Raw genomic sequence first — 144,179 nt, 5'->3', positions numbered from 1 at the left:
AAAGACTTTTCTCTCCCTTTGCTAAACAGGTTTTTTTTTTTGTCAAGAGCCAGTGTCCTTAGTTCAACGAGCAGAAGTTCTGGGTAGGTATGGATTTGGACATCCAGGACCATGGAAATGTGAGAAAGATCTTGGAAGACAGTTGTTTTCAAGCAGCAAATTGGATCCCTGTTCCACAGGTAGAAGGGCACTTCAACTTGTGCAAGAGGAAGAATCTCATCAGTTCCCCCCTTCCACTGCAGATTCTCACAAGGCACTTCATGCTGTTCCAGATGGTCCCTGATAGGATCTTTTTTGGGTAACACAAAAGTTGTAGTGTGAAGGGAGGGGGGAAAGATCCATTCCATGAGCAGAGCTCTACTTGCAGGCTTTTGGAGCCGGCCAAAGATATTTTACTCGCCTTTCTCTCACATATGTTTTTAATATTTATAAAAAATGGAATTTTTGTTACTTTCTTAAACCTTTTTTTACTGTCTGAAACCTTTGATTTTTCTTCCAGAATTCCAACACTTATGTAGCTGTACTTCCTTAATATCAATACTTTTTTTTTGTTTTCTGCTGATACCCTACTATTTTTCACATCCAGTGACCCAGTCCTTCCAACCATTAACTGCTTGAATGACCTGGCCATGTTCTGTTTCCTTCTCCTTCTCCTCCCAGTTCTCCACTCTTGGTGGAATTCACTCCTGTAATCCGTTTTCGAGAACCAGTGTGGTATAGTGATGAAGGTGTTGGACTAGTATCTGAGAAACCCAGGTCTGAATCCCTACTCTACCATGGAAACTTGCTGGTTACCTTGGGCCAGTCACACACTCTCAGCCTCAAGTCTGGCAACTATTAGGATGGGAGACCTCCAAGGAATACCAGGGTCATGATGAGGAGGCAGGCAATGGCAAACCCCTTCTGAACATCTCTTGCCTTGAAAACCCTATGGGGTCACCATAAATCAGCTGTGACTTGACAGCAAACACACACACACACAATCCCGTTTGTCTTAGTAGGATTCAGATTCCTTGCTAGTTCAGTCTATGTTTGTCATGCGGGGGGGCGTCACCCGCGATTGCCCCAGTCGCTGCCTGGGAGAGAGAGGGGGCTGAGACGATTTCTTCCGCCTCAGACCAGTCAGAAGGAGAGTCAGAGCTGGTCTCTCCTCCTGATTCAGCCAGTGTGCCTACGAGCGCCCGGCTCTAGCTAACACTGACCTCTGTATCCTCCCCGGCGGTCCTCTCTCCTCCCCCTTTATCCTCCCAGCCAGCGAGCTGACGCCCGGGCCCCGCCTCCCCCGGAAGCCGCCTAAATAGCCAGTTGCCAAGGCCGGCGTCCTCCTCCCCTCCCCGTCGTGCTGGCCGTGGGGTGCGGGCCGGCCGCCTGCGTGCCGCCCAGGAATCAGCTGCTGGGCGGGCCGGCCCTCCCCCTCCTGATCCTGTGTTGCGGCGGGACGACTCCATGCCGCCCCGCGGTTATTGGGGCCACGTCTGCTGCCTGGGGGCAGCGCCACTGGGCCGCCAGCGCCCCTCTCTCGTCGCCGTCGCCGCCGGGCCCCTAGGGGAGAAGAGGGAGAAGCCCGTGGTAAGGCGACAGGCCGGGGGAAAGAGGGGAGACCGGCCGCGAGGTCCAGGGCGCGGGGTGGGAGCCCCGCCCCTGGAGAGCCGGCTGCGAGGTCCGGGGCGCGGGGTGGGCGCCCCGCCCCCGGACACACACCCCCTCTAAAAGACGCGATAGGGGGCTCCCCCGGAGACTCAAAGACCCGCGACATGTAGTCAGCTGGAAGGTGCAAGGCACCGGGGCGATGGTGGATATCGAAGGAAAATGGGAGCAGGGCTAGGTACCACCGCAGGACTCTCGGATTATGATCCTTCATCCTGTGGATCCAGAGAAGCGGTTCGTGATCGGTCACTAATGTGAAGTGATTGTTGTCTAGGTAATATTGGAGCGTGCTAATGGCCCATTTGACTGCCAATGCTTCCTTCTCGATGGTGGCGTAGAGTCGTTCGGGTGGTTGGAGTTTACGACTGAGGAACAGCACTGGATGTTCGTCCCCCTCATGGACTTGGGTGAGCACCGCTCCGAGGCCCGACGCCGAGGCATCCGTGTGCACTGTGAACGGCTTGGAGAAATCGGGATTCCGGAGGACAGGATTGTGAGAGAGAGCGCCCTTCAGATCTTGGAAAGCCCGGGAGACCTGGGGGGTCCAGTGCAGTGTGTCGGGGTGATCCTTCCGAAGACAGTCGGTTAAGGGGCTAGCGCGGCTGGCAAAGTGCGGAATAAATTTGCTATAATACCCCACCAGGCCTAGGAAGCGGCGGAGTTGTTTCTTGTTGCGTGGGGCTGGGGCCCGTTCTAGGGATGTCACTTTTTCCGGTAATGGTCAGAGGGTCCCTTGGCCCACGATGTACCCCAGGTATCGGATCTCGCGAAAGCCGAGGTGGCTCTTGGTAGGGTTTACCTTGAGTCCTGCTTGGTGGAGGGCCTGTAGCACCTTCGTGAGATGTTGCAGGTGTTCCTCCCAGGTGGCACTAAAGATGACGATGTCGTCAATGTATGCCAAGGCGAATCCCTGACACTGGGCCAACACCCGATCGACCATTCGCTGGAAGGTTGCTGCAGCCCCATGTAACCCGAAGGGCATCATTGTGAACTGGTATAAGCCTGAGGGTGAGGTGAAAGCGTTTTTCTCTTTATCGGCCGGCCGCATCGGGATCTGCCAATAGCCTTTAGTGAGGTCTAAGGCGGATAGGAACTGGGCGGTGCCCAATTGATCAATCAAGAGGTCGGCCCGTGGCATAGGGTAAGCGTCGAACTGGGCTAATTTGTTAACCGCCCGATAGTCCACGCAGAATCGTATACTGCCGTCCGGTTTTGGGACCAATACAATGGGGCTGCGCCAGGCGCTGTTTGACGGCTCCACTACTCCCAACTGCAGCATTTTCTGCACCTCCTGTTCCACTGCTTCCCATCTTCGCCGAGGAACTGGCCTCCAGGGTACCCTTGCCACTTTCCCTTCTTGGGTACGTATGGCGTGTTCTACTCCGTGAATTCGACCCGGGGTTGTTGAAAACACAGGTGGTAGGGAGCGTATCAGGTGCAGCATTTGTTGGCGCTGTGTCTGGGAAAGGGTGGTTGCAATCTGCGGCCTCGGTTCTTCCGGTTGGGGCGGCCCCCACGGTAAGTCCCCTTCAGACAAATTCAGGGGTTCTTCTTCTAGGAGACAATCCCGGGTGTCCCCCGCTCGCGTTACCCACTCCTTTAAGTCGTTGATGTGCAACCTCTTGCATTGCCGCTGATTCTTCCCACACTGCACGTCATAAGTGAAGGGGCCTACCACGCGTTGTATTGGGTATGGTCCTTTCCAGGGGTTTTTTTCCTCTGGCCCAAAGACCCGCCCTTTCACTAATACGTGAGTTCCTACCGTCAACTGTCGGGCCTTCGTGCCCACGTCATACCGGGCCTTATCCGCCGCCTGTGCCTGACTGAGATGCTGCATGGCCAGGGCCCTGGCTGTTGTGAGCCTTTCCCGTAGCTCTTGCATGTAGACTAGGGGGGGTTGACCCGCTGCCTCAGGGTCCGAGCCCGTCCACTGATCTGACAACAAGTTCAATATCCCGTGGGGCTTTCTCCCATAGACCAATTCAAACGGGGCGAATCCTGTGGAGGCCTGGGGAGTTTCCCGTATGGCGAACAGAACAGGGTCAACGAATAGGTCCCATTGGTGGGGGTGATCTCCTGCCAATTTCCGGAGCATGGCCTTGATTGTCTGATTAAGACGTTCTACAAGCCCATCGGTTTGGGGGTGGGCCACTGAGGTGAATATCTGTCGGACCCCTAAGGTTTGGCATAACTGCCTAGTGACGGCCGCTGTAAAAGAGGTCCCCCTATCGGTCACTATCTCTCTGGGGATTCCTACCTGTGCGAAGAACCTCATCAGAGCCCGCCCCACCCCCGGGGCTTGCATGGTACGGAGCGGTATGGCTTCGGGGTAACGGGTGGCATAATCTATGATGACCAGTAAAAACCGACAACCTCGAGGGGTGCGGGCCAGGGGTCCCACAAAATCCATGGCTATTCTATCAAAAGGGGTCTGAATCACCGGCAGGGGTTGCAGGGGCGCTCTAGGTGGCCCAGTTTTCCCCCATAACTGGCAACGAGGACATGACCTACAGAAGTGCTTCACCTCTCTAGAGATCGCTGGCCAAAAATACTTGGCCTGTAGACGGGCCAGGGTGTTTTTCACTCCTTGGTGCCCCGCCCAGCTATGGTCGTGACTCAACTCCAAGAGTTGGGCTCTGTACTGAGAGGGCACCAACAATTGGCGGGGCCCCCGGGGCCCTGGTTGTAAAACTCTATACCATACGCCCCCCTCAGTCTGAATCTGGGGCCACCTATCTGCCCTCCTAAGGTCTACCACTTGTCCCTCACTTACCACGACCAATCTCCGAAGCCCTTCCAGTGAGGGATCCTGTTCTTGCGCTTGGCGGAAGTTAGGGTCCCCTGACCAGCCGCCTCCGTCCTCCTTGTCCTGGCTGGTGGCCGACGCTTCCAATGTGGGGTTCGCAGGAGGAGGGGCTCTCGACGGCCCGGGCTGTTCCCCATCGTTTGCCTCGAGGATCCCGGCTTCCTCACTGGCAGGTGCCCTCGTCGCGTGGTTTAGGAGCTCCTGAAGAAAAGGAGCATCCCGTCCCAAGAGGACCGGGTAAGGCAGGTATGACACCCTGGCGGCCTCTAGCTCGTAAGCCCGCCCCCGCCACATCACGCTGAGGCGCACTACCGGGTAGTGCTCGATGTGACGGTGAAAGCAGGCGATGGCTGCGGTTCGTATCACGGGGAGGTTGGCTGGGATCAACGAGGTGAGGATCATTGAAATGGATGACCCACTGTCAATCATGGCTTGTAACGACTGTCCGTTTACGGATAACCGGGTCACCCAGGCCTTCGGTCGAGTGTGCACGGGCCCTGCCTGCCACGCATATTCCAGCCCGATGTCACACTCCATCGTTGGACAGTCCCGCCGGAGGTGACCCCACTGACCGCATGTGAAGCACGGGCCTAGCCCTTTTGCCTCGGCCTTGTGGGACTCCTCCGGCTGAGTCCCTCGACCTCCGTCAGGGAAGGTGGGCGATGGCTTCGAGCTAGAAGCAGGGGCCAGCCAACGGGGTCTGGGCCCTGGCCCCAAGGGCAGTCGGGGACTCAGCCGGGCACGACCTCCTCGGCTGGCTAACTCCCCTCCCCTCAGCCGCGGGTCGGGTCGTCCTGCCTCCTTCAGGGGCTCTCGCTGTTCTAGGCACAAGACATTCTCCAGGAGCCCCATGGCATCCTCCAATGTTTTCGGTCTGTTGCAAATGAGCCAATCCCGGGCCCGGGAGGGTACCACCTGTACCAACTGCTCCAGCACAATCTTATCCACAATAGCCTTGCTCTCCGCGGCCTTCGGCTGAAGCCAACGATATGCGGCATCCCGCAACGTGTTCACGAAAGCACGAGGGGCCTCATTCTTCTTCCAACTTAGGGCCCTAAACTTCAAGCGATAGGATTCGTCGGAGATGGCATATCTCTCTAGGAGGCAGGCTTTTAGCTTGTCGTAATCCCCACTGTCGTCTCGGGGCATGGCCTTCAAAGCTGCCTGAGCTGGGCCCGTTAGGAATGGGCCCAAGATGAACGACCATCTGGTCTTGGGCCAGCCGGAGGCCTCTGCGGTTCGCTCAAAGGCCTCTAAGTACCCATCCAGTTCGTCGTCGGGGCCTAGCTTAGCTAGGGGAATCGCTGGCATCCGCACCTCCGTGTTGCCGGCACCACCGGGGTTACCCGCCGGGTTGGTGGCCCGTCCTGCTTCTAGGGACTGTAACAAGTCTCTTACCAGTGCGGCTTGCGAGTCATGGTGTTGGCGGGCCATGTCCTGTATCAGTCGCGCCTGCGCATCCTGTTGTTGGCGCCACATGTCCTGCATCATCCGCCCTTGTTGTTCTGTCAGCCATTTCCCAAATTGGTTGAAGTCTACCGCAGCAGCAGCTGGGGGCTCGCTTGGTTCCATTGTCGTGACAACCGCTTTCTCGGGCAGGGTCAAAATGGGCGGCCTGAGGAGGGGCCGGCTAGGACGCCAGCCAGGAGGAGCGGGAATGCCCGGCGGGGGGCGCCTGAGGACCACGCCTAGGCCCGCATTCTCCACCACGTTGTCATGCGGGGGGGCGTCACCCGCGATTGCCCCAGTCGCTGCCTGGGAGAGAGAGGAGGCTGAGATGATTTCTTCCGCCTCAGACCAGTCAGAAGGAGAGTCAGAGCTGGTCTCTCCTCCTGATTCAGCCAGTGTGCCTACGAGCGCCCGGCTCTAGCTAACACTGACCTCTGTATCCTCCCCGGCGGTCCTCTCTCCTCCCCCTTTATACTCCCAGCCAGCGAGCTGACGCCCGGGCCCCGCCTCCCCCGGAAGCCGCCTAAATAGCCAGTTGCCAAGGCCGGCGTCCTCCTCCCCTCCCCGTCGTGCTGGCCGTGGGGTGCGGTCCGGCCGCCTGTGTGCCCGCCCAGGAATCAGCTGCTGGGCGGGCCGGCCCTCCCCCTCCTGATCCTGTGTTGCGGCGGGACGACTCCATGCCGCCCCGCGGTTATTGGGGCCACGTCTGCTGCCTGGGGGCAGCGCCACTGGGCCGCCAGCGCCCCTCTCTCGTCGCCGTCGCCGCCGGGCCCCTAGGGGAGAAGAGGGAGAAGCCCGTGGTAAGGCGACAGGCCGGGGGAAAGAGGGGAGACCGGCCGCGAGGTCCAGGGCGCGGGGTGGGAGCCCCGCCCCTGGAGAGCCGGCTGCGAGGTCCGGGGCGCGGGGTGGGCGCCCCGCCCCCGGACAATGTTCTTTAACTACCTGTGCACTTGGAAGAGCAAGATTCAAGTCCAGTAACACCTTAAAGACCAACAAGATTTCCAGGTAGGGTTGCAATCTCTGAGTTGGGAAATTCCTGAAAATTTTCAGGTGAAGCCTCGGGAAGGAGGGTTTGGAGCTATAATGCTGCAGAATCTGCCGTTTGAACTGACCATTTTCTCCAGGGGAACTGATGTCCATCATCTAGAGATCAGTTATAATTCTGGGAGATCTCCAGGTCCCACCTGGAGGTATGCAACCCTATTTCAAAGGTATAAGCTTCCAAAAGTCAAACCTCCCTTTGGCAGAGTTTTGACCCTCAAAAGCTTATGCCTTGGAAATCTTGTTGATCTTCATCCAGACCACCAGGTGGGAGACAAGTCCCAGCAACCACAGGGTCCCACAGCAGGGGTTCGCAGGTCACAGTCTAACAAAGTCCAGGGTCAGATAACACATTTTATACCAGTTCTCTCTTAATACTTGACATTCAGTAAACTTGATTTCTTTAGTCCAAATATTCTCCCACTGACTCATGTGTATACTTCATCCAAAGTTTTGCATCCATTTTATCATACAGTCTTTGATTTGCTCCGTTTCAATATCACATTGTCATAACAATCTATAAATTTCCCCTAATAAATGACTTAAATCTCCCATAATTAGTTGATCAAAAGTTTTCTTCTTTCTTAAATATCTACTTTCTTTTAAAATTTGTTCTCTCCATTTAGAAGCCATTTGATGATATAATAACCATGGGACATTCTTTCCTTCTTTAATTGTTTCCCAAGTTTTTATATTCACTTGTTTTTCTCTCAACCCGTTCAGCCTACACAACAGTTGCCTATTTTGGGAAATAAATATTAATTTTGTTCACCTCTCCTGACTATTTTGTCCTGCCTAACTTATTGTCCATGTAAAATGGCAAATAACTATTAAAAAAAAAAAAGGTAGAGGTAAAGGTCCCCTGTGCAAGCACCGGGTCATTCCTGACCCATGGGGTGACGTCACATCACAACGTTTACTAGGCAGACTTTGTTTACGGGGTAGTTTGCCGGTGCCTTCCCCAGTCTCTTCCCTTTACCCCCAGCAAGCTGGGTACTCATTTTACCAACCTCGGATGGAAGGCTGAGTCAACCTTGAGCCGGCTACCTGAAACCAACTTCCGTGGGGTTCAAATGCAGGTCGTGAGCAGAGCTTTTGACTGCAGTACTGCAGCTTAACACTACGTCACAGGGCTCCTTGTTGCCCTCATTTCTTAATTTATATTATCTTGCTTTTCCCTGATACTGCATGATTAAATCAGCTCTATTACTTTTTTTAACCTAATATCCTACAAGTGAGTTGAATCATAGAGTTGGAAGGGACCACCAGGGTCAAATCCTGGCCAACATTTCTGCAAGTATCCCATGAAAAACAATTTTCCTGCCTATCTCCCCCCATAGCAGCCCAAAATGCCACCTCCAAACCGCATTCCTGGAGGAGAGGGGACACAGGAACAGAATGTGGGGAGGTTTTTCAGGCTGCTACAGAAGAGTGGAGGTGCGAAACTCATGTTGTGTGATCAGAAATGCTTGTGCCCACAGAAATATCTAATCTGGATCCAAACCACTGGATCCAAATGGTAGAGCAATTCTGGTAATCTAATACTTGGATAAACTACCAAATAGGTAACACATCTTACAATGCCAAAATGTGGATAGCATATTTTGGTAGCATTTTGGTGGTATTTAACTCCATGAAGGTTAAAAAGGAGTTTTTAAGGAAAACAGATTCCAGAAGGGTAGCCATGTTAATTGGTTGTAATAAAAATTACAAAGGGCCTTCAAACACCCTACATTTATTGTGGCATTTTCTTTTGTGAACCAGAACATACCTAATTTGCAAACAATGTACATGCAATCCAGGATGGTGCAAAGAAACATACAATTAAAATGTAAAACTCAAAAAAAGGTTGACTAGAAGTGGGCTATTTCTATTTCCTCTTGTACCCTCTTCATTCACATTCTTGCTCTGTGATCAAAACCACCTGAATAGCGGGATGTGTTTTCTCTTGCTGCAGCCTCTCCATCTCTCAGGATAAGAGCCACTCTCGAAGAGACAGAACAATTCCCTTTAAATTCTGAGGTCTGACTGAATGTGCAGCAAATCAAATGTGCAGCCAACAGGAGGAGGCTATTTTAATCAGAGTACAATTTGTCAGCCTCTGGAACATGTGAAAGAGGAGCAGCAAATAATCAGCGAGAGAAGATGGAACAGTAGAGGGCAAGCTGAATGGGCGCATTACTAAAAGAGTAGCTTGTGAGAGAGAGCTTTTCCTGCTCCCAGCAAGTAAAATCGTTGCTGAACTTTCAGTGTATGCGTCATCCTAGTATTTACCTCTCTTTGCTCCTAAAAGCAATTGGGTCAGATGAGGGCTTCCTCAAACCTAACATTATCCATTGCTTTTGTTCCCATCGTATATCAAAAGACACATTCAAGCATCTTTTCAATTGTATGATACACAAAATCACTTGCCGTACATTTCCTAGATTTGACTCACGTACAGCACAATACTGAGAAGAATGCTTCCCCAGGACTAAGCCCCACTGAATAGCCCTAAGGAGATTCTGAGTTGACTTGCTAAGCTAGGGTTGCCAACTGCCAGGTAGTAGAAGAAGATCTCCTGCTAATTCAACTGATCTCCAGCCGATAGAGATCAGATTACCTGGAGAAAAATGGCCACTTTGGCAATTGAACTCTATGGCATTGAAGTCCCTCCCCTCCCCAAACCTCTGAATCACTCTTCAGGCTCCACCCCCAAAATCTCCTGCCGGTTGCGAAGAGAGACCTGGCAACCCTACTGATAACCAGCCATGCATGAGAGGAGTTTAATATGGCAATTCCCAGCTTTAGCTAGATGACAAAGGAGACTGCATAGAGTCATGTTCTAATTACGGATACGACAAAGTTCACGTTCAACGTGTTTGACAGTCGAACCTACCTTCTTCAGCTGTGTTGAACCAGTTGCTGAGTCTGTTCAGTTCTGCGCCAAACGACTCAAACAGCTGTCAAACGTGTTTCCACTTTTTCTCCAAAAGAGTTTGGAAGCCATTAACATTACTAAGGTCTACTTAGATGAACACCAAATCGATTAAAAAAAACAACCAAACATAGCATCTATTTATGACTGATTTCTCTGAGTTGTAACTGATTTAGCTGTCTAGTTGAAAAATTATGCGCCAAGCACAGCAGTAGCACAGCAAGAAAGCAGGGGAGCAGAATTCAAACAGGCTGTATAAGAACCTGCAGGTGGGAAAAGCCATTTGTATGGAAAGGAAGGAATATGGTGAGACAGCTTGCTGACCGGCTACTAACAGGTCAATGAACAGACCTGTTGGTTCCTTAGTGGAAAAACCAGTTCCCTGTTCACAAGTAGCGAATGAATTGTGAGTGAAACCAGTGGGTGTTTTGAGTATCCTTACTTCCAATGCAGCATCTGGTTTAGAAGCTATGACAACGTTGCTTGGGAGACCAAGCATGTGTGTGGGAATGTGAACACTACAACTGGATAGTACAGAATTGTTGAGGAAATCATAAAATCACTTTGCACAACATTTAAAGGATAATTTCAATAAAATAGCTAACCTCTAACAATATTTCTCTTGCGTTTGTATGTGGGGAGGGGGTTATTGGCTCTCTCTGGGCCTCTAAGACTTTTGCTGAGTGTGGACAAACTAGGAACTTCAACCTTGACTAGTGGGACTGCTTTCACAACCACCTCTGACATGGTAGAGCACACACTTTGCCAGTAGACCAGCAGTAGAGTCTTCTGTGTCATGTTGTGTTAGAGCACCTGCTTTGCATGCATGAGATCCAAGGTTCAACCCTATTATTGCTAGTTCAAAGACTCAGGTGTCAGGGTTGGGAAAATGATCCTTTGAAATTGAGTTTCAGAGTCCTGTTACAGCTGCTAGCTGAGTATTTCCCTATTAGCCCAGAACATGTCTCATGATCAAGAGCTACTGGTTAAAAGACAGGTTCCTGACAAGAGAGTCCAACCAAGATATTACTAAAATAGCAGGTTTTCAACTTCTACGTCTAGATTTTTTTTCTCCCCCTCACCACCATTTTCATTTTGGTTCTGAAAATCCAGCCTAATGCTGAGTTCAAGGGAACTTGAAAGCTTGCTATGTTGGAACAGTATGAATGATCCTAATAAAAAGATATTACATGGTTTATTTTAGGAATTTGTCTTGAGGCCACTATAGCTGCCTATAATTCTTTGACTTATGTGCGGAATCTGTGTTTGAATGAGTTACCAACCAAAGTCTAGGGCAGAAAAGGGTACATAGCCCCACAGAAGAAAGGAGGTGACTTTGCAATTGCGTGGAAAACAGCAGTTTGGAAGTGACAGAAAGGAATAAAGAAACAGACAGAGCTGCCCCTTGGGGTTCAGGACTCAACTAAATAGCCAGAGTGGTGTAGTGGTTAAAAGCGGTGGACTCTAATCTGGAAAACTAGATTTGATTCCCCACTCCTCCACATGAGCAGTGGACTAATCTGGTGAATCAGGTTGGTTTCCCCACTCCTCCACATGAAGCCAGCTGGGTGACTTTGGGCTAGTTACAGTTTACTACAAACTCTCTAAGCCCCACCTGCCTCACAAAGGAAAGGAAAGGAAGGAGATTGTAAGGTGATTTGATACTCCTTAAAAGGTAGAGAAAGTCAGCATATACAAACCAACTCTTCTTCTTCTTATGCCTGATAAAGGTCTGTGTGCGAGTTCCCCACCTACATGTAATATCCAGAAACTATTGGTGGCCCAGTTTCTGCTCGCGAGAGTAGTGCAGGGGAGAGAGGGATTTAAGCCTTCCCTCCTGTGCTCTTTTCCTGTTCTGAAATAGCTGTGGAAAGTCCTGTTTGTCCCATCCTGTTTGTCCATGTGTACTGACCATGACCTGCCATGGCAATTTCAGCTCAGAAAACCACACTTGTGAACAATAGTTCATATGTGTTTGTGTATTGTGAGTTGAGTGGGTGACCCCCAACCTGACTTAGATCACACATTATGTTTCCTTGAGCCCTCAAATGCTCTCTCTGAAAGTTGGCTGCCTCTTTCTCTCCTCTTAGGCTCTACTTTGATATTTGTAAAGACTATATTATGAATACAAATTTAACAAAGATACCATAAGTCTCAATTGCACTCTCATAACCTAATAGTACCACCCCTGGAATTTCTCCCTGCTCAGGCACAAGACTAGAACCATTTCTTCAGTAACAAACTCATTTCCTGCTTGTGTGATGCTAGACAACCAAAGGTTAGGGTTGCCAACTTCCAGGTACTAGCTGGAGATCTCCTGCTATTACAATTGATCTCCAGCCAATAGAGATCAGTTCACCTGGAGAAAATGGCCGCTTTGGCAATTGGACTCTATGGCATTGAAGTCCCTCCCCTCCCCAAACCCCGCTCTCCTCAGGCTCTGCCCCAAAAATCTCCAAGTATTTCCCAGCCTGGAGCTGGCAACCCTACCAATGGTATACGCCAGCTTTACACATTCTTTTTGGCAGAACATTTCTTCCAGAGCAGGAGCCATACTGGGGCCATCAGTGTGAGGGCCACCTGTAAGACAGTTGCCGGACTCCTGCATATGCCTCTTACTAAAAATCAGGATTCACTGGAATAGAAACCTCCTCTTCCCGCTGCCAATGTGTCATTTTTAAAAAAATAATCCAGTGTCCCACTGAACGATCAGGACATGGGTGTGATCTTGAAGGAGAGGAAATTTTGCTACTGAAAACAAGAATTGACTGGGTCTGACACTCGTTGTCAAAGGATCATTTGACTTTGCACCACCCTAGAGTTGCCTTTTCCCCAAAGTCACATTTGCTTATGTCTCAAAAGCCTTCAGGACAAACCTTCACATCTTGCATTTTAAGCTTGCTGATTTCCTTTGGGTCATGATTTGATACAGGCTTGCTCCTAATGGATGATGATGCCTAACATTCATCTCTTGCACCAACAACATGTAAAGAGCAATGCCTCAAAAGTGGTGACACCTTTATCCAGAGATGGGCTGCTTCTGGTGGCACCTTTATCCAGATGGGCTGCTTCTGGTCATCATCAGCTGTGGGCCAAGCATTTTTTTTCAGTTGTACTGCCAACACTGGTGGGTCAGTGCTGATTGCGCAGTATACAACTGTGAGAGCCAAAAGATGCTTTCATTCTACACACTGTTCCAGCTGCCTCCCTGGAATACAAATGTCAACAACCTAGGGAGGTAAACTGTATATCAGCCAAGCTGCTACTCCTTAAGAAACTGTAGTTAAAACATTTTGCAGTTGAAATTACTGGTAATTTTTTTTAAAAAACTGCAGATAGCAAAATACCTTGTGAGCTGTGCTCACACAAAGGGAACTTGGACAGAGACATCTCGGTAAGGACTGGCAAAATAAGTGGGAATGTTTGAGACAGAAAAACAGCCGTGACATTTCAGAAAGGCCGCTTTTTATGGAGATGAGCAGAGTTACATTTTTAAAAAATGAAACACTTGACTGAATGTTGCCATTAAAGGTACTAATGAAGGAGAGATAGACAATGGCCAGGAACGGTGACGTGGAGAAAAATAGCGTCCAGCACTGTCACTCAAACACATGCACAAGAGTTCACAAATTAACAGGTAGGCTCTAGAGGACCTCTCAAGCTTCTGCTTGTGCAGGGTTACATAATCTTCTGTGCAACAGATAGGCTTACCATTAGCACACCTATGTGACCCGATCCTCTGCCCTCAAAAAGTGAGGAGCAAGAGAAAAATGTGCTAGAAATGGCCTCTATGGTGACAGTTTAGGAATTTCCCCATCTCTATGGCCTTTACTGTAGACATTAGGGGAAATGCTTGAGTGTCATCCAGCAATTATGTCACATCTTTTCCAAACTCTCCCCTCTCCAGGCACTGCCATCAAAATCTCCTTGCATATGCCAAAGCAGTGCAGGCAACCCTAGGAAGAGACACAAAATCCTTGGATTTTGTTTTTCCTTCCAAGGGGAAGGCCAGAAGATGATTCCTAGGCCTGCAAGATCATGCCATCAGCTCCTGAGATCCACCAGCAGCTTGAGTGTATTGTGCCATTTTATTTTGCCTGTTTCTCTTTTAGTTAATGCTTTAAATATTTGAAGTTGTAAAGTGCCTTGGATGTCTAGGCAGTAAGATCATAGGTCATTAAGAACAGGTCATTATCATGTCTCTCGCAATAGACTAGTTCAGCTATTTGAATTGAAGGATGCAAAACAAAAAGAAATAAGTTCGCACTCTACTCCTTTTCATTTCGACTCTCCTAGTAATAATAGAACCTTTAGGGGCTTCATGAATATGATGATGTTTACAAAAATCAATCCATTCATACACTCACACACATCACTCACTTAATAAATTTGATCAAGCCTGATGTATCTGATTGATTAGAGATCATGGCAATCTAAACAAGCTGCTTTCATGTTTAACATTAAAAAGATTGGATTTTAATTGCATATTGAAAAATAGTACAACATATTAGCAGAACAGTTGGAGAGATGGCACTTTGCATAGTAAAATAAAAGGGTCTTGTGATATCTTGAAGAATAGCATACTTTATTATGCCACAAGCTTTTGTGGCCTTCAGCCCACCAAGTGTGGTCAGAGAACACATTTACACATGGGGAGGGGCTGTGGCTCAGTGGTAGAGCATCTGCTTGGCATGCAGAAGGTCCCAGGTTCAATCCCCGGCCTCTCCAATTAAAGGGACTAGGCGAGTAGGTGATGTGAAAGACCTCTGCCTGAGACCCTGGAGAGCCACTGCCGGTCTGAGTAGACAATACTGACTTTGATGGACTGAGGATCTGATTCAGTGTAAGGCAGCTTCATGTGTTCATGTGTACCCTAGATACATGTCAATGAGAATGTGACTCATTTTCTACTCATTTTCTACTCAAAGCCCAGATTCATACAAAATAATCCCTTCTCCTTTCAACTCTCACTCCTTGGCTAAAAGAGCTGCTAATTTATGGTATAGCCTGAATTGAAAGAATGCCCCAATCTTGGGCAGATACAACAGCTGTAAGAGATCCTTGATAAAGTGGCACCGGACCTATCAGGAGCCACACGTGGCTATTCGACATACCACCTGTGGCTCTTCTGAGCACTGTTCTTTGACATGGCACCTGCCCCATGTTTTAAGAAAGTGGGCAAGGTCCTTGCACAGTGGGGCTTATAGTTGATAGGTGGTCCCCGCCTTGAAACAGCCGTTGCCAGAAGAATAAGTAAGCTGTCAGCCACCTTGAGCTGTAGGCCTTATGCCAGAGATGGAAGTAAATGGGGCTCTTTTGGTTGATGATAATTGCAAATGTAGCTCTCTGCAAGCTAGTAGTGGACTAGTACCACTCCTCTACAACCTTGAAGAAATGCTCAGAAACCAGATACAGTGAAACAGGAAAACAGTATGTTAAAAGGATAATATGAATATTTAGGCAGGAAAATTAGCAAACACTTGTAGCCTAAAATAATGCCAGGCATCCAGCAATATCCAGTACTAAAGCCTACTTAAATAGCCAATACATCCAGGAAGGAATCCAAGCAGAGAACAAGTTACTCCATTCAAAAGTGAAGTGAGAAGTTGAAGAGGTACCGTGAGAGATGAGGCAGACTTGGCTATAGCCATCTATCTGTGAAAGGTTAAGTGAATTCCGAGACAAGGGTCCAGAATCCAGCCAGAAACTTATCTAAAGTGGAAAACAGGCTGGGACTATATCTCATCGTAGTCCCCAAAAAGGGAGAGAGACAAGAGTGAGGCAATGCGCATCCAGAAGAAGTTTGTGTAGCAGCACATTGGGGCAAGGTCAGCTGAAGCATACAGCACAAGAACTTAATCTGGGGAAGGATCCAGCTTCCAGCTATAGGTCAGGCAGGTAGAACTAAAAACAAAAGGCGCCTTTCTATCCAAGCATGGGAAGAGGGGCACAATGTCAGACTTCCGTTGTACAACCTGACTAGACAAAGGAGAGGAAGAAGAAGAATTCCAAACAGGAAAAAGGGGGAGCTGTCCACATGGGGAAAGAGGTTTTTGGGGACAGCATAGGTCTAAAGAGTAGGGTTTGGGCAGGCAATTCTAAATAGCGGAAATTAGATCAAATATTCTAAATTAGAGGAATCTGAGATGAGCAAACATAGAAGCATTAATGTGGGGAAATTATTCTCTTGACAAATGATGAAAGAGGTTATGTGACTAAAGTAGGGTTGCCAACCTCCAGGTACTAGTTGGAGATCTCCTGCTATTACAACTGATCTCCAGCTGATGGAGATTAGTTCACCTGGAGAAAATGGCCGCTTTGGCAATTGGATTCTATGACATTGAAGTCCTTCCCCTCCCCAAATTCCTCCCTCCTCAGGCTCCACCCCAAAAACCTCCCGCTGGTGGCGAAGAGGGACCTGGCAACCCTAGACTAAAGGCACACTGATTAATTATCAGAGGCCTTGATTATTGATCTGATGGCCATACAATGGGTGAGGCAAAACCTCTCCCCAGGACCAGCTATCCTTGTATATTTTTTTTAAGAACAATGCACAACATTTGTTCTTTTTGTCATTACTAGGGTCCTGCTTTATGCACATTGGAAACTTGATCACTGGAAACTTGTCTCTATGACATGCTGGCTCTCTCTGGATTCTGTCTTTGATACCAACAATTCTTATGCCCGTGCTTCTTAGGACAGTTCAGCAACTCAAGGAAAGTTGAACACATTGGTGTCTTAATAGGGTGGAAATTAAACACTGCTGTACCTAGCCATGGACACTGAAGAAAGCAGCTGAAGATATCTAATGGACATACCGTATATACTCGCGTATAAGCCGAACTCGGCTTATACGCGGGTCAATACGGTAGGGGAGGGGAGGGGGGAGGGGGGAGGAGGGAACTTACTGCCGCCACCGGTCCCACGCCGCTTCCTGCTGCCAAGAGCGGCCTGGGGCGGCCTCCTGCAGCTGCAGGGAGGTTGCCCCAGCCCTCGCCCGCCCTCGCCGCCACTGCTGGCGACCGAGGGCGGCCTGGGGCGGCTGCCCCGGCCCTCGCCCGCCCTCGCCGCCGCTGCTGGCAGCCGAGGGCGGCCTGGGGCGGCTTCCCCGGCCCTCGCCCGGCCTCGCCGCCGCTGCTAACGGCCGAGGGCGGCCTGGGGCGGCTGCCCCGGCCCTTGCCCGCCCTCGCCGCCGCTGCTGGGAAGTATATACAGAGCAGGCAAAACTAAGAAACTCATGACACCACTTAAGAGTGAGGCAGAACTATATCTATCATTGCTGAGTAAATGGATTCCATGATAGGAAATTCTATGAATTTCAAGCAGACTAAGTGAGCCTGGAAGACAAGCCTAGAGTAACATGCTCCATCCATCAAAACCTCAATTACATCTAGACATCCAACAGGGGCTGGGTTTTTTATGTACTGGCTCCAGTTTGCTGCTTGTCAGTTTTATGCCTTATGTGTCAAAGGGTTTGTTTGTTTTCCAGTAGGCTTGTCAGGTTTTATAACCACTGGATGGAGCAAATATATATTTCCAAAAAGCTGCCTTACGGAGAAACATGTGCAACTGTAGTCCATGGTGGTACCATAACAGTACTCCTTAAAAAAACTGAAAGGACAAAATTTCCATGTTAGCGGAGAATCCCATTTCCAGGATGGCATGCTGGAGTCACTAAAGTCTTCCATTTTAGTTAAAGGGGGGTTTACCAATAGATGTAAATAGTTTACTTTTCCAGCTTTTAACTGAAAAGTTCATGCTGGGAAAGAGACTTGAAGATAGCCATGAGATAGGTCTGAGCATTGTGTACTGTCTTCCGAGAGCACCTGCTCTAGGGTAGTGTGTTCCTGGACAAAATGGTGTCTTCCACAAGCAGGTACTCTAGGAAGCCTAAATTCATCCACCTGGCATCATTAGAGAGGCATTTGCCCTATCATTTTTGTTACTGGTTTTAAGTGACAAATTTAAGCTATGCTCAGCATGTAAACCACACCTAACATAGCACCAAGGGTTGTTGTTTTTAATTAGTACCTGCATTACCCAAATTAGCCCAATCTCATCAGATCCCAGAAGTTTAGCAGGGTTAGTATTTGGATGGGAGACCACCAAGCAAGTCCAAGGTTGCTACACAGAAGCAGGCAATGGCAAACTACCTCTAATCAACATCTAAATCAGGGTTGGGGAACCTTTTTTCTGCCAAGGGCCATTTGGATATTTATAACATCATTCGTGGCCCATACAAAATTATCAACTCAAAAATTAGCCTGCTATATTTGGTCAAACATTTAGCCAAGAGGCATGACCGGAGACAGCTCCTAGTGTCTGCCATATAGAGCGACTTGCTTTTGAGCTGTGCTGTCCCCAGCTGGGCCCAAGAGTTTCAGGCAGGGCAGCAAACACAAGATGGAGTGAGTGATAAGCTGCTCGGGGGTTGTAGACGAAGGAGCCCAGTCTAGTAACACCCCAATCCGGCACTTTTCCCCCCTACATGTCTTTTGCAGGACTTAGAGGGGAAAGAACCAAAAGGGAGAGGGGGTACCGACCAAGCCCCAAGCAGGCAGCTGCCCAGATGACTGCCCCCACATGTACAAGCAGGCAGGCATCTAACCAGTGGCGCACTTGCCCACCTGGTGGCACAGGATTGTTGCATCAGCCGGACGTAGCCGTCCAGCTGCACGCCGGAGTTGCTCCTGCTCCGTATGGTCGGTAGGGCTGTTGGGAAAAAAATTCGGTAAAATTCAGATTAGGCAAAATTCGGCCCATTTTCATTCAGGAAATGCTGAAGTCCGAACTCCCCCGATTCAGATTCATGGAATTCGGCGCGAGATTCGGAGTTCAGGAAAAAATTGGCCGAATAAAGCTATTTAAAGCACATTTACACCTTTCCGCAGCTCCGGGGGGGATGTTTGGAGGTAGAGGTCCCAAACTTTCAGTGTAGCTTGAGGGGACCCTTCTTTCAAGAACCTCCAAGTTTTGTAAAGATTGGGTCAGAGGCCCCTGAGTTATGGGGCCTGGAAGGGGGTCCCCCTTCTGCCCATTGGAATAAAGCCATTAAAAACACATTCGCGGCTTTCCACGGCTCCGGGGGGGGGCATGTTTGGAGGTAGAGGTCCCAAACTTTCAGTGTAGCTTGAGGGGACCCTTCTTGCAAGAACCCCCAAGTTTTGTGAAGATTGGGTCAGGGCTCCCGAAATATGGGGCCCGGAAGGAGTCCCTCCCCATCTGCCAATTGCAATAAAGCCATTACAAACACATTCGCGGCTTTCCGTGGCTGCGGGGGGGGGGCATTTTTGGAGGTAGAGGTCCCACACTTTCAGTGTAGCTTGAGGGGACCCTTCTTGCAAGAACCTCCAAGGTTTGTGAAGATTGGGTCAGGGCCCCCGAAGTTATGGGGCCCAGAAGGGGTCCCCCCATCTGCCCATTGGAATAAAGCCATTACAAGGGATGTACTAAAATGAATGACAAGTCAGCCCACTGGAAGCAATGGGAGAGGCTGCCCAGCCCATTGAAGATAATGGGAGAGGGGAATGTCAGTTGACTTGAATTGACTCCACTGAAATACATTACAGGGGATGTACTAAAACGAATGACAGTCTAGCCCATTTGAAACAACAGGAGCAGCTGCACAGCCCATTGGAAACAATAGGAACCAGCCAGAGAGAGACTGAATGACCCACAGTTAACTCCTCACGAAGTTGGCAACCGGTGAAAATAGAAAGCACAGTCCCACACAGAGGCAATCAAGCCCACCCCCCAGCAGAACAGGTAACCCCCTCTTTGGCTTCCCCCCCTCTCTCTCTCTCTCACACACACACAGAATCTCCCCCCCCCATACACACACACAGGAAAAAATTATAGAGAATTATAGAGAAAAGCCCCCAAATGGGTCTTACTGTGGATGTCTTTTTCTCTTCCATCAGGAGTAGGGACTGGGAGTCAGGACTCAGGAGTAATCCAATACGATTCTAGCAGACTCACACACACATACTCTCTGGCCATTTATGCACGGGAGGTTTTGCCTTGGATTTGCCGCTCTTTAGATGCACATTAAGGATTGCCTGCTCCCATTCATTCCAATGGGTGAATGGGGAGGACCCCATAACTCGGGATTAATTGCCTTTTAGTCAGACCCCCGGGCCAGGGTAATGGTATGGCCCAACTGCCAAGGCAACCAGACCTCCAGGCCGGGGTAATGGTACGGCCCAACGCGAATGTGTTTTTAAAGGCTGTATTCCAATGCGCAGATGGGTGGAGGACCCCTTCCGGGCCCCATAATTCTGGACCCCCTGATCCAATCTTCACAAAACTTGGGGGTTCTTGCAAGAAGGGTCCTCTACACTGAAAGTGTGGGACCTCTACCTCAAAAAATGCCCCCCAGAGCCACAGAAAGCCACGAATGTGTTTGTAATGGCTTTATTGCAATGGGCAGATGGGGGGACCCTTTCCGGGCCCCATAACTCGGGACCCCCTGACCCAATCTTTACAAAACTTGGGGGTTCTTGCAAGAAGGGTCCCCTCAAGCTACACTGGACTTCTACCTCCAAACAAGCCCCCCCAGAGCCACGGAATGGCGCGAATGTGCACACACACCCCCACACACAGGGATCTCTCACACAAACAGACTCTCTCTCTCTCCCCGGGCCGCACAGCAGCTGGGCTCACGCACTCAACCGTGACTGATTGGCCAGAAGAAGACCCGGCTTGGCCACCATTGGCCGCGGGAGAATGCTGCTAGTTGCTTACTAACTGACGGTTATGCTGCTGATTCAGAGCCCCCGAATTTGCTGCATTTATTCAGCGTTCGCCCAAACTTGCCGAATTCGGCTCCTCATTTTACCGCCTTTTTAAAAATTTGGCTCTATCAGAACCGGAAACTGCCAAATCGGGGGGAATTTGGCTGTTTTTTCGGTTTGAGATGAACCGAATCGACAGCCCTAATGGTCGGGGCCAGATTCTACAGCCGGCTCCTGCTACCTCTGCCTGCAGGGATGAAATGAGGACACACTGGCTAAGAACTCGCCCCCCCTCGCGCATTCTGGCCCTGCCCCCTTTAACCCCTCCATTGTCACCACTTCCTCCCCCAGCCCTCTTGTAGTACAGAGGGAATACATTTCTTCATAGCCCAGGTGAGAAAGGGTTAACACAGTTTCTTGGGCGGTCCTAGCAGCTCCATAGCTAACAACTCTTCTGCAAGGGAGAAAGAAGGTTCCTTTTCTCAGCAAAACAAACTCACATCTGCTTTGAATAGAGGCTATTCCTGTCCGCGGGAGGGGGCAGATCACCAGTCTTAGATCCTTCTGAGCTAGAAATCTGCCAGGACCCATGAAGGGCCAGACCAAATGATTTCACGGGCCTTTTACAGTCCCCGGCCTGACGTTCCCCACCCCTGCTCTAAATCATCTCTTGAAAACCCTACAGGGTCTCCATTAGTTGGCTATGACTTGACAGCACTTTCCACCACTCCACTATGCATGCATCCAGCCTCATCTTGGAGGTTTTCTCCTGCCACAGAGGCTGTATAAGGTGAGATCTCAGGGTGAAATAGCTGTTTTAGGGGTTGCATAAGCACAGCAGAGAAAACTCAGGATGATTCTGGATTTCTCATTCCTTCTGTTTCATGCTGTTGCTTGCGTCAAATTGTATGCATTTTTCCAACATTATTTGTGCCTTAAGAAATCAGCTTAAATGACATATATTGAACAGTAAAAGCCACATGAATTGCATTTAGAACTGTGCAAAAGATGTACACATGATACAAACAAATCTACAAAACCACAACAAAAAAGCAGAGAGAGATTTATTATTACAGCATTAGCCAGAAAAGATACAAACCTTGTCAATAAAGCCCATTACATGATAAAATAATCTCTTAACAAAAAAAGCAAAGAACCAAAACTATTAACAAACAAGAAATACATTAAAAACAAACCAAATATTGAACATTTGTTTAGCCAAAGAAATACTGCTTCAGTGCCTGGAGAGAAGAGAAGCAAATAACGTTTTGTACAGTGGAATGAATTCTGCAGTAAGAATCTTTACCATACATGGTGGTTATGAAAGTCTAGGATGTTTTGCAAACAGGGTAAATAATATCTTTCAATCAGCATGAATCATCACACTGTTTCACGCCTTACGCATTAAAACCACTATACAGGTCATTCCCATGGGGTGACGTCACATCCCGACGTTTACTAGCCAGACTGTGTTTATGGGGTGGTTTGCTATTGCCTTCCCCAGTCATCTCCCCTTTACCCCCCAGCAAGCTGGGTACTCATTTTACCAACCTCAGAAGGATGGAAGGCTGAGTCAACCTTGAGCCGGCTACCTGAAACCGACTTCCGCAGGGATAGAACTCAGGTCGTGAGCAGAGCTTTGGACTGCAGTACTTCAGCTGACCACTGTGCACCATGGCCTTTCCCAATCTTCTTCTTACAGAATTCATCGGTCTTTAATGGCCTTGTGAGTTTTTACAAGCAGAGTAGTTATTAGCCTCACTTAGTGTTAATGACAGGGACAGTTAAGCACTTGGGAATGTAACCAGATGAAATTTTGTCCCTGGAAGCCCGTCAGACTACAAAAAGGGAGTTTCACCAATGCAGAATTTCTGTGAGGAAAAAGATCTTGTCTTTAAAACAGTGCCAGAATGACAGGATCAAGCCTCTTGCTCTGAGGAGGTTCAGAAGTCCCTCTGTTAAGTAGAGGACGTTCTGACACAATCCCAGAGGTCTAGCTATTAGCCCTGTATTCAGGATGCTTCTTAGCATTGGTAAACCAAATAGGCTTAGTTTGTAAGAATCCATAAATACAATGGACTCTCAGTGTTCCAATACATGGAAAGATCACTGCACTTAGATTCCTATTCAAAGAATAGGAATTCTAAGGGTCTCTATCCTCTTCTAGGAATAGAGCAGTCTCACAAGAAGACTGTAAGTAAGATATGTTGAAATATCCAGATCTTGATACTTCAAGATATCTTAGAGAACTACTGTCCTACACAAGGATCAGAGTTTCAATGTTTTACATCTCAAGCCTTTTGAGATGGAGAAGTGCTACATCAGACAGCTGCAGTCTGCCAGTCATAGCACTCTTCGTTTTTTCTAAAGTCAAGCCTTGGTACAGGAAAAAAGTGGTCGTTTTAAAATGTACTGTAAATGATATAACGTTCGTTCGTTCTTAAAAAAGGTTAATCTCATGTAGATTGAGATGAGCCCCCAAGTTATGTATGATTTTGTAAGGTTGTATTAAACCCATTCCAGAATTGGTCTTTGTGGCTATTGGTTTAAAAGCATGGCCAAACGTTTGTCTCAAACAATTGGATTTGCAAGGTTAACATTGCAACATCTTACAAAAATATTTCAAAGACCATATTCCGGGTTCTTTTCTTCAGATTGACATCCAAAGTGCCAGAAACTATGTTTTCTGGTCATCTTATTGTGAGAACCCACAATTAAATTGGAGCAGAGTGTACTGCTATGTGGGCCCGTATCTTTCAACATGAGTATTAATGCAGAATTAGCTAATTCTGAAAATTCATTAAAATAATTTAACACAAACTCTTACATGTCACTGTCACTGTCACTGTGTGTCAGTTGTGTCATTGTGTAATCTTGTATTCTATGACACAAGTAAACATGACATCCTTACAGTTATAGTTCAATTCTGTATAATACTAATACATTCTGAATTGTAACAAACATGAATAGTATATTTATAATATACTTACACACCCACTATATACTCCCATAAATCTTAAGACCTGCTCACTGCAGAGACCAGAAACTTGTGTCTCCCTTAGTGGGCAGCACTTATTATGGGTGTACAATTTATGTTTGTAAAATATAAATGTGAGAAGGTTCTCACAATACCAGAATGTGAGCTTTCACATTCTTAATATACAAGTATAGGCAATACCTCACATTACATTGTATATTTATTTCATTTAATTAGGCATATATATATGCCATACATTCCCTGTGGGAAACATATCATTTTTACCTCCAATTACCTGGTGCCATGAAACACTCTAGGAAATATTCTTGTTTACACCCTTGGCGTAATCATTTTGTATTCAGCTTTCAAAACTCTAGACCACATTATTTCCATCTCTGGATACATATCTTCTTTGAAGCACCTTACTTGCTTGTAGTCATATTTTGCTGAACTGTGAGCTTTTCTCAGCTGTGTTAGCCAGCATATGAACATTAGTATATAGAAATCTATACAGTCTTGTTTGACTATTTCTTCTTATCACCAAAGCTTCTTTGGATTACAAACCTACAACTTTGTCGTGGTTTTCTATGATCTTCCACTTTAAGTTTATCTTCAGGAAGAATAAGATTACAGTTTCTTTCTTTCTGTATCATTTTGTATAAAAAATATTATTTTTCATTCTGGTCATCATAATACAATTCTTCTTGTTGTGCTGTTTAGTCTTGGATAATCATGCGCAATGAACTCTTTTGTGGGCCATTCACGAAGTTTTCTCCAAGAGGAACAACACAAAAAAGAGTCTTAATGTCCCGTTTACGTAGCTACATATCTTGGAGTCAAGCAAACTGAAGTCCCCCTCCTTAGGAGGCATTGGAATATACTGTAATATACTGAAGCATAATTATTTCTTGCTTCTTTATCATAAAGCATTTATGCTAATCTTGCATTTTCTTCTTGGATGCAAAGTATATAAAATAGTTCACTGTACCTTTATCAAGGCTGTCTTCAATCCTTTGTTGAATGACGAATATGGTTGATATGGTTGTTTCTTCCATATTTCTTCTGACATGAATATTGATTCATCACATTTATGGTATCATCAGTTCCTCCAGCCCATATTAGTTTGCATTTGAGACAGTCTCTGGGGAGTTTGCCTCAAACTCATAAAGGTCCATCATGAGAGTCCTTATTTCAAAAGTCCTCTATGCAAGGGTTTTGACTTGCTGCAATCCGATGTACACATACTGTGTACATCAATTGCTCACAAGCTTAGAGGTATACTTGCTTCTGAGTATATAAATGGGTTGGATGGATAAACAGTTATTTTCATGCATAACATATATCACATCATTTTTCAGACATCAATACCTGCTTCTGATGGTTAGTATGGATAACCATTGTCAAGTAACCAAGCAGGGGTAGCTTTCAGATCAAAGTTAGTCACTTATTCTGGGGGGTGACTTTTTCTGCCCATTCAGAGACTCATCAAGTTAGTCTCTGTATATTCTCTTCTTCAGCTGCACATCTTATGTAGCAGATGGATTCCAGTACAGTTCAGATACAGTAGGCCTGGCACATCTCTTTGTACATCTTTTGGCACATCAGTAGGCCTTATACATCTGTCTGTTATTCATAGCTGTGGAGTAAATACAGTTTTACTTACTTCTTTAACAATGATCCCTTTGGGCTGTGTTCCATCATATTATGTTCCACTATGTGGTTTTACAACTCTTCAAAATATTCATATCTCTTCAGATCATTGTTCAATTATTTTCTTCAAACATATATGGTCCATTATTCTCAGATGACCTCAGGCTGGTGATGGCATTTCACCAAATTCTTCTTTCACATCTGCTGGAAAGTAAGATCTAGAACACTTGTACTTTCTGAAAAGTATAACATATACTTATATAAAATATCTTCATGGTTCTGAACATTATCATTGGTCTGAGTAACATCAGCTGAACCTTATCCAAATTCCTAGACACCAAGATTCCTTTTACTCTATTTGGAGATAAAAACAAAATATTTTTACAATGAATCATTGTATATTTTCTTTCAATCATATTTATAATGCATGATATTTACTTAGTAATTACACATTGGGGAACAAATAGGAGTTCAATCATACTACATGTCATTCTGTCTTTTTTCGCTCCACTTACCCACTACTTAGGGTGTGATAAGCGCCCCTGTATCTGAAGGTATATTGTTTAGGTCCACATACAGTTTGCAACCTGACTGTGCCTTAATATAACAACTGCAACAAATAGCATATAAGAAACAGAATAGTGAGTAGCAGACATCCCTTCAACCACCTGAACACTCGTGGGTTAAGAACCAAGTAAAGAAACATGCATTCTAGTTCATTAATATTCATTTGTATTCATCATGTCTTACATTCTCTTATATAAGTACATGTTTCAGAAATTCCAGATATTTTCTAATCTGGCATATAGTATTGTATGTGTACCTTAGTACTTCAACTCAACATATCAATACATTCAAAACCTTATGTACCTTAGTACAATCATCAATACATCTTAATGTATCTTTATATATCTGACTGCATATCATACAGTTATCACATAGAGTTGCTTACTTGCTCAGTCACTTGTAGGCTGTTATTGAAAAGGCTAGTGCAGTATAGTAGCCTTCATTTCTCTATAAGTGCTTAGAGAAATGCCCATTGGTTTAGTTGTGCCCTGGCTCAATGTACAGTATACAAAGGGCAGTAGATTGCAAAGTAATGTTACCTTTACCTTCACCTTATGAAGTCAGTCAATTCCTGACTGTGGTATTGTCATTGTAGTCACTTCTACAAGCTTTGCAAATATATAGAGCCAAAATCTCCTAAGCCATGCTTTAGGATCCTGCAGGAAAAAATACCAATGGTTTAAATTGTGTGCTTGCAAAACACACTGAATTCGAACCCACGTCTGGATTCAAACCCTTCGCTCTGTCCTGCCGCGGTCGCCAACTGTCGGCTGGCCTTGTCTGGCTGTGGTTGTAATGTATCAGTCCCACCTGTTGTCTGGGGCAGGCTGTGTCTGATTGGCAGCTCAAACAATTTGGCAAGTCTGGCTGAAGCCTTTGGGTCAGTTCCAATCTCTCAAGCGGGGAGCATGCTGCTTTTTGCCCCGCCCTCCTCAGGCTCCACCCCAAAAATCTCCCACTGGTGGCGAAGAGAGACCTGGCAACCCTATTTATAGTCCACCTTTCCCACAGGGACTTAAGGTAGATTACACATAGTGAGTCAATACAATAAAAAAAATGGGATATTCAGTAAGAAGAGTTGGTTTTTATACCCCACTGCTTGGTTTTTATACCCTGGAAGCCAGCATGGAGTAGTGGTTAAGGGTGGTGGTTTGGAGCAGTGGACTCTGATCTGGAGAACCGGGTTCAATTCCCTACTCCTCCACATGAGCGGCGGACGCTAATCTGGTGGACCGGGTTGGTGAACTCAATTTAGGATTGCACTGTAAGTTTTTTTAGAGCAAGCAAAGATGTACATATCAGGTCTTGTGCTAGTTGCTATGGTAACTACCTTTTCAACTTCAATAGTGAAATCAATAATTGCCTAAAACCTACTAAAGAGCTGCTTTAGGTTTGGGGGCTTAATCTGCTCTAGCAATATGCTTTTCAGATGTTCAAGAGGGAAATAAAGTACAGTATAGGAGACCAGCAATACATTTATTGAAAGCTTGTGCGCCTGAGTGACTTTCGCCTATTTTAGAATGTAATCCAGTGGGGATGGGTAATTGCACATTATGTTTTTGGAAATCAAAACCTTTAGTAAAAGGTGTGGATATTTAGTGGGTTACACATTATAGAGATGTAAAGGTTATGGGGGGGAATTGGGAAACCACCCTTGTGTTTCTCCAAGGACTTTCAGGATTACTACCTGTTTGATGCTTCGTGTATCTATTTAGTAGGGCTGAAGAGTAATCTTTGAAATGGAAGTGTGTGTAAATGTCCAAATGCATGTGATTTTAATAGCTCCTTCCAGCTGCTCCAAAGCCAATTTCCAAGCGGGCAGGCATCTGCTGCAATCCTAAAATTACTTCCCTGGGCATAAACCCCACTGAATAAAATGGAATATACTTCTGAATAGACCTGCTTAGAATTGCTTCCTGAATGTCCTAGCTGAGGCACAGCAGCAACACTCCTCCTAGTAGCACATGCTTTAAGTTCCAGTGGTTGTGCTTATTTACTTACATAAATAATTTTATAGACTACCTCAGGAGGAGGAGGAGGAGAGTTGGTTTTTATATGCAGACCTTCTCTACCACTTAAGGGAAAATCACACTGGCTTACAATCACCTTCCCTTCCCCTCCCCACAACAGACACCCTGTGAGGTAGGTGGGCTGAGATAGCTCTAAGAGAGCTGTGACTGGCCCAAGGTCACCCAGCTGGCTTCATGTGGAGGAAGTGGGGAACCCAACCCCAGTTCACATGAGTGGGGAATCAACCATGGTTCTCCAGATTAGAGTCCACTGCTCCAAACCACCGCTCTTAACCACTATACTAAGCTGGCAAAATAACATTTCATCAAAATTAACTGAATAGCCCAGCTCTTTCCACATCTACAGGGTACTTCTAAGCAGAGTTTGCCCTTCTAAATCCCCTGAAGTCAATGGCCTTGGCCTGGAGTAACTCTGCACAGGATTGCACTGTTAACCAAGAGTTCCAATCTTCAACCAGCAAGGGCCAAACTACACAATACCACATCCTCAAGTCTGCCATGAGGATACAGCACTTGTATTTCATTTAAAATTGCTACAGGGGCATGATCCTGCTGGGGACCAAGACATGGGCCTCTAAGAGAGCTGTGACTAGCCCAAGGTCACCCAGCTGGTTTCATGTGTGGAACCAACCCAGTTCACCAGATTAGCACCCGCCGCTTGTGTGGAGGAGTGGGAAATCAAACCCGGTTCTCCAGATTACAGTCCGCCGCTCCAAACCACTGCTCTTAACCACTACACCATGCTGGCTCTCTTTTTTGAGAGTATTGTAATTTATAGCCAGAACCCGTAAATGCACCCAGATGAGAACACAGTTATGCACACAGTATTCCAGTTCTCTTCTGGGTAAAATTCAAGGTCTTGTTCTGGGCACTATTAAAAGGTCCTCACTTATAGAGTACAGACTTGTGGTTTTGAATTCCACAGGCCTTCTGGCAAGCCATGGTTTATATGCTCTAATTTTCATGAAGAAAATAAGAAAACCAAGAACTAAAAAATCAAACATGACTTTTCACAAAGGGACCTTGAGCTTGGTGATGGGTTAATAAAATTATACATGGTTTGAAACAATAAATGTTTTTTTTTAAGTGGCTTATTTGGCAAAAGGCATCTTGATGGCTACAGACTACAACCTCCTGAAACATTTGTCTCATCAGCTAGTTTGAAAGGCACACTAATATTTTTGTGGTGTTGCACCTGAGAACCCTGAAAAACTTCTTAATCTCATCCCTGCCTTCAAACTGAGTAAACAACATGCAAAACAAATGACATCTTATCCCAATCTTTAATTAGGTTTTCACATTCTGTAGGTCATGTAAGTTTGCACTGACTGTAGTTTATGAAAATATATTCCTGCCAAATATCAAATGGTTCAAAACTCTTCACACAGCTGTGCTGTCATAATTTGATTTATAACATTTATTATTTATTAGTTGTCAAATAGGAAAGTGACTCTGCAACTTGAGCAAAAAAAGCTAATTTCCATTACTATAGATCTCTTTATGAATCCCATAATGGTTCTTAGGCTTAGCAACATGGTTTCCCTACATTACCCAAAGATCCAGAAGCATTCCAACTCACAGAACGTTGTTATGGGCACAGCACATGGCAAAAGTCTCATCTATATACTAATCTTGCTAGCAGTAAAGCGCATGGTATGGTAACATGCAAGCCAACACATGAAGAGTGGTTTTACAGTGGTTTTAGCAGAGGTACGTACATAAGTGCCACCAATGTGCAACATACTTAGGGTAACCCCATGGGGCTTTTAAGGCAAGTGAGAAGCTGAGATGGTTTGCCATTGCCTTCTTCTATAGAGCCTCCTTTGATGGTCTCCCACCCAAGTACCAATGCTGCCTAGCTTCTGAGATCAGATGGGCTCAAGCTGTACCATGCCACCTGCCTTCCCCAAGCAGAAGTACACTCTTCTAAATCTGTTTAAGCCAATTGGCTTAGAAAGATGTAACTCTGTTCTGGATTGTGCTGTTAGACATTCAGATCAGCTTATTTTGAGCAAAGCATTGAGGACATGACACTAAGAAAGTGACTCCTCTGAGACAGGAACATTAGGGTTGCCAGCCTCCAGGTACTGACAAAAAATACACAGCCACTATGGCAAAATTTGATCCTTATAATATAATGAATCAAAACACAGCTTCAAATAATTAAACAATATTCATCAATAAGTCTTCATATATATGTAAGGCAAATTACAAGCGCATCCCCGTTCTTTCTAATGACGCAAACAGTGGCCTCAATATTGTTTTTCATTCAAGATGATAATAATACAATAATGGTAGCAGTCCAAACAAATGGGTGGTACAGGTTTCCGGTAGCTTCTCCCTGTTTCCATTATAATCTTCTTCAGCCACCCCCTCTTCAGAGCAAACCCATTGTGTTTCTGCCACTCTGCTGTTTATTTCCACCAGTTGCCACTTGTCGTAATTCCAGCCAATTCCAGCCGGTCAGAATACATTCAGAATTTCATAGGCATATCACCACTTCATACTGATGCCTTTCTCCGGCTTTTTACAAAACAAAGTAACACGCTGCATAAACATTTCACTGCTTCATATCGAGTATCAATTTTGCCATAGTGGCTGCATATTTTTGTCAGTTACAGCTTTAGCAGCTCAAGCTCTGTTTTTGATATTGACTTAGCTTCCAGGTACTAGCTGGAGATCTCCAGCTATTACAATTGATCTCCAGCCGATAGGGATAAGTTCACCTGGGGGAAATGGCTGCTTTGGTACCCCCCCCCCAAACCCCACTCTCATCAGGCTCTGCCACCAAAACCTCCTGCCAGTGGCAAAGAGGGACCTGGCAGGCAACCCTAAGGCACATACTGGCAGGGCTTGGCCCTAAGACAACAGGCTAGCTACACCCAGCAACAGATCCCAAGGCAGGTCTTTGCAGAATGAAATCCTATTCCATTCAACCAAGGCAAGACTGGCACCCTAGGTAACCATCAGGTAGGCACAATTCCAAATTCTCACAGATGGGTCAGCAGGCAGGAAAGCAGCTGAAGTAGATCAGACAGGTCAAGTAGACAGGTGAGTTAGGCAGTGGGGGGGTGCACAACCCAAAACCAAAGATAGATGTCAAAATCACTGTTTTGGCTAATTACTGTGATTTTATAGAATGGGTATTAGTAATCTGATATTCTTAGTGAAATGAAATTATCCTCCCCAGGGAATCCACGTTGTTTTCAAGTTCAGGTGCTGCTAGCCAGCTACAGCATGTGCTCATGTTCTTCCTTGATTCTACTGATTTCTCGAGCAATGGCATTTCTCCCTTCCAATTGGATCCTTGCAAGGGTGTCCTGAATGCCAGCAGACCCGAGGGCCAGAGAGGTGACTAGTGTACTCAGGCAGCAGCCCAAGGTCAAATAGTGGGCTGTTTCAGGTCTGTACCAGAAGCAAAATCCAAATGTCAGATCAAAGTCCATTCCAAGGTCCAGGCCATGAGTCTCAGTAGTAGTCAGTGTCTACAGCAAACACAGGGTGTTTACACCAAGTTGTTCCCTGGACTGGATGCAACTGCCTGCTTTAATAGGCTTTAATGGGGTGAACCAGCTGTTGGTTGTTACTCTGTCTCAGCATTCCCTGCCTGGTGAGGCTCATTAGCCTCATGACTGTCATCAGGGAGTGTTCTTCATTGGGCTTGTAGTCTAGCACTCCTTCACTCATGTAGCTGTGCCCCGAGTCTCCTGTTCCTCTGTTCCAGTGGCTAGGCTCTCTGGTGGCACTGCCTGTGGTTGGACATCTGACACAAGTGAGTCCCCTGCGCTGGGTAGCTGTAGACACAGGGAGGACCGGTCAGCTTGTGGATACTCAGCCTGCTGTTGCTCCTCACTTTCACTGCCTTCTGAGGAGGCTGACCCATGACAAGGGAAAGAACACAGAGCACTTCTAGCCAATCACCTTTGGAGAAAGTCACAGATATCTGCAATTCTCCCTCCTTTGTTGTAGGCAGAGCCCCTTTGTTCTATGGCTGGGTAAATAGAGAGCTGAGGCAAGTTGTTCAGGGGCCCATGGAATTCATCTTCTTGGTCTAATTCAGTTGAATAGTGGTTCTTTAGTATAAAGGCAGCACTCACTCAGCTGCAATTTTGGGGTCATTTGATTGAAAAACAGCCACTCCAGCCCCCTTGAAAAGTCCCTCATGGGGCCATAATGGTGGGATGTATTAAAACAAATGACAGGAATGCCCATTGGGAACAATGGGAGATGACTGAAGGCTCAATGAATATAATGGGAGCCAGAAATGCCATTTTCAAAGGCAACCCCACATAAAGCACATAACAGTAATCTACCCTGGATGTAATCAGAAAATGGATCACTGTGGCCATATCATCATGCTTTCTAAGGAACATCTGTATCAGCTGAATCTGATAAGAGACAGTATGTGCCGCCGAGGAGATCTCGGCCTCCAGCTGTAGGCCAGCACCCAGAAATACCTTCAGGCTATGAACTTGTTCTTCCAGGTGGAGTGCAACTCCCTCCAGAACAGGCTGACTCCTCAGACCTCAAGCAGCTTTATCATTGACTAACGGTAAAGGTAAAGGTCCCCTGTGCAAGCACCAGGTCATTCCTGACCCATGGGGTGACGTCACATCCTGACGTTTCCTAGGCAGACTTTGTTTGCGGGGTGGTTTGCCAGTGCCTTCCCCAGTCATCTTCCCTTTACCCCCAGCAAGCTGGGTCCTCATTTTACCGTCCTCAGAAGGATGGAAGGCTGAGTCAACCTTGAGCTGGCTACCTGAAACCAACTTCCGTCAGGATTGAACTCAGGTCATGAGCAGAGCTTGGACTGCAGTACTGCAGCTTACCACTCTGCTCCACAGGGCTCCTTATCATTGACTAGCAGCACCTTAATCTTATTTGGCTCAAGCTTCAGCTTATTGGCCCTCATTCCTCCCATTACTCATTACTCATCCCTCCCATTACTGTCACATGAAGCAGCCTTATACTGAACCAGACCCTTGGTCCATCAAAGTCAGTATTGTCTACTCAGACTGGCAGCGGCTCTCCAGGATCTCAGGCAGAGGTCTTTCACATCAGCTACTTGCCTAGTCCCTTTAACTAGAGAGGTCAGTGCTGCACAGTTGCAGAAAATAATTTCAGTGATCTTGATGAAACTATAGAAAAACACCTCTGAAGTGGAAAGAGCAGACACAATGGGAAACAGCTTATGTTTCTACCATTATACTCTGTTCCTTGTTCTTCTTACTTGTTTTGCCCATTGGCTTGTAACATCTTTTTTTGCCAATTTGATAATTCAGTTGCAGTTTCATAGATATTTTACTTCTTCACTTCCATAATGGTTTACATTTTTAAAACATTTATGGCCTGTCTATGGCTTACAACATATTTAAAACAACACAATATAAAATAACATGGATAGCTAAAAACAAATGTCCTTGCAATGGTAATTCACTGTATTACTATGATAGAACAGATTGGTATTAATACAAACGTTTAAGAACATGGGAGAAAAATATAATATGCACACAACATGTATGGCCTCACCCAGTAAAATCAAAAGGCATGACACATTGTCTAGTTCAGTAAAGAATACTACAGTCCACATTACAGCAGCTAAACTACATTTGAGATACAACTTTAGCTCTAGCCAAAACACTGTGATGTGCAGAGGAAGAGAGAGATGCTACAGGCCACACTGGAAAAAATGTTGTGGTGCCTGTATATGCTGATAAGTGGTATCAGCAGTCTTCTGACTGTGGCAGGATCAAAGATCCAACTGAACAAATGATGAGATGTTTTTATAGTCAAATGATACCCATAAAAGCCAGTGTGGCTGAATCTTTCCCAATCTTTGGCCCCCAACTAAGACATTTTGAACATAAGCAGTATTCAAAGGCAATTTAACATAGCCACACTTCTTCGCTGACAGGTAAAGCAAGTGAAAGTGGGAAGGCAGGACTGTAACTTTAGAGTTTAGATCTTCAGAGGTTTTAGTGTATTCTGTATCATTATACACAGTTTTAAAATCTAGCCGTTATAACAAAGTAACAGGAAGAAATGGGATTTTTTGCAAAAATTGAAATTTTGATATTTATTTTCATACTTAAACAAGACATGGGTGCCTTTAGGGGGGAACCTCACCAAGAGACTTTACAATTAATGCCACTATAACGCTCTCAGAAAAAGGTGGATGACACATGGGCATATGAAATAATATTCTCTGGCCCTCTACTGACCATGCCAAATTTCAATTGAGAGGCGGAAAATTTAACCCATTATGTCACTCATTAGGAAAATTATATCGGCTCCAAAACCTTCCTTTGTGAGAGAAAATTCACACATTCATGTTACTTCTCTCTTTTGTATTAGATCCAATGCCCTGGTCAAACCTGAGCCCACACAATTTTGTAACTATGAACTCTTACTGCTAAGTGGTGCCAAATTTATTATAAATCTTTAAAAGGTAAAGGTCCCCTGCGCAAGCACCGAGTCATTCCTGACCCATGGGGTGATGTCACATCCCGACGTTTACTAGGCAGACTTTGTTTACGGGGTGGTTTGCCAGTGCCTTCCCCAGTCATCTTCCCTTTACCCCCAGCAAGCTGGGTCCTCATTTGACCGACCTCGGAAAGGTGGAAGGCTGAGTCAACCTTGAGCCGGCTACCTGAAACCGACTTCCGTTGGGATCGAACTCTTTTTTATTATAAATCTTACTGTGCATGAAAGGGGTTGGGATGTGCAGCAAAATATATTCCTCGCTCTTGGAACCTTAGTATTACCAACGATGCTCAGCATGAGTATTTTAAAAAGTAGCTTCTAACTCCTGATAAATCAACAGAAACAGCCAAGGTTCTGAGGTTACATTTTCAGCACTATGAACAGCTCCCAGGTTACATAATGTAGTCAGTCAGCTTGGCTTCCAGGTTTGATAATCATGGTGGGTTTCCCCCCCCCCCCCCGCACATGAAGCTTACTGGCAGGGATCAGAAGGTCATGACATTCCATATATGCACTGGAAGTTTTTCAGTTCCTTATTTCCTCCATTTAAAACCAACTCCTGGAGCCAGGGGGACCATCCAGAGCAGTGCTCAACCCAGCATGCTGAGATGCAAGAACAAGGGGAAATTGGCAGCTTCTCTCACAAAGGAACACTTCCTGCTCACATAGTGGGCTTTGGATCCTGCTCCCTTCATGCGGAGATTTTATTTAAGGCAACAACTGGAAGCGATGATGGTAAAAGAGATTACCTGCTTACGCCTTAAGGCGTTCCAGTTCTGGGCTTCTCCTTTAAGTGAAGAAGAACTGAGTGCTACTTTTCAGGTACAACCCATTTCACTATAATCAGAGAAGATGCACAATTAATATAGTACCCTAGAAAGGCATTTATAGAGTGAGGTGTTCAAGACAAAATAAATAAATAAATAAAGGGCTGGTTTATCATCACCTCAATCAGAACGCAGCCTTCCGTTGGCTAGTGTCATGGAAACAAAGCTGCAGAAGATGGACATCTATTTGCTAGGACATTGTCATAAATTTGATACAGGAGCTTTTGTGTGGCTATTATAAATACACTGTCTGGGAATATGATGGCTGTATTGTTTACAGCAGAATAGCTGTAGAGAAGAGCTTTATTTTTAACTCTGTCAATGAATAAAAGCCAGATGCAATAAAAAACAAAGCCCCCCGGCAGCATGTTCAAGGCTATATTAGCTGTGGAAAATCTTTTCTGTGGAGCACCCAGTAGGTTTGCACACCCTTCCCTTAGCAGGCAAACCAGACACATTCTTCTTTATTAAACCATATCACTATACTGTGGCCTCCACTATGATGAGCACAAGGAATAAACTGTAGGTTGTTATGAGACAATAAAATTCAGAGGGAAATGAAAAGTAATCTGACCAATATTGTGTTATATCATGAGCATCATCACAAGTCTTTTTCCAAAGGTAACTAGAAATTTGCATCTTAAAAAAAAACCCTTAAGAATTCATTTGTTTGCAAAGGTTTCCCCATTTCAATAATACTTAAGTCAGAGAACCAGCAGAAAAGTAATCATAACATTTAAAAATAATACATCCTTAAAAACGCATTCAATCATCTGTATCATTCTCCCACAGACAGTTTTCAGCCTGAGGAAGCCAACATTGCCACCCTTTCCTATAAACTGGTGAGGGTGAAGTAGAGAGAGGATCTTCCGCTGAGAGCCAGCGTGGTGTAGTGGTTAAGAGTGGTGGTTTGGAGCGGTGGACTCTGAACTGGAGAACTGGGTTTGGTTCCCCACTCCTCCACATGAGTGGTAGATGCTAATCTGTTGAAGTGGGTTGGTTTCCCCACTCCTACACATGAAGCCAGCTGGGTGACCCTGGACTAGACACAGTTCTCTCTCAGCCCCCCTACATCACAGGGTGTCTGTTGTGGGGGAGGGAAGGTGATTGTAAGCCAGTTTGATTCTTCCTTAAGTGATAAAGTCGGCACATAAAAACCAACTCTTCTTCTTCCTTCCCACACACTTTTACTTCTCTTCTTCACCTTCTGTACTGTCATTCTTTCTCTCCCTTCCTTCTTGTTTCCACATCTGCCTTTTTCACCCTCTCAGTGCTACAGTACTTCATTCTATATGGAAGTCACAGAGGTTCCCCCTCCAAGCTCTGCATTCTTGCTACACTTCAAAATCCTACCATCTTGCTGTTTGCCAGGATTGCCCTTCTTTATTTCCTGACAGGGCTAGATCCGTCCCACCACTTTCCGCCTGCAAAAGGGACATTCATCTGATTTTAGGAGAACAGCTTGCAACACAGGAAGGCTCCTTCCACCAGAGGAAAACTCCTCCACTTACGGTTGCCAACCTCCAGGTACTAGCTGGAGATCTCCTGCTATTACAACTGATCTCCAGCAGATAGAGATCCGTTCATCTGGAGAAAATGGCCGCTTTGGCCATTGGACTCTATGGCATTGAAGTGCCTCCCCTCCCCAAACCCCGCCCTCCTCAGGCTCCACCCCAAAAACCTCCTGCTGGTTGCAAAGAGGGACCTGGCAACCCTATCTCCGCTACTGGAGCTGATTCTCAGCACTCAGCACACAGCCTGCAGTACTGTTTTCCCTGCCTCAAGTAGCAGTTACACACTTGCTTGCCTTCTGCCTTTGACTCTTCAAAAATCAATCTCTTTGGAGTGTGATTACTTTGGTCTAAGGAGCAAGCTCAATAGAGGGTAACATATGGAAAATTGGTAACACTAAAAACAAACAAAACTTGGAAGAAGTTAACAGCTGCAAGGGTGGCCAGTTATAGGGAAACACATTCCACTGAAGTAAACTCTTGCTGCCATCTGACAGCTATGATTCAGCAATGCAGATGCACACAGGGGCTTTCCCAGAGAGCCAGCGTGGTGTAGTGGATAAGAGCGGTGGTTTGGAGTGGTGGACTCTGATCTGGAGAACCGGGTTTGACTCCCCACTCCTACACATGAGCGGCGGAGGCTAATCTGGTGAACTGGATTTGTTTCCCCACTCCTACACACGAAGCCAGCTGGGTGACCTTGGGCTAGTCACGCTCTCTCAGCCTCACCTACCTCACAGGGTGTCTGTTGTGGGGAGGGGAAGGGGTGATTGTAAGCTGGTTTGATTCTCCCTTAAGTGGCAGAGAAAGTCAGCATATAAAAACCAACTCTTCTTCCTCCTCCTCCCCCCCCCACCCATTCTTCTGTGGAGGGCAGTGCTCTAAACTCACAAGGCAGGATCCCTGTGTGCCCTCAAGAAACTTCATATCCTAGAGGAGACTGGCAAATTTCTGTATGCCCAGGACTTTAATATGTATGCTGTTTCAAGGCTATGAAGAGTCCATGTGACCATCCAAACCCCATTTTTATCTTCTAACTACAAAAAAAGATCAGGTGAAATGAATCAGTTTCATAATAAAATCATACTAATTGTTATATTATTACTGTGCTCCCAAATGGGAAATGTATACATTCACTTGGATGATGCCTCTAGCACTCTATGTGAAAGAGCACAAGCTCATAACAGAGGGACAATCTATATCTATTTAAATCAATGGAAGATTTTATTTACCATTTGACTTCAATGGGATGTGGATCACTCATCAGAATGGCTATGAATGGGAAATGATTACATGGAATGATTCCTAGTATTCTCTAAACTTAATTCTGCAGCACAGCAGCTGCTTCTCCTCTTCAGATGATTGCAGGAACTCTGAATTACTTCCTCCCCGCTTGCTACAATCAGGCTGTTGTCCTGATGCCATATAAATACAGAACAGACATTTGGACTGCCCTTTTGTGGCAAGTCATTGCATCTGTAGATTGCAGCTGCCATATTAGTACCAAAGAGTACGAAATACAGAGTAGGTCCTATATCAGTAGATGCAAGGATATGCAAGCTTTCAAGTTCCACCGAACGCTGCATCAAGCAGAATGACTGTTTACCACATTGGGAATTCCTGGGAAATATGAAGTGAGCCAGGTGGTGACTCAAACATAGTGGGCAGCCAACAAGTGGTGGAATGTGCCGCACCATGTTAAACACCACCCACCACTTCTGTCTGCAAGTAGCAGACAGGCACGGAGCTGGGGGAAGGAGTGCCCAGGGCAGGAGGGGAGGAACGGAGGTAGGGTGTGTGCTAGGGTTGCCAACCTCCAAGTACTAGCTGGAGATCTCCTGCTATTACAACTGATCTCCAGCCGATAGAGATCAGTTCAGCTGGGGAAAAATGGCCGCTTTGGCAATTGGACTCGATGGCATTGAAGTCCCTTCCCTCCCCAAACCCCGCCCTCCTCAGGCTCCGCCCCAGAAATCTCCAGGTGTTTCCCAACCTGGAGCTGGCAACCCTAGGGTGTGCCACGGGTGACCTGGAGCCAGGTGATGGTGGCCCTAGGGGTGGAAACACGCCAGGTGGGGTCTGCGGCAGCTACCCCCGCAGAAAGAGAGGAAGAGCAGTGGCCAGTACAAGCTGAGGGTGGGTGGATGTTGCACACAGCAGCCGGGCCGCAGGCCTGTGCCTCAGCACAATGCATAGTTAAATTGTGGAACTCCCTGCCCCAAAATGTGGTGATGGCTGCCAACTTTAAGAGGGGAGTGGACATGTTCATGGAGGAAAGGGGTATTCATGGTGACTAGTTAAAATGGATACTAGTCATGATGCATACCTATTCTCTCCAGGATCAGAGGAGCAGGCCTATTATATTGGGTGCTGTGGAACACAGGCAGGATGGTGCTCCTGCAGTCGTCTTGTTTGGGGGCTTCCTCAAGGCACCTGGTTGGCCACTGTGGGAACAGACTGCTGGACTTGATGGACCTTGGTCTGATCCAACAGGGCTTTTCTTATGTTCTTATGTTTTTATGTTCATAGCACTGGCGCCTTCCCTCTCCTTGCACCCAGGGCAAGTGCCCCCCCAGCCCCCCTCCCAAGATCCATCCCTGACAGCAGATGCCAGCATAGCAAGAAAAAAAGGGTCTCCCCCCCCTTCGTTTGCTGTGTTGGTTTTCTACTTGAAAGGAGAGGGTTTTTTAAACATTGGGAAGCATTTAAAAATGTGACCCACCCTGATTCTTCACCTACGCTCTAAAGAGCTGCAGGACTGAGTTCATTCTACCGCCTCAGCATTCCATAGCATTTTAGGAAAGTCAGGTACATTGTTCCACTGATGTCTGATCAGTCTTCTCATTTGGGTTTCAGTTTGACTAGAATGAAAGCTATTTCACTACTCTGTCAAGACACTAACTGAGCCCTCATTCTCAGTCATTAAAGTTTCCATGGTACAGATGGAAAAACGAGGCAGCAAAAATTACTTGTTCAATGCTACCTAGAGAGCTTATGGCTGAGTAAGGATTGAGATTCCTGCCTTCTCACTCCAAATCCTCTACAACAAATCCAGATTGAACAGAAAAGGAAAATTACAGTGACACCCGACAAGTTTTATGGTAAAGAATTATTCTTGCCTAAAGGGGGATGCAAGCTGAACAATGAAGAAAGCTGATAGGAAGAAAGTAGGTCCCTTTGAAATGTGATGTCGGAGGAGAATGTTACAGATACCCTGGACTGCCAAAAAACAAAAATCAGTGGCTAATAGATCAAATCAATCCTGAACCAACCTTAGAAGCTAAAATGACTAAACTGAGGCTGTCATACTTTGGACACATTATGAGAAGACAAGAGTCACTGGAAAAGACAATAATGCTAGGAAAAGTTGAATGCAGCAGGAAAAGAGGAAGACCCAACAAGAGATGGATTGACTCTATAAAGGAAGCCACGGCCCTCAATTTGAGCAAGACTGTTAAAGATAGTACTTTGATTCATAGGGTCGCCATGAGTTGGAAGCGACTTGATGGCAGTTAACACACACACACAAAGGGGGATGCAACCGTTCCCTGGTGCTTTTTCTGATATGTGCTCAGGTACATTGCGGGGAGGACTCTTTACAAGCATTAAGAGCGAGATAGGCCCAGGCTGTGGTCTCTGGCCAAGCAACACAGCCTACAAAGTGGCAAACATACTCTGAGATCACAGAGGCCAATCACCAGCTGATTGGATTTCTGCACTTCATTATGTGTAGGCAGACGCTGAGCTGCCTATTTTTGTAACTGCAACACTAAAAGGCTCATCCGAGTACAGCTTGGCAGAGTATCAAATGTGATTCCTTTGTATGGTGCTTGACTTGAATCTGATTGCTAACATGTCATTTTGTTTTTTGTCTGCAACAAAAAAAAGCTTTTCCTCCCTCCCCCCAGCCCATTTCGCATCTCAATATTTTATCTTTTAATTCCATGTAACCCAATTTCCAGAAGTTCTGAATGGATACAAAGAAGATGTGATTAGATCGTTAGCAATGGGATTAGTTATTATTAATGTACTGGAGTCTGAAGCATAATAACATTGGGATACATGTTTGGCATGCTTCTCCAAACACCAAATCCAATAACAGTGTTGTCACTCAAAGCAAAGCAGCCCCTTGCTTCCCTTGTTTTCTAGATAGCATGGTACACAATGGTGGTACAACAATGTCCCTTGTTAACAGATGGTTACTGGCAGCTCCAGATGACTGGACTTTATACCATACCCCATTTACTTGGAAAAGAGTTAAGAACAGGTTTTGCAGACTTGAATATGGGGACAGGGGTAAAACAGCTAGTACTCTGGAACTGGTTGGAAAAGGTCACTAAGGAGGATTTTGGCTAGCAGAAGCAGCTTCCAGGATATTGAAGTACTGAACTGAGGGTGCTTCAGGATTAGTACAGCATGCACTCACAGATGCTTGTTGGTTTGCTTCCCATCTGCTCAACCTGTACATTTGTAAATAGTTTGATATAAAGGGGACCATTACTGTATCCTCAGTAGAAAACAGGATATGCTATAGTTTGGAGAAGTACAGAGAACAAAACAGTGTGTTGCAGGTGACATCAAATTATTTAGGGTGGTTAAAACAGAATCGGACTGTAAAGGATCTCTACAAACTGGAAGAATGGGCATTAAAATGGCAAATGAGATTCAATGTGAGCAAGTGTAAAGTGATGCATATTGGGGCAAAAAAATCCCAACTTCACACATACACTGATGGGATCTGTGCTGGAAGCGACAGACCAAGAAAGGGATCTTAGGGTGGTAGTGGATTGCTCGATGAAAATGTCAACCCAGTGTGCGGCTGCTGTGAAAAAGGCAAATTCCATGCTGGCCATAGTTAAACGAGGAATAGAGAATAAAACTGCTGCTATCATACTGTCCTTGTACAAATTTATGGTGAGACCACACTTGGAATACTGTGTATAGTTCTGGTCACCACACCTAAAAAGGGATATTGCAGAGCTTGAGAAGGTGCAGAAAAGAGCAACCAAAATGATCAGGGGACTAGAGCAACTGCCCTATGAGGAGCAGTTAAAATGCTTAGGGCTGTTTAGCTTGGAAAGAAGGTGGTTAAGGGGAGACATGATAGAGGTCTATAAAATTATACATAGTATAGAGAGAGCGGACAGAGAGAAGCTTTTCTCCCTCTCATAATACCAGAATGTCTGCACCTGCTGGAGAAAGACACCAATAGAGGAAGACAGATTAATTTCCCTGGGGAGGTAGTTCCACGGTTTTGATGCACCCCCAAGCTACAAACCTGCTACTTTATTGGGAGAGCAATGCCATCATGAACAGGGGATAACCTATTTCCTGGGTCAGTCTCCCCCCCCCCCCGGAGTACTTCCATTTTGTCAGGATTAAGTTTCAGCTTGTTAGCCTTCATCCATTCCAAAACTGCCTTCAGGCACCTGTTCATGGTTTCCACAGCCTCTCTGGGATCTGGTGGTACCATGAGATAGAGCTGAGTGTCAGCGGCATATTGGCCAAATCTCCTGATGACCTCTCCCAGTGGCTTTACATAGATGTTGGGAAGCACGGGGGACAAGATGGTGTTGGCAGAATGCTAAGTATGCAGAGAGGAGTCAGACTCACTAATTAAAGATAAAGTCGCCCTTTACTGAGGGAACTACATTTTAGGATAGGAAAGCTGAGAGACAGAGCCTCTAGCTATCTATCTAGCTAAGGAGGGAGAGAGGGGTAGAAAAAACTTCCGAGAAGGAGGAGGAAATTGTCTGTAAGTGTATCAGTCTAAGGACAGACAAAAGGTATGAAAAGGGTGGAAAGGTCTCTAGACTTACAGCCCTATCTGACCACTTGTCTGCCCCCTGCTGAGTCTTCTTCTCAGTTCCTTTGCATGCTAAACATTGCAACTCTTCCAACAGATGGAATCTTGGGGAACCCTGTGGGCCAAAGGCCAAGGAGCAGAGCAGAGGTCCCTCAGCTCCACACTCTGAAACCTTCCCACATGGTAGGACCGAAACCACCACAGAACAGCGCCTTCCAGTCCCACTTCTGAAAGGTAATCCAGAAGGATACCATAATCGATGGTATCAGAAGCCACAGACAGGTCCAAGAGAATTAACAGGGTTGGACTCCCCCTGTCTGTCTCTTGGAACATGTCATCCACCATGGCCACCAAGGCTGTTTCAGTCCCATAACCAGGCACAAAACCAGATTGGAATAGATTTTAACAATCCACTTCATTCAGGAATCTCTGGATTCGATCATCCACCATTCACTTAATCACCTTGCTCAAGAAGGGTACATTTGAGATTGGATGGTAGTTATTAAACTCTCCAAGGTCCAGAGTAGGTTTCTTTGGGTGTGGAAGCAAGGAGAAATAAAAGGGCTGCACCAGTCACAGAAGATTAAAAAAATTATATATATATAATTACTCAGATTAAAATTCCCTATGCGTTTTGTCCAAGAGGCTACTGAATGTTTACGTTGAAAAACCACTGCAAGACTAACAGATTCCCCTGAAAAAGCCCCTTGGGCAAAACACGTATGGAATTTTTATGTGAGTAATAAAATATATTTTTACCTATTTTGTACCATCGGACTTGGTAGGACAAGAAATTGTGTAAATCACCATGCAAATAATCCAGTGTCACAAAAAATGGATTTTGTACTCTGGAACATCCTGATTTTTTCCTTTTTCAGTCCGCACATTGACTTTGATGCCTTATTTCATATTCATGGATGTCAAGAGCTGCGGAGCTATCCTAAACAGCCACATTCTTCCAAATTTATAGAAGTCAATAGGTTTAGAAGGGTGTGACTGTGCTTAGAATTGTACTGTAAAACTCTTTTGTTAGGTCCCTGATCATAGATCAGTTTCCAGGTGATAGCCAAAATTAATAACAGTATACATATCACCCATTGTGCTAAAGACAGTGTGGAGGTAAGAAAGATTTTCCTATTCAGTCACACTAATGTATATTCATATCCAACTATTTCTCCCATCCTGGCGATCGAATGCAAAAAAAAAAAAAAAGGTATCCCACAACTCTGATGGCCTGAATTCCTCTGTCCTTTTGCTAATTTCTTCAGTCATTGGGGAGACTTGCAGAGTAGCAAATCTGTAAATCTGTGTTTTGGATTTTGAAATTCTTAAACAGAAGGTGATTAAACAGGGGTATTATTAACAGTACCAATCTATTCTTCAGTTTTAAAAAAAAGATGGAAGAAAGGATGATGAGAGTATTTGAAGATAATTCAGCTTTTGTATAGGAAGAGACAGAAAAGGATTTTGATAATCCAGTCACATCTACACCACCCCACAGCCAGTGAGAAACTCATACCATTCATATCACAACATCTCCAAAAGCATTTTTGTTCAGATTGAAAGGCCTTCTCAAAAAGCAGGAGTAGGCTTTACCTGGTAGAGAATGTTTTTATCATTTTGCTACTTTGTGTGATTTTGATCCAATGGTAAAAAGAAAGCAATATTCAGCTCAATGAATGTGATTCTCCAGACAGCAAGAGAGTTGATTTATTTGCTACTCAGCCAGTGTTCTTTTAATATATAATTTTTCAAATTTGTGCTGCAGCTGCCTGTTTATACTTTTAAAACGTCAGCTTATTATTTTAGTTGGTTTTATGTGTTTGTGTGTCTGCATCTTATTGTCATATACATCATCCTTTTCTTTTGAGAGGGCAATTGAAGAAGAAGAAGAAATTTTCCAATGTTTTTATTAAAGAGATTAGCAATAAGAACACTCATTTGTGCTGATGTTTTAATATGTAAGAACTCCATAGCTAATAAAAATAACATACTACAAGAAAAAGGCCGAAGGAAAACATCTACATTCCCATTTGTGAGTGCTCGGAAAAAATACTTTGATAATATCCTCAAAACATTTCATAATATCAGAGTTTAGTTTATTTACCAAGAGCCATCTTGGTAAATAATTGGTAAATTAATTGCATACTTAAGATATTTTGGTCATGTACCTCCCAATTCCTGTGTACACAGAAGAAGGAGAAGAAGAAGACAACGAGTTGGTGATTGTAAGCTGGTTTGATTCTTCCTTAAGTGGTAGAGAAAGTAAGCATATAAAAAACCAACTCTTCTTCTTCTTCATACTCCATAAGGCAGTGGTTCCTGAAGCTGTTAGGTGATGCAGGGACAGGCATGAGAGGAACCTCGACTACGCCTTGTGATGTGCATGGAATGTGGTGGAAAGTGCTTTTGGGCAGCTCAAGGCTCGCTAGAAGTGCCTCACTTCAGGTCTCATTATTTTTGAGGGAAATGTGATTTCCCTGACAACAGCCGGAGTTGTCCTGCACCATATTTGCAAGGAAAAGGGCATTACTGGAGGAACACTCTCAGCATGGCTTACACTTGCACCATGCTGTGATCCCAGACTGACCCTGGTGCACAACCACGGTGATATGGGCTATGACTCCAACAACAGGGGACATTTAGCAGAAGGAAAGGCTGTGAGAAAGGCTGTAGCCAACTTCTTGTTTGCCAGTCAGCGCCACTGACTTGGGAGGAGGGCTTCTCTGTTGCATCCCCTGCATAGCTCCCCTCAGCATTACAAAATAAACCTTTTCACAGAGACTGCGCAGACCCGGCAATTGATTTTCCGGGTTTGGATGGAAGGGTGGTTGAATGCAACCACACACATGGACAAAACCAGAGAGTTTGCAAAGATGGGGTCGGATTGGGGAGGGCAACTGGGGTTGCTTTAATGCACTATTGCTATTTTAATTACTGATTTTTTTTAACCCATGGGCTAAGTGGTGGGCTTTGGGAAAGTGACAAAGGCGGGTTAGGGTTGGGATTGGTACAGGGAGTGTGGTTTGCCAATAAATACAACTGTTTTAGTCAACATTGTCTTGGACTGAGAAGTTTAACAGAAAGTATGGAAGGCAGGCAATTCAGTCTGGGTGTGCAATCTCGGTGGTTTTACCAATGTCAAAGCACATTTGCAGCATTTATTGTGGGTATGTGATATTTGTGTTGCATGTACTCTGGTGCTCTGCTACAGTCTTTTTAATTCTCTACTCCTGCTGCATACTAAGTCTATCCCAGCAGCTCTCTATTAATAGAGCCATGTGTGTCAGGTTCATTACCTGGAATGCAATGAACAAGGGCCATAAAGAGAGGCTCATGCCCAGCACCCACCTGGAGAACTGCAGCATATATGTTGTGGTTGCATGGGACCTCCAGGTGGGAGGCGCCTTAAGGTGGCCTTCGTGGATGCCCTGGACATGTGGCAGGGCATCCCTAGGGAGACTGGGCACTTTTCCCTCTTTAACCAGCTGCTATTTCTTTGGGAGGCTGCCAGGCACCCACATTGGGAGGACCGTAGCTACAAAGATAATACAATTTTCCCCATTCCATGCAACAAATGAGAGAACCATTCTCAAGGTGGAATCAATTCCAACACCATTGTGTTCCCTTGCAATTTTTAGATTGTAAAATGCATGATCTTGCCAGAGACAAATGGATCACAATATACATTCAGAGGTGGGGACCTGCCCTAAAGCAAGAGACAGTTGCAAAACTATTGGCTGATACTGATCCAGATGTAACCCTTGCCGTGGCAAAAAAATTATCTATGGTTTTTAATGATACTTCCTTTTAACCGTACTGCTCAGATACTGCATTTTTGTATGTTTGGTTATTTTTGTATTATTAAATTAATTTTGCTCATGACCTGTTGGTTTGCGAGCATAAAGAACAGAATAAAGGAAAGTACCCTGTTGTGTGCCCTCAAATATCCTCAGAAAACTTGCTCAGTGTGCCTGTTTTGAATTTCCATGGACAATGGAAAACAGCAACACCTGGTACGTGGCCAGAAATGCAGATCACTCTTACAGGCAAAAAAACCAAATTAATTTCCGAATGTTTGCTGATCTACTAATATCATTGTTAAAGAATGTTCAGTTTATCTCAATGCGTGTGGGGAAAAGGGGGAAAACCAACACTAGTTGTGGATACGTACAGAAGAAAACCAACCACGTGTAAAAACCCACAGTTGTAGCAAAAGAGAACATTCCTTAGACTCTCCTTTTCAAAATTAGACTCTTCTTTTCAAAATTCCAATGAAGACTAAACATTAGAATGGATGTAAGTACAGATCCATGCTTTGTGCCCCAGCTTTGGGAAAAACGAGAGAACACCAGTGTCACCGTTTTCATTTAAGATGATATTTTCTGCTCAAGTGGTTGGATTCAGACTAACAGCACATTCCTTAAAGGAATGCCTGCGCTGGGCATAGGAGGCAACCCAGTGGCGTTGCCCTAACGAGGTTTCGGCTTAGCCATAGGGTTGCATGGGTTTTGGGCACCGGGTAGAGGTTTCAGCTTAGCCGAAACCTCGTTAGAAGGAAATGCCACTGGGTTGCCTTCTATGCCCAGCGCAGGCATTCCTTTCAGGAATGTGCTGTTAGTCTGGATCCAACCACTTGGGTTACATGGGAGATACCCCAGCAAAAAGCTGGTGTATCTTCACAAAAACAAAAAGGGGCGTTCCCGAGCCAAAGCGGCTCGGGAGGCCGACTGACGTCGGCCCCACCCCCCAGCCAGCGCTGGAATGCCCTGGGAACGCCTGCCGGAATGCCCTGGGAACGCCTCCTGGGGCGCCGGAACACCTCCCGGCTCACCGCTGCGGCCTGTGCCGGCGGCCAGAGGCTGGCAGGAGGAGGTGACCGGGCCCAGTGCTGCCACGGCGACTTCCGGGGACCATCGTCCGGGCCTGCAAGCCAGCGCTGGGGCTACTCACGCTGGCGTGCACCTTCCGGCCACCGGCGTTGTGGGCTCCTGTGCCAGCAGAGGCCTTAGTTGGCCTCCAAAGGCCTTTCGGTTGAACCGCCGGCGCATTTCAGGAATGCGCTGTAAACTGGCAATCTGCACTAATTCTTCCTTCCTGCTGCAGACCTTCCTCATGTTTTTCCTGGGGGTTTCCTGTCCCCCAAGAGCAGTGGACTAGAGTGAGAAGGGGGAGGCAGGAAAGATCCACTCTGCAAATTGAAAATTTAGTCTGGATCCATCCCGAGATAACGGAGATAATGCTTGAAGGTATGTACTGAATACATCTACTGAATTGCCAATGAAGCGATATCTGCCTGAGTCTGCAATAGCTCCAAGATTCCCTGCCCTGCTAAATCCAAAATTTCCTGCTCTTGACATTTCTATTTATATCAGAAGAAAAAGTATGACATCTGGGCGAATGCTTTTCCCTCAAGCACTTCAGCAAGGAGAATAATCAAACAATTTCTCCTGTAACAACATAACATGCAGGGGCAGAGAAGGCACCGAGAATGACAAGCCAAGCAGCCTGTGTGGCACCGGCGGTGTCCTGGGGGCCATTCTGCAGGGACCCAGTTGGCAGCAACAATTCACATCAGCAGCTCACCCGCTGCCTCCTCCTGCATCACTGGTCACAGCCCAGGAGGAAGCAGAGGGTGAACCAATGGTTCTCACGATCACTGTTGGTTGGGTCTGAGCTGAGTGGGTCCTGCAGAGAAAATAGAGCTTCTCCATGGGGGAGAGGTTGTGCCTCAGTGGTAGAGCATCTGCTTGGCATGCAGAAGGTCCCAGGTTCAATCCCCGGCATCTCCAGTTAAAGGGACTAGGCAGGTAGGTGATGTGAAAGACCTCTGCCTGAGACCCTGGAGAGCCGCTACCTGTCTGAGTAGACAATACTGACTTTGATGGACCAAGGGTCTGGTTCAGTATAAGGCAGCTTCATATGTTCATCTTCTGCTTCCAATTATGTAATCTACTTGGTTTCTAAATTGGCCATCCAGTGATGTCCACATATACAATAATCTATTTGGTCGCCTGAAACATGTCTTCACAATGAATAGGGTTGCCAGGTCCCCCCTCTCCATCATTGGGAGGTTTTGGGGGGCGTGGATGGGGTAATCGCGCTCGCAACACGATTACGTCACTTTTGGGTATACCCCTGAAAGCGCCGCATCACCGCAGCTGCTTTAGCACTCAAACCCCCAAAACGTTGACATTTGGGGGGTTTGAGTGCTAAAGTGGCCGCGGCAATGCAGCACCTCCAAGGGTAAACTCGGAAGTGATGTAATGGCATCGTGCGCAGTCACACGTGCATGAGATCCCGCTCCAGAGCAGCCTGGTGGATTGGCAGGCAATTGCCCGCCGAAACCACCCACCTGGCAACCCTAACAATGAACAGCATGTTGTCTTGACAGAAATCTATGAGTTGTTCTCCTGCTTTGTTTTGTGCTCCTAGCCCAAATTTTCCAACAGTATTTGATCCTATTTTGTTTGCCACGGTTACATTCCAGTCACCTATGATTAACAGCAAATCTGATTTAGGTGTGTGATCAATTTCCTCTTGACCGCTTGCATAAGAGCTTTCAGTTTTGCCTCTTCAACATCTGTAGTTGATGCGTAAAAACAGAATAATGGTTACATTGACAGGTTTTCCATGAGGTCTGATTGATATCTGATCAGACTTTGCGTTATAGCCCTAATTGCTTGTGCTACATCTTGCCTCTACTTCACCTTAAAAAATCACCTCCCTAGTTACTCGCTGGTTACCTTCTAGACTCATAAGATTCTTTATTTTATTTATGTCACTTATAGTCCACCTTTCTCTCTTGGACTCAAGGTGGAAGTAAGAGTATGCATGGAGTCCTTATCTTGGGAAGCAGGAGTTCCTTAAAATCGGCATTTTGTGACCAATAACAAAGGTTTACAGCCTTTAAGTTCTTCAAGGCAGGACTTTGTTCTGGAAGAAACAGCCCGAAAGATCAATTTTCTTCTTCTGTCCCTTTCTGGAGATTTAGAAATCATCTTTTCGCAGCCAGACAGCAGAATTTTGAAAGCAGTTTGTGAAGCTCTGTAACATTCTGAAACACTGCAATCACCAGACTCAGGAATGGACCAACTTAGTGGCTACTCTCCTGATTGGAAAAATTCCTGGTGGGCAGCTCTACCTTGGATGGCCACTAGTGGCCAGAAGCGAGCTGAGCATGCTGCAGGGAGTGGGACCACTCAACTCACTTTGTGCAAGGGGCTGTTTTAAGGTCGCAATCCACCCGGGACAACACAACTTTATTGTAAGCCCAGCTATTGAAATGGAAATCCAGCTGAAAGGAAGGACCAAGGCCATCTGCTGCATATTTTTTCAGCCAGTATCTTGTGTTAAGAAAATAGTCTGTACCTCTGTAATAGTTGAGACTATGAACATGGAGATGTTTCGAGAGAAATACAGAGGACAGAAATACCTTTCATTTGCAAGAAGAAAGGATGAGGGCAGGTGTCCAGTCTCATAGGACTCCTGGTAAGCAGGCTGTTTTGCTATGTATCTTTACTATCACAAGAGGGTGCTCTTATTTCTTTAGTAAAAGTTCTCTGTTCAAGCACCGGGTCATTCCTGACCCATGGGGTGACATCACATCCCGACGTTTCCAAGGCAGACTTTGTTTGCGGGGTAGTTTGCCAGTGCCTTCCCCAGTCATCTTCTCATTACCCCCAGCAAGCTGGGTACTTGTTTGACGGACCTCGGAAGGATGGAAGGCTGAGTCAACCTTGAGCTGGCTACCTGAAACCAACTTCCATTGGGATCGAACTCAGGTCATGAGCAGAGTTTTTGACTGCAGTACTGCAGCTTACCACTCTGCGCCACAGGGCTCCTTATTTCTTTATTACGCTGTTCTTTACATTCTCTGCCCTGATCATTGCGTAGTTCTTTCTATTCATATTTACTATGTGACACCATATTGAGCTACTGATTTAGATCATAAGAAATATCATTTATCAAAACTTCAAAATGAGACATAGTATATGTTGTAGATCATCAATCCATTTTGCCTAGGACTGGCAGTAGGTCTCCAAAGTCTTTTCCAGCCCTGAGATTTTAAACCCTTTAAGTCAAAATGCCAGTGACTGAAAGTATAATCCTATGCAGCGTTATTCCATCTAAGTCCATTGAAATCAACGGATTTAGACTGAAGTCACTCTGCACAGCACTGCACTGTGGATCTAGAACTTTCCACATGCCAAGCAGGTGCTCTTCCTCTAAACTATGGCTCCTCATATTTGTCTTGTAACCTTTGTTTGTCCCATGACATGGCCACACAGGCCCATCAGAGCTACTTTCAACAAATCATAAAACAACCAATAAATCACCATATCAAATGCAACAATTAAACAAGGTCATTCATTCATAGGGTCGCCATAAGTCAGAAGTGACTTGACTGCATGTAACACACACAAAAGCAACAACATAACATCAGATAAGACCATCTCAGGTAAACCCTCCCCCAGTATCTTGTGATACTGAAATTCAAATGTTTTCAACTCCTTGAAAGCCAGCCTACACAATTTCTCTGTGAAGCAAAATCCATACAGAGAGGGCCAGTACTGCTGCACCCTAGCTGAGCTGACTACTTAACGCTTGAATTGGGTAGTGAAATGCTAATCGAGCCAAAGGCCACTGAAAGGCATGAAGCTGCCTTACTAAGTCAGACTATTGGTCTATCTAACTCAGTTTTGTCTCAGCTGACTAGCAGCAGCTTTCTGGGGTCTCAGACAGAGAAAGGGCCACCCTAAACAGTACTGCCTTCTCTCTGTGCCCCATGCACCATTTTTCTGAGCTGAAACAGCAGGGGGAGTAATTTGCCCATCTTGGAGCCTCTCCTTCCACTGTGCTTCCTTCCCACTTCTGGGGACTTCAAAAATGCTTTCCCCTGCAGCTGCTATGCGATTGCAGAGGAAAAGTTGGGAACTCAAATCCAACCTGTCAAAAAACATAATATGTAGTTTGTCCCAAAGTCACATCTGTGAGTGCTCTCCTCCTCCCCCCCTCGATAGATGTTCCCATTTGGAAGTCAACATAGAGAAAAGTATCTGCATGAAAGAAGCCAGGGTGATAAAGGTCCTTTATGCATGGTTACTTTCACTCATGTTCACCCCCGGACTGTCTCAATTGTTCCTTGGAGTTATGCATGAGTTTTCCGCACATTAGAAATGACCTCACGGCCAGCCATTGCAAATTCCAGGTCTTCCCGTTCCTGTGAAATCCCGATTCTTCGATCTCTGAGATCAGCCCAGGTGAAATCGTCCTCATCTCCATGCATAAGGCAAAGTGTGAGACAGGGGAGCTGAGGGAGGGGATGATGTTTTTCTCACAGTAAGCACTACAGCCAATTACAAAGCAGTGTTTCAAGGGGCAGTGACACAAATGCTTCCTGATTTTTTTCTCCCACCCGATTTGTCTCACATAGGAAGGAGCTTTGAAATGATGTTTGGGTTCCACCACCACCACCAGTTCCTTTTAAACAGCTCGTTTTTTAAAAATGTTTTTAAAACAGCACTTGGGCACTTGGGCCGGGGGGGGGGGCGGCGAGAGGGGAACTGGACGTTTTGTCACAGTAAGCACTACAGGCAATTACAAAGCACCATTTTCAAGGTGCTGGGACTCAGATGCTCTGGAATTGAGCTAGGTGACTTTGCTGGTGAATAGCAATTTTTGGATTCGCATCACAAAAGTGTGGGTCGAGCGAGCATCGAACCCCAGGTAAATGTCCCATGCATAAACAACCAAAGTCTTCCAAGACTCAAGGGCATGATCACTAAGCGATCTTCAGCCTCAGCATGCTCATCTTTTTAAAATTAAGCATGTAATAAACATACAGATAGAACTGCTCTTAAAGGCTCCACAGGATCAGAGGTGGGGCTGCTGGTCCTGAGATCCATGCTGGAGAAGGTATTGTCAATACATGACTGGATTTAAGCTTCTTTAAGCTTCTATAAATAGCAACTGATGGAAGGGGGATGATGTGAACAGAACTGTAGCACTAGGAGGGGGAAGTTAATCCTCACCAGTGTGGTGAAGTGGTTAAGAGCAGGGGTTTGGAACGGTGGGCTCTGATCTGGAGAACCGGGTTTGACTCCCCCACTCCTCCACATGAGCAGCAGACACTAATCTGGTGAACCAGGTTGGTTTCCCCATTCCTCCACATGACGCCAGCTGGGTGACCTTGGGCTAGTCACACTCCCTCAGCCCCACCTACCTCACAGGGTGTCAGTTGTGGGGAAGGGATGGGAAGGTGATTGTAATTCTTCCGTAAGTGGTAGAGAAAAATCAACTCTTTTTCTTCTTCAACCATGTCCTTGTCCTGATATAACCCCTTCTCCAAAGTGCTATTTGCACAGTATCCAAACCCAGAAAAGAACTTGGATATATAGTTTACTTCAATAAAAGAACACCTAATATGCATATAAAAAGGAATTAATATTGGCATAAACATGCAGGAATCGTCTTAGTTCTTGGCAACCTGCTAAGCAAGGATTACTTATGGATGAGCTGAACGTTGAATAAATGTAACCCAAGTATTAATTAGCTAAAGCTGTATGTTAACCAAAAACGAAGAAAGAAAGGCAACCCCCCCATCTGGTTAAATATTAAGGTGTCTGTTGCATGTGCTTCTAGGATTCAATTACAGTTTCTGTAATGATACAGCTTTAAAAAAGCAGATACAAAACTGGTCCAAAATGCAACACAACAATTAACAGTATGTCCAACAATTTATTTAAAAAGTCTCAGGAGAAGTTGCAAAGTTGTGTTCACCAAAAAAGAGAGAGAGGCTATTCCTACCTACTTTCTGAGCCCATCGAAGCATTACTACAAGGCTCTGAATTGTTCATGCTCTCCAAACTAGTCTGACATTTACATAAGTAATTGTTTAGGATCACAGTTGCACATTATTAATTTATGCCTTGCATGGAGCAAGCTCAGGAGGCAAAAAGCAATCTGTTAAGTTCTCAGCCCATAACTCTGAGGAAGAAAGGGAGCACACAAGACATTTTATCCTCCTATCCCAGATGCTCTGTGAGGGGGGGAAAAACCACCCAGGGAATTAAAAGGCTTACCACTTAACGAAGTGGGAGAGTAAATGATTAGCCACATCAAGAACATAAATCTGTAACACCCATGCTTTATGCAAGATTTGCATTTGACCCAGAGATTAACCCCAGAACCAGTTTCCAGTGTTAGAATTCTGCTCGGGATTGTGTAAAATCATAACTAAGATTAGATTCCCTAAGTATGCACAGAGTCCCTTTGGTTCCGCATTGCGGAACTAAAGCCTGCTTGTGCATATTTTCAATTTAGGAGGTTGGGCTACCGGACAGCAGGAGGAGGAGGAGGAGGAGGAGAAGAAAAAGAGCTGGTTTTTATATGCCAACTTTCTCTACTACTTAAGGAAGAATCAAACTAGCTTACAATCACCTTCCCTTCCCCTCCCCACAACAGTCACACTGAGAGGTGTACAACCAACTTAACTAGTCACCCTGTGCCCATGCCTTTTCTTTACTTTGTGTATATCTTTGGTATAACTTGGTGGGTTGGATCCAACCAGTTTTACTGCTGGTAAAAAAAGGAAGGAGACATCATCAGCAGAGGAGAGAAGAGGCAGGGATGGAGGGACCCATAGAGTTTGGGAGAAATCCTAGAGCGCCCCATTAATACTGTGATGACACTTCCAGTTATTCACCAGAAGTGACATTGTACCATCAGTTTCATGCCCATCCCCCCCACTACCCTACCAAACAGCGATGGGCAGAGAAGGCAGGGGGGGCAGAAGGTCTCCTAGTGTATCAGGAGAAATGGCGTCCTTATCTTCGATCATCCAAAAAGGCTATGCTGAGAATCATAGGGCATGTAAATACAGTGGTCCTTAGACCAAACATAAAAATGTTTGCAGTTACATTGCCTTATCCAGCAGCATAAAAAAATGCATTTTGGTTAAAACACTATACAAAAATATTCCTCTCTTTAAAATGGTTAAAAACTGGTCAACAATATAAATTTAAACAACCAATCCCATCAACAACTTTACATTTATATTTGGATTTCTGAAAATTAAACACTGTTCTACAAAACCTGGCCACCAACTTTGTTACTGCGGTGGGGTGTAGTATGGACACGAACTGGACGAGATAGAGTAAAAAAAGCCGGCTCAATTCAACCCAAGATATGCTTGAAGGGGTAACAGGGAAAAGAAAAAATAGCTTCCCTTCAACGGCTTACTGGATTTTCACTGAGCAACACTCCACCTTCTATGTAGTTAAGATATTACTGACCAGCTCAATGTTTAGGGTTGCCAGGTCCCTCTTCACCACTGGCAGGAGGTTTTTGGGGCAGAGCCTGAGGAGGGCGGGGTTTGGGGAGAGGAGTCCATAGAGTCCAATTGCCAAAGCGGCCATTTTCTCCAGGTGAACTGATCTCTATCAGCTGGAGATCAGTTGTAATAGCAGGAGATCTCCAACTAATACCTGGAGGCTGGCAACTCTATCAGTGTTCCATGCAAGTGTCCTCCCCATTCTCCCTCGCTTACCCCTCCTGCCTCCAATCTTCCCTCTTGACCAGCCTGAACAGATTCTACTAAATATTTGACATTTGTATCTATCTGGATCTTGTCCGAATTCCTCTGGGACAGATGAACACTGTAAGAACATGAAATGGTATGGTCTGCAGGCACGGGATGTGGACATTTGGCAGACTGAATGGGAGACCCTGAGCTCCATGGTCTGCTAACCTTCATTATTGGTCCTGCATCTGCCCATGTAGACATACAAATGTGAAGATACCAAAGCCGAGTCTGACAGCTGGCAACTGGAATCTTTTTCAAGCCAATAAAGGATGGGGAACAAACTTCCCAGTATGTTAAGCAGCGATTAGGGCAAAGGTTTCTGCCATAGCTAGATATCCAAGGCAGTCATAAAACAACTGGCTCCATCTAGAATGGAAGTTACCTGCATCTTCCGTTCAAATGATACTACCAAGCACTCTCCAAAGGGCTTTCCTTCATGTTTAAATAATGTCATGCAACATAATGCCACAGGTGTTTTCTCCGCTGAAAAAGGATCAGAGTAGAAAGTGGCTGGATTGGATTGGTATTGCAAATCTCCTTTGAGCACCAAGCCCACAAGCTGAAGCGTCTGTGTAACACAAGAACTGTGTCAGAGAAAACTAGTTGTTGCAGGTTTGTTGACGGCTTGCTTTGTGTACGCCAGTATGTAGCCAAGGAACACATGGAAAGATGTGTGATCCACAAATAATTGGTGGATGAAGAGTACAAGAGTACCGATTGCAAACAGAAAACAGGAGACAATAACCACCATGAAGAAGAAGAAGAAAAGTGAATTGCAGGTCATCATGGAAAATGGTTTGTATAGATTTACTGGTATTTAGCTACTGTTCCTTATAAATTGCAATCTGGGGAATATAAAATGTTTCTGATACAGATACAATGTTCAAAGTGTGTGTACTTGGCATGAATTAGTACAAAAAAATTGTTACTTTGCACACTGTGAAAAATGTCAAAGCATTCAAAAGTAGAGCTTTACACATTTTTGCTAAAAGCATTTAGCTCTCTAGCTGAAGTCATAAAAAAGGAAGGTGTGTTCTTTCCCTCTAAGAGTAATCTGTTGTGTGTTCAAGTATCAACAATGTGATCACTCTGTTTGCTTTTGTCTTGCAGTTGGGATGGAGATTGATGGACAACTAGGAAGCGACTCAGACAGTGAAGGTAAAGCCAAGATTAACAGCTGCTGTCTTTGGAAAGACACTGTTAAAGAAGACTTTATTTTTCCTGAGAATTACATGTAGTGCATATAAATGAATATATGCTGACAGCAATCTAAGCAGTTATTCAGAATCTGGCAGAATTTGGGATACTTAGTTTAAGGGGAAAGTTTGACTTTCATCTAGAGGCCAACCTTTGCCCAGCTGATCTGCGGAATATTTTGCTAGGGGATAAGGCAAGTGTTATTGACAATGCCGGCCTAAGCAGCGTTACACACTTCTAGATCCATCACAATTTATTGGCTTAAAAACAGCTCTGCATAGGATCGGCACTGTAAGGACCACAGGGGTGGCAGGGACCTAGCAGATCATTTAGTTCAACCGCCAGACCTGAAAGAGTGTCCTAAAACCTAATGCAATCACAGTAGATATTTGCTCAGTCTGGTTGCTCGAAGGAGGAACCAACCAAGGCAGCTAATTCCAATTAATTCCTGTGGCATTTAGGAAAGATTTAACCTCTATCTGCTGTACTATTTGTGAACTGTTAAATCCATACTAATGGGTAACTATGGAAATAGAGTTGCACAGTAGGTATCCAACCATGCAGTTTCAAAGATTGAATGGCAATTTTCGATCAACTCCTCCCCCACAACTGTGGACCCCCCCCCCACTTTGCCCTGATGCTGTTCCTGAGGGCCAGTTGACCCCCAAGAACAGAATTGGGGAAGTTCTCTGAATCACAGTGGTAGGGGGAAGCAGCAAAATCCCACTACACAAAGTAGGGAGGGGCCGTGGCTCAGTGGTAGAGCATCTGCTTGGCATGCAGAAGGTCCCAGGTTCAGTCCCCGACATCTCCAGTTAAAGGGACTAGGCTAGTAGATGATGTGAAAGACCTCTGCCTGAGAACCTGGAGAGCCGCTGCTGGTCTGAGCAGAAAATACTGACTTTGATGGACCAAGGGTCTGATTCAGTATAAGGCAGCTTCATGTGTTCATGTGTTGTGTACACCCCACTTTGCAAATCTACATTTCGGGGGGGGGGGGTTAGAAAACACTAAATTAATATTTTTATATGGACAGCTAAATATCTCTTTTTATTTCATCTACTGTCCTGCATCTTAAATACCAAGCAAAAATTACATTGCTCTTCTAAAGTATCCGAAGAACAGAATTAGCCTTCAAAGTAACAGTTTGACAGTTATGACAGATACTCACATCTCTCACAGATATATTTTTGTACTACTCAGTTAATATCTGAAACGCTTGGCCTGATCTCCATTACAATAATTGGAAGTATCCATACAGATGTCCAAAAACCATTCATATTTGTCTGATGAAAGACAATTGTTTATTACAATGGTATCAATGGAATGTGTTATTTAAAACAAAAACGGTTTCCCTTGATGACAGAGGAGGAGGAGGAGGAGGAGGAGGAGGAAGAAAAGCCAGCCAGGAGGCGCAATACAAAGGAAACAACCAGGGCAAAGAAAAAACAGGATAACGAAAAGGACGCCGATCATGAAAGTGAAGAAGAGGATGAAGAGAGTACCAGGTGGAAGAAGGCTAATCAAAAGAATGCTCAGAAAATAGATGACCCTGATGGAGACAGTGGCGCTGAGGAAGGAGCAAGAGGGAGGAGAAGGAGAGGCAGGAGGGCTTCCAGCAAAGACGAAAAGGATTCTGAAAACAAGGACAGGCAATCAACCACAAAAGGAAACGGGAAAGATAAGAAAAAGAAGAAGCACACAGGAGAGAGGTAAGGGATTTTTAGAAAGCTCCAGATGCAAACACCTGCCAAGGCTACTCCACGGGCTCAGACACCTGGTACTCAGGTACCAGTAGCTATCTGCCAGACATGTTCTTCCCTCTGTCAGTCCTGAATGGCATTCTTTTTCAATGACCTCTACAGAATGATCAGATCTTTCCCTGGACACCTTGCTGACAGAAATGGTAACTTAAATACATGTGTGCCCTTCATGAGTGGTACAAGGAGTTTGTCTTTTACGCAGAGGTGTCAATTCCTGTCACTCTTATTTCCACTCTTTACTGGTAAAAGGGCGCATTTTACTAAGGGGCCTAGCTTCTAAAACATCCCATGACATAATCATGCATTCAATGTCTTGAGTTTAGGGCAAACATTTTACAGACGGGATGGCTCTTGGGGTGTTTTGAATGCCCAGAGGCACAAACATAGTTTGATTTGGAGACCTCGACACAGGCAGTAGTTTTTTTTTTTCACACACAAAACTCTGCTACCTATTTAAAGTCTCCCAATCTAGATCTGAGAAATGGGCGAACAGTGAAAAGGAACAAAATCTGAAAAGCCCATAAAAACCTTACTAATTCTCTCTAGTTCTTCAGAGCCCTTGCACGTTACCCAATCTTCCTACCTTGTCGGTCTGTCCCCCTTGAAGGGCCTGCATCTCACAATCAACTAGTAATGAGCACAGGGCACTTCTGTAGAAAACCAGCATATAAATATTGTCAACAAAAATGCATAAAAATAAATGCAACTTATTCTTCTCACAGCATACAGGGGCCCAGAGCATTGTTTGGAGGGACATCTTGTTGAAAGCTAGTGGTAATATTTGTTGTAGGAGCCACCATTTTAATTTGATTGGTATGTAAATGTTTATATTTTGGAAGCTGCCTTGTGAAAAGGTGAGGTATAAATGTTTTAAATAAATAAATAATACTCTTAGGTAAGCAGGTATGCGACTGCTTTCTGTGCTCTCACCAGCATAAATGAGCTGGTGACCACAATGGTGGCACCTCACCTTTGAAATGCCCTCCCACCTTGAGCATGCCTGGTGTCTACCTTACAGTCCTTTAGGTGCAAGTTGGGTTGCCAACTCCAAAATATTTCTTTTTACTCAGGCTTATAAGGACCTTCATCTTTTAAAGCTGTTTTTATAGTCTGCTTTTAGCCTAAAAACTGTTTTATTAATATCATTTTTGGCTGCTGAATGTTGTATTATGACTTATTTTCTTATTCTTATGCTTTTTAAATCATTTTTTTATAAATGCTTTATTAAAATTTTCAAAACAAACAAACAAATGTACATACATTCACACAGTTTATACTCCTTCGGGGAGTCTGTTTCATCTTCCATATCAAAAATCTCATATGTTATCATTATGATCTACATTTTAGATATTGAATTCCTTCTATCCTAAATATTAAGTTTTATTAACTGATTTTTACTTCTAACAGTTTATCCCTTTTGTTTAACATAATCAAAATAGCATTCCCATTTCTGTTGAAATTCTTCAGTCGTCTTCTCTTTCATCAAGCTAGTCAATCTAGCCATCACCACAAATTCGTCCATTTTTAAAAAATCATTTTTATGTATTCTTTGTAGTTTGTGAGCTGCCTCAAGAAGGCCTCTGGTGGCATATACATTTTCTAAACAAACAGATAAATAGGTCTGGTCAGTTCCTAGGTAAGAAACCTCCTGGGAACCCCATATAACCCACCCTGAGATTCCTATGATAGAAGAATGGTGGGATATAAATATAATCAAGTGAATAAATACTTGCACAAGTAGGTGGATTCAGGAAGCACTTAGGGAATTGTTGCATGTTTGGATAAGGTTACATCATAACCAGCACCTTGGGTAGCATTACTCACTAAGTTCTCCTATATACAGATTGTCCCTGTAAATGCATATTTGCAGAAAACAAAGGGTGGCCTACACAAAATTATACTCTCATGTTCCCAATCTCCTTCCCTAAGTGTTGTTTATCTGTAGAAAAGAGCAAGAGTCCAGCAGCCTCTTAAAGACTAACAAAATTTCTGGCAGGGTATGAGCTTTCGTATACCCTGCCAGAAATTTTGTTAGTCTTTAAGGGGCTACTGGACTCTTGCTCTTTTCTACCGCTACAGACGAACATGGCTACCCATCGTGTTACTTACCTGTTTGTGTCCTGATATCATGACATGAAGCATTTCCCTATCTGCCGTCCGTAACACTGGTTGGCCAGGGGCATGAAAACACGCAGCGCAATGACACCAATACACAAGGTCAATTGAACTAAAACCGAAATGTACAGCACTGAATTTTCAGTTCTGCGAGGCAGGGGAAGAGGTGGGGGGGGGGGAGTCTGCAAACGGCAACAAATTATGCTGGAGGAGAGAAAATGGGAAGCTGAACGCTCGGTGCCCTCCTTTGACCTAAATATTTCCAAAACTGGTTTAATCCTTTCCCTTTCTGAACCCTTGAAGACTTTCCAGAGGGACAGTAAAGCTCCTCTCATTAATCAGGGGATTATCTCCTAACAATTAGCCATTGAGAAACAACAGTGGACCATTCTGCATAATCAACATAATGAGGGACTGGATGGCCAGCAGAGCTGCAAGGTTTTTTAAAAAGGCTACTTTTAAAGCCAAAACTATGAACAGCAGATGGGAAAATTGACATCTGTTTTTCTTTTAGTGGCCATGTTTCAGCTTGCCATCTAGAAAGAATCCACATGAATAATCAAAATAGGGTTGCCAACCTCCAGGTACTGCAATGCCCAGATATAAGGGCTGGTTTAGAACACTATGTATTCATACGCACACACATGGAAGGTTTGGGAAGTTGGCATCCGGGAGCCATGAACCAACAAATCATGCTCTCTGTGCTTGGTACGGCCTTTCACCAGTAGAGAGCTGTGAATTACCTTCATCCTTAGGAATGTCTTTTCTAGTTACTAAGATCACAAGACCTAGAATTTGCTTAAAGAAGCCTTCGGCCAATATCTATGGCTATGCTAATTAGAGTGAAGTAGACACTTAATGTGCATTGGTGCTTTTGTGTATCAATCTGCTTGTCAGCAGCCATGGGCCTGCCCCATGCGAATGCATAAATGATACTGACTTTCCTTTGTTTCTCTGGTGAGTAACTCTGCATCTTATTTGTGGGTTATTTCACCCAAGGGTCTCTGTTTAGCTAAATAAAGAACTGTTGCTTATTTTAACCTCCTCCTAGTTGTCTTCATTGGACTCTATAAGACAACCAGGGCACTTCAGTACCAGCTGGAGATCTACTGTTACAACTGATCTCCCGCTGAAAGAGATCCTTTCACCTGGAGAAAACTGCCACTTTGGCAATTGGACTCTATGGCACTGAAGTCCCTCCCCTCCCCAAATCCCGCCCTCCTCAGACTCCGCCCCAGAAACCTCCTGCCGGTGGCAAAGAGGGACCTGGCAACCCTATATCAAAGGTTCAAATGAAACTGGCGAACCTATAATTTGTTCTGCATCCCTTGCTAAATATTACAAAAAGAATTTTAGAGAGGAACTTAATAAAGGGCAGCTGCCCTCCCCCCTCAAGCATGTACCATATTTGTGAAGTCTTGTCTGAAACCAATTCACATGACAACAGGATGCCTGATACCTACTTAATAATTTACATGCTACCTATTGATCTGTGTTCAGTTGAGTATCTACATCTGCTATCAAATGTAGAATAAATTCCTGTGTGTATTTTATATTTATAAATACTCAAAAAGCTGTTTTGGCAATGGAAAGCAAGAAATGTGAGCCTGTGCATGCATCAGCTGTGTACACGAATACAGCTGAGATACTTTGAAAGATCCTCAAGCTCTTACTATGGCTTATCAGACAAGCTTTCCCTCAAACAGCTCTTTTCCCTGTGGTTCATTTTATGATTTTGTTCCCAGCGCTTCCTCCTCTGCATCCAGCTCCTCAGACGATGAGTCTCTGAACGAGGAAGAACTGTCCAAGCTAAAGGAACAGGTAGAGGAAAAGAAGAAACTGATATCTATCATGAGGAACAAACCCTGGCGGATGGCAAAGAAACTAAAAGTGCTTAGGTAAGGTCCCTCAGCGGTTTCCGCTTTCACAACTGAGAGAAAAAGAGAGCGAGCGTGCAACTTGCAGACTTCCATAAAAATTATGCTTTGTAACAACTATTGCCACTTTCAGGCTGCTGGTCTTGGGAAAGCAACCAGCAGAATTGCGCTGCGTGGTTTGGCTTAAACCATCAGAGCTTTGCAAGGCAGAAATCTGTTATCGCTGTTACTGGAAAGGAGATGATGAGCAAAATTCCCTTCAACCGATACCCAGACCTGGCTCGCTTTATTGCTTTAATTAAAGACAAGCCTAAAAGCCTGGCTTTCACAAACGTCAGCTGAAGCAAGCTCTCGGCTCTTCCTCGATTATTTATGTCTTTTGTTATAGGCCTGAATAATCAACAAAAGTCTTTCCCAATATTCTTCACACTTGCATGTATTAACGCTTGTGAGTAGTTAAAGGGGGAACATATTATATTGGTTGCTATCTACCAAGCCCCGTAGTGCAGAGTGGTAAGCTGCAGTGCTGCAGTCCAAGCTCTGCTCACGACCTGAGTTTGATCCCAACGGAAGTTGGTTTCAGGTAGCCGGCTCAAGGTTGACTCAGCCTTCCATCCTTTTGAGGTTGGTAAAATGAGGACCCAGCTTGCCGGGGGTAAAGGGAAGATGACTGGGGAAGGCACTGGCAAACGACCCCGTAAACAAAAAGTCTGCCTAGTAAACGTTGAGATGCGACGTCACCCGATGGGTCAGGAATGACCCGGTGCTTGCACTTTTACCTTTACTACCAAGCTCATCCAAGAGAATGATACAATGTTCCCTTTCCTCTAAGGCTACATCCTTAAGATTAGGATCCTTACATGGGAGTAAGTCCCACTGGATAAAACTGGACTTGTTTCTAAGTAAACATGTCCTGTCTCTGATGGAGGACATGATAAGGTCATTGAATCCATTCCATCGATATGCCCTTGGAGGAGAAATCCCAGATAAGAATTTATTTGCGTTGTACTGAACAAGTGACTGCAGATTACTGTATGATGAAACTAAGACCATGAAATTGAGTTAGTGTTGCTCAGAAGTCTCTCGGGACTGCAAGGTTCATATTTCATTTCTGAGCAGCACAATCATAAACATTAAAGCTTCTATATCAGTGTTTTTTTAAGAAAGTAAAACCACCTTTTAATTTTTAAATTAGGGAGGCTCAGGCTTTTGTAGAAAAGTTTGAAGGTGCCTTGGGAAAGGGAAAAGGACGAAAACTGTATGCATATAAAATGATGATGGCAAAGGTAAGCGTTGCAAGGGTTTCTAATAAAAGGGAGGAAGTTTGTGCTTTATTTTTTGATACTGGGAGTTAAAAGCCTGCATCTCTTAGGTTAAGCATGCAAATGCTGGGATTCAAGATAAAAAATTTCAGTACTATGGAAGCTACACATTTTCCCCACACTTCAATCTAGAATGACCAAATTTTACATGGAGCCTGGAGCTCTCCCAGAGGTCCAACTGATATCCACACTACATAGGGTTGCCAACCTCCAGGTACTAGCTGGAGATCTCCTGCTATTACAACTGATCTCCAGCCAACAGAGATCAGTTCACCTGGAGAAAATGGCTGCTTTGGCAATTGGACTCTAGGGACTCCCCTCCCTAAACATCGCCCTCCTCAGGCTCTGCCCCCAAAACCTCCCACCGGTGGCAAAGAGGGACCTGGCAACCCTAACACTACAGCAATCAAGTTCCCCATGAGGAAATGGCAGCTTAGGAGGGTGGACTCTATGGCATCACATCCCTGCTGAGCATCCTTCACTCCCCAAATTCCACCTTCTCCAGGTGCTGCTCCCAAATCTTTACCAGTTTCCTAAGCTGGAGTTGGCAGACTTCATTCAATCCAAAGCACTGAAATATGAATACTGGTAGGTTGCATCCCACATTGATGTTTTGCTCTCCATCCTCACTATATCTGTGCTTATTTATTTAGAAGTAACTCCCATTTTATTCTCCAGTTTTCCGCTTTCCAGAGTTTCCCTTGCTTTGCTCTGATCTGTCCGAGCAAGTTTGCATACATGAGGATCGGGTGCACGTGTTTTGAATATCACTCCCATATCAGTGCCATTTTATCGCCAGCACACCCTGGAAGTAGGGTTGCCAGGTCCCCCTTCACCACCGGCGGGAGGTTTTTGGGGCGGAGCCTGAAGAGGGTGGGGTTTGGGGAGGAGAGGGACTTCAATGCCATAGAGTCCAATTGCCAAAGCAGCCATTTTCTCCAGGTAGGGTTGCCAGGTCCCTCTTCACCACCGGTGGGAGGTTTTGGGGCGACAAAGTCTTGCACAATGTCCACAGTCTTGCAAAATTAGAAAACAAATTCCAAACCTGAGCACGGCAACCTGAGAAAGGCTGGCTCCAGGGCTTCAAAAGTTCAGCTTTTGCAGACAAATTTAAACTGTGAATCGCCTAGAGAGCTATGAAGCTCAGTAAGTGGGAGATACATTTGAAATAAGAATCTTATGTAATGCATAGATATCTCCATCTTTCAGATAACTGGGGGTGGAGAGGAAGACAATTATTCTTCAGCAGTTCGGGTCTGCAGCGCAGAGCAAGATTCCTTTATAAGGCTTTAGTTTTTCCTCACTTGCCTCCTTTTCTTCCCGATATCACTGTTATAAAGAAGAATGGGTGGGGAGGGGGAAATCCACTTGTCCTTTCACTCATAACTCAAGTGCTCGGAACGTCAACGTTTTAATTGAAATTCAATCCTTTGGGTTCAGGCTCCTCTTCAGGTTTCAAGCCGCTAGTAAATCATTTTAAGGATTCCAGAAGCCTTGGCACCCAGCCGCCTTAAGAGAAAAAATTTCCTACCACTGTTTTTCTTTCCAGAAATGGGTCAAATTTAAGAGAGACTTTGATAATTTTAAGACACAGTGCATACCCTGGGAAATGAAGATAAAAGAGGTGGAAAGTAAGTGAATGTTTCTGTCTATTGTTACAGATGTATCTAAAAAAAGAATTAAAACGATTTTAAACATTTCAACAGAATGAGCCTTCTCTCCGAACAGCCCCATGCTTACTAAACAAGCCTCTCACCTGCGCCCTGTTCCTGCTTTTAGAAATCTTCACTTGACAGTCTTACTCCCTTTATATTCCATGTGTGGAAGAGAAATGCTGCTATTTCCCATTCATTTATCTAGATACCAATGCTCACTTTTCTCCCCAGTGGAGACCCAATGCAATTTGCAACATCAGTCTGCCTTTCTCCACTTTATCCTAACAATCACTAGGGTTGCCAATCTCCAGGTACAAGCTGGAGATCTCCTGCTATTACAACTGATCTCCAGCTGATAGAGATCAGTTCACCTGGAGAAAACGGCCGCTTTGGCAATTGGACTCTATGGCATTGAAGTCCCTCCCCAAACCATGCCCTCCTCAGGCTCTGCCCCAAAAATGTCCCGCCAGTGGTAAAAAGGGACTTGGCAACCCTATTAATCATGCTGTGAGACAGGTTAGGCGGAAAGTGCCCACAATCACTCAGAGAGCTTCCATGGCAGAACAGGGACTCAAACCTGGATTTCCCAGATCCTGAGGTGGATTTCAGACAATCAATTTTTTCCCCTTCCATGGTATGGTGAATTTTGCAGCCACTTGACCCAACCTGAAGGCTTGTGGCATGGGATGTGCACAGAAATATTCTGTACACAAAGACTCCTCTTCAAATCACCATTGGGTTGCAATCAACTCTATTTTCATAGGCGATTGTGCAACCCCTCCAACACAGAAGGAAGCCTGTTCTCCCGAGGAGCTCCACGTGCACATCAGAACAACTGTGGACCTTTCAGTCTATCCCACTGCATAATAGAAACCCTGAAGATCAAATAACTTATCTGCATAGGAGTTATTTTGGAGAATGAAGAAAATCCAGTATGTCCAGTCCCAACGGTCCATCTATACTGGTGGATTCAGTTCCTGCTGATATGACCATCCTTGTCCTTCTGTTTGTAAGAGGACTTTGTCTTGTAACTCAAGTCTCAGCAGTAAAGCCTTACAGACTTACCCTCACTTGATTCATTGTGCAATGGACTCAGTTCGCATATTTAGGAGACGAGAATGAACACCAGACTCTAACAAAGTGTGTAAAGAAGGCCTGCCAGAGCATTTGTGATCATTTAGAGAAGAGAGCAAGAGAGCTCAAATACAAAGCTTCACATCCCTGCTGAATTAAATTCGCTCAGAGAGGGAATCTGCAGACCTTAAATGGGGTCTGCCATGGGGACTATCCTGGGAAATTTACTTTTGTGTCGGGCAATAGAACCAGTGTCATCAATTATATGTTAGTCAGTGTATCACTTATGCAACTGGTCCAGTCCTTCCAAGTATTACCTTATTTGGAAAGTGATCATTTACCTCTATTGGTACAAACTGCCTCCTTTTCGAGGAACATCAAATTAGCTAACCGATATGTGCCCCAACTTGAGTGTAATGGGAAACGAATTAGATGGTTAGGAAAAATAAACCAAGAATTTAAAAATCTTTTAAAAACAGAGGAATTCCAGAACCTTCCTCAACTCCCCACAGATTGTGAAACTAATCACGACCTCTTGGTTATATACAATGAGGTGATCTGCAGGCTAAAAACGGCTTTAAGCAGTTTGGATAAAAATAAAGCGTATAAAATTGGAGACACATATAGGTCCTCTAAACTCTGGTATGACACTGACTGTGTACAGGAAAAAAACTCCTTACTCAATGCTACCACAATTATAAATTCAGGGCCAGAAGAGGGCCAGAGGATATATCCTATACTCCTTAAACATAAAAGAAGGTACAAATTCCTAATAAAACAAAAAAAGGACACTTATACAAAAAAACATTGGGAGCTCCTTGTACAAGCTGTTAGAAACAAAGACTCTGCTACCTTTTGGAGACTTGCAGAGAGCTAAGACTCCCCTATGGAATTATATGTAGCTCCTGATAGATGGACATCTTTTTTTCAGGCTGGATAAAAATGTGCTACAATTTTAGTGCTACCTTAGATGATAACACAGCTCTAAATCTAGGAGACTCACCTGCAATAAGGATGCCTGTCTTGGACACCCTTTCCTACTCCCATGGCAACCGTCAAAGGAAGAGCAGCTGGGTATATGGGTTGAGGAGAAGGGACCGGTCAATGTAGAAAGAAGCCAACCATGCCTCAAGCAGTGAAAAAGATAAAGCTGGCACTGAGGAAGCTGCAAACTTGGGCTCAAGCCAAGTTGTGTTTGTTTAAATATGAAAGAGCAATGAAAAGTAATGTCTCGGAATAAAAATTGGGCTACATTTGTGAGCAGAAAGTTAAATAGTGCTATACTCTGTCAAGTTAAGTTTGAATTCAGTGACCTTTCTAATGGCATCCTTTCTTTGTTTAAGGTCACTTTGGTTCTTCTGTGGCTTCCTATTTCATATTTCTGCGGTGGATGTATGGGGTAAACCTTGTGCTGTTTGGCTTAATATTTGGACTAGTTATAATTCCAGAAGTACGTATGTAAACCATTGTCCTAGTTGCTTACTGGTTTGAACGCAGAGGGTATTACATTGCCTTTGTTTGTATCATATATGCAGTGTGACTAAAGCAGCACCGAGCGCACCAGTGTGTCAAAGAGGGGGCTAGCCTACAGCCTTTTCCCTATAACAGGTGTGTTTCCCACCTGCAAAGAGTGGAAAATCTCAGTGCTGCTCCTCAGCCATGAGAATGGAAGTCAGAGCACGGCCTTTGCTTCACAATGAATAATCCCAGGGTGGCTGGGATGGAAGTGTTTGCGGTGTTTGGGGAGGGGCTGTGGTTCAGTGGTAGAGCATCTGCTTGATATGAACTATCCGCTGCAAAACAAACCTAGACGTGTGCAATCCTTAAAAGAGAGCAGACAGTTTAATGCAGGAAGTTTGTTAGCTTCCCTTTCTACCAACACTGAATTTAGCAGTTATGGTGCTCTAAATAGGCCAAATATTAAATAACAGCCATTAAACAGGCGATTCTGTACTTAACAGCGTTGTAAAATCATTACTGCACTTTTGCATTTTGTTGTATGTGTGTGTGTGTTAAGTGCCGTCAAGTCGTTTGCAACTCATGGCGACCCTATGAATCAATGTCCTCCAGTGTTCTATCCTTAACAGCCTTACTCAGATCTTGCAAATTGAGGGTTGTGGCTTCCTTTATAGAGTCAATCCATCTCTTGTTGGGTCTTCCTCTTTTCCTGCTGCCCTCAACTTCCCCAAGCATGATTGTCTTTTCCAGTGACTCTTGTCTTCTCATAATATATCCGAAGTACGGCAGCCTCAGTTTAGTCATTTTAGCTTCTAGGGTCAGTTCAGGCTTGATTTGTTCTAAAACCCACTGGTTTGTTTTTTTGGCGGTCCAGGATATCCGTAACCCTCTCCTCCAACACCACATTTCAAAGGAATCTACTTTCTTCCAATCAGCTTTCTTCATTGTCCAGCTCTCACACCCATACATAGTAATAGGGAATACTATGGCATGAATTAACCTGATCTTGGTTGCCAGTGACACATCCTTACACTTAAGAATCTTTTCTAGCTTCTTCATGGCTGCCCTTCCCAGTCTCAATCTCCTTCTCATTTCTTGGCTGCAGTCTCCCTTTTGTTGTATACCATCCCCATAACCAACTTGTAAATCTGCTGTCTCTATCAAGTCTGGACAGCTGCTTGAATAACAAAACCATTCCCTGGTCATTGATGGAAATAATGAAGGGAAGGCTCATCAATTGGTGTTCACCACCTGAACGGACACAATACCAAATGATCACATTTGTATTGCAGCAGTTAAGTGACTATGTATTTGAAATACTTGAAATATTTTAAATAATTCACAGCTCAAACATTACAGATAGGGTTTTTGTATCACATGACATTACCAATTACAATACATTTATCCCAGATGCAATGAAGGAAGTGCTCAAGTTCATAAACATGCCCTCAAGAGCTGAGTGAATGATGCACTTGTGTGCACATGTCAGTCCTTTAAGCGAATGTATCTGTTGGCCATATCTTACATGCCAAAACAGACAGGCACTAGGACTTGATTGCTCTCTTTAAATATTTGAAAGGCTGTCACTTAGAGGAGGGCAGGAGTTGTTCCTGTTGGCGGCAGAGGATAAGACTTGCAATAGTGGGTATAAATTACTGGAGGAAAGGTACTGGCAAGAAAAAAAATTAGGATTTTTTTTTTTTTACAGTGAGAGTAGTTCAGCAGTGGAATTGTCTACCTATGGAGATGGTGAGCTCTCCCTCTCTGGCAGTCTTCAAGGAGCGGCTGGACAACACTTGTCAGGGATGCTCCAGGCTGATCCTGCATTGAGCAGGGGATTGGTCTAGATGGCCTGTATGCCCCCTTCCAACTCTGTGTTTCTATCCACTATAACAGAAGTACATATTGTATTACTGACAGCTCATCCATTGTAAACCATGGTTTGGATGCTAACCATTTTTCAATTGATGCAAGTGGGGGGAAAAAAGCTTCTCTGGACCCCTTAGAAGGCCAGGATGCATGGAACCTACATGGACAAAAAGCCATGTTGGATGGGAGAGAAAGTGAGGAGGGGAATTGGGCACGGTCATCCTCCCTCCTCTTGTTGTGTCAGCAGAAAAGCTGGCAGGATCCAACCTGTTATTTATTCTCAACATACCACAGGCTCACCAAAACTGTTTCTTTGCACAGTGTTGTCCGGTTACTCCCAACCTTTTTTCAAAGCCCCATTTTCTTGTGCTCTTTTGTGGCTATTGTCTATTGAGCCCTCCATCCTGAATCCTTGCACACACCAGAGAATTATTATTTCACAAACTCTGGGATTGCAATAAATACAAAGGCTATCTGTAGTCATGAACAAATGTCCCTGAGCCAAGTGTGATTTTTGTACTGGGACGAGTGCTACAGAGAGAGATAAACCTAATCCTTTTACTGCATTCAAGGGGGAAATAATCCACCACTGTTCACGACAACAATAACTCTGCCATCTGCCCCAAACAACTAGAATTCACATTGCTGCTGTGTGAAATGTGCTCTTTAACTATCTCCTCTTCAGAACTAATGGCTGGCATTAAAAGTTATACTTAAATGTATGGGTAATTAGGATTTTATTGTGCATTCTCTTTGTGCTAATATTAATCTCCAGGAAGTAGGGCTGGATCAAGGAAATGAGAGGGTCAGGTGCCTCAGGCAGCGGGCAGAGAGAGGGCGCAGGCAGGAGGTGGGGGAGGCTCAATTGCGCAGAAGAGATGGCTTGTTTTGCAGCGCAAGCTCACCCATTCCCCCGATTAGGCTGCTGCTAGGAGCTGGGTGAGGCAGAATTGCTCATAAATTATGGCTCATTTAGCAGCAGACACCTTACCCCAATTCGGCTTGGGGTCTCCCTCTCCCTCCACCTCCCAGCAGCAGCCTAATCAGGGAAATGGGGTGCACACACTGCAGAATGAGTAATGGGGCAATTGAGCCTCCCCCACCTCCTAGCAGCAGCCTGATCAGGGGAACGGGGCAAGTGCGCTGCGGAAGGAGTCATCTGTGCTGGACAACTGAGCCTTCCCCACCTCCTAGCAACAGCCTAATTGGGCAAACCGGCCATGCATGCTGCAGAATGAGCCATCTCTTCCATGCAGTTGCACCTCCCCCCCCCCTAAGGTAAAAGGTAAAGGTCCCCTGTGCAAGCACTGGGTCAATCTTGACCCATGGGGTGACATCACATCGCGATGTTTACTAGGAAGACTTTGTTTACGGGATGGGTTGCCAGTACCTTCCCCAATCATCTGGTTTTCCCCACCTCCTAGCAACAGCCCAATCAGGGAAAGGGGGTGCACGCTGCAGAATGAGCCATTTCCACTGGGCAATTGAGCCTCCTCCACCTCTTAGCAGCAGCGTAATCGGGGGAACGGGTCCACACACTGCAGAATGAGCCATCTCTTCCGGGCAACTGAGCCTGCCCCACCTCCTGTCACTGCCCCCTCTCTGCCCACCGACTGGGGCACCTGTCCCCCCGCCCCCCTAGATCCAGTCCTACTATAAAGGGAGAAAAACATAATGCAAACCTCTCAAAGAATAGAAAATACAGTTACTGCCATTATAATTCTCTGTTTCCTCTTCTGACATCTTCCAAAGGATTCCATATTCTTTGCAACTTTCCCTTGATCGTTTACCCTTCCTTAACTCAAATAGAACTTCTTTATTTGAACATGAGCCTCATACAAGGTGACTATCTTTATGGATGGAATATTAGATTTCTCTCACTTTGACTGTCAAAACCTTTCCCCAATGTCAGTTGAAAAACAATTCTTCAAACATTTATACATCCAAGTAAAGCTCTTACCATTTGCATAGTTTATGCCCACATAGTTTTAGCATTGTGAATGTTTTCAAGTTAAGCTTTAGGTTAGAAGAAATGTGTAAATTAATTCAGAAGACGAGACCTTCATAAAGTCTTAGGCCGTTTGTAAACCCTTTTCTTCAACCCAAATGTTAAGTGGAACAGCCAGCATCCAAATGCGGGCTAGGAACACTCCAGGGGTCTGTATTTTCAAATGTCTAGTCAGTAAAATATATATACGGCGACATCAACGCAGGTGTTCTACTCCGCCTTGACTTCCAAACCAAAGAAGCGTTTTTCCATGATGGTGTTCTCCAGTCATTCCCTTTATGGGGTTTCACCCACTCTTTTCTAAACCTCATTTACCGTGATCTTTACTGAAAGAACACAGTCCAAAGTTGTTGCTATGTGGATGGTAAGGTGCACATTTTCAAACCTCCCAGCCACACTGGCACGGCACCATTGTACCGCAGTCATCCCTGGATGGCCCAGGCTAGCCCGATCCCATCAGATCTCAGAAGCTAAGCAGGGTCAGCCCTGGTTAGTATTTGGATGGGAGACCACCAAGGAAGTCCAGGGTTGCTGTGCAGAGGAAGGCACTGGCAAAACACCTCTGCTAGTCTCTTGCCACGAAAACCCCAAAAGGGGTCGCCATAAGTCGCCTGCGACTTGACGGCACTTTACACACACACACACACACACACACATCCCTCATACCTCTCCTGCACAATTAGAAAGAATTTGCACCCATTTCAACAAACTGCAATTGCTGTAGAGAGTGATATCAATGTACAACCACCCACTGAAGTTGGCTAAAAGCCCTCCGGTGGTGCAGGGGAATGGTGAGGGGTTTGAGGAGATCGCGGAAGGAAGTACAGAGGATGCCCCTCTGCAGATGCTCTGCTGTTGCTGCAAATGCATCTGCATTCACAACAGTAACGACTGCAACAGTGCAGAATCGCTGCCACATGGACTCAGCCTTTGTCTGTGTGTAATTCAGAACAGAATTATGTACTTGGATTTTAAGCAAAAGCCAGTTAGTGGAACCGAGCTCTATTACTTGGATTTATGCTGGTTCCACTAAATGTCACAAAGTAATTAGCGTTGCACCCAGCAGCAGAAGATAACAGAAAGGGGATGATGATTTTTGCTCTTTCCCCTCCTCTGACTACAGACGTCAGGTTCCCCGCTCTCTGAGGAGCAGCATTTCAAGGAATGTTTTGGGGAGGTCAGGAAGTCCTGCTCCGTTGGCTGAACTCTCGTCCTTCAGCGGAAATGACTACAAGATCCAATCCAGTGAGCACAATCTTGAGTTCCTCAGATCTCTTTCATCAGGCTGGATGTTTAGTAGAGAAAAGGGGGGAGGGGAGAGAATATTTCAGGGCCTGGCGGAAAGGTTCTGAAATACCTCCCCCAGCCCCCAGTTTTTTTGCACTGGGCATCCAGTCTGATGAAGAGTTCAGGGAAACTTAAAAGCTTGACTCATTATTTTAGTTGGTCCCAATAAAAAAGATATTAATTCTGTGAGTTTTGTTTGTTTCTAAGTGGACCAATGGTGCAATCCTAAACAAGGCTAACCTTCTAACTCCATTAAAATCAAAATAGGCTTGGAAAGGCACAACTCTGTTTAGGATTGCTCCACAAAACAACTGGGATGGAGCCAACCATCTGTCCTCCAACATAAGTGATTCTTTCATTGGTTCAGGAGGGCTCCTTAGACTAGAAAGAAGCTCCAGACATCGCTCTGTCAAGCAGTAAGATCTACCCCACTACCTGCAGCTTGCTGTTTTAGTATTTTGATTCAACCTACTCATAGAATCAGACCCACGTATCACATTGTTTGAAACAAGGCACCTAACAAGAGGAAATGCAAAATGACTATGCTCTGTCATTGATTGGGGGGTGGGGGGTGGGAATCAATGGGAAAGTATTTGCAATGTTTTTCACATGTTATCATTTGGATTAATTTTGTACTAGATCTTAATGGGAACAACATATGGAAGCATCCCTAGAAAAACAGTACCCAGGGCTGAGCAACCAAGAGCTATGGATTTCTCTGTTCTCTGGGATTTTGAGGTAGGTGCCTTCAGATTTACATTTAGTCTTCTCATGAGACTTGGCAGAAACCTTTAGCACATAGCCTTTTATGATGGGGAGGGAAGGGCAGGCTAGCAAATGTCTTACCAATTGATTCCTCGTCAACATCTGAAGTCTTGCCAGAAGAAGTAAAGCTAATCTCTACTATCATTAATTCCACTGTGGTCCACAGGCCTCTGAGGACATGCAGAGTTCTTTCTAGCCTACACTCCTGCCCCATTTCAGGCCCCAAGCCAAGGGTCCAAAAAACCTTTCAAAAGCTTGATAGTACATCAGCCAATTCATCTGTCACTAGGCCTCTCTAAAGACATTGATATTTGTTTCATTAAAAGAGTCAGGAGTACTCAGTTTTAGGGGTTTATCTAAACAGCACAACCAAAGCATGACATGGGTAGAGTGAAAGGTCCAAAAGTCACAGTATTATCACTAAAAAGCTTTTAAATAATTTTAATACAAGGAAAAATAGAAATCATATGGCACTAGCAAGTAGAAAATTTCCCAAAATAAAGAGATCACAGACATTCCCCTCAAAAGTCTAATTAGAGAATTTGGCAGGACACGTTTCCTCAAAACATACTTACATTTCAGCATTTCTTAATGAAGCCATTGTTCAAAGTAGAGTCAAGTACCTGTTAATGAGAACAATGAGTTAGCAAGGATCACAGGACTTCACCCAAATCTTAGGCCAAGCATCCACCTCAGAAACTTCTAAAGAAACATTCCAAGGCTCGAGCCTGCCAAGAGAATCATAAGTAAAGGAAGGATTGGCTGGGAAGGCTGGTCCTGGGGAGGGGCCTTGGCTCAGTGGTAGAGCATCTTCTTGGCATGCAGAAGGTCCCAGCTTCAATCCCCAGCATCTCCAGTTAAAGGGACTAGGCAAGTAAAGGTAAAAGTAAAGGTCCCCTGTGCAAGCACCGGGTCATTCCTGACCCATGGAGTGACGTCACATCCCGACATTTTCTAGGCAGACTTTGTTTACGGGGTGGTTTGCCAGTGCCTTCCCCAGTCATCTTCCCTTTACCCCCAGCAAGCTGGGTACTCGTTTTACCGACCTCGGAAGGATGGAAGGCTGAGTCAACCTTGAGCCGGCTACCTGAAACCAACTTCTGTTGGGATCGAACTCAGGTTGTGAGCAGAGCTTGGACTGCAGAACTGCAGTTTACCACTCTGCACCACGGGGCTCTTACTAGGCAAGTCGGTGATGTGAAAGACCTCTGTCTGAGACCCTGAAGAGCCGCTGCTGGTCTGAGTAGACAGTACTGACTTTGATGGACCAAGGGTCTGATTCAGTATAAGGCAGCTTCATGTGTTCATGTGTCCTTAGCCAATAGGAGAAAGAGTTAAAGATACCAATCAGTGAATAGTATTCAGATCAGGTTTTTTAATAGGAGGCCACTTTAAATCATAAAAGCTGTGAAAGCTGGGTCATCACTTTGATGAGAAATCAAAGGGCGAAAATGCACGGTCGCTTTAGCCTCCTTTATTCCCTGTTTCAGCCAGGATTTGGCCAGGATCGAACGCAAGCGTTTCGCCAAACGTGCGTTCGATCCTGGCTAAATCCTGGCTGAAATAGGGAATAAAGAAGGCTAAAGCGACCCTGACCTGGATGGCCCAGGCTAGCCTGATCACGCCAGATCTCAGAAGCTAAGCAGGGTCGGCGCTGGTTAGTATTTGGATGGGAGACCACCAAGGAATACCAGGGTTGCTGTGCAGAGGAAGGCACTGGCAAACCACCTCTGACAGTCTCTTGCCATGAAAACCCCAAAAAGGGATCGCCATAAGTCGGCTGCGACGTGACTTTACACACACACACACAAAGCGACCATGCGTTTTCACCCACAGTCTCCTTACACTCCTGAAGTGGTCTGGCTAGAGCAGAACTCCTCCAGAGAACTTTAAAACTCGTACACTGGAAAGAGTAACTGTGTTTTAGTCTGCTGCAGCAAAAAGGAGCCAGATGGCACCTTAAATAGACTAGCTGATGTATTATGGTATAAATTTGGGGGGGGGGCTAGAGTCCAGTCCATCATCAGATGTCTGGGTTCAGGATTTTCTACCCAAAGAGGACATTAGTGGTATGATCAGAGTTATACCCTTCTAAGTCCCTTGAAGTCAATGAGCTCAGAAGGGCATTAACTCTGCTTGGGATGGCACTGTTAGGCTCCAAGCTTTCAACATGCTGTAATGGGGCCATTACAACGATACTTCAGATGCAGCTAGCTGCATTATCCATTATCCAGTCACATGCTGAGCCAGGCAGAAGCATCTCTTCTTTCATGGAGATTGTGCTCAGGCTCCACCAAATCCACATGGATTTGCAAAGTCCCTGGAGGCTAATTTCTGCCATATATGACTCAAGGAAGGCATCTGCTACTCCAGTGGACATTGCACTGACAGACAGCCACCATCTACACAGCCTACCAGCAAGCAGTGCGCTGAAAAACAGCTGCGGTACTTCCAACGCTGTGGAAAGATGCACTCTGCATGGGCTCCCCCTGCTGGTCACAATGACCCACTGGAGCTTTTCTGGTGAACACTTCCATCACCAAACCCAAGCGGACGACATCAGCAAACAACCTTGCTTGCATCATCATCCCAGCGCAGCCTCAAGGACAATTCTGCTATCGTCATCAAAGAAGCCAACCAAAGAGGTGCTGCAGTCATCATCATGACCAAATTGATCTACAGAGAAGAGGCTGACAGACAGCTCTCCCAACACCAGATTTGACAGGCACCTATTCTTAATGCCCACTGAGAAGTGCCGGAAAGTATTAACTAAACTAGCTACAGAAGTGGCCTCATATATAGGGTTGCCAGGTCCCTCTTCACAACCAGCGGGAGATTTTGGGGGTGGAGCCTGAAGAGGGCGGGGTTTGGGGAGGGGAGGGACTTCAATGCCATAGAGTCCAATTGCCAAAGCGGCCATTTTTCTCCAGGTGATCTGATCTCTATCGGCTGGATATCAGTTTAATTAGCAGGAGATCTCCTGCTACTACCTGGCAGTTGGCAACCCTACTCATATAGAAAGAGGGCCAAATTCTTTAGTTGTTTGAACCAAAGGAAAATCCAAAAACATGTAATACCATGTCTTAAGACCTGCCAAAATGGCTCAAAACAGCATGCAGGCTTTTCAAGTTCTTCAAAACACTTCATCAAGCAGAATGTGAAGGAGAGGCAGGCGAGGGGGAGGATTTCAGGCCATGATCTTTGTCTGCTCCATCCTGTAGCTCAGCACCCGCTATGCCTGATTCTCCAAACAAGACGGCTTCAACTTATCCCTTTTTTTAAATATCCAGCTTGATAAAGAGTTCTGGAGAACCTGAAAGTTGGCAGCATACTGTTTAGGGTCATTGTTTGTTGATCTTAAAGAGACAGCATTATATGTATTTTGGTTTTTGTGCTTATTTTGTATACTTTTGTGTTTAGCACAGAAATGTCATGAATTATACCCCCTCATCACAGCTTTTTAATCATTGTTCACAGTCCTATTTAATTCTACTGAGGTTTTCCTTCACACATCTGAAAGGAAGCACTGTATCCCATAAAAGTTTATGCTGTAATCTGTTAACCTTTAACATGCCCCGAAACTCCTTTTTCTTTTGCTGCAATTGGCTAACAGGGCTGGTGGTAGAAAGTGCCATCAGGTCACAGCTGACTTATGGCAACCCTGTGGTGGTTTCAAGGTAAGAGAACTACTCCGTTAGAATTTTGAGTAATTTAACATGTATAGTAGTTAAAATGTCACTTAGGCTAAAGTCCTGGTTCACACCTTTAAACCTATTGATAATTTCAAAACCTACTGATGAATTGTTATCAGACTTAAACAGGAGCCCAGCAGCACCTTACAGACTACAAAATTTATTCTAGCATAAGCTTTGGTGAGTCAGAGTTCATTTCACCCGAGGGGTTGGACATTCCTGTTGCGCTTTGCTACCACAGACTAACACGGCTACCCATCAGGAATTATCATCAAGCACCATTCCTAAGGTTCCACTTTTTTGTTTTTATTCGTACAATTAGCAGTCCATTTACACAAGGGAGGAACTTAAAACTTTATTGCAAGGTGTGAGACAAAAGACAATTTCGTATTCAAATGCCATAAACTGATTTTTGAGAAAGAAGAGGAGAGAAGTTTGGATAAAATAGAGTGAGCCAACTTCAGGGGACATTGAAACTTCTAATAAAGGATGTGGTCATGACAACCACTAAAACCAGTGGGGACCCTATTTGGGTGGCAAGGCAGCATATAAATGTTTTAAATTAAATAAGTTTCAGGGACAGAATTTTTAAAAGGGACTCAACATTCTGAAGAAATTTCTAAAGTCATAAAACTGACCAGTGAAGCCATCAAGGCCTGACTTAGAGGCAGAGGTTTAGGGCCTGGTTCAGAGCCTCAGCCCAACCCCCAGGTGGGGGCTGGAGTTCTCCTGGAATTATAACTGATCACCAGACTACAGATTTGGAGGGAAATTGCAGTTTTGGAGCACGGACCCAATTGCATCACATCACTGCTGAATTCCATCCTCCCCCTCCAAACTCCCCTTGGCTCCACCCTCAAATTTCCAGGCATTTCCCAACCCAGTTTGCAACCATACCTACCCCCTAAAAGCAGACTGTAACTTTGCATTAGAAGCATTACATTCCCATCTGTCTAACGGAAGGGAGCATAAGTCCAGAGCCCAAAATCACCTGAGTGCATACTGCAACTGATTCCATTGTCATTAGGCATGCTAGTTGCAGAACAGGGCTGTATTCTAGGCCAGTTCTTCAGTCAATATGCAGTACGATTGCTGTTTCTATGACGCTGGATTCATGCTGTTCAGATAAAAAATTTTATGGGGAGATCACATAGAACAAGCTAATAATGTAGCCAGCGTGATGTAGTGGTTAAGAGTGGTGGAGTCTAATCTGGTGAACCGAGTTTGTTCCTCCACTCCTACATGATGCCTGCTAGGTGACCTTGGGCTAGTCACAGTTAGGGGTGTGCATTCTGCTAAAGCTGAACCGGGGAAAAAATCCCTCAAAAAATACCTTTTCTGTATTTTTTGGAGGGGTTTTACAAAAAAAAATATGGTGGCAATGAAAGGGGGCCAAAAAAGCGATCGCAAATAATACTGTTGTTTTTTTTTTTGCATTATTCAGGCCTGCTGTGGCCCCGCCATTTTTTTCCCAAGCGAGCCCCATCTTCAGTTCCTTCACCACTGCAGCTGAATTCCACATGGAGTTCAGCTGCAGTGGGGACACAGAACTAAAGACTGGGCTCACTATGAGCCCAGCTTCAGCTCTGTGTCGTATTTTTTAGGTACAGGTTTATTAACCTGAAATTTTCATTTATCCGGGAAAAGTATTCGGCTTTTTCGGATCTTTCAAAAAAAATTGGGTCTATTAAACCGGAACCTGAAAAATACCCCAAAAATACCCCAAAATTGGTGCACACCCCTAGTCACAGTTCTCTCAGAACTCTCTCAGCCCCACCTATCTCACAAGGTGTCTGTTGTGTGGAGTGGAAAGGAAAATGATTGTAAACTGCTTTGAGACTCCTTAAAAGTAGAGAAAAAGCATGGTATAAAAACCAACTCGTCTTCATGCCATCACCACACCTTCCTGGAATCCATCCACTTATTTTTGGTCCAGGAAGTGGCACCATGAATTGCTTTTCTCACATAGTTTCCCTGTTTCAGATAATGGCACCTTTCAGATTACTGTTCTAAACCGGATGTTAGCCACTGTTGGCCTGATTCCAAGTAAAGCGATATAGGGACGGGCATTTCATACAGCTCATTTCAACCCATCTATGAACCATCCCTAAAGTGCTCTGAAGTGCTCTGGCCATTTCAAACAGTGCTGTGCTTCCCTACAACCACCACCACCTTTTTCAAGGCATGTACTTTTTCGGCTTTTAAAAAACTTTATCAGATTAGTGATATAGCGTTAGAGTGCTAGACTACCATAGCAGTCCAATACATCTGAATGCTGATGATACAGCAATTCAGAGTTATAGAATTGCTATATCACTAGCATTCAGATGCATTGGATTGTTATGGTGGTCTAGCGCTATAGCGCTATATCACTAATCTTAGAGTGTTTTTTAAAGAGCCAAAAATGAAAGTGCTGTGAAAAAAGACGGGGTGGGGTGGGGAGGAGTGCAGTCCTTTCGGAAGTGCTCCAGACATTTTAAACGGCAGACTGCAGCAATTCAGAAGCTCAAAGAAGAACTGAAAACAGAAGAAAGAAGTTTCCATTAAAAAAAAAAACAGCTGAGCCCTGTGATGCCAATGGGACAACAGCAGTTTTGTCTAAAAGGGTTTTTAAAAATCTGTTAGCAGCCAGGAGCCAAAATGGTTGTGTCTGAAATGACACCAAAAAATCTGTTAGCAACCAGCTGCTCAAACGGATTATAAGGGCAGTTTGAAAGGGGCCACTGGCTTTTATTTTGCAATAAATTTCTACTGATGGTGGGAGTTCCTCATCCGCCTCCTACTACTGCAGCTCAAAATGCTTCACCCTAAATGCTGCTTCTGAGGGACCGTGCCCACCCCCCGGAACAGCATGGTGTAGGAAGGCAGAAAAACTTCCAAGGGATTCAACCCATTGCCAGCACAGCACCTCCACTGCATGGGAATAGCACCTATACCACTCAGATAACAGGCAGGGATGGTACACCACATCACTCAATTCGTCATCACTACAGAACTTGCAACCATGTACATAAAATGAAGGGGGGGGGAAGCATTGTTTCCCAATAGATTATGAAAGCCTGCAGCTTGTTCACATTCAGGTCATCACTTATAGAATCACAGAATCATAGAGTTGGAAGGGACCACCAGGGTCATCTAGTCCAACCCCCTGCACAATGTACGACATTCACAACTACCTCCCCCCACACACACACCCAGTGACCAGAAGATGGCCAAGATGCCTTCCCTCTCATCATCTGCCTGAGGTCACAGAATCAGCATTGCTGACAAATGGCCAGCTAACCTCTTCTTAAAAATCTCCAGGGAAGGAGAGCTTACCACCTCCCAAGGAAGCCTGCTCCACTGAGGAACTGCTCTAACTGTTAGAAAATTCTTCCTAATATCAAGACGGAAACTGTTTTGATTTAATTTTAACCCGTTGGTTCTGGTCCGACTTCCTGGGGCAACAGAAAACAACTCGGCACCATCCTCTCTAGGTCGGCCTTTCAAGTACTTGAAGATGGTTATCATATCCCCTCTCAGTCTTCTCCTCTTCAGGCTAAAGTTGCAGATTGGGGGTGCAGATATCCTGGGCTGAGCAAATGTCTGTGAACTGGTCCTCACGCAGACCTAATGTTTTCAGTAGAATCAATTCATAAATTCAGCTGGAAGTTATTCACTGTTGTGGGATAACGTGACATAGATGTGTGCGAAGCAGTCCTGAGAATCCTGCATCATACATCATAAATATAAGTAGACTCCATTACTTAAACATCAGTCTTTTCCTTTGAGGTGTTCTGTGAGCTGCTGTGTCACAGAGCATCTCTGCTCGCAAGCGCGCTGAAGCTTAGTGAAATATGCATCACAAGCATGCTCGGAAAGGATAGGATTAAATTTAAAAAATGGAAATAGATGACGAACAATTGCCAATGCAGAACCCAGCAGACCCTGCTTTAGAAAATGCATAGGTGAGAGGGACAGAATTAAAACGAAGGCACACACCCATGGATGGGTTACATAACATAGGATAGCGGTAGAAAATAATTGGCTAAATTTGGGATGAGGACACCATTTCTGACAGAGTGTTCTGGAGACTATACTTTTTTTTTTAACCAGAGATATATGTAAGTGCCCTAAGAGACACCCAAGCTGAAAATTATCTCGCTAGCAAACTACAAAAGAGAGCTCCTTCGCGTTTGACTTTCTGTAATGCTTTCTGCCTCTGGCTGTCCCTGCCACACACAATAGCTCCTGACCCAGAATCTAAAGGGCTGCATTGCTGGCTGCCTTGTTTGCCACTATTCGCACTGCTTCAGTCTCAGCAGCAATTTTGCTATGCTGGGGAAGGACCAAGATCCTTTTGTATCTGTGGCATTATCCAGCAAGAGTAGGGGAGCTAACACTGCCTGTTAGAAATGCTGAAATGACGACACGCTTGGAGCAATGATCGACAACGAATTACATTATTGAAAGGAGATAGTGGAGGATAGTTACACTCTCTTCCTATATTACTTGTAGAGGCGGCACACTCATAGAATCACAGAGCTGGAAAGGGCCTTACAGGCCGTCTAGTCTAACCCCCTGCTTAATGCAGGATCAGCCTAGAGCATCCCTTACAAGTGCTTGTCCAGCCTCTGCTTAAAGACTGCCAGTCAGGGGGAGCTCACCACCTCCCTAGGTAGCTGATTCCACTGCCGAACAACTCTTACTGTAAAAAAAATAAAATCCTAATATCCAGTCGATACCTTTTTTCCTGCAATTTAAACCCATTATTGCGAGTCCTATCCTCTGCTGCCAACAGGAACAGTTCCTGCCTTATGTCTTAAGATTTAAACATGAATCTCTCTGGAAGATGTAATCTCTGGATCTCCTCCAAGAATTCTGCCCAACAGTATAATTTAATGGAAACAGAAACTTGCAGCCCCTGCCCAGGGGTGGGTGGGTACTTTTCCTCATTCATCATCATAAAAAATCAGAGGTTGATCTGTTATTCACTAAAGACATTAACTTAGCTATAGTTGCATATTCTGCAACCTTATTTGTCCATTCAGTTACATCTGAGTAATCTTCTGCTTTCCACTTTCTCCATTACTCCACTCTTGCTGATATGTGTAATTGTACTTCTCTATTATGGTTTATAATTATCTAATGGTTTTAATATTTTGTGACCTTTCGGTACATTTTCAAAACAGCTTAACACGTAGAACAATAAATCTGAGTGGCTTTAATTGAGCTTGGCTCCGGTTCTCCCTCTTTATAGGGCTACATTAAGTATTCTGCTGTTTTCTACGGCTACTACAATAATCAAAGGACCATCGGATGGCTAAAGTACAGATTGCCAATGGCATATTTCATGGTTGGTGTCGTAGGTGTATATGGATACAGCTTGATGGTTGTAATAAGATCGTAAGTTCTGCTGTTTCTTCAGTTTAGCTTTTTTGGTCAGATTCAAATTGATGCTGCTTTGTGCATTGTTCCCTTGCAACTGTTATTATTATTATTTTAAAGATAGATGTGAGCTGTTATAAGTTTCAATGCAGTTTCCATCTTACTAAAGATCATTACATCAAGTGAGAAGTGAATCCCTTTTAGGCAAAGAACAGAACAGATCGGTATAATGGCCTCTACTATCTGAAGGCAGTTTCCAAATCACATAACGGTGGAGAATTAAGCTTAAGAAGTTATTTGTGTCTATGCAGAAACCGATCTATAGATAGGGTTCCTCTTTGCCACCGGCAGGATGTTTTTGGGGTGGAGCCTGAGGAGGGCGGGGTTTGGGGAGGGGAGGGACTTCAATGCCATAGAGCCCAATTGCCAAAGTGGCCATTTTCTCTAGGTTAACAGACCACTATCGGCTGGAGAACAGTTGTTATAGCAGGAGATCTCCTGCTAGTACTTGGAGGTTGGCAACCCTTTGGTGGCTCTTTTTTTTTTAGGAATTACAATTAGGAAAATTTAATATCAGCCTATCTATGTGGATACCAAAAAAAGGGGGCCACCACCAATGTTTCTGATGCAAGTTATGAAATGGGGCTTGTGATTCAGACAAGCAGCTACTGAAAAGCAAAATATCTGGCCCCAAACACTGTGAACTGGTCCTCAATCTCAGAGCCACTGTATGTAGGACGGAACCATAAAGGCAAAGGTGATATCCCTACCTTTACATTTTCCTAATACGGGTGTGAAGGTCAGGGGCATTTGCATGGGAGAACTGGTAAGCAGGAGAGGTGCTTAACCCTTTCCTTACCCATTGGCTGGGCCCCACAGCTCCTTCCCCCAGCAGTTTTTCCCCCTTTTAGCTTCTCCTTCAGCAGGCTAGAAGACTGGAAATATACCTCCGGGGGCGAGGGGAAAGAAGCCTTGCAGAAAATTGGCAAGCAATAGAGGATTATGCAGCACCTCAACGACCCATCAACACCCCCCTTCGCAAATGCCATTGAACCCCATAGGTTTTGCCAAGGTACCATCTAATTCCATCCTCTGAAACAGGATGTTCAGGTGTAGAAAAGGGGAACCAGGGGCATCTTCCCCATAGTAAGATGCAAGTTCCCAGTACAAATCCCTCCATCTCACTGCACTGCACGTGTTGTACTTTGTACATTAGACTTGGAATATATAACAGAAGATATATTATTCATGGAGTGGCTGTAGCTCAGTTGGTAGAGCGTCTGCTTCATGTATAGAAGGCCCCAAGTTCAACACTTGGCATGTCTGCTTAAGGGATCAGGTAGGAGGTGATGTGAAAAACCTCTGCTTAAGACCCTGGATAACCACTGTCAGTCTGAGTGGACAATACTCCTTGATAGGTGAAATGTCTGATTCAGTATAGGATAGTTTCATGTGTTCACATGTCCTTTTCTGGTACTTTACTGCAATACCCTCTGTGCTGACCCAGCTTTTCTAATCCATGAACACTTTGGGTATATTTTTTCCTCTAGCTTACAGGCAGATGGGGCTTTGAATTATTTTATCAGAAGGGTAAAAAGAAATATTGGGTATTTAAGCAATACCTGTCTATGATAATATAAGAGACTTCTGCAAAGCCAGAAACACATCCCTTATCTTCAGCTCCCTTCCTTTAATCACACAGAGCTATTCTACATTCTTTTAGGAATACAGATAGGCCAGCAGGGTTGTTCATTTGTGGGCAGAGGCTTTTTCCCTATTCTTTGCACACAATTGCAAAGCTCCTTCAAATTTGTACTAGAGAAGATGGGTAAACACAGAGATGTCCAATACATTGACCGCTTTGCTGTGAAACCTCAGCATCAGTGGCCTTCTCTCTACTCAAGAGATAATTTTATGCTATGAACTAGCAATGTATCAACCACGTATTGTATTTCAGTCATCAAATTAAATACAGAAAGAAAGCGAACTGGAGACCGCATTGCAACTGGCGTCACCAGAAAGCACTCAAGGTATATCTGAGCTTTCTATGTACTCTTTCTAAAAACTGCCAGTACATCCAGGTTGAAGTGCTTCTTCACAGAATACATCATTCACTTATGTGGTGGCAGCTTCAAAAAGGATTAGACAGAGCATGTGAGGCAACAGCAGCTCAAAATGGAACTTCTATGTTGTAAGATCAAAACAAAACAAATTCCTGTGGCACCTCAAAGAGCAGCAAAAATATTGTAGAATAGGTTTTTGTAAAAGACACAAGGGGGTACATAATTAGGCAGGTGTGTGTATGTTCATCCTGAGTACAGATCCTGATCTGACAAAATAGGTTCTACCATCATATATTTGCTAGTTTTAAGGGGCTGAACTGCATTGGACGGGGGAGATCCATAGGGTTAGAGCCAACCAGTTTTTCTCTGGTGAGAAAGGAAGGAGTGGTCCCCTTTGACCACCAAAAAGGCTATGCTGGGGATTATAGGATTTCCATGTACAAAAGCCATGAGGGCAGAAGTAAGGAAGGGAAATGGGAGAGACTGGGTGAAAGATCTGGCAGTATCCAACCCATAATCAGGACCTCCTGCAGGTTGGTTTTTTTTTTACGGGGGATGGGAAAACTCTGAGTAGGGAAATGGTACATGAGGGAGAGTTAGTCTCCCTCCCCCATTCTGCCAATGCAAATCCCCATTGCAAAACAAAACAGTTAAAAAAAAAGAGAGAGTGGGATAAATCTCTCACGTCACACGAAGTTGTTTTTGTTGCAAGGCGACCCCTCTAGAATGCTTCAGGTATAAGATGTTCCTGACAGAGCTACGCTATGGACAAACAAAAAAGGACTAGCTTTAACTTATTTTGCATGTAAATCCCCCAAATTCTGCTATCCACTGTTGGAGACAGAATGCTGGGACTGGAAGGACCATTGGTCTTGTCAATTATTTTGAAAAAATGTTATGCTACCTGAGGTGGCTTACAAAATAAAAGTAATTTAAAAAAAATTAATATATATTAAAATCCAGCATTAAAAGCCCAGCCCAGAATAAAAACACAGACCATAAAAACATCTGGCAAAACAAATCTTTCATTCTGATGTGCTCAGTCCACAAATAGGATGCACTTATTTCTCACCAGTGTGGTTGATGGGAGCTAGGGAACTAGTACAGGCAGTTTGCATGGCTGGTTCTCTACAGTTGTCACAGAATGTCCTTAGATCATGTAGCTACTTTTAGATACCACCCATGGCTTGTTGCCCATGAACACATGAAGCTGCCTTATACTGAATCAGACCCTTGGTCCATCAAAGTCAGTATTGTCTACTCAGACAGGTAGCGGCTCTCCAGGGTCTCAGGCAGAGGTCTTTCACATCACCTACCTGCCTAGTCCCTTTAACTGGAGATGCCAGGGATTGAACCTGGGACCTTCTGCATGCCAAGCAGATGCTCTACCACTGAGCTACAACCTCTCCCCCATGGAGAAGCTCTATTTTCTCTGCAGGTCCATCAAAGTCAGTATTGTCTACTCAGACTGGCAGCGGCTCTCCAGGGTCTCAGGCAGAGATCTTTCACATCACCTACTTGCCCAGTCCCTTTAACTGTGCACGCCAAGCAGATGCTCTGCAAACTGTGCCATGGCCCCTCCCATGCTTCCATGTGTGTGCGGTAATGCCAGCATGGGTGAATACTCCTACTGATGTGCCCTCAACTGGTTCTTACTAAGCTACGCATCACTGAAATCATACTGAAATATTAAGTTGCTCTCAACAGGTATGCTACAACTACGCACACAGCTTTTGGAGTATGAAGCAACATTAGGGTTGCCAGGTCCCTCTTCGCCACTAGCAGGAGGTTTTTGGGGTGGAGCTTGAGGAGGGAGGGGGTTGGGGAGGGGAGGGACTTCAATGCCATAGAGACCAATTGCCAAATCAGTCATTTTCTCCAGGTGATCTGATCTCTTTTTTTTATATATATATAAATTTTATTAGGTTTTATACTAAAAGTTTTCCATTACATTGAACAACATCTATAACAATATCAAATTTCAATTCTAACTTAGAGTTGTTATAGTTCCATATCTTATAATAATAAAAAAGAAAGAAAAAAGAAAAATGGAAAAAATTTTTGACTTCCCCTTCACCTCTATCTGCCTCTTAATAAAGAGTTCATCCCGTCGTAGGTAATCTAATCTTAATAAACTATCAGTACCATATATAGAAAAAAAAATCATAGTCTGTTAGTAAATATACTTATACTTAATCATTATAAAAAAGATCAGAAATAATCCTCTGGATCAGATTAGAAAATATTCTTCCATTCTTCCCATTTTTAACTCATATTCACAATAATGCATCCACGCCCCCCATTCCCCCAAAAACCGAACGTCATTTTCTTCATTTAGAATAGCTGTGAGTTTTGCCATTTCTGCAACTTCAAACATTTTAACAATCCAGTCTTTTTTCTCAGGAGTTTCTAGCCCTCCAGGTGATCTGATCTCCATCAGCTGGAGATCAGTTGTAATAGCAGATCTCCAGCTAGTACCTGGAGGTTGGCAACCCTAAGCAACATGCATACAAACACATTCCTGATTTGAAATCTACTTTGATTCCCTTAGGCAAGCACTACATGTTTTGATTGCTGTGGGACACACCCATTGTTACATTAGTAATCCAGGTGTATACTCATGTGTATACCTATATCTGGGCGACCCCTTTCACAATTAGGTTTTACAAATGCATACACATGGGTAAAAGTGTGAGATCCCTTATCTACTGGTTGCACACTTCATGCATTTGCTGCCGGAAAGACTGCCGTAATCCCAGCGCTCTCTATAGTAATCCTGTTTTATTAACACTGAAACAGCCGGGCCCTGTTTTAGAGGCAATCTCTGGCCAGAATTCTGCATACAGATGAGAGCCATCTAGTGGCTAGAGAATATACTGCAAGCAACAATATGCATTTGTTCTCTGCAGGATGGCCCGGAATGCACATGAAAACACAGGCGATGGGGATGATGAGAACTTCATCTTTAGCTGGAAAATGTTCACTAGTTGGGACTACCTTATAGGAAATCCGGAGACAGCAGACAACAAGTTTGCATCCATCACCACTAGCTTCAAGGTAATCTCCACAGCCCGCCCAATTAACTTTCCTCTCTCTGCAGCAAGATCCTTGCCTCTAGTGATGCTGCTGCAATGCACCTTTGGCAGAGTTTCAAAGGGGGAAGTTTATACATTTTAGACAGTTAGGCAGTCGTGCTGATACTTACTTGTGATTTTATCAGAAGGCTCATGGCATTTTCTTAATATCCCAGAGACTGTCGTCATCAATCTCTTCTGCCTGGCATTCTAGTCGTGCCAGGTACAAGGGGGAGAAAGTTGAACAATATTGTGCAAGGCTCAGAACCTGCAACATAAACACACACACACACACACACACACAAAGACTTCCCATTTCTTTTAAAATAATCCAGTGTATGATTCTTGAACGAAACAAGCAGTATCATAAATGGTGTGATCATGTTGATTCTAGTTGGGTCCCATAAGCAGTTTTATCCTGGAAAATCCAAATTCCTCATGTGACTTACCTTTTTACTTCTATAGTATAGCATGGATGCTTTCCCTAGTTGTAACTTAAAAAAATAATAAAGGAGTGCCTTATAAAACAGGGATTAAAAAAAAATAATCAACATAAAAGTAACAATTTACTCAGTAGAAAGAACTGAAATCAGCATAATTTAATGGCCCAATAGAACAAAAAACATCTTTCCTGTTTTTCTAAAAGTTGCTTTTTGCTTTTGTAAAGCTTTTGGTCAATATTTATCTTGGGGTTTTTTAATGACTCATAATTTTGAAGTACCATCTCCCTGCAGATGCTGTGGTTGTTGATTACCAAACACAAAGAGCATCCTGAGGACTAAGATGAAAGACACACATTTGTGGAAGTACATAATGTGAATGGGCCTGACCTGGATAGTGCAGGCTAGCCCAATCTCATCAGATCTCGGAAGCTAAGCAGGGTCATCCCTGGTTAGTATTTGGATGGGAGTCCACCAAGGAATACCAGGATCACTACACAAAGGCAGGCAATGGTAAACTACCTCTGAACTTCTCTTCCCTTGAAAACCCTACCGGGTCACCATAAGTCGGCTGGGACTTATACAATGAACCACAAAAAAAAGGGGATACTCCTGCAAAATTAGCCCACCTGTTTCATTGTTAATAAAGACCATTACAATGTTTACCCTAAAGACTATCGAATGTTGGGTTTAGAGATCAGTGGATGGACTGCTTCTGTGGCCTGCCATGTTTACAATCAGCCAGCACTTTAGTCTACTGGCAGGTCTGCCCATCTCTCTGGAGGGAAAAGCTACAGACTGAACTGAAGGGGCCAGAAGAATCTAAAGATCAGTGGAAAGGTTGGCATCTTTAGCATCATCCACCTTTACAGGTTGCCTGCAGCTCTTTCTGGAGGAGAGAATCCAGAACCTAGATTGTATCATCAATTACCAGGGATCAAAAGAAGTTGTGTACACCTCTCTGTGTACCCCTAGAATATGATATCTTTGTGACAGAATTTAGTAGTTCTAAGCCACTATAGTAGGGTATAAAATATCCAAGAGCTGATCCCTATACAGATCAGCAAATCTTCAAAACAATGCCAGCCATGTTGACAATTAAAAAAAATTCAAATGTGAGGTTCCAAAATTGAAAGTAGTTAACAGTGGTGTCTGCATATGAAAATAAGTCACCCCCCAAAAATCCCTTGGTGTTTAGGCAGCATTTTGGGCTACAACTCAAAAAAACCATCTGTTGAAAAAGCAAAACCATTAAGGCAGGGGGTAGAAACTAGCTAGCATTGGGGGAGGGGGTTAGAACCACTAGGCCAGAGGCAAGCCAGCAGCAAATGAAGGGGGAAACTGGAACCACAGCCAACAGGGAGGGGGGAGAATGAAGAAAATGGGATTTCTCTTCCCCGTGAGTCCTTACAGATTCCCTTTTTGTGACTAATACTCCGCTACTGCAATAAAATCCTCCATTCCCAAAAATATAAACAATACCACAGGCAGATATCTCCTTCTTGTTGTTCCCTGCCACCTCCGAGTTTACGCTTACAAATGTACCCCCAAAATCTCTTAATTTTAAAAAGCCACTCCTTACCAGGTTCCTGTCACCTTGAAATGCTCATAACCCGGCTAATTAAGACAAGATGCAGTTCTCCATACACAGACTATGGCAATGCTAATCTACTTTCTAAACCATGTCAAGCAAAGAACAGAACAGCAGCAATTACAGATGAATCAATGCTAGAAAGGTGGTGATCTCATAACCCATGACCTTAGTTATGTACAATTTTATTTTAAAGCTTTGTTCGTTACACTGCCTGTAGAATGGAGCACATTTCCTTTAGAAAAGCACAGGTGTGTTTGTTCCACAAGAGGCTTTCTAAATTCCTCCTGCCACAGGGCATCACCTGCTCCCATTGTTTCTTGCATTGTCTAAGGAATCCATTGTGGATGAGCAGGAGAGCAACAAAGACGAGAACATCCACCTGAGAAGATTTCTGAGAGTTCTGGCCAATGTACTCATTACGTGCTGCTTGTGTGGAAGCGGTTACCTCATTTATTTTGTTGTCAAACGGTCCCAGACCTTTTCCAAAATGCAAAATGTTGGCTGGTATGAAAGAAATGAGGTAAGACCAATGGGGTTTTTTCAATCATAATATTGACATTTAGAGAGGTAAGAATTGCCCGGCCAGTCTGGCATTTGGCTTTTAATTCCTTTGGCTCTCACAAGCAGTTAGGGTTGCCAGGTCCCTCTTCACCACCAGTGGGAGGTTTTTGAGGTGGAGCCTGAGGAGGGTGGGGTTTGGGGAGGGGAGGGACTTCAATGCCATAGAGTCCAATTGCCAAAGCAGCCATTTTCTCCAGGTGAACTGATTTCTGTCGGCTGGAGATCAGTTGTAATAGCAGGAGATCTCCAGCTAGTACCTGGAGGTTGGCAACCCTACAAGCAGAGCAGGAAGAGGGTGGCCATCCCCCTTTGGTTTGTCTCCAGCTTCAGGCATGGAGAAGTACCCTGCCTGTGAACATGGAGGCTGCTATCCTAATGACCTTTGATAGGACTCTATGAATTTGGCTGCTACTCAACAAGAACACTTGAGGACAGAAATAATAATGTGTCACACTTGCGGATGTGTGGACTCCCAGGTGGGATCTTTCTTCTAGCATTGGGCCCTCAGAATTGATTTTGTCATTCGATTAGCAAAATCTCTGCCTGAACCACCTACAAGGGGGCGGAACAATCATGAAGGGGTAGGGGGAAAGGCTATTAAAAAGTTGCATGTGGGGAGGGGTTTGTTTCTTATTTATAAAAGCTTCCCACTGCAAATGAACAGGCGTCTTGTGAAAAAAGAAGAGGAGGAGGAGGAAGAAGAAGAAGAGGAAGAATTGGTTTTTATATGCTGACTTTCTCTACCACTTAAGGAAGAATCAAACCGACTTACACTCACACTCACCTTCCCTCCCCCTCCCCACAGCAGACACCCTGTGAGGTAGGTGGGGCTGAGAGAGCTCTAAGAGAGCTGTGACTAGCCCAAGGTCACCCAGCTGGCTTCATGTGGAGGAGTGGGGAAACAACCCAGTTCTCCAGATCAGAGTCCACCGCTCTAAACCACCGCTCTTAACCACTACACCATGCTAGCTCTCCATCTAACTATCTAACTAGTGCATATGGGGCAGATGAAAAATCATTCTCTTTCACTTCTCATGTATATACGCATCTGTTCAACCTTCATATTAATGTGGTGCTCAGATCTGAATCACACTCTTAAGTTCTAGTGCCCTCTTCAAGATCTAGCATGTTATTACGAACATTGTTGTGACAAATATTCTCTTGTCCTGATTTGGCAGGTTGAAATCGTCATGTCTCTGCTTGGAATGTTTTGCCCCCCTCTGTTTGAAACCATTGCCGCCTTAGAGGAGTATCACCCCCGTATTGGGCTGAAGTGGCAACTGGGACGGATCTTTGCACTCTTCCTTGGGAACCTATATACTTTCTTATTGGCTTTAATGGATGATGTCAAGGAAAAGGTAAGGCGGCACTAAGCAAAAAGGGTATACACTAAGTATGCTATTTATAAGATTAGCAATGCAATCCTAAACAGAGTCACACCCTTCTAAGCCTTTTGACTTTAATGGACTTAGAATGGTGTATCACTGCTTGGGATTGCATCGCAACCGTTTTGCCACTGCTATGACTATCACCTACACCTGAAGTCGTATCTGTTGCTTCCTTCTCGAACTGATAATAGATTTTGTTTGCTAAACTTATAACCTTCAGCTGGGGACAGATACCAACCATCCCAAATGATCCTTCAACTCAAAATGGGAACTGAGGAATATCACTGCTTAGAGCAATATGAATGACTTTGTGACATTAGCAACATCAGTTTCCATCCTTATATCACTCTGTTATGATGCCTAGTAACCAACAACTCTCATTCTAAGAAAAAGGTGCAAAGACTGCCAAACCTAACCTGAAAGCAATAGGTAAGGAACTAATGAGGACATACAGATATGAAAAATAATCAGCACAACTATTCCAAATTCATTTCCACTGCTCGGGGGACACTGTTTGGTGGTGTGTACAATATGCAAGCCCTGAAGCTTCTGAAACCCTCTGTCCAGAGAGGGATTGTTTAAGTCAATCAGAATACTCATGCATCTCAGTCATTTAAGCCTGGAATCACAACCACACATTTATTATTCAGTGGAGTCATTTGTACATCTTCTTGTCAGTGTAAACTAATATACTCCGGCAATACTGTCCCATGCTCCCTGTCTAACACTGAGTTCATCACAATGTTGCTAAAGCACTGGCAACTCTGATCGATTCACAGTGAAGACAGATATAATATTATTATAGAAGAATAGCTGCTTCGAGATGCGCCCTCATTACATTAACAGTTTAAACGTATCTTTCCTCTTCGGTGCTCTGAAAAGAAGATCCCCCCCACGTTAGCAGCAAAAGCCAGCTGTGAATGGCACCGACGGGCCAATGCCTGTGACAATACCAAAAAAACTCTCCCAATCCTTAGAGCAGTTTTGCACTTTAAAAATAATTGCTGGCCCTTTTAATTAATCTACTCAATTGTTTGATTAATAGGGCAACGAAATAATAGACCAATGCATAAATGTACATGTGACCGTCTTAGCAAACATCTTAGAACCAAGGGCTGGTGACAGTTAACCAAAGAAGGCAGAGAGTGAGGTGGCCTGAGAAGAGTTGGAGCCACAATAACAATACTGTGGAAAGCCTTATGTATAGTTGAAAATAAATATTAATGTGAAGCAGTCTCTTGCTCATAAATTTCCTACTCTACCCACATAACATCTGAGGTCAGAAGTGGAAGTAGGACATCATGGAGCAAGCTGTGAGACTGCAGTGGAAGGAAAGATCTAGCAGAGAATCATCCTTAGCATTTATTTATTGCTTTTAGTGTTCAAAGCAATTCACACATAGCCATCATTACATGTAAGTTTACCACTGGAAAGGACAGCAGCTCCCCAAGGCCATTTCAGGTTGGAAAAAGAGCACAGGGTAGGGAGGGAGGCTGAATTCCATTTTCCATGCGAGCCATGGTCCCGATCAGAATCAGGCACCTGGGAAGCAGTGGCCATGAGGACTTCATATCATGTGAATTAGCTCTAATGTCTATGGGAAGGGGAGAAAGTCAGGAGCGAACAAGATATATGAAACTGACACCCCAGCTTTCCAGTCCTCAAAGTCAAACACATCTCGCAATGGAATATAAAATGTATACTCCTTACTCACATCAAAAATTTAAAACACAGTATCAACAATAAAAACAAGATTCTGAAAACCACATAGCACAACTACTAAAAATTGAATTACCAAATGACCCACTGAATATAATAAGTAACCAACATATTTATATGCAGTTTCCAGATTCCCCCTGGAAAATAATTATGTTGCATGTCTTATAAAAGGCTGAAAGGGCGGATGGTCTGCAAGCCTCTTCAGGGAGACCATTCTACGGAGTGGAGGCCAGGGCAGTAAGGGAATAAGATCTAGTTGAAGAGAACCTGCAAGTTAAATCCCAAAGTAACTCTTCCAAAGGATGCAACATACCCAAGGCAGAACAAACGACTACAGACTAAAAAGAAGATTGAAGCTTTACCAAACCAGTCAATTCCCCAAGCACCTACCAAGGCCGTTAATGCATGGCTAGGATGTCATTGGTTTGTCCTTGTCATGTATCACACTTTTCTATCCTGCAATCAAAAGATGGAATGCATGATGAACTCTGTCCTGCATCTATCCCACAAAAGATCAGGGAGGAATGTTCCCATGCGCAGCGGGACAGTAGGGCATGGTCATCATTTTCATCAGTGCTTTGTGATTGGCTGATGCCAGTTAAGAGCTGACCTAATGCCAAGGGGTGTGTGTGTCTATATGTGTGTGTGCACCCCTTCACTGTGCCCCATCCTCTGCTGCAGCAAGAGGGGTGTGTGTGTGTGAGTATATAGGGGAGGCATGGCAAAGCTCCCAGCCACAACGCTCCACTTCCATGTTTCTGGTTACTGCTGTGTTTTCTAAAAAACTGAAGCACCACCAATCCATTTCATTGGTATACTGACATACCGTTCAAAAACATTTCATAAAAAAAAAAAAGGACGAAGGAGCACTCCAGAGATGTGCGGCCATTCTGGGCAATGGCAGACATGTTCCAGGCTTCCCCCAAGAGGGAAATGGAGGAGTGGTAGGAGGAAAGTGGAATGGGGGAGTGCCAGAAGGAAGGGGAGACAACCCGCATGCTGAAACGCACCAGCAAGCACTCGCAATTGCAGCGATTCTTTATTTATAATCGGGACAAAACTGGGATTGGAAAACCAGGGGAGATTTCGCAACAGAAGTGGGTTGGTCCTGCGGGCAGGGGACGACCGTGCATTTAGACAACAGAGATTCGCTACACTCATGGGAGAATTGCAAAACAAAAGAGCCATGCATTTTCCACCCAAGATTCAAGAGTTCTGTGAGATTTTGCTCCCATTACAGAACATTAATGGATTTTTAACATAGCAGGGCCATTTCATCAATTATGGGAGGAAGGAGAAATTTTTCAGCGGTCTCCAGAATGCATAATTATTATTTGTGGTTCTTAATGTAATATTACATCCATCTTCACCTCCACTGTCAGCCACACTATCCGAAATCATGATCTCAACATTCCATCAGAGGAGAGGTAATTGATTCTCTTTCTCATCAATGGTCAACACCGTTGGGACTCCTTCCTCAGTCTGTCCTACCAAGTCCCCAATTTTTACATTTTTAAAATATTTGTACTAATATTTTGCACATGCTTGCAAAGGCTTCTGGCATACATTTTAGAAAACAACAAAAATTACAATGTAAATGTCTCTTTGGTTCTAGCTAAAGGAAGAAGGTGTGATCAAGAACGTGACACAATGGACCATCTTAACCTACCATAACTCATCTGCAGGCAATTCAAGTGCTGTTACACCACTTCATATGGACCCAGCAGATATGCCCCGAGGACCCTGCTGGGAAACAAGTGTGGGAATAGTAAGTGCTTATGGGAGAGGACTCTTTTCCTTTCCTTTTGCAATGGTACCCTGTTGGTATTTCTCATTTCAACAAGATCAGAAATGCTTTCAGTCACATAAACATTTCATTTTCCTTTGAATTGCATTGCACGGCCTCCACATTTTCTGTCATTCTGTGGACCGATCTCATAGATCACTGTGCATTTCCTTCAACTTTCTGAGAAAACAAAAGGGCCCAAATAAGTAATCAAATACAAATCAAGCATTCTCTCACCCACCTTTTGTTGCTCTTATATATTATTCCAGGAGAGAAATACAGTGGAAATGTAACTCAGGCAAGCCCTGTCATCCAGCTAGCCAGATTATAGCTAAAGTGGAAAGTTGCCTGAAGGTTGTTTTTTTAATTTACCAAGAAAAAGCCTGGATCCACCAGAAGATTTCTGCTTGCACTAGGGTCTTTGCAGAAGTATGAACAAAGGTTGACGATGAGGAAATAGAAATTGTTGAAGACTTTCTATTCCTTGGCTCCACCATCAACCAAAAGGGGGACTGCAGCCAAGAAATCAGAAGGAGGTTGAGACTGGAAAGGGCAGCCATGAAGGAGCTAGAAAAGATTCCAAAGTGTAAGGATGTGTCACTGGCCACCAAGATCAAGTTAATTCATGCCATCATATTCCCTATTACTATGTATGAGTATGAAAGCAGTATGTGCTTCTGCCTATAGAAGAAGGGTGATTTTTTTTGCAAATCTTGTCCTCCCACTGCACACTTCCACTTCACTCCTGCCATGCTCTTGGGCATGATTTCAGAGAGCACAATATGCCTCAGTGGGAGGCCAGAGATTCCCCCTTAAGCTGGAGTAGCTTCACTTGGACTAGACAGAATTCACCCCAAAATAAACACTAGCCACTGAAAGGAAATAAATAAAATAGCAACAAAACCAGATAAAAATATTTCACATGGCACTTAATGTTAGCAAAGATGGTGCCTGGTGAACAAATCAACTCTTCCCTCCCAATTACTATTGCATACTATAACACAGTGCATATTAATGGAGGAAAATTAAATAAGCATCAGAGAGAATCAGAGAGTTGGAAGGGGCCATACAGGCCCTCTAGTCCAATCTCCTGCTTAATGCAGGATCAGAGCATCCCTGACAAGTGCTTGTCCAGCCTCTGCTTAAATACTGCCAGTGAGGGGGAGCTCACCACCTCTCTAGGTAATTGATTCCGCTATCGAACAACTCTTACTGTAAAAACATTTTTCCTAATATCCCACTGGTACCTTTCCACCTGCAATTTAAACCCATTATTGCGAGTCCTATCCTATACTGCCAACAGGAACAGTTCCCTGCCCTCCTCTAAGTGACAGCCCTTCAATGCAGAGATGCAGAGGCAGGGGACAGACACAAAGCAAATGTACTAACGCAGCCAGCTCTCCCAAAATATGCTGCAGTGCATCCTTAGATATGTCTGTCAAGGAGACTACAGGAATAGCTGGAGCTACAAGGCAGGCTATGAAACAAACACAGGAGACATCTAGTGGTCACCGCAGAAAGGTAAGGCACGTAATGGCAATGAATCCTTTTCCTGTCCAACTAGAGAACAAACTTGAGAAAAAGGAACTTTGAAGACGATGAAAAGAAAAGGGCAATTGGAAAGGGGGGGGGGAGACCTAAATGTTAAAGGCGGATCTACTTGTTATGAAGTAAAGGCAGAGGTCCCAACTCTGTGTTTGCCATGAAGCTCTTAAGGGGAGTTTAGGAGGGAGACAAACAAGTGCAGGGGGGAAATCAACAGGCATAAATTCCATCCTCTCCAACTTTGTATTAACCAAGAAACATGTTTGAGAAGAGTATTTATCAACATAATGTTGTGTATAGTTCTTCTTGCCTGAAGAAAAAGACATGGAAGAGACAGAAGAAGCAGACATGGGCCTAGTTTTAATGTGTCTGGATAATACTGCTTCACACTTAGGGTTGCCATCTCCAGGTTGGGAAATACCTGGAGATTTTGGGGGCGGAGCCTGAGGAGGGCAGGGTGTGGAGAGGGGAGGGACTTTATAGAGTCCAATCACCAAAGCGGCCATTTTCTCCAAGTGAACTGATCTCTATCGGCTGGAGATCAGTTGTAACAGCAGATCTCCAGCCACCACCTGGAGGTTGGCAACCATATTCACACTGTAAGTGGGGGCTCACACAGTAGAACTAGGTTGCCAACCTCAAACCCCTCCCCAAATTCTCTCCTCCACAAGTACCACTCCCAAATCTCCAGGAACATCTCAGGCTAGTTTTGGCAACCTCAAAAAGAATGCTGCTCCATACCAAATAATTCCATCCTTGCACATATTTGGTTCAAATATTTATTCCCCCGCCTTTTTGTTTAGCAAGAGTTTAAGGTGGTTAGGTGTCAGAAAAAATAGTTTTGACGGGGTTTTTTTGTTCTGAATAAGCAAGGGATTTTGACTGTAAAGCAAATCAATCATGTGGGTCTTCATCTATAAACAAGTGGTACAGCCCAAACAAAGGATTTATCACCTTAGTGAAAACTAGACCTCAGCCTTTAAGAACACACCTGCTGATCAAGAAACCTTTCCGCCTGCAATTTAAACCCATTATTGCGAGTCCTGTCCTCTACTGCCAGCAGGAACAGCTCCCTGCCCTCCTCTAAGCGACGGCCCTTCAATGAAGAGATGTAGGGGTATGGGACAGACATAAAGCAAATGAACGAATGCAGCCAAGAGCAACAATACTAGCAAAAAGCCCTGACTATAGCCCGAGGCAGCAAAATTTCCTGTGGCAGTTAGAGAAGGAAAATATACTAAAATTGACTGAAACTGCCTCCTCATCACCCTGCCTGGAGACCCAGGGTCTATAAGAAAAGAAGGCTTTTCAGTCAAGCGATTGGACAGTGTACCTTCTAAGGTTTGACATCATAAACTATGTTATTTTATATGGTATTATGTTATTTTACATTACCAGGACCTTTTTTGTATTAGTACTCACTGGTTTGCCAGCTCCAGGTGGAGATTTTGGGGGTGGAGCCTAAGGAAGGTGGAGTTTGGGGAGGGGAGGGACTACAATGCCATAGAGTCCAACTGCCAAAGAGGCCATTTTCTCCAGGCGAACTGATCTCCAGCAGATCTCCAGCCACCACCTGGAGGTTGGCACCCCTACCGGTACTGAGGTTGGCAACCCTACTGGTAGCAGATCTCCAGCCACCACCTGGAGGTTGGCAACCCTACCAGTACACTCCTAAGTCCTGAGGGGGGAATTGGTGCAACCTTATATGTGAGTACCGGCACAATTAAAACCAAAAAAGCACTGTATGTCAGCCTGTTAGAATAGAAATACCTTAAATTAGTAGAAATAAGTTTGTAGTGTTCAGGTTATTTTGGTAACTAATATCCAAATTCTCCCGAGGTGGTGCTGATTTCTCATGTCTCTCTTTTTATGCTGAAAAAAGGTATAGGTCCCCTGTGCAAGCACCGGGTCATTCCTGACCCATGAGGTGACATCACATCCTGAAGTTTACTAGGCAGACTTTGTTTACGGGGTGGTTTGCCAGTGTCTTCCCCAGTCATCTTCCCTTTACCCCCAGCAAGCTGGGTACTCCTTTTACCGACCTTGGAAGGATGGAAGGCTGAGTCAACCTTGAGCCGGCTACCTGAAACTGACTCCCGTTGGGATCGAACTCAGGTCGTGAGCAGCGCTTGGACTGCAGCACTGCAGCTTACCACTCTGCGCCATGGGGCTCCTGAAGCACCCCCAAAAAACCCTGCGTGCCTTATGGGTAACTGACAGATACAAAGATGGCGATCCTCACCCAAAAGCATTTCTACACTGCACTCTACTGGAAGCCATGTTACAGTTTGCAATCTGAGACACTGCCTTTCTTTGTTTTACAATGGATATAGATAATAAAAAACAAGCTGCAGTATGTAAGAAACACAGGTATACTGCTAATGAGGCGGCTTCCAATACTTCCTTTTAAATCTTCCCTCAAATGAGCATTGCTGGGCCTTTGGGGATTTAAGGAGCCATTCAGAAGTGCTGCAATTTAGACAAAGGCAAAAGGATAATACCCCTCAAAAAGGCTCTACCCCTCAAAAAGTGGTTTCAGCTGCAAGGTATCCACTCATGCATCCCCAGTCCCAGCAATATTCATTCTACAACAGATTCAAAAAGCCAGACAACTCTGCTTTAATGGTACAGCTGTGATTCCTAAATATTTCTTTTAGTGTTTGTTATATCATGAAATAAACATACTGAGGGGATACACTCAGAAAACACCGAATAAAGGACACCCGCTAACACTTCTCAATTGCTTCTGTTGCAGGAATTTGTGAGGCTGACTGTGTCTGATATACTCGTGACATATGTAACTATACTAGTGGGAGATTTTGTCCGTGCTTGCTTTGTCAGATTTGTGAATTATTGCTGGTGCTGGGACCTAGAGGCTGGATTTGTGAGTAAATGATTTCTATGTGAGCCACTTCATTTTTCTTTTAACAAATACTTGGGGCCATATTTTAAGTCTATTTGGCAGTTTTTTTCATTTAAATGTTTTTTTCCCTGAAGCAAGGTTGCCATGACTACAAAAGGGGAGATAAGTTTGGGGTTATAGATGTGCCATTCCTTTAAATACCCAAAACGAAGGACCCCATGGTAGTGCAACATACACACACACACCAGTGACGCCATCCAGTGTGGCTTAAATGTTTAGCCAGGATGGATAAATTCTCCCAAAGGAGATCAGCTGTTAGTGGCGCTTTCCAAGTAAAAGCCCGATTCATTCTGGAGCGCCTGTACTTACAGGCAGTCTGGGGGAAACTTGGCATAAAGTCTCTGCCTGAGATTTTGGATAGTTTATACCTGACATCATTTCATGTGGGAAAATAAGCATATTGTTACTTACTCCCTACCTCTGGTGTAGCGTGGTGTAGTGGTTAACAGCAGGGGTTTGGAGCGGTGGACTCCGATCTGGAGAACCGAGTTTGATTCCCCACTCCTCCACATGAAGCCAGCTGGGTGACCTTGGGCTAGTCACAGCTCTCTTAGAGCTCTTTCAGCCTCACCTATCTCACAAGGTGTCTGTTGTGGGGAGGTGGAGGGAAGGTGATTGTAAGCCAGTTTGATTCTTCCTTAAGTGGTAGAGAAAGTCAGCGTATAAAAACCAATTCTTCTTCTTCTTCTCTAAGCAGCAAAAAAAAAAAATCAGTTTATTTACAAATACAAAAGTACTGCACAAGTGAAGGCAAAGTAGTAGTCCTGCAGGATATGAGATCTGCTAGCCCCCTTCAGCTCCCGCAGAGAGACAGAGAAATCATGACATCTTGAAGGGCTTCGGCCAACTCAACCCAGCGTGTTCAGCTGGGGATAGTCAGCTCCTCCAGGCTTTGATGAATGCTTCAGCACATATGCTAGAGTCTCCACCCATGTGTCATACGGAGAAAGCCTACCTGGAGCAGACAGTGTAGGTCTCTGAAACAAACATACTGATCCAGGGCACACAGCTGCAGAGAGAGGAGGCTCCCAAGAGAGGTACCAGGACTCCTCCATGCCTAGATGCCCAACAGACCAGGAGGTCCTGAAAAAGGTCAGATGTCTGCCCTCAACCCAAGCTCCCACCCTCAGGTATGGCTCCAGGGATAGACAGGAAGGGCCAGGAGGCCAAGATGGCAAAAGAATGGATCTGCTGCACCAAGGAAACAAAATAAGAGAAGTGTGTTTCCTGATGGAGAAATGCAAGACAACCAAGGCAGGCAGGAATGCCAGGCAGCCATGCATGCTTCTGCTGACCTTTGGGCATCCTCTGCTGACCTTTGGGCATCCTCTGCAGAGGATTCAGTTACTCATGACACCCTCCCTAGCTTCGCTGAATGTGCGCACATGCTGACGACAAACTCCCCAAGCCACCACTCCAGTGGAGAAAGGCCAGGAGCACACAGGTCTGCCCTTTGGCTCAGGTTTGGAAACACACATGCTGAGTGCCACTGGGGGCATTCTCTGAGAACAAAAGTAGCATTCCAGGGTGGAATCCTATCCAAGTATTAGCTAGGCCCGACCCACCTTAACTTGACACTGAACATTTTGATAATCAGGTTAAAGAATATATCACAGTAGGAGAATACACTGCAGTAGTTTGGTAAGATATTGTTCCTTAAATTACTCAAAAAGGAAGGAGTATCATGAAGTGATCATAGAGTCATTTGTGTGACACTTTTAGGAAAAAGTTCTCTATTTAATGCTTTGCACAACTATTATCAGGTAGAGTTAACGACTTAGGTTTTGCATTCACCTATCAGAATGGGCGGCCATGTTAGTCTGTAATTAGCAGTAGAAAAGAACAAGAGTCCAGTAGCACCTTAAAGACTAACAAAAATTTCTGGCAGGATATGAGCCATACCCTGCCAGAAATTTTGTTAGTCTTTAAGGTGCTACTGGGCTCTTGCTATAATCTTATCCCTTATTCAAAGAATCCAAAGTGCAGTGAGCGAATAGAAATGAATTCTCCATGTAAAGTAGACTGAGAATTGTATTCACTTCTTCCCTGAATTCTTTGCAGTCATCCCCAAGAGCTAGATCACGATGGGTAGTCATGATAGTCTGTCACTAGCAGCAGAAAAGAACAAGGGTCCAGCAGCACCTTAAAGACTAACAAAATTGCTGGCAGGGTATGCGCTTTCAGGAGCCAGTGTTCACTTCTTCAGAGGTTTAAGTTTATCCCCAAGAGCTGACATTTAGTTCTCAGCCGTGTTCTCCTTTTTCCCCATAGCCTTCTTATGCAGAGTTTGACATTAGCGGTAATGTGCTTGGTTTGATCTTCAATCAAGGAATGATCTGGTAAGGTATATTTTTATCTAACAACTATTTTGTTACGTTTTAAATCACTCCAGTTTTGCACCAAAGCTCGGGAAGCTGCAGAATTTGTCAATGTAACTCTTTCAATTACCCATACACCCATGTCCCGTGGTGGTGGCAGAAAGTACCATCAAGTTACAGCCAACCAACAGTGACCCTGTATAGTTTTCAAGGCAAGAGATGAACAAAAGTGGTTTGCCGCTGCTTGCCTGGACTTCCTTGGTGGTCTCCCATTCAAGTACTAGGATCCTTGAAGGAATTGGTGTGATTCCTCATGTGTATGAAGTTTACCTTTTGAGGTTTATGTTTTTAACTCTTTTAAAGCGCAATTGCACTCAACAATAAATATATATTTGTAATATTATTTTTAATTATTGTGGCTCAACCTTTGAGGCTCCTAGCCTGTTTCATGGGTTGGGTGTAGCCCCCTTTGTTTTGATGGTTTTGGCTCCCATCCAAATACTAACCAGGGCCAACCCTGCTTAGCTTTTTAGATCTGATGAGATTGGGCTTGCCTGGGCCATCCATCCCATACATGTTCAGAATTTTTCATTTGAGTGGTTATTTTAATATCCTAACGGCATCCTTTCCATGTCAATTAAAAAATCCGACCTTAATGCAAACAATTCTGGCTGTTAGAATACCCATTTCCCTCCTATTACTTTCTGGTCAAGCACATTAGATTTAGTTGTGAACCTATGCAAGCTGAATACATCACAGTATCCACTTATTAATGTTTTTACGAACATATAAAGCATGTAAGCAAAGCCCAGCTGGATCAGACCAGTGGTCCATGTAGTCCAGCATCCTGTTCCACACTGTTCCCTGGATGGCCAAACAGGAAATAGAGGCCAAGCCTTGATGTGGCCTCAACACTGGTAAGACGTTAACCCAGCTTTTCAACCCCATGCACAATTTTATATGTATTCACCAACTCCACCATTAGTCATAATTTTTCCTCATCTGAGAACCCTGTAGCCTTTCCTCATAGGAAATGTGTTCTGATATCTAATTCTAAACTTGTCCCCAGAATGTGGATCAAAAAATATACAGAATGGGGCCAGGGTTGATGTTGCTACAAATCTGGGATAATAATTTCATTTTTTTTTTTAAAAGTCATAAGATTGGAGGGAGTCGAAAAAGGGCACAAACATCACCAAACAAGATCTCACAGTTTTACATCATGACATTTCAGTAGGGAGCTGTATGGAGGGGGGGGGGGAGCCACAGAGACCAGCAAAGGAAGGATGTCCCTTCTCTGCAAGTCCTCAGGGGTCCCTCATTTGTACTTCATAATACCTAATATCCCTCTGCAGCTCCATGACAGAAGTGACGCTCAGTAGTGGTTGGCAAGCTGTCATTCAAGGAAGTTTCCTCTGCCCTCCTTGCTTTTATCACTGAGGAACACTTAATAAGCTTCTGGGGAACCCCTGAACATTATTTGTAAACTATGGAATAAATAACATGACCCGTGTTGCTTCTGGGTTGGAAGCCAACTCTTTTCCACTAATGGCAGAGTCTGGCACAATTAATTTTGGTCTGATACAAGAGGCATGTTCCAGCAGTAGAAGGAAACATAATGGGAAAAAGAAAAGAATGGGAATACTTCAAATAGCAGAAACTAGACACTATAACCCTGCTCTGCTATGGACAGACAAAGCAGAACAGAATTATGGTTTCTAGTTTCAGTTACCAGAAATATTCCCATTCTTTTCTTTTAAGGAAAACAATCTGTGGAGGAGGAATTCATAGTCATAAAAAGACGTATTAGGTGAATAATACAGCCTCAGCAAATGAGCAGAGAAACTAGCATTGCCATGTACACTCTGCATGAAAAAATCCAAAAACTGCATGCAGAAAACATTTCAGATAAATCAGGTTGCCATGATTTTTTTGTCATTCCCATGAATCACTTTTGGCAAATACTGTAGCAATAAGAGAGGACGCAAAGGGTGCAGGATATAAAGAGAGATGGGCAAAGCTTATGAGGGGAAAGATGACCTTTGCAAAATTCACCAATGCAGAGGGTCCAGTTTTCTGATAAGGAACTTTCTCTTCCTCCCTTTCAAGAAGGGACAGAGGGGAGCACAAGAATATGGCTGCTGGTTTGACCATGCCAGGAGGAACCTCGGCAGAGCTCAAAGGAGTGAGGTCAAGGTAACAAGTTTAGGAGAACAGGGATGGAAGAGAGCAAGTCACAATCTCTTTCAATTGCGTCAGTAATGGACATAGAGCCTTTAGGCCTACTAGAGGCAGAAGAGGGGTTGCAGCTACATAGAACATGTATTTTTATATTGATATTATAGGCAGGATCTGATGTATTAAAAAATTACATGTACCACAGGCAGTATCACATTCAACAAGCCAACTCTCCAGGTTGCATTTCTAGATTCTAGCGAAGGAAAGTAATCCTTCATGGCTTCTGCCATGCCCTAGGCATCCTGGCCATATAAGAAAAAGATATCATATGATCAATTTCCCACATGTATGATTAGCAAGATTGCAACTTTTGCCCTGTAATATGGAATAACATTTACTATTGGCGATCATCAAACATGCCTCTACTCCCCACAAGCTGCAAAATGTCTGCCCCAAACAGTCTGATCTGGCAAACTTGAAAACCTTATTTTAACAAAATAATAATAGTACCACATGCTCATTTAGTCACATCTTCCCAGTGGAAAACCTCTTTTAGTCCATCGTTAATACTTTCCCAGATTTTTTTTTTTGAACGATACTGTTTCAGTCTTCATAAAAAATGTTTTATATTTCTTTTTCTCCCCCCCCCCTTTCCTTTTTGGTTACAGGATGGGATCCTTTTATGCACCAGGACTGGTTGGTATCAATGTTCTCCGTTTACTCACATCCATGTATTTCCAGAGCTGGGCTGTTATGAGCAGCAATGTCCCTCATGAGCGAGTGTTCAAGGCCTCCAAGTCAAACAATTTCTATATGGGACTCTTGCTATTGATCCTGTTCCTAAGCCTGTTGCCTGTGGCTTACACCATTATGTCCCTTCCTCCGTCTTTTGACTGCGGGCCATTCAGGTAGTTCGGGAGGGGGGGCGGAGAAAGAAATGCATGTATTTTTAGACAAGGTAACAAATGCATACTTTACTTGTGACTGATTTCCTGCTTAATTTGGTATTGTACTGCGTACTAAGTCTCCTGCCATTCTAGAAGCTCAAGCTGATGCATACTTACCCAGAGGTTAGCCCTGCTGAGTTCTATGCAGCTTTCTCCTGCATAACAAAGAAAACTCTAGCTACCTCCTCCTTCCCATCTCACCAAATGACATGTGAAGAGACATTCTGTTCGCCTTAGGGTTGCCAGGTCCCTCTTCACCACCGGCGGGAGATTTTTGAGGCGGGGCCTGAGGAGGGCGGGGTTTGGGGGTGGGACTTCAATGCCATAGAGTCCAATGGCCAAAGCAGCCATTTTCTCCAGGGGAACTGATCTCTATCAGCTGGAGATCAGTTGCAATAGCAGGAGATCAACAGCTAGTACCTGGAGGTTGGCAACCCTAGTTCGCCTGCAAGTCACACCAGAAATTGTCCATCCTGGTGCCTGCTCATTAATGTATGCGTAAAAACAGAGCCCCGGTTTCTTTCCCAGTAACGCAACTGAGCAGTTCAGGGTTTGGACTAGTAAACTCACCAATATTGCAGAAGAGTTTTTCTTGAATATAAAATTAAGCAAAAAAAAAAAAAAGGTTTAAAAACACAGGTTACAGGTCAGCGGCTGATTACAACAAAGAAAATAAGAAATCTGCCTAGCTAAATACTTACTCAAAGATGTTACACAGTATCGGTGGTGATTAAGGCATGAGGCCTTGTTGAGCAAAGCGTGGTTCTGAGCAACAGCACAACAAGATGCAAAGGTGATAGAGGAAGGGAACAGCTAACGTCTGGATACTGAAACTTATGGAAAAGCGAGCCAAGAACAGGTGACACTTAGCATCCAATCACGGGGGTGTCTGGCTGGGACTTTCTGGGTGCTTCCGGCCAGTTCAAGCTGGATCTGAGTTTCCAGGGGAAGATGAGCAAGTGCCCCCTCCCATCTCATTGCTCAGGTGTTTCTCATGAGCTAATTAGCTCAGCTCTGGGAAAGCACCTTGGGAAGTGTCACAGACAGAGCGCACCTGCAGCGTGTGACACACCAGACCTCAAGGTGGAAAATGACAAGCTGAGCAGCCAGAGAGAACAAAATGGATGTTAAAGAGACAAGATAGCTTTTTGTTAAGACAGTCTTCAAATGGCCATGAGCTACAAACACCTCATGTGTGTGTGTAAAGTGCCGTCAAGTTGCAGCCAACTTATGGCGACCCCTTTTGGGGGTTTTCATGGCAAGAGACGAACAGAGGTGGTTTGCCAGTGCCTTCCTCTGCACAGCAACCCTGGACTCCCTTGGTGGTCTCCCATCCAAATACTAACCAGGGCTGACCCTGCTTAGCTTCTGAGATCTGACGAGATCAGGCTAGCCTGGGCCATCCAGGTCAGGGCCCTCTCCCAGATAGAAGAGCAAAAATGGATTTCTGGCTCCACTTCTCCCCACCAGAGTTTCCTTCTCACAGATCGGTACTATCCATATTAGGGTGCACCTAAGCCCATTGTAACCAGCAGTTAAAGCAACAGCACGTGCCTTAATGTATATGTAAAGGGCTGTCCAGTCGCAGCTTATTGAGTTTTCAAAGCAAGAGATGTGCAGAAGTGATTTTTCATTGCCTTCCTCTGCACAGCGACCCTGGTATTCCTTGGTGGTCTCCCATCCAAATACTAACCAGGGCTGACCCTGCTTAGCTTCTGAGATCTGACGAGATCAGGCGAGCCTGGGCCATCCAGGTCAGGGCACAAACACCTCATAGAAAGGCTTTAAACTAAGATTGCTCTCATTGGAGATTGGCTTTAAAGCCTATTTGCCTTGTCAAAGATCTTCCAATCGCCTTTATCAGCACCTATATATCTAGACGGGGGGGGAGGGGGCTATCTCCAGGCACCGCTTTCACCCTGGACATTATTTCATACGTCAGTAAGAGAACCTCTTGGTCAAACAGATTTTGCATCTCAAAGCTGTTCGATGCATGGAGCGTTAGAAGCATGAATCAAGACAAGCCTGAACTTGTGAAACGCTTAGACGTTTCAATCCTGGCATCTCAAAGCACATATCTGTCTTACATATTTTCACTATATACTGACTCAGTGAGCATCCCCAAGAAACCAGGAGAGGAACACACTCTCAACCTGGAAGGTAAAAATTGAACAGATCAATCAACAGTGCCCAGGTGAAGCTACTGCAGAATGTCAGACCAGCTTAGAAAAACAAAGCCCTGCTTTCTGGAGCAATGTTTTAGTTTCTTCCGATCCAGTAGTTACAACCATCATGACTGTAGAAGGTAGAGGGATAAATAAATATTGACTGGATCAGAATATGCTCAGCAATCACTATATTAACAAGTGTTTCTTACCATCCGTCTGAATCAGCCGTGGACAAATTGTACTGTGGCCTGGATTATCATGTCAATGAGCCGTAATTTGATTTAGGAACTGTTTCTGACTGCACGGCTGACTCTGACTCAGTGTGGAGCCAGTGCGGAACAAATTGTTCCTTTAGCTTCATGGTCTTGGATCGTTCTTCTGTTAATAAGCAATGTCAGTAGCAATCTCCTCACGTAATTTTGAGAAATGAGAAACAGTGTACCCCTCTTTACATGCAGTTATCTTTCCTTTTAAAACGGCATCCCAGAGGGCGCCCATATGGCTTTTGGGATACAAAGGACAGCAATAGGGATGCTACCTTAAAAAGTCCAGATGGCCTATTAGTGGCTGTAACCAACCATTCCCTTGTTCTTAAATGGTTTATATTGATATGTGCAGACATGTTATTATTAATTTCCCTTATAGCCGGCCTTTCTTGCCAGGGCTGAAGGCAGATTACAAAATATGAAAGCAATTCAGACAGCAAAGACCTCCAATACACAGTGCAGTAGGACTAGGATTACAGAACTGGAAAACACTGCAAGCTAAAAACTGCCTAAGACAGGACATATCATAATGTAGAAAAGGAGGTTACAAAGATAAGAGGCTATTCTAGTAAAAATGGAGGTGAAGTACAATAAACACTGCGATAGACTACAGTACTACAAGTGACGTCCTGTGATGTTCCATTATACTACTGTTAGGAACCAAAAAGGTTGAGCTATCATGAAATAACAAAATAGTAATGTCTTTGTCGTGTGCACAAATTCATAAAGAGATTAATAACCAAAGCCTCATCGAGGTATTAAAACCACCACATATATAAAAATATACAGTTTAGTAACACACGTAAACCACTGTAACCAGACACATTTGAGCCCTGAGGCCTTCCTCAGTGGTCTGAGAAAATTTATACAAACGTACAAGGATAAATATACAGTTGTTTTTCAAGTCAGAGCAGGTTGCATGTAAAACTTTAGATTATTATAAAGAAAAAAAATTATATCAGGCCTGACCGCGCCAAGGAGCCCCCATCCCTCTGTTATATCTGTGCCGCAATCATACTGCTCATGGCTGTCGTTCTATTCATGGCATGTGTCCCATGAGTAAACCACTCTACTGTTGGTTTAAGGGCAGACCCATGTACAGTGCACTACAACAGCTTAGTGGTGAGGTACAACTAGTGTAAGAACTCCAAAGACTCTCAGGCCTTCGGATACTCCATAGAAGTACACAGGTGAGTACCTCTGAAAAGCTTCTTTCTGAACATGAGGTGTGCCAACAAACACTCTGGAATATATTCTATAGAACTATTCAGTATGACTACTGACAGTTTTATGATTACCCATTCCTCTTCTTTTTCCAGTGGAAAAAAGAAAATGTATGATGTCATCCAAGAGACCATCAAATCTGATTTCCCACCCTTTGTAGCCAAGCTCTTTGGCTATGTGGCAAACCCGGGACTGATTATACCTGCAATTCTGCTTATGGTGTAAGTTTTGCCAATAAAACAAGGTTGGAGTGTTAAATGCTTAGGAGATTTTAGCCAGGTGTTATGTACAGCTTTTCTGACTAAGTTGCCACTTCAAACTGTGATTCAAAGCTAATTCTCAGTATGCTATATGTAGTTTTTACATACAAGAGTCTTCATAAATTGGTTGTAATAAGTCTTCCAAAATTACACCCTGCAATTACTAAAAATGTCTTTAGTACAAATTGCAGTACAAGGCTCTTAAATCGGGCAATGAACTTAAAATGCCTGCGTATATATTTGAAAAGATCAGATTTTTAAAAAAAACGTTTGACATTTGATTTTGTAGTCTTGCCATATATTACCTGAATGCAGTGGCTGAAGCATATCAACAAGCAAATGCAGAGTTGAAGAAGAAAATGCAAATGGTATGTTTGTATTTTATCAAATTAACTTGCAAATGAAAAAGCCAGAGTCTTGAATTTTTCACTTCAAGTTGTACATGTAATTGTTTAAAATTTTGAACCACATGACTGAAAAACACAAAATAGCCAATAATTACAAATGTTTGCTATGCTTATTTATTTATTCAGAAATTTTAACATTAAATGCAGCTGATCAAGTTACAGCATCATTTTTTTGTAACCACATTTTCTGGGAAGTGACTGGAGTTGAAGATTGATGAATAGTCATTTCTATGAATTGCATCAAGTGTGGCTAACTACTAGCAAATTTTGTAAGATGCTTCACTGACACACTCATTTAGCAGTTACAAAATGACAGTCTTAAATCTTTGTTCATCACTTTCTGGCTACTTTCTGCTAGGTATTTTAAAAACCAAAAAGAGTCATAATGACAGAATGTTATAAAATTGATTCAAAACTTTAAAAATGGCAAATGTAAGTTCAAATACAGCCACATTTCAGGTTGTTTTCACATTCTGAAAAAGTACTCAAATTACAGGAGCATTAAATAAAACTAAATCTTCGATGTAAGACCTATTTTCCAAAACAAAGGTCTAACTATTTTTAAACTAATAATATGCCTCCTATTTTCTCTGAAGCAACGTGAAGAAGAAAAAAATAAGAAAAATAACAAAGCTTCCACCAATCCTGCCATACAAGATTTAGAAGACCTGTTTGTTCCACGTTCAAAGACTCCTGATGAGCCCAACCCAACTCAAGGTAAACAAGGCCATTTGAGTGCTTTCAAAGAACGTTCTTCAATGGAGCCATGACAAGAGACCAAGTTAGGATTATTTCCCCCTTCCTCAACCAACAAATATAGGAATAATGTCCAGCTGTTCAGTACGTTTTTGACTACACATCTCTAATCAAGATGAGCGCCAAGAAGCACCCATTCTTTCATTATTGTGATTGCTGTTAAGAAAGGAAGATGCTGGACAGGGGACAGTGAGGGAGACAACCAACCCAACCTTCCTCCCCCTCCCCCTCCCAGGTTCGGGGAAGTAAACATGTTTGCTTACACTTTCCTTTTGGATAGAACTAAAGGCTCAGTGGTGTAAGGATAATGGAACAGATCCACAACAGCACTCACAACAATACAGAACAATGTGAAAGTTTATAAGGGTGAAAGAAGTGCAAGGTGAATAATATATACAATTGAAATACAATCAAACATGGATACAAATCAACAGTAAAGTACCAGCATAACTAGAAGACCAATGGAAGGATATCAAAATCACCAACAGCAAGTAAGTCTAAAATTATTGTCCATAAGAGGTTATTTGACCTATAATCACAGAAGAAATAACCTCTTATGGACAATAATTTTGGACTTACTTGCTGTTGGTGATTTTGATATCCTTCCATTGGTCTTCTAGTTATGCTGGTACTTTACTGTTGATTTGTATCCGTGTTTGATTGTATTTCAATTGTATATGTTATTCACCTTGCACTTCTTTCACCCTTATAAACTTTCACATTGTTCTATATTGTTGTGAGTGCTGTTGTGGATCTGTTACACTTTCCTTTTGGCAGGTAGACCAAGGATCCTTGGGCCAGGGACTGATGCAAGTGCTGCACACCACAACCAAAGTTGAGCCCCAAGGAGATATGAGCTGCAGTAGGAGTCAACATTCTCTCTATATATGAGATCAGTGATGAGAATCAGTTTCTAAGTCCTCAGTCTCTACATCTGTCAGCAATGCTGATTCTATGATCATGAGAGGGAGGGCATCTTGGCCATCTTCTGGGCATGGAGTAGGGATCACTGGGAGTGTGGGGGGAGGTAGTTGTGAATTTCCTGCATTGGTGCAGGGGGTTGGACTAGATGAGCCTAGTGGTCCCTTCCAACTCTATGATTCTATCTTTAACCTAATGTAAAAGCATTAGTGTGCTACTACACAGTATTGCTGACTAGGGACTGGGGGTTCCAAAAGCCCCACATCATTAGCAAATGCAGCCTTGGTCAAGCAATAACATCAACAACTAGTATTATCCCACTGGGGAGCAAAAGGCCCTCTCTTATATTACTTCCCAGAGCTCCCCACACACAATATTATAATGGGACAAAGCCCGTTGTGGTCTGGGTTCCAGTGGGGCTATAGACAACCTTGTCAGGTTACACATGCCCATTTCATGGCTCTGTCAGGTGGCATACTTAACCTCGTTTTGGTCATGCTGTTAGGGCCAGGCTCAAGTTGATAGGGCTAAAATTAATTTTGCAAAACCACAAAATCATCATTATGGGATATTGTAATACCTGGGTAACCCCTAGATCCAATAATGAAGTCTCCTAGAAGAGGCACTATATACACAAAATGCACCTTAAATAAAAAATAATCCCTTATGTATGCTGCAGTAGGCATCCCTACTTCAGTTACCGTATATGCATAGGATACTATTAAAGGTAAAGGTAGTCCTCTGTGCAAACGCCAGCTCATTACTGACCCATGGGGTGAAGTCTCATCACGATGTTTACTAGGCAGACTGTTTACGGGGTGGTTTGCCATTGTCTTGCCCAGTCATCTACACTTTAGCCCCAGCAAGCTGGGTACTCATTTTACTAACCTTGGAAGGATGGAAGGCTGAGTCAACCTTGAGCCGGCTACCTGAAGCCGACTTCCGTCGTGATCGAATGCAGGTCATGAGCAGAGCTTTGACTACAGTAGTGCAGCTTACCACTCTGTGCCATGGGGCTCCTACCTTTCTCTTACTAAGAAATCAACTGCTTTACCAGGTTGATACTTGCATGCACACTTTGTGTGAAAAACCAATACAGCCCAGTGTAGAATGTACAGGTATTCTACCTAGAGGGACTTCTAATTTGAAATTTATTATACATCCTATACACATGCCTAAGCTTGTATAAAGTTATCTATCTATATACAGTCATACATTTGTATATTACTTGTGTGTGCATTATGTTTTTATTTGACCACTGATGAAGGCCTGTAGGCTGAAACACATACGGTCAGTGTGGTTTAAGCCTATCCACCTTATGAGTTGCTAATGTGCCTTGTTTTATCATTTTTAATGTTTTTAACCTGATATAAGCTCCTTAAAATAAAAATATTTTTCTGTTAAATAATGTTATCTTCTCCACCCAACCTTGGGTACTCAGCTTTCGGGTTTTTAAGGTTGGGCTTCTTCCCCCTTTTTCGTTCAGTGATAAGTGTGTTCTTGACCATTTTTGCCATACAACAAATATCATCTTGGGGAAAGTATGTTAATTTAGCTTCATTGCTCTCTCTTTAAAAGACAGCAACCCAGGGCCTAACAATACACACAATCCTGCAGCAGAAGCAACCACAACCAGAAACAATCCTGACGCTGGAAAAGGAGCCCTGCTGGCATCACCTCATGCAACAGCAACTCGGCCGCCTACTCCAAGACCTGGGGAGCCTCATACCAACCAACCAAAATCTGGACCTCATCCATAGGGAAGGATGGGACAGGAAGTGAGAAAAATGAGTAATCAAGACTGAAAAGAGATTCTAGGTATAGGAGCATGTGTACTCATTACATTATATCCTGGTAAGGGTATTTCTGAAAGTTTCATACATCTCCTTTACGTTTGTGATAACAACTTACCTTGTGAGGTCACTTCTCCCATCCGGCTTCTCTATTTTCTTCTTAGAGATATGAGCTCTTGAACAAACAAGAGACTATTCTTGATGTGTGTGGGCGAAAACGCACGGTCACTTTAGCCTCCTTTATTCCCTGTTTCAGCCAGGATTCAGCCAGTATCGAATGCACGTTCAGTGAAAACGCATGTGTTCGATCTTGGCTGAATCCTGGGTGAAACAGGGAATAAAGGAGGCTAAAGCGACCATGTTTTCACCGTGTCTAGACCAATAATACTGATACAGCTACTATTCCTGACTGGCACAATACGCTATCCAAAGGAAATCCAAGACTAGGGCTAACCAATTAAAGATTCAGTCAACTTTGTAGTTTTTAGGTTATTAAATTTATATACATTTACAGTTCATGGAAACTTGAGTGAAGGTGCCTTTTGTGAGGATCCTAAAAGGTATGGTTTCTTTAGTAAGTGTAAGATTCACAAATAAATTTCACCATCAGATGTCATTGTAGCTAAAAGAGTGAGCTGATTTGAAAAGAAACTCCTGACTCAAATCTCATGTTACCTACAAATGCTAAGTGACTTTTCACATGCCATGGTGTTGTCTGATCACCATCCATCTGTGATACAGAAATACTAACTTAGCTTGAAGGGCCAAACTTAAGTTTCTAAGTTAACATACATGCAGTATTAAACAATGACTACTTGTCGCTAGAAGCTAACTACTTTCATCTTCAAAAAAATAAGGGAAATCCCTCCCCCACTACAAACTTTCCATATCTGGTCCTTTCGATTAAATTTAGCATTTTCTGTCTGTAAGGACCAAGTAAACCTGGTTTAAACAATTATGACACAATCAGGCAACTCAAAAATTATCCCATTCCAAAGGGATCAGAGATGATGAATATTCTGGTTATTGCAAGAAATTGGGAAAATAACACATAGAAACAGGACCTCTTTAACCTTGTGTATTACAAGCTAGAAATAATTTGGAAGAACTGTTGGCAGTCTAACCTTTGCCACCCTCTGTGATATCCACTACTAAGACCTCTCAACTCACTTTCTGTATATGTGGGGTTTGTATATGACTATGGCATGTATTTCTCTATCCAGTCGTAGCCTGGCATTTTTCCATATTACTGTACTTTAAAAACACTGCTTGAACCTGAATTTCAACTGGCCAGACCTGAGAGAGTAAGCGTGGGTATGTATGGTCGTGAAAAAAAGTCAGGGGGGGGGGCAACCTCAAGCTGAAACTCTAGGTATACTTATTTGAGACTAATCCCAATTAAACTCAGCTTCAAAGCAACATGCAGAAGATCAGACTGTAAATCTCAGTTACCGATGCTTGTCAATTTCAGGAAATAAAACCTATTTGTATATGAAAGTTTGATCTGTTAACTTAATTGCACACAAAACACTCTGTGTTCCATGACAATAAAATTGCTCATAGTTATAAATAAATCATATTTTGTCCAACAAATCAGAGTAAAAATCGTCTTTTCCGGGGGGTTTTGACAGTTACCTTTTCCAAATGAATACTGGAAAAAGGGAAAACCTGGATCACAGAAAACACCACTACAGAAAAAGCAAGCCATGCTGAATCATAAGAAAGATCTTTATTTCTGTTTTTTCCCCACTGTGTTCATGAACTCCTGCAGCTGAATATATTATGACCACTCTGTGGTAGTCCCCGTCCACTCAGTTGCCTGAGCTGTGGGAGCTGCGGACCAATCTTCAGTGGCTGGCTGCGCACTCCAATCTTCTGAAAAACAAGCATAAAAATGACCAAAAGGAATGCATGAGACAACACACACACCCAGCCCAGCTTCAGATCAATACCTATTGCGAGAGATTTATCATGGCAAGCTGTCCACAAGATGCCTTGAAATCACCCATCTTGGAAAACCACTCAAATGAAGCAGTCATCTCAACATCAGCCTTTTCTATTTTGCCCTGTTTACTACAGTTCCATTTCTCAGGTACTTACCAGCTGGGAACGGCTGTATTGGCACAGATGGCACTTGTACCCCCTCGGACCAATCAGCCACCTCAGGCTGTGCAGGAGGAGCAGTGAACTCGGGTGCGGGAGCGGTCCATTCGCCTTGGAATTCCTCCTTGGTAACGGCTTTCTCAGCTGCAGCCTGCTCTTCCTTTTCAATCTGAAAGAGAAGAGACCGCATATGTTGAGATTAAAAATACTATTGACCAAACTGCGCCAGATTTATGCTTGGGAAGTGACAGCAGCTTGTGCATACGCCTGTTACGACACACCAAGTGCTGATATTGGTGGTGCGGACCAATTCAGTATTATTTTTTACTTTATCTTTCTACTAATATCAGCATTCAGTTCTTTATTAAACGGTTCAATAAAAAGAATTACAAGCAAACCCTCCCCCAATAAACTAAAATAAAACTGGGGTGCAGTGAGAGCAAACCACTCTTTCCCCTCTGCGCTAACACCAGATGGTTGGAAGAGTCAAACTGACAAAGTTCCCATCCTTCAGACGGTTTCGCTGCTGCTACAGCTGTTGTCTCTTAGTAACACCATCTCAGTTTCCAGCCGTGCTTCTTTAAGCATGCCTCCAAACAAGATACACGATCAATTTATAACCACTAATTTCAATACAGTAATGCCATCTGCTCTTGGACTCTGAGATGAGCAATTTTTTATTTTGCAGTAACGTATCCTCAAGTGCTCTGCAACCTTTTCCATCTTCATTTCAAAATCCCACCACACAATTCTTTACCAATCTGAAGGATTTTACCTCTTCAGGGTCCCGGTAGAAATAGAGATCAGGCATAACCTCCCATGGGTGTTCACGGGAAATAGTGCCACGCATGCGGAGGACCTCCCGAGCCAACATCCACCACATCAAACCAACTGAGTGAGCCCCCTGAAACACACAACGGCATAGAGCTTTTAGGACCAAGCACTAATTTGAAAAGGTAACAGAGATGACAGTCAATAAGCTAAGTTTAAAACATGCACAAGTTTTGACAAAGGATGAGATCTATACAGCAATATTGCAGAACAGAAGAACTATGAGGCAAGTATCATGTTTAGGATCAGTTTACAACCCCCACCATACAACAGGTGCCCCTGATTCAACCTCAACAACCAATCTCTTTTTTTTTCTGTTTCCCAAAGAGCTGTGGCAAGAATCACTATCAAACCCCACTCATTGGACCACAAACGTCCTTATGGCGCTAGCGAAAAGTCCTGCCGACATTGATGTAGCACACTTCCTACACTCTGCAGATCACAGGCCAGGAGCTGACCTCAGCTGCGAGCTCTAACAGTGTGCAACCCATCCCTCCCGCTTCCTATCCTGGAGAGCTATCAAAGCAAGGAAACCATTGAGCTACCCCCTTGCAGAACAGGTGACTCAAAACTTACATGTCCAAGATGCCTTTAAAAGAGAAGCATGGACAGGTGAAGAACATACGCTACCTTGTTGTTGCATGGGATAGCAATGTCCACATAGCGCAGGGGAGAATCGGTGTTACACAAGGCAATGGTGGGGATGTTTACGTAAGATGCCTCGGTCAGAGGCTGATGATCAGCCCTTGGATCAGTGACCACCAAAAGGCGGGGCTCGCGGAAGGCAGCCTGGATCTGATTGGTGAAAGTGCCAGGAGTGAAACGGCCAGCTATAGGTGTCGCGCCGGTTGCAGCAGCAAACTTCAGAACAGCACGCTACGAGCAGCGAGGTAAAAAAAAAAAGAAGATTAAATAGGAGCTCCACAGAAGGGATGCTAAAACAATTTATATCGCATTTTCAGCTGGGACCAGGAGTCAGTATGTCATTTATAGGAATCGATACATTTGGCTCCTACTTTGGAGTTCAGTTTACAGACTTTTACCAACACTACACCCAAACCTTGTGCCCGCAAGAAAAAAATTCTGGGCATTATACTCTTGACACATTATACTCTGGCTGGGTATTATTCAAACAACTACACTCATACCTGTCCGGTGTTCCTGGAGGAGATCACGCTCACATCAGCAGGGTTCTCAATTGCAACGATGGCGCGGGCAGCCAAAAGCAGTTTTTCCCAGGTTCTCTTCAGATTGATGATGTAAATGCCTAAACACAAGGTCATAAGATTCTAAACTAAGGATGACTGAAATAGGTGTGCAAAATCCAGCCACTTGAGGCTTACTGTTCGCCAACCTGCCTGCCTCTGCCCAACACTTTTTGAATTTACACAAAAGGGCGAATGAGGAAGATAAATGGATCCAAAAGACTAGGAGGGATAAGAGGGCACATGCAAAAATGTCACTTCCTTGTGTAACTCACTATCCCTACTTCTGTAACGTGAAAGACAACAAAAAATGTACAAACAATCTGTAGAACAATTCTATGAGAAATGGCTACCATGGCATACTTATACGTCTCTAAATATTTAGACCTATGAGTAGATGTTTTCCATATCTAAGATTATATTTGACTTACTTTTATAATGAGTAATCTTTATAGAGAAATGACAGCCACGGTACATTTATTGTGGTACTCTTTTTCACGTTAGCGGCTGTCTTTCATGTTCAAGAATACACTCAATTCGTCTATCTGATTTTTTATAATCAGATTACGATGAAAACTAGTATATCCAACTAACTGTAATAAGTATAAAATTTGTTTTTTGAATGTATAATACCAATCAAAGAAAACACCGCCTATTGCATACGGAAGTGAATTTTTCCCCTCCTCCCTTTTTTTCCTTTCGTACCCCATATAAATATAATAAAAGCATTAAAAAAAATTAACATGTACAAATGGAAGGACAGTCTATCTCCAGGTGACAGAGATCAGTTCCCCTGGAGAAAATGGACGCTTTGGCAATTATGGCATTGAAGTTCCTCTCCTTCCCAACGCCCCCTTCCTCAGCCCCCCCCCCAAAAAAAAATCTCCATCTATTTCCCAACCGGGAGCTGGCAACCCTACTTACAAGGCCACTGTGCAGGAGGGGCTTGCCACCATTTCCCATTCAAAGTGGCAATCAGTTTAAAAGAGGGGGGGCTGCATTCTCCAGATGTCCAAGCACTAGTAGTGACCATTTTATTATGGTTGGCATGTGGCAGCGAGTACTATCAAACTCCAGTCATAGAGCAGAACTCTCCTGGCGTTAGCGAAAATCCTGCCAGTGTTTTGCTATAGCACACTTCCGACACTCAAGAGTTCACCGGCCAGAAACTGGCCTCAGCTCTGAGCTTTAACAGTGTGCAAATTAAACAACACAGAGTACACCAACCCACTCACAGCCCATCAACTCTTATTCCAGCATTCAGTGCTATATGCTTGACATGTAACGGAGAAAAGTAAATGAATTCCCCGAAGAATATATCGATGATTGTCCTGCAAATCGTAAAATACAGGACAAAGCATGAAGTCTAGGTATCACTGTAGCCTTACACTATTTTTGGACTGGCTTGATTGTGTTCAGTGCCTTGCATCCTAACCTCCTTTCCCACTTGTGGAAGGCACTCTCATCTGTGGAAGAGGGAATCACAAGTTATTGTTTCTCCCACTGCACACTTCAAACTCTCTTCCCAGGGTCCAACTAGCCATAAGGGTCAGGATATCAGGAGGCACAACAGGTTGCAGTGCAAGAGGGAAAAGCTCACTCAGCCTAGACAGGAGTCACCTCCATGTAGCTAAGCCTGCTTATGTCTTATTGATTACAATAAGAATATGCTTTATTTTCCCAACAAAATCACTCAAACTTCATTTTCAGCTGAATTGTACCTACATTACTAAAGGATATGAGATTCTTCCGATTTACTTTGTTTATCACATCACCAGGACCGAAGGCTTCCTAACTCAAAACTTATGAACACTAGAATTTTCTGCTGTATTACCACTTCAGCATTCTGTTTCCAGTTTTAACAAGGAATGAGACCACAATCAAACCAGTTTACAAATACAAAATAATAAAACCCTCCACAATGTTAGGGTCAGAAGCCACTGACATCATTACAACTGACCACAATTAAAAGTTTCTCTCCTATCCTTTTACCATACTTACCATCACTCTTCCTTTTATAGATGTACTGTTCCATCTGGAAGTCTAGATTGGTACCTCCCAAGTGGGTTCCTGCAGCAAGGAATTTGAGGACATCCTCCTCCTTCATTTGCAGGACATCAAGGCCTCCGGACATTGTGAAAGTTTCCTTTAAAAGCAACGACAGGAAACCTAGAAGAGAGTGATTTAAGTTAGTAACATTTGCCCACTACCAAGTGGCCTCCTCATTACTCTCAGACACAGACTGCCATTTATAAAGGTAGTAGCAACTACTGCCACTGCCAAACTGAACAAACAGTTGTAAACCATTCTGGGGGACAAAAATTTAAACTACAGAGGTTGAAAACTTTGTAACTTTCAAAAGCATACCAAACAGATCCAGTACTGGGCATGCTATGTATCATCATGATGTGTAAAGATCTAATTCTATACAGCAATAAACAAATAGGAGAGCTCCTTCCAAAAGCCAGGGATTATAACTGAACACGAAACTAAACAAGGTAACATCTCAACCTCTTTAATCAGAATAGGTGCCAATCAGAAGTTCCAAAATTGCATATATTGTGTGTCTGATGCTGCTTTACATTGTTTTACCAGCCCCTTTTTACCTAATGCTGTTTTAACTAAATTGTTTTCCATTTTTACATAGCTGTACTGTTTGCAGAACTCATTGTCCCAAACCATTTTGCAGGTATTTTCTATGGAGAGGCAGGGTGTAAATAGAGCACATGTCAAAAGGAAAGAACTGTATCACTGTAAGGTCCAGCCTTTTGAAAGACAGTGCAGTATTTTAGGTGCATAATGTGGAAAGTCTCATCTTAACTACAAACTGGCTTGTGGAAAATATTGCAACTCAGCAGTGTACCCTAAACAGAAACATACTGCAGGTTTACCCTACAATAAAATGGAAGGGCAGATTACATATGTGGCCAGTTCAAAGCCTTCTAAAACACTGTTCTCCATTTTATTATTACTACACCAACAGGCACATTCACATGAAGCTACCTTAGACTGAATCAGACCCTTGGTCCATCAAAGTCAGTATTGTCTACTCAGACTGGCAGCGGCTCTCCCACGAATCAGGTAGAAGTCTTTCACATCACCTCCTTGCCTAGTCCCTTTAACTGGAGATGCCAGGGATTGAACCTGGGACTTTCTGCATGCCAAGCAGATGCTCTACCACTGAGCCACAGCCCCTCCCCCATTTTAAACCTCAACAACTATCTGACTGTCTGGTGAGCTTGTTGAGGGCCATTACCTGGGCTGCCTTTCAACAGACACTACACAGCAAAATTGGAAAAGAAAAACCAACTCGGATCTTTTAAAGTAACGTTTTAGGACGCGTTTTGTTTACTCCAGCATTTGATTTTTGACAGATGCCTATTTCAAGGATGTTGCTCGGCTTGGGGTGAGGAGCAAACACCAGCAAGTAATTTCCTAAAAGGTGCGCTTACACGGGCCAACAGAAATGAAAGCCAAAAGAATTTAGCTGCACAAACAGCAATCGGCCTGTTTTATTCCACGGGCTATGGCCTTACAAAGGTAGGCACAACCCCCCCCCCCCAAAAAATGGATTCATATTCAGGCACGCTATAGGCCCCGGTTAAGTCGTGAATGTGCTGCACTGTTCAGGGGGGTGGACTAGATGACCCTGGCGGCCCCTTCCAACTCTACGAGTCTATGGTTCTATGATTCTAAAGCCCCCCCCCCCCCATTCCCTTTCGGCTCTCAGCGCCGCGTGGGCAGGACTCACACGGTGACAACGCCGTATGGAGGCCTCTCAGCGATCGGGCAGAAAGAGGCCCGCGACTCCGGATGACGCCTATATATAGCCTTCCCGGACAACCAATCGCAGACAGCTCCGCTCAAAGGGGTAGTGACGTCGACGCGGCCGGGTTAACCTTTGAGAAGCCGCGCGAAAGGGGCGCGGTTCTGCGTCCTCATTTCCGTTTGGGCGCCGCCGCGACGGTACGACTCGGGAACCGCTCTACCATTCACCCTCTATGGTGGGCCGTCCTGTTTTGCTGCCGGAAGTGGTACTGATAACTTCCCGAAGTCCGCTTCTTGCTGACTAAAGCCAGGGCCGCGAAGATGTTGGAAAGGACGAGAGGGAGGGCTCACGTGACGTCGCTTCACCTTAGCAACAGTTGCCAGGCGAAGGCTAGAGATCAAAATCTGAGGCCTTTCCTTTCTTATCAGCCATTTCTGCATGGGGGGTTTTTGCCTTGGATTTGCCGCTCTCTAGATGCACATTTTCCCCATCCGAATTCTCAAACCTCAGCACGGGGGCTGGTTGTTGAGTTTTGAGGATTTAGATGGGGAAAATGTACATCTAAAGCACTGGTTCCCAACCAGGGGTCCAATTAAGGTCCGCAAAACAAAGTTATAAACCTATAATAAATTAATATTTTCAATTAAAAGTTCTCTATTATAAAAATATATATTCAAATATTATTCTAAGTTTAATGTTTAACTAACAGTTATGATTAAAGTTTATTTTCAAATCCTCAGAATTTTTATTTTGAACCTTGGGGTCCCTGCACCGAACAAAAAAGTCCTAGTGGTCCCTGGTCAAAAAAAGGTTGGGAACCACTGATCTAAAGAGTGGCAAACCCAAGGCAGAATCCTCCCATGCAGAAATGGCCATCGTTATGAATGAGCGCCCTCACCAGTCAGTCAGATAGTTGTTGAGGGTTAAAATGGAACAAAAAAAGTGACATTATGCCAGCGGCATCTTCACGGTGATAAACAATTATATTATTGTTACATACACACACTATTATGATGAAAGGCCTTAAACACCAATGCAGTGGAGTTTCTCCCCTCTCCATCATGACTTTGCAAATTATAAAATTCTGAAACAACGTGGGAAGTATGCGCGTGACAAAAATAAGGAGACATGCACTTTGTGAGCTGTTTCTGGCGTTTCAGTTTAAAGAACAAGAATATCAAACTTTTCACACCTGCTATGTACAACTCACTAAACAGACTTGTTAGTTCCATTCTTTACAAGACATTTCAGCAGTGGCAAAGTTTTTTTTTTTTTAACTGTGCAGCTGTTGGGAGCTGATAAAAAATATGGTGCCACCCAACTTGTTTCTGATGCACATACTGTCGTAGTCTATTCATGCAACCTTCATATTCCACTGAAGACAGGATCTTAGAAGAGGCAACGACAATCTCGTCTGCAAAAGCTACTTTCCTCTCAGTGGCATGTCTAACATCTTACCCTATGGAAATAAAGGAGAGCTGTGCAAGAACATGTACCTAGTACTGCCTCGCACAACTCCTTCAGGATGCCACCTTTATCTTTTGCAGTTTTCCCCTCAAAATCCATGTTTTCCTTGAAACTTTGGTCCTCATACTGAAACCAGGAATAAATATTTTTAACTACACTGAATATTTGGTCCGATTTACCCTTTCCTCCATTTTCTCTTCCTCTGTTCATTACCCTGCGTCAAATTATACATTATGAACTTGAGACAGACTTGTATTCTTGCTATTCTGTAAAGAGCCATGCACATTGATAACACATCCATCATAACAGCAGCAACCTAAATAAAGGTTGCAGGTTTGCACTCTATAGGCTAAGCTACTTCATGAATATGAATCTAATATGCTACTTTTACTAAATATGAATACGAACCTTATATGCTACTTTTACTAAACTTGCTTAGAAGCTCCTTTGTCAGGATAATGCTGCTGCAGTTGTCTTGTTTGTGGCCTTCCAAGAGGCACCTGGCTGGCCACTGTGTGAACAGACTGCTGGACTTGATGGACCTTGGTCTGATCCAGCATGGCCTTTCTTATGTCATTTTTAATCTTATAAAAACAATTTGTCAGTTTCTCCCAGGTTAGTTGCTCCACTGTTTTAAAATAGAAGTCCTTAAATCCACCTGTTTCCATTCCAAAACAAACAAACCCCAAAACCAGATTTTACAATAACTGACCATGTTTTGAAGACCAAATGCTATCTTTGCCTGTTACTTCACTCACAATCTTCAGAGTTGAAACCTAGGTAACATTTCATGCTACATACATATTACAAGTTTAGGATGGTGCATACCAATAGCTATATCAGTGTAATTGAACAGCTGACAGGAATACATCAGATTCACAGGCAATTACTATTGCCAAGTACATTTATTCAACTCTGATATAGAAAAAAAGTCACATTCAACAAGATACTGTTATGACCTTTTGTTCCTACTGCCTGCAGGTTATAAGTGCAATTGAATTAACTCTTAACTAAAAAGAGTTACAATACTGTTTGTCAAAATGGTATCAATACTGGAAGTCAGCATGTTTAAGAGACATGAGTAGGGAAATTCAGTTAGGATGGACAATTTAATAATGGACATATAAATATATCTTGCACGTGGGTATCAATAGGCTATTGTCCTGCAAGTAGAAACCTTTGGTTCAAATGATATTACAAAAACTGGGGCACTCACATTTGCTTGTATGAGAAACAGATTGAAGTCAAATTTGCAACAACTAAGACTCTAGGAAGCAGTATAGTGGAGATACTCCGAAAGTATGCACCTTTGAGCAAAAGATCACAACTACAAGGCACTATCTCAACTCACAGAGGTTGCCAGTCTGAAGCTCCCCCCCACATTTTGGGAGGGAGAAGAGAGCATGCCAATATTTAATAAATATACCTCTGCCACCTACCAAGATTTGAGTAGTTTCTGTTGACAAGAGTCAGAAATTCCACATAGACTTAACATTTTGTGAAATTACAGAGGTGATGGAACCTCAGTAACAGATGCACTGCTGTAAACAATCCCAAATATTCCCAGGAAGAGCATACCTTAAGTCTTTGATTTACATGCATATATTTGCCAAGGCCAGCCCAGTCCACATAGATAGGCTTTAATGATTTAAAAGGCTGTCCAACTCAGGAGATGACATACCACTTTGAAACAAAACACAATTACATTAAGATGACTGTTTTAATTTTCAAGTGGTATTACCAATGCTATGGTATTACATCCAAGATGATCAAGCTTTCTTTTCAGATGTAGAGGAACCACCAATCAAGAGAAAATGGGGCCAAACTCACAGGGAAATAAGACACAGGGAAATGTTTGCAAGCTTTAAACAAAAATAGAGTATTTAGTAAAGACATTCACTTCATAAAAAGAAGTGACGAAAGACAACTTTTTCCAGGTGCTCACAGGTGAAATGGAGTTCCTTCCAAGCCCAAAGAGCGGATGGAAGTTTTCTAACTAGGCTTACAAGGGAACAATGAAGCTTTTTAACATATAAAGAGCTACTATCCAGCCTTGGCAGGTTGCTATGCAAGGTTGCAGTTTTCAACGCAAACATTCCAGAGACAGCCTTTGCCTTCACTTAACTTTTAGGGTAAGTTTTCAGGAAAGAGTGTGGGTGGAAAAGCTAACTGTAACACAGAAGCAGAGACTCAAAGACTAACAGCCCATTCCTGAAGGGAGGGGGAAGCGCCTTTGGAGTAGGCATGATCCATGCCAGCGTAGGTGCCACCTTATCACAGAATAAGGTGGTGTGGGGCAAACACGCCGCCATCCGGGTGCCACTGGCCCCCAGCACCAATGCCAGCACACCAGCAGGGCTTTCCAGGAAGGGAAAGCCGGAGCCAGCGGTGTGGGAGGCATTCCCAGGGGGTGGGGGTGGAGCTGCCTCTAGGCATCTTCCATAGCCCTTTCACCCCAATAACGCCCCCTTGAGCAGCAGTAGGCCCCACTGTTTTCAGTGGGGCCGTCCCTCCCTTCTTTATTTTTTAAAAAGGATTTTTTTTGTCTCCATGGTGCTCAGAAAGCCTCTGAGGAGGTTGTACAGCTCTGCAGCTCCTAGCCGTCGCTGATCTCTTCCCCCCCCCCTTGAAGACTGTGCTCTAATCCTTGAACTGGAGTGTACAGTAACACAGGCAGTACTCAGTTAGGGAAAAGCAAAAACTGGCCAAGTCTCTAGGGCAGCAGTGTTCAGGAAGCATGGTTTGAATTATAGTGACATTACAGTGCTTTTGCTTAAGGGGATTAGTACTAGCATGTGACTCTTTTTCTTAAAGCTTTTTCTTAATTAGCTCTATTTCCCCCCTGTGTTTTATGCACAGAGAAGTGGCCAAAGTAACCCTAACAATTTAGCATTATTTAATGAGGACAATTTAAGTGCATCAGGTGTTCATTAAAACAGAAGCAGGGGACATGTCAATGAAACGTACAGGATACATTGTTCAGTAGACTAAACCTATCCCTTAAGGAACGGTATCATTGTTTCCCACAGCTGCTTTCAGCCAGCATTCATTCAGTCTCTAACTCTCAACAGAGCAGGAATTGCACCATACAAAAGAGATGGATACACTGTAAACCTTGTAAACCTCCCCCTTTATGTGTTTTTGTCACAATGCGAGACCACATGCTGGAAAGAGGCGAGGATGGAAGAGGCATCACACCATCAAGGAGACTCGACCTGCTGCCAAGGACAGTAGCAAGGTTCCAGGTCTAGAAGTCCCAGTTGCCAGCCTCTCTCTCCCAAGAGTCTTTAGCATGTTCTTTTCTGAAGACTCTCAGCCTAAATGGCTGAGGAGAACTTTCTTGAAGCTGTCTTAGCCACCTAGCTTACACACACCACCAGAGCTTTACACACTTCTCACACCCCAGGTATGACACAGTCTCCCTGGAATGCTTTCACCATGATCAAAGCAGTGTTTCCCTCTACTCCCATTTGTACGAGGGAAGATTTCTTGGCCTGGTAACACTGCAGTGCTCCCCCACAATGGGTACAAGTCATCCTTCCAGGGGAAATCGCAGCTCCCATCTCGCCAGCAGATCACAGTGAGTGGCAGAAGAACCAAAGTCAGGTTATTTGTCTTCCAGCACAAGTCATTCAAGATTTCAAGCCCATTTTTGACATCATCTGTTCATACACAGTCCACGCCATAGCTGCCATCAGTGTGCGCCGCAAAGCTCTTGGGACAGCACCGCGGAAGAAGCCCGCCAGCCCATAATCCTGCAACAAGAAGGAAGTTGTAAGCACTATGGTTCCACCCAAATGTTAACACTCTTGAACTGATGGAGGCCACATTAGGGCCAGAGAGCCAGTGTGGTGTAGTGGTTAAGAGCAGAGGATTTTAATCTGGTGAACTGGATTTGTTTCCCCACTCCTCCACATGAAGCCTGCTGGGTGACCTTGGGCTAGACACAGTTCTCTTCAAACTCCCTCAGCCTCACCAACCTCACAAGGTGTCTGTTGATTGTAAACAGTTTGATTCTTCCTTAAGTGGTAGAGAAAATCGGCATAAAAACCAACTCTTCTTCTGATTCTGCAGTGAAGGTTTGCCTGTTTCTACATGAAAGTAGTGCTTATGTAAACAGACAGTGTGGTGTAGTGGTTAGTGCTTGTGTAAACAGACAGTGTGGTGTAGTGGTTAGGATACTGCACTGGAACCTGGGAGACCCAGGTTCAAATTCCCATTTAGCTGTGAAGCTGACTGGGAGACCATGGGCCAGTCACTCTCTCTCAGACTAACCCACTTACAAGATTGTTGTGAAGACAAAATGGAAGGAAGAGTCATGCATGATGCTCTGAGCACCTTGGAGGAGCAGCAGATTAAAAATGTATAAACAGACTATGGTTAACACATATTCCTTTTTTTAAAAGCCCTTAAATGTGCAGGTGTTGTTCTTTCCTCAAGGGCCGTCATTATCTCCTACCTGTTGCACTTTCAAGGCCACTACCCATCCCCCAGCTAGGCCTTATTTCTGTGATTAAAGACCAGCCAGTCAGAGAGTGTCTGAGCTTCTGAGAAAGAAGAAATGTTAATTTAAAGGAATACTTGGCCAGTTATTTGAAAGAGAGGTCCCAACCTTTAATCTCGCGTCCAAAGGGCAAAGATATAGTTTACAACCAGTGTGTTCCCTGAACCTGCTGATTCTAGAGTAGTGTCCCTTCTTCCGCCTCATGCTTTTGCCATCTGTGAACAGGGCGATTAAAACAGTAAGCGCCAGCAACGCCGTACATCTGGATCTTGCAGTTTAGCTAGCTCCTGCAATTATAACTGTTGCTCAATTTATATTCTGCTATGGCATGTACTCTTCAGAAGTAGCTGAACCGCTTCCCGTGGTCAAGGGAACAGATATACATGCACACAAAGAATAACTCAGAATTCTATAGCAGAATGTAATATACCAGATCAGAATCAGGCATAATTTCTTTTTCTTTTCTTTAATCCAAAAGATAAGATTCTGCTTTGGGCTGAATTGTGAATTTTGGAATGAGGTGAGATAACCTGCAATGTTGGGGAGGGGGCACAACATAAGTATAGGGAAAAGCTGTTAAAGCTACAAGGAAGGAATCATCCCAACCAGACCCAGTCTTGATCGAAAGTCTGTAGTGCACAAAACCGACAACTCAGCCTTACCCTGAAAATGAAGGAAATTGCTTCTCCTGTCCGATGGTGCTTTTCAGATGACAGCTGTATATGGGTTTTGATGACATCAGCAGGCTGCGTAGCCAGAGATGCCAGAATTCCAGCAAACGTTCCACAGCCAAAGTTCACTAAAGGTGTGAGTGCTGGATCCAACTGATCTGGGAGAAAGCAAGCAAAGAGGGGGGAAGTATTCCCATCATCATCATGGGCACGGGGGGGGGGGGGGAGAACCTTAAAAGCATCAACAGCATCAACTCTACCTAAAACCTCAATAGCAGAGTGGATGCTCATCCAAACTCTTCCTTAGAGAAGACTTTCATAAAAAGAGATTCTAATTTCTGTATGCATCCTGTCATATTGCCCAGCCTCAACTTATATCCCCATCTTTTTATCCTATACTTTTCCCCTCCTGTCAAGCCACAGCTAACTTATGGCGACCCTGCAGGGGTTTCAAGGCAAGAGATTCAGAGGTGGTTTGCTGTTGCCTACCTCCGTGTCATGACCGTGGTATCCTGAGCTCAGTGAGAAAGAAAATAATTACAGCGCTTCCTCATTCTATTTAAGGCAGCTTCAAGCATCCAAAAGTTTACTTTTTCTGTTAACCCACTAAGCCCATCACATCCTGTTCCTCCTATCTTTTGCATCCTGTTTTGCTACATTCTTACCCATCTCTAGATTGAGCATAGCTTCCTTGAAATATAGTGTTCTCAACTGGCTTTTCAAAGAAGTTCTAACCTACATCAAGAGGATGCTGTATTTTTAGGGCTACCAGCTCCAGGTTGAGAAATACCTGGAGATTTTTGGGGTGGAGCCTGAAGAGGGTGGGGTTTGGGGAGGACTTCAATTCTCTAAAGTCCAATTGCCAAAACAGCCATTTTCTCCAGGTGAACTGATCTCTATCGGCTGGAGATCAATTGTAATAGCGGGAGATCTCCACACAGTACCTGGAAGTTGGCAACCCTATGTATACTGGCACAGTACCATTACAGCATATCAATTCGATAAGATGTTTCTGTAAAGGTCGCACTCCACCTTATTATGGCATCATCCTACTGCTGACTCAGGGTACGTGTTGCGTTTATAGCTGCCTGGGGATTTCCGTGCAAAGTAACAAACTGGCTAAGAGATATCTGGCTTAAAAGATTACTCAGCAGATGACATCATTTTGAGTTTGCATTTGGAGTTTTTTCTACTAAAGAATAAAGCTGTTACCCTTTACACACAGAGAAAATCAATGAGGTTTATTTCTAATTCAACATGCTCAAGACCAGACTGAAAGTTTCCAAAACTATATCTTAATCTATAGGAAAGTCAAGTGACTGAAACAGATTAGTTAAGTATGAACAGGGCAAAAGATTTTAAATTTAGAATCAAGAACCAAAGTTACATCAGTGAAAGATCTAATTTCAGCTACCACACAACCATACATAGATATTTTTTACAGAAGCTGAAAAGGGAACAGATTAAAATATTTTTTTTTAAGTCTGGTAATTCTGAAAAAAAAGTTCAAAAGCTTGACTGAATATACCCCACCACAAACAAAAGGAGCTTAGCCAATTTTAGCAAGCATACCCCTGGTGTGCCTTCCTAAATGAAGCTCATTTTTTGGACATACATTCGGGCCTTTTCCTCATGTTGATCCTTTTGAGAAAAGCCCCAGGTGACTTTCTAAGCCAGGCAGTATAAATTACAAGGACAGCATTCTATGGGAATATAATCCCATTCCCCATTTGTTACAGCCAACCTTACCATAAGGGACAATCTTCTTGGTCTGCGTGTAGAACATCAGATAGATGCCAGAGAAGGGCGCATCTCGCAGGAGTGTTGCTGTCAAGCCACTAAACAAGCCGTGGACCCCTTCTGACCGGTAGATATTTCTCAGGGCTCCATGTACGCTCTCATAGCCATACCTTCCACTCTGCAAACCAAACAGAGATGGTCAGCCTACACCACAGACAAGCAAGCCATATAATAAGCTTTATGAAATATCTGACAAGATTGGGCAGCTGAAACCTGCCCAATTAAACAAAACTGGTACAAAATGTTACCTCGTATCGTGTTTTCACTACTGTGACAGGCAACATGCAAACGACTGCTACGGTACGAGAGGTTGCACCCAGCAGACCCGATTCAAAAGCTGTAGGGGAACGATCCAGCAGAAGCTGCTGCTTTATCATATATAAAGTGCTGAAGTAAATCCCCACTCCTGGGATGCATCTTGCAAATGACTGTGAAAATATTAGAAAATACAGAAAAGAGTGAGCACAGTGGGAAATTCCACAGCCACTTAAAAAAGGCTTCAGATCATATAGTTGCCGAACAGGTACTAGATCCAAACAATGGTATAAGACAGAAAAACTTTCTTCTGCAGTTCTAAACATCATTTCTAATGAAAAACTAAATTAGGACAAGAACACATCAGCTACCAATAATATTTTTCTGCTTGATACATTTCTCAGACCAAGGTACACCTGAAACACTTCTCACTACGCTTTGTCCAAAGCACTGCTTTGCAGCACTATTGAACGTGCTTGTCCTTGAACTGGTAATCATCTGCTTTAGATGGCAGCCACTGTGCTTTCCTAAGCAGAGTTGCACCCTTCTCAGTCCACTAACTTCAGTGGACACAGAAGGATGTAACTCTGCTTAGGACTGCGCTGTATTAGTTACGGTTTTAATTGCAGCGCACACAAAATAGGTTCAATACAATGAGTGCAGTATAAGGGAAATGCAAATGACTTACAGGAGAAACACCTTTCCACAGCCCCAGGATGCTTTCTGTGCGAACAACCTTAAAGAGCAGACTGACCATCCCAACACGACCTGACCTGTAAGAAGAATCAGACGGTCAAAGAACACACTTCACCTTCTGGATCTTGTAACACTTTTTAAAAACACCTTTGTGCTTTATATCAGGCCCTGTTGCCAAATATTTCTCTCTCCACAACTGATCAGGTCTTGTTTTCACATACTTCATTCTCCCTCTCCTCAGTGCAATCCAAGCCTAGGAGGAGGAGAAAGAAGAGTTGTTTTTTATATGCTGACTTTCTCTACCTTTTAAGGAGAATCAAACCAGCTTACAATCACCTTCCCTTCCCCTCCCCACAACAAACACCCTGTCAGATAGGTGGGGCTGAAAGTGTTGTGAGAAAGCTGTGACTAACCCAAGGTCACCCAGCTGGCTTCATATGTAGGAGCAGGGAAACAAATCCAGTTCACCAGATTAGAGTCCGCCACTCATGAGGAGTGGGGAATCAAACCCGGTTCTCCGGATCAGAGTCTACCGCTCTTAACCACTACACCACGCTGGCTCACTTTAATTTAATGATACTGCTAAAAAAGCCAATTGAGCTCTGAACAGTGTCACACTAAGACTAAAAGAAAGGGAAAAATATAAGGCTCCAATGGGAATTTCTAGCACCTACCCATTGACAGATGGTTGCAGGGTCTGTAGCCGGGTTTTAAGGAGGTCTAGAGGCTGGAATAGCAATGTGGAACAGGTTCCACTGATGGAGCCACAAACAAAGGCTTTCAGCACAGGGTGCATCTTGAAATGAAAAACAAACAAGTGTTGAAAAAATCTCAGAAGGCCAACCTACATCACACTCTCTCCTCTGCACAAGCATCCTGTCAATGTGAAGAATACACAACTCAGGACCTGCATCTACTATCTACATCAAGGTCAAGTGAAGTGATGCTCAAGGACCAGCTGATTCTTATGCTCTGCAGTGCCTCGATCAGAGAGTGTCATCAGGGTCATTAAAGCCTTATGGTAGCCATGCATGCTTTCGGCACCTTGTGGTCTGCATTAAAGTACAAGTCATTTGAGACTGCACCTGCTAATATAACTGAATACTCCTCAGCATCTCCATCACTAGTGAGTTATCTAAACATTCTCATACAAAAAACCATACAACTTAACACACATCTGTGTGTTTTTCTCATCTTTAGAATACTAGATCCTTGATAACTGAGATAGTTCTACTTTGGTAACTAATAACTCTAAGCCTGAAAGCAACAACAACCATTCACAGGATTTTAAGTGGCTAGATGAAGAGAGTTGGTTTTTATATGCCGACTTTCTCTATCACTTAAGGAAGAATCAAACTAGCTTACAATCACCTTCCCCTTCCACAACAGACACCCTGTGAGATAGGTGGGGCTGACAGAGCTCTTAACAGAACTGTGACTAGCCCAAGGTCACCCAGGTGGCTTCATGTGTAGGAGTGGGGAAACCAACCTGGTTCACCAGATTAGCATCAGTCGGTCATGTGGAGGAGTGGGGAATCAAACCCGGTTCTCCAGATCAGAGTCCACTGCTCCAAGCCACAGCTCTTAACCACTATACCACGCTGGCTGCCCAAAGATAAACTCTGTTTAGAAAACTTTACAAGCCAGGCAATATTTGAGAAACTTCAAATTCCATCTATTTCAACCGGAGATATTTAAGCAAATGCTTTCCTCTCTTGTTAAAATTAATGGGGCTTCAAAGTAATTACCTTTGGCTAGGACATATTCAACCACATTTCCCGTTATGACAACTTGAAGCATGGACTGGTAGCTTTTCACTACAGTGATTAAGCAATGGAATAACAAAGAGCCATCCTAGCCTCATACTCCATCCCACTGAAGGGGCAAGTTTGCCATTGTGGTTTCTCTGTGCTAGCATTAGGCACAGTGTACACATGCAGGAGAAAAACATGGGAATAAGACAGGAGAATGGACTGCAGTGGGGGGGGGGGGTTGTTAAACATTCCGACCGGTTAAGGAAAACTCCATGAAAGTGGAAAACTGCACTGGCTTTTAACTTGCTGTTCTGGTTTCCTATTTGCAAGTTTACAACAATCGTGACGCCAAACACGTGGTTGTTCACCTGCAGACTGAAGCCCCCTAATTGCCCACCCCAGCCCTCCGCCACCTCATTCTGCTGCAGGGGTTGACCAGGCCTTAGCCTTTAGGAAGGCAGATTCCCCGTGACTCAGCAGCGGAATGAGAGCGAGGGCATCTTGGCCATCTTCTGGACATGGAGTGGGGGTCACTGGGGGTGTGGGGGGGAGGTAGCTGTGAATTCCCTGCATTGTGCAAGGGGCTGGACTAGATGACCCTGGTGGTCCCTTCCAACTCTATGATTCTATTCTATGATTCTAAGCAACCACTGGCCAAAACCTACCCTCGGCCTCTCCAATCCCTTCCAGGAAGAGAAGCCGGCCGGCGTCTCATTGAATTCAGAGGGGCTTCCTCCTTTTGTTTATATATATATATATATATATAATTTTTATAATAATGAAAAAAGAATATATATATATATATATTCTTTTTTCATTATTATAAAATAATATATATAATAATAATATTATATAATATAATATATATAATATATATATTCTTTTTTATTATAAAATAATATATATATATATATATATATATATATATATATATATATATATATATATATACACACACACACACACACAAAATAAACATAGGGAAAAAAATACAAAAAGAGCACTTGTACAATAGTCAAAATTACATCTTATCATACAAATTAAAAAATACACAGTGCTCTAATACCCACCACCCACCTTAACACTGTGTAGAGGGGCTTCCTCCTGAGTCACCGTTTGGGACACGCACACCCTTTCCCCCTCCCCGAGCGTGAGGCAATGAAGAGCCCGCGTCCCCACTCACCAGTGCGGCCTCGCCCCCTCTCCGGGGAGACCCCGGCCCCTTCGCCGCCGCCGTTCCGCCCCAACTGCGCAGCTCCATCTGCGACCTCCTCGCTCCCGACAAGCCACGCGGTTCTCATCCGGGCGCCGCGCGCGTGACGTGAGAGGCGCGCCCCCAAGCCCCGGCCAATCAGAACCCGGCCCTGGGAAGCAGGAAATCCGTCTTCACCCTTTCCTGTCTTCCGCCAGAGAACTTCAGGCCCATGATGCGCGGGAGGCTTTGCCGCCCTCTAGAGGCGCGTTTCCCCCGCCCGAATTCTCAGGACTCCACAGCCGGCCCCCCAGGCAGAGTTTTGAGAACTCAGAAAGGGGAAAATGCGCATCTGGAGAGGGCAGCAGGAAAAGAGGAAGCCCCAACAAGAGGTGGATGCACCCTGTAAAGGAAACCAGGGCCCTCAGTTTGCAAGATCTGAGCGAGGCTGTCAAAAATAGGACCTTTTGGAGGACTTTCGTCCATAGGGTCGCCATGAGTCGGAAGCGACTTGACGGCACTTAACACACGCACGTGGCCATTTATTCGTGGAAGGTTTTGCATTGGATTGGCCACCCTATAGATGCACATTTTTCCCCCATCCGAATTCTCAAAACTCCGCATGGGGGCTTATTGTTGAGTTTTGAGAATATGGCTGGGGGGACAGTGCATCTAGAGTGGCACATCCAAGGCAAAACCTCCCATGGATAAATGGCAACAGAGAGGGGCAAAGCCTCCCGTGCATAAAAAGCCCTAGTAGAAAAGGGCAAGAGTCCAGTAGCGCCTTAAAGACTAACAAAAATATTTTCTGGTAGGGTATGAGCTTTCGTGAGCCACAGCATGAGCTGTGGCTCACGAAAGCTCATACCCTACCAGAAAATATTTTTGTTAGTCTTCAGGGTGCTACTGGACTCTTGCCCTTTGCTACTACTTCACTTCAGAAGAAGTGAGCTGTGGCTCACGAAAGCTCCTACCCTACCAGAAAATATTTTTGTTAGTCTTCAAGGTGCTACTGGACTCTTGCCCTTTGCTACTACTTCACTTCAGAAGAAGTGAGGTGTGGCTCACGAAAGCTCATACCCTACCAGAAAATATTTTTGTTAGTCTTTAAGGTGCTACTGGACTCTTGCCCTTTTCTACTACTGCAGACAGACTAACACAGCTACCCACTGTGAATAAAAAGCCCTAGTTCGCTAGTGCACATAGAGCTATCAAGGGGATGGCGGGAAGAGCATAAGAATAGTGTTGGTTTTCTATAAAGGAACTAACCTTAAAATGGAAAAAAAATACATAAATTCGGTCTACTCCTCTCCCCTCTGTATTTGCAAACAGCGGCAGTCTCGTTTCTGCAAACGCCCTAAATCTAAAAGCAAAATGTATTACAGCGGAGGCTTGGTGGTTTATTTATAGTGTACAGGCAGCCATCAGTAGCCCCATATGATAGGGTTGCCAACCTACAAGTAGCACCTGGAGATCTGCTATTACAATTGCTCTCCAGGCAACCCCTGGAGAACATTGCTGCTTTGGAGGGTGGACTCCATGGGATGGACCCTGCCAAGGTCCCTCTGCTCCCCAAACCCCGCCCTTCCCAGGCTCCACTCCCAAAATTTCCAGAAATTTCCCAACCCAGAGGCAGGGGAGAAATGCACCACAAGGACTTTTGGTCTTAAAATAGGGGACCTTGATCACTATGCCGAATACCAAATGCAAAAAAAAGCTTTTTGAGAGCTGATTCGGAAAAAGAGATATTCTTCCAAAACGAATGGAACCAACTATATTTAGCTTTTACCACAAATAACAGCAAACTATTTTGGAGGATGCTTTCTAGTAACATCAATAAAAATCAAAACCCACCAGCGTCAACTATTTCCCCCCCAAACCTGGATGGATTACTTTGCTTCCATCTATACGGATAATGATTGCCCTCCACAAACCAATATAATCCCAGCCGCCCTTACTGACTCTCTTTACCCTTCATGGGAACCAGTGAGATCAGAGGATTTAAAAGATATAATTTTGAAATTAAAATCTGGGAAGTCTCCAGGTTTGGACGCGCTGCCTCCAGAACTCTTTAAAAAAAATGCACACTGGTGGACAGATCGGATGAAGGCCACTTAACACCCAAAATTCCCACCTCAAAAGGAGTGAAACAAGGCTGCGTTTTAACCCCGCATCTTTTTAATCTATTTTTAGCTGATCTTCCAAAGATTTTTAACTCAATTGATGGTCATTCCCCTAAGATTGGAAACCTGAAAATTCCACTGTTACTTTACGCCGATGACGCCGCTATTTTATCTTTCACAAGGGTCAGCTTATTAAGACACCTACAACTGTTCGCCGATTATTGTAAACATAACAAATTGCAAATTAATTATGCCAAAACCAAAATTCTAGTTTTCACCAAAAGCTGGCATCTTTCAAAATGGTCCAACGACAATGTACCAATAGAGCAGGTCAAGACTTTTAAATATTTGGGTCTCACTTTTAACTACAATTTAACTTGGACAAATCACAGAAATAATGTCATCAATTTAGCTAAATATTCAGCATCACAGATTAAACGGTTTTTTTACTTAAAAGGGAACCAATATGTACCTGCAGCTATTCATGTTTTTACAGTTAAGATTATGGCGCAACTACTGTATGGAATACCTGTCTGGATAGAAGCATTGAATAAAAATTTGGAAGCTGTACAGACTTCCTTCCTCCGCCAAATACTAGGACCCTAGTTGCGTCCCATTCCAATCTATCCTTAGTGAAACTGGAATGATGACTTTAGAGACCAAAGCTTGGCTCTTAACTTTTAAATACTGGATTAAGATTCATTTATCTCCAAATGAAAATCGTCTTACTCTCTTTTTATTAAAAGAAGCTGCAGATACAGAGTGGTTCACGCTTATCCCACACAAACTGAAAACCTTGGGATTACAATTTATTGATGCTGGACAGCCAAACCATTTTCCGAGTTATTAAGCAAAGACTACTTGACCATGAAAGACAAACAATCCTGCCTGCAACTCCTTTATCTTGTTCTTCATCCAAATTTGGTCTTTCTGCCAATTTTGGATTCCTCCAGGATTACTTCTACTTTCTAAGTGATCCTTCCCTCCGCAGGGCCTTTATGCTAGCTAGACTAAACGCCTTCCCATCGGCGGTTTTATTCGGAAGATTTAGTGGTACCCCTTTGGAAAAGAGAATTTGTGGCTGTAGCTTGAATCAGATAGACTCATTTGGAAACTCTTATGAGAGAAAGAGAGAGAGAGAGAGAGGGTTGCTGTCCAAACATGAATTACAGTTGTTTTCTCTTCCTATAGCTAGATGGCAGTGCAATGTAATACTTTGATCCTTGTGTTACATAGTGAAAACAGAATCAGAGCTAGCTTTGCTAAACGGAAATAGAGAACATTAAGAAATTTCACAAACTAGCAAAGAAGGGGCAAGGTAATTAAGAAAAAAATATCAAGTGCTCTTCAGATAAGTCCAATAAGAAACACACAACGGGTTTTTTCAGTGGAAAAACTGGAAATGTTGAGGAATGCTGGAGGAAAAAACTCCTATGAAATGTCTTCTCGTTTGGAATGAGAGGGTTTTTGTTTCTTTGTTTAGTATTGTTTTTTGCTCAGATCATATAGCATGCAGACAATCTACTGCATTAGAGAATAGGCCCTCTGCCAGGGCCACTTCCATCTTTAAAAAAATTAAAATTACAATACATGATGTGTATAAAAACAAGTGTACAACTTATCAAATGCCAAAAAAATTAACAAGGGTCTAAACCTGATGCCCTGGACATTTGGGGGTAGTGAGCTCATCACAGCTTGCCAGGCAATCTGTGTGTAGTTGTTGTAATACCTTCAACCACATAATAAAATTTGCCCCATAGTACATATAAAGAGCTGGGTTTGAAAAATAAACCATCAGGCTGCTCAGATACAAACTCTTACTTCCATGTTAGGGTTCCCAGGTCCCTCTTCGCCACCGGCGGGAGGTTTTTAGGGCGGAGCCTGAGGAGTGCGGGGTTTGGGGAGGGGAGGGACTTCAGTGCCATAGAGTCCAATTGCCAAAGCAGCCATTTTCTCCAGGTGAACTGACCTCTGTCGGCTGGAGATCAGTTGTAATGGCAGGAGATCTCCAGCTACTACTTGGAGGTTGGCAACCCTATTCCATGTAACAGATTGCATGTAAAAGAAGCTCAAAGATGGTTTTCACTCCTACTTTGTACCTAAAGTTGGGAGATGTTTTGCCTTCCAGATCGCAACAAATATTTCCTCCCAGCAATAAGGAACTGAAACTGAAGGCACAATTTCAGATATTTAAATGCAGACAGTCTAAACCCCTGAGAGAAGTCGAAATGGATTTTAAAATCCATTTTAGTGTGTTGTATAGAATGTTTCGCTGTACTGCTGATTACTACAGTGCCATGAAAGACTGTCTTTCTTTGGACAGTGAGCTGCCGGTCTTGTTTATTTAAATTCTCTGTCTCATTTAAGAGAAGCAATGTCTTTCTTTCAGTGCTGTCCAAAATAAAGGCACCTATGGCTCCAATCCTATGAGCACTTTTTTGGGAGTAAGCTCCATTGGATAAAATGGGACTCAGTTTTGAGTAGACCTGCTTTTTCACCTCTGTTAAGTATTTGAGAATGTGAAAGTTCATATCAATTTAATTGACTACTTAAACTAGATGATTAATCAGCAGAGATAGATGATTAATCAACTGAAACATTTTGATATGTAGGAACACTCCACAGAAGCAGAGTATCTGAAGCCGGTTCCAGTTGTCCACAGTTCATCTGTACCTAGGGTTGACAACATCAGCTTTGGAAATTCCTGGAGATTTGTGGGCAGACCCAGGGGATGGCAGAATTTAGGGAGGGGAGGAAGCTCAGCAGTATGTAATGCAATAGAGTCCACCTTCCAAAGTTGCTGTTTCCTCCAGGGGAACTGATCTCCATTCTCTTGAGATCAGTTGTAGTTCTGGGAGACCTCCAGGCCCCACCAGGAGGTTGACAACCCTATCTGTGCCTTTGACAATGAATTTTGGTCGGCAGGATCCTGTCAATGCAACAGTAGTGGAGGGGGAAAAAAATCTTCATCACTTTTATCACCATGTCTTAAATCTGCAAAAGGGCATGCTCGGTGGCATGCTTTTCCTGATTTGGCATGTCTTCCCGAACACGAATACAAAGCCTTTATTGGCATTAGTGATACAACATCTATATAAACATGATAAAAACAATTTAGAATCATCTCCATAAAACTGACACTAAAACAGGTTTAAATACATTAGAAGTTACTCACTTCACAGCCCTAAAATTACCTCATGAGCTGCACAAGCTTTCACGCACTTTAATTGCCCTCAGTAAAAATCTTGCCACCACATCAATTATTAGTGGATCCTACGCGTTCATAATGATGGAGGCCTTAATGCTTACAGGTAGCCATTCTTTGTCCGTGAAGATTGGTTCTATTAATTGAAAACTACCTCTAGCATACAGAGGACAGTTGATTAAAACGTGGGAAACTGTTTCAATTTTACCCTCCCCACAAGGACATACCCTTTCTGCAAAAGGGACTATTATATCTCCCTTGCAGCACAGCAGAAGGGAGAACATTTAGTCTAGCCAGCATATAGGCTCTTCTTTGATTAGGATCAGTTAGGCATGTTAAATATTGGGGTCTAGAAGGGCTGTTGAGGGAAGGCTTCATCACTTTTATCATCATGTCTTAAATCTGCAAAAGGGCATGCTCGGTGGCATGCTTTTCCTGATTTGGCATGTCTTCCCACCGATGTCACTGTAGTCATTTCCTAGCCCTAATCATATCTCCCAATTCCTTTGTGAACCATGGGGCCAGAAGTCTCCTCAAGGGAAAAGAGGATACCAAAGAATGATTCTGTCTAAGGCCTCTGCCAATCTAGTGTTCTTTACCCTAGTGTTCTAGGGTTGCCAGGTCCCCTCCAGCCACCATTGGGGGATGGGGGGGTAGGGTTGGCATATCCAGGCTGGGAAACTCCTGGAGATTTGGAGATAGAGCTTGGGGAGGACAGGGACCTCAGTGGGGTATAACACCATAGAGTCCAATGCCCACAGCATCCATTTTCTCCAGGCGGACTGATATCTGTAGTCTGGAGATGAGTTGTAATTCTAAGGGATCCCCAGGTCCCACCTGGAGGCTGGCATCCCTAGATGCTACTGATACTCCCAAAATTCCACAGAGCATTCTGGAAACCAACTAGATCCATAAGTCTCTGAGGGTAGACCATCTTATCAACCCCACACCACTGGAATAGGGGAAAGTGCCAGCCAATAAAGACATGACAATGAGAAGAGTTTCAATTTTACCTTCTTGACCAGATCTAGGGATGGATGCAGAAGTCATCCAGGACTATCATCCTGAGTGGTCCTCAAACCTGAAGCCCCTTCTAACATCTCGGCCAGGGTACTTGATAGACAGCTAGGTGGATGGTACACCAGAAAAAAACTTGTATCTGGAACCCAAAACAGTAACCAAAACCAGACACTGTCTGCACTAGGAACCTGAAAAAGGAAAATGATTCACTGAGCATCAGAGCCAGTCCCACACAATACCCTGACCCCTTGTTTAGGGTTGATGAAGGACTCCATATCCATTTGGTGGCAGTTAACATAATATAGGATAACAAGGATCATCAAGTCAAGTTTCAGTTGAATGTGCCAGGTTTATTTACTTCTCCACTATAAATCATGAAACCCTATGATCTTATTCTGCACAGACCCAGCAGAGAGCAATGTCAGAATTAAAGAAGGGAAAACAAGAGTCACTGCATCCACAACTCTTGGGATGGGTCAGAGATTGGACATAAGGCGGGTTTCATTTTGTCTCCCCTCTTTGTTCCCCATGCACACAACTCCCACCAACATATTGCTGAACCCATTTGCCACTCATATGGTTTTTTCATAATATTATACATCTGCGCAGCTAAAAGTTTGATAAAATTATATATCTGCTGAGCTACCAAGTAGTTAAAGAAACCAATACCCAACCAACCAACCACTTCTTAGCCATCTACCTTGCACAAACTCCTTTACCCAAATCATATAGACACATAAAAAAACAAATAATAAACCTGTGGACACCTATTAATCCCACTAGAGAGAAACACCATAGGGATCTTCCAGGGCCACCCAATCCTGGCTCAGGGGTAATGACTCCACCCAATCCTGGCTCAGGGGTAATGACTCCACCCAATCCTGGCCCAGCTGATGGTTCTATCAGGGTGGGCCTTACTCCTCCTTTTGTAGATGCAGCAGTTGGCCATCAAAGCAAAAACAACCATGTCTCTTGAAGGCTCATTTGGAAAAAGCAGGGTTGGAGGAGAGGGGATGGAGAAAGATGGTAAAGTTCTCCCTCCCTCATCAACAATAAAGGGGTAAACAGGTGATAGACAAACACATATATTCACTATGTGAACATCTTCCTAAGCCCAGTTCAAATCAGGCTGTCCCCAACAGAGATTTTTCAGTAGTAGACTGTTTCTCAATAAAATTTAAAGAAAAACCTTGGATGATTCCTCAGGGACCTCTTTCTGCTGTGAAACAGATTTGCCCACAATCCTTAATGTAGCATTTCTTAGCCATAAAAGTCTGAGCCCATTAGCAAGGTCTTACGATATATGTATAACTGGAAGTAAATTATCTTCAACAAAGGTTCCACTTCTGCCTGCATTTTTTTTGTTCTTTTATCACGTTCTGTTCTTTCCGAGCACTAATGAATCAATGGTTGATTAATTCTTGCTTTCTTAGGAATAGAGGCTTTACTGTTTTCCACTTTGTAGCCATTCAAAATCATTGTTCATTGTTTTTATGATACTGTTTATTATTGTAATAGCACAATATGAAATACAAATACTAAAACATGAAGAAGAAATTATCAGCAGTTTCATGTATTTTTAGTATTACTCAGCTACAAAGTGTAAGTGCTTAGCACTCCCCCTTAAAACAAGAAATTGTCATTCGTGTTAATACTTGAATGCTGGGAGAAAAGAAATTAGTTAAGCTGGAAAGAGGAGAAAAAATTAAACAGAGAGTAGCTTTGAGAAATTGTCTATAAATGACAGCCTAGCCCTGTAACTGTGCTTTCCGTTTTTTAAAAAAAAATCACCATGAAGAAAAAGACTGAAAAGCAAAGCAAAAATTGCTGGAATGTAATGAGTTGCCAATGGCCCTACCTCGATTCTTTGTTAAACTCAGTGAACAAATATTGTTGACACAGTTGTAGATTAGCTTGGAACCACCAACGTGTTTTGGCCATAATAGTCTCTCCCAAGAACTATGGTTAGACATGTGTTAAGTAAGGTTGCCAGCTCTGGGCTGAGACATAACTGGAGATTTTTGGGGGAGTGGAGCCTGGGGAGGGCAGCATTTGGGAAGGGGAGAGATGTTAGTAGGGTATAATGCCATAGAGTCCACCTTCCAAAGCAGCCATTTTGTCCAGGAAAACTGACCTCTGTAGCCTGGAGATCAGTTGTAATTCCAGAAGATCTCCAGCCATTACCCGGAGGTTATAGTAGTACGATAGTAGTAGTGGAAATATAGTACTAGGCTCATATTATTTCCACTATTACCCCAGTAGTACTTGTGCATATTTCTCTCAGTCAGTCAATCACCTGGAGGTTGGCAACTCTTGTAGGCAGAAGAAATGTAGACCTTCCTAGCATTTGCAACCTAAAGAAGAGTAGACTCAATCCCCCCTTTTTTTGCTATCAAGTCACATCCGACTTGGTGACCCCTGGTGGGGTTTTCAAGGCAAGAGACATCAGAGGTGTTTTGCGATTGACTGCCTCCACGTCATGACTCTGGTATTCCTTGGAGGTCTCCCATCCAAATACTAGCCAGAACCTATCAGCCCAAATGCACTTTCTTCAATTTGTAAAGAGAAATGGTGGCAATAAGGGAAACATCAAATAAGGGAAACATGCAGGTGTATTCAAAAACATTAAACAAAATATTTATTGTGCAATCTGCAATTCTGTTTCAGAGGATTGTAGAACTGTGGAAGAAATTAAAGTGAAACTTTAGGCAAATCTAGAGAAATGTCTTCTGAGGGCTTGAGAATCACTCATTTCATAACCCCACTTCATCATATCAGACCAGTGCAACCACTGCAAGACTCGATGTGTATGCAGAGTGGAATAGCATCATCAAGCTATGCCGGGCAGGCTCTGCAAAATCTTCTGAGAGGAAGCAATTCATTTCCCTTACTGAGCTTGTGATGTTGAAATGGCTTTAGCACCTACGGGAACTATCACGTCTGTAGTCTGAAGCAGAAGAAGAAATAACTATCCGTGACCGATTTGAACATATTCTCATTCAAAGCAAGGCAGGATTAATTAAGGTAAGACTAAGAACCTGCATATTTCACGGTCCCCATTTCAAAAAGAAGGGCACAAAACTGTTCCAAGTTTTCATTCAGTGCCATCTCCTCCTATTACCTTTGTCCCAACCAACAGTTATTAAAGTAGAAATGGAAAATATTAAAATGTATAGTGGAGGGGTTCATATCCATTTGAGAATGGAATGGTTTGCCACAGAAATTGCAGTGGTACCACTATAAAAACAGTTATAGGCAGAGTTGAAGCACTAATTTTGGAATATGTAATTGTTCAACATTATTATTGGAAAACAGTGGAGTACAGGTCTTTCCCAGAGTTTAACTTGACAGGCAAATGGACTTTGGTATTTTAACTCCATATCAATAGTTCAGTCAGACTAAAACCTGGGAGGCCATTACATTTTATGGATTCTCTCCTTAATGCAAAATCCACCCTCCATTTTAGAATTTATTAGGATGAAATAACAAAGAAGGATGGGAGATGCTGGAAGACCTAATGACATTACTTGGCTTATTGCTGGAGCAGCACTGAGGGGCTGTGGCTCAGTGGTAGAGCATCTGCTTGGCATGCAGAAGGTCCCAGGTTCAGTTCCCGGCATCTTCAGTTAAAGGGACTAGGTGATGTGAAAGACCTCTGCCAGAGAACCTGGAGAGCTGCTGCCGGTCTGAGTAGACAATACTGACTTTGATGGACCAAGGGTCTAATTCAGTATAAGGCAGCTTCATGTGTTCATGTGTTTCTTAGGAGGGGGCTTAAATCAGTAGCAGTGTAACAGCATTGTAAACGGCCAGATTGGCAAAAAATGCTGAAGAGAGAATGTTAGAAATACTTTGGACACTACAGAGCAAGTTTCTTACAGTTCAATCCTATATGAAGTTAAGTCGCTTGAAGTCAACAGGCTTAGAAGGGTGTACTTTAGTGAAATCGTCACTTACCTTTTGTACAAATGGAACCCTCACACTGCTGTGTTTCTTCTGCCAGTGGAAGAAGGAATTGATTTTGCCCATTTTTCCTTCCTTTCTTCAGCTCCCTTGTAGCATGGTGCATTTTGTTTACCAAGTCTCCCCAATATACCCTGATTTTCTCTACATTTAAGGAGTCTCAAACCAGTTTACAAATAGAAGAAGAAAAGTTGGTTTTTATATGCTGACTTTCTCTACCTTTTAAGGAGAATCAAACCCACTTACACTCTCCTTCCCTTCCTCTCCCCACAATAGACACCTTGTGAGGTAAATGGGCTGAGTTTGGAAAGAACTGTGACTAGCCCAAGGTCACCCTGCCGGCTTCATGTGTAGGGGTGGGGAAATCAACCTGGTTCACCAGATTAGAGTCCGCCACTCATGTGGAGGAATGGGCAATCAAACCCAGTTCTCCAGATTAGAGTCCACTGCTCTTAACCACTATAGCACGCATTTTAGTAAATTACAGTCTTTGACAATATTGTTGTAAACATGGTTAACTCGTACATTTTATTGTTTTCCAAGCATTGTCATTATTGGTCAGTTTTCCCATTCCCACAATTTGCCAAACTGCTCTCAAGAATTTGTTTGGCTCTGGCTCAGCTCTTAACTTCCGTTGTCTGGGATGCATCCTTTTTCAATCATTAGCAGGATATATTAAAAGAAAAACCTCTTTGTATCAGCATCTTGAGTTTAACCAAGCAAAAGCACTCCTGAATCTTAACAAAATTATACACACAAAAAGAGAAGATAGCGAAGAAGATCTAATAGTCTCATCAAATGTGTTGTTCCC

The 144,179-nt window shown here is 43.9% G+C and overlaps 3 protein-coding genes and 2 non-coding genes across 5 annotated transcripts; 1 reads left to right on the top strand and 4 right to left on the bottom strand.

Annotated features, from left to right (window-relative positions):
- The first annotated feature begins 55,694 nt into the window (after nucleotides 1-55,694).
- Nucleotides 55,695-110,935, top strand: TMC2 (transmembrane channel like 2). Its single transcript, XM_056857059.1, has 20 exons — nucleotides 55,695-55,825; nucleotides 56,141-56,188; nucleotides 57,594-57,939; nucleotides 61,851-62,003; nucleotides 63,178-63,268; nucleotides 64,854-64,935; nucleotides 67,377-67,483; nucleotides 73,295-73,393; nucleotides 82,352-82,497; nucleotides 87,452-87,599; nucleotides 89,982-90,170; nucleotides 91,390-91,569; nucleotides 94,934-95,086; nucleotides 99,405-99,533; nucleotides 101,844-101,911; nucleotides 104,737-104,976; nucleotides 108,769-108,894; nucleotides 109,223-109,301; nucleotides 109,937-110,057; nucleotides 110,874-110,935. Exons 1-20 carry the CDS (start codon nucleotides 55,726-55,728, stop codon nucleotides 110,933-110,935), a joined length of 2,667 nt encoding a protein of 888 aa, XP_056713037.1. The 5' UTR covers nucleotides 55,695-55,725.
- A 3,587-nt stretch (nucleotides 110,936-114,522) lies between these two features.
- RPSA (ribosomal protein SA) lies at nucleotides 114,523-120,780 on the bottom strand. The gene is made up of 7 exons (XM_056857567.1): nucleotides 120,701-120,780; nucleotides 118,951-119,118; nucleotides 116,893-117,011; nucleotides 116,375-116,620; nucleotides 115,689-115,817; nucleotides 114,911-115,082; nucleotides 114,523-114,685 (listed from the first exon to the last, which is right to left on the bottom strand). Exons 2-7 carry the CDS (start codon nucleotides 119,081-119,083, stop codon nucleotides 114,591-114,593), a joined length of 894 nt encoding a protein of 297 aa, XP_056713545.1. The 5' UTR covers nucleotides 119,084-119,118; nucleotides 120,701-120,780; the 3' UTR covers nucleotides 114,523-114,590.
- LOC130484896 (small nucleolar RNA SNORA62/SNORA6 family) lies at nucleotides 116,072-116,231 on the bottom strand. Its single transcript, XR_008933706.1, has one exon. It is a non-coding gene; the product is annotated as a small nucleolar RNA SNORA62/SNORA6 family (small nucleolar RNA).
- LOC130484895 (small nucleolar RNA SNORA62/SNORA6 family) lies at nucleotides 117,996-118,152 on the bottom strand. Its single transcript, XR_008933705.1, has one exon. It is a non-coding gene; the product is annotated as a small nucleolar RNA SNORA62/SNORA6 family (small nucleolar RNA).
- Nucleotides 120,781-125,777: 4,997 nt separating the features above from the next.
- On the bottom strand, nucleotides 125,778-130,907 carry SLC25A38 (solute carrier family 25 member 38). Its single transcript, XM_056857568.1, has 6 exons — nucleotides 130,786-130,907; nucleotides 130,104-130,188; nucleotides 129,409-129,588; nucleotides 129,110-129,278; nucleotides 127,352-127,518; nucleotides 125,778-125,940 (listed from the first exon to the last, which is right to left on the bottom strand). Exons 1-6 carry the CDS (start codon nucleotides 130,905-130,907, stop codon nucleotides 125,818-125,820), a joined length of 846 nt encoding a protein of 281 aa, XP_056713546.1. The 3' UTR covers nucleotides 125,778-125,817.
- Between the last annotated feature and the right edge of the window lie 13,272 nt (nucleotides 130,908-144,179).

This window comes from Euleptes europaea, chromosome 11 (genome assembly GCF_029931775.1).
Source record: "Euleptes europaea isolate rEulEur1 chromosome 11, rEulEur1.hap1, whole genome shotgun sequence".
NCBI classification, from domain to species: Eukaryota; Metazoa; Chordata; class Lepidosauria; order Squamata; family Sphaerodactylidae; genus Euleptes; species Euleptes europaea.
This window is presented reverse-complemented; position numbering and strand designations above follow the sequence as displayed.

Coding starts and splice junctions, on each gene's coding strand:
- TMC2 (XM_056857059.1), top strand. CDS start 55,726: ATGAAGAGTACAAGAGTACCGATTGCAAACAGAAAACAGGAGACAATA. Junction 57,940..61,850: donor AAGAAGCACACAGGAGAGAG/GTAAGGGATTTT, acceptor TTTTGTTCCCAG/CGCTTCCTCCTCTGCATCCA. Junction 62,004..63,177: donor AAGAAACTAAAAGTGCTTAG/GTAAGGTCCCTC, acceptor TTTTTAAATTAG/GGAGGCTCAGGCTTTTGTAG.
- RPSA (XM_056857567.1), bottom strand. CDS start 119,083: ATGTCCGGAGGCCTTGATGTCCTGCAAATGAAGGAGGAGGATGTCCTC. Junction 115,818..116,374: donor CTATCCCATGCAACAACAAG/GTAGCGTATGTT, acceptor TGTGTGTTTCAG/GGGGCTCACTCAGTTGGTTT. Junction 114,686..114,910: donor AATACAGCCGTTCCCAGCTG/GTAAGTACCTGA, acceptor CTTGTTTTTCAG/AAGATTGGAGTGCGCAGCCA.
- SLC25A38 (XM_056857568.1), bottom strand. CDS start 130,907: ATGCACCCTGTGCTGAAAGCCTTTGTTTGTGGCTCCATCAGTGGAACC. Junction 129,279..129,408: donor TAGTGAAAACACGATACGAG/GTAACATTTTGT, acceptor TTTGGTTTGCAG/AGTGGAAGGTATGGCTATGA. Junction 125,941..127,351: donor CAATTTCCTTCATTTTCAGG/GTAAGGCTGAGT, acceptor TTCTTGTTGCAG/GATTATGGGCTGGCGGGCTT.